Source organism: Sciurus carolinensis, chromosome 4, assembly GCF_902686445.1.
Source record: "Sciurus carolinensis chromosome 4, mSciCar1.2, whole genome shotgun sequence".
Classification (NCBI taxonomy): Eukaryota; Metazoa; Chordata; class Mammalia; order Rodentia; family Sciuridae; genus Sciurus; species Sciurus carolinensis.
The window spans coordinates 158,151,126-158,295,304 of NC_062216.1; the positions used below are offsets into that span (position 1 = coordinate 158,151,126).

The 144,179-nt window shown below is 39.4% G+C and overlaps 1 protein-coding gene across 2 annotated transcripts; it reads right to left on the reverse strand.

The window, feature by feature from the left end:
• Positions 1-25,029: 25,029 nt before the first annotated feature.
• Positions 25,030-96,871, reverse strand: Igf1 (insulin like growth factor 1). Of its 2 annotated transcripts, none has more exons than XM_047550090.1 (4): positions 96,548-96,871; positions 91,197-91,353; positions 45,495-45,676; positions 25,030-28,914 (listed from the first exon to the last, which is right to left on the reverse strand). In XM_047550090.1, exons 1-4 carry the CDS (start codon positions 96,608-96,610, stop codon positions 28,855-28,857), a joined length of 462 nt encoding a protein of 153 aa, XP_047406046.1. In that variant the 5' UTR covers positions 96,611-96,871; the 3' UTR covers positions 25,030-28,854. The 2 variants fall into 2 exon arrangements, with proteins under 2 accessions (XP_047406046.1, XP_047406047.1); XM_047550091.1 differs by lacking the exon at positions 96,548-96,871 and adding an exon at positions 94,707-95,155.
• Between the last annotated feature and the right edge of the window lie 47,308 nt (positions 96,872-144,179).

The window sequence follows — 144,179 nt, forward strand, 5'->3', positions numbered from 1 at the left end:
GCCATGACTGTGGGAGAGCCTACGAACCCACCACACAAATAACAGCTGTGATTTTAATTGAGACTTTGAGTGGCTAAGCAAGGTGCACACTGAACGCATAGCAACAGATAGGTTTTCATTTGGGCAGCCTCAATATTATTTCCTCAGACTTTGAAAAGGGAAAGTTTTAACAGGCCTCTTGGAAGTGACCCTTGTTTTTCCCCCCACCTGTTCGCAGTTACTGTCACAGAATGCGTCATCTCTCTCCCACGCGCACAGTGGGAAAACAACTTTGCCATCCAGAGCAAAGGGAGTATTTTGCTGCGTCAGGGATACAAGGGTCTGCGTGTGGTTCATTGTCCATTTCCTAATTAGACTCCATCCCTTGGCACTGGAGTTTCCTGCCCAGAGAGCCTTATCATTTCAGCAAAAATAAATCAGCATGAGAAGCCCCTGCAAACCAGAATTTTGCCAGAATGCTTGTGGTCTCTGTCTTGCCCTTTTTTCAAGATTTTGCAACTCTGGTCCTGTCTTAGCAGGATGAGAAATTGTCCCATCAATGTAATCAGCCAGATTGGTCAACCAAAGGAAATTTGCGAGTTCACTCAACATTTGCTGCCTGTCTCTTGGATGAGGATATCCCCCTGGCTCTGCCCTTTGACTGGTGATTAACTATTAGGTATTACCTCTCCAGCCTTGTGCATAGATGTGTTTCAGACATTTTGTCTTTGTATTTAGGTGTATTTGCCCATTAAAATTTCCTTTATGATGTATTTAGCAGTTCTGTGGTCATACAAATGTACACACACAGAAACCAATCTCAATTCTACATTGTTATAGAATATGAGGAGTTTCAGAGACCAGCAAATTTAGATTTTGATCTGAATTTATCATTACACCTTAGCTGAATTATCTGTAAAATGGGGATTGAAATACCTCCCTGTTCTCAAGATTCTTGTAAGGTCAAGAAAGGGAATCCAGATACACCTACCTAGAGAGGGTCTGCCTACAAGGTTTGCCTGATAAATAGAAAGTAGGATGATTGCTCCATAGAATGTACAGCTGGGAGAGATTTCACAGGGCTAGCCCAAGTTTTGTAGCATGATAATGGCCGTCCTAGACCAAAAACTAAGGACCATAACTCTTCTACTCTGGAGCAAAAGGGGTCATGTCCAAGAATTGCTTCTGCAAATTTGGGGAGGAGATAACAAAGCAAAGAAAAACAGAAGAAACATAACAAGGTGAACCATTACACTTTAGTGATGTCTTAAACTAAGTGGTTGAGTTGACTGACACAGAAGGGGGGTTTTGCTTTTGTTCTTGAAATATTAATATTTTTGTTACTCAAAAAATCCCAACCAAACAAAAAAGAAATATTAATCTCTGCTATGTTTGCAGCATTTCTTCCATGTTGCTTCAAAGAGAGTTACAAGTGTTAAGTTAGGAAAGCAGTAAGAAACTAGGAAATCAGGTTCTTGCAGCTCACAATAGAAGCATTGATTTTAATATCAAGGCTTTAATTTACAGGAGCCAGGTTCTGCTGAGAGGGAAGATGTCCTTGAGAATCCAAAGGGAAAGTCTTTTAGGAATCATGTTGTAGAGTCTGTGACATAAAATTAGGTTACAAAGAAAAGAGGGGAAGAACCCGAACGTGTCACCCCCGTCCAGGCTGGTGGGTGGTGGTCTCTGAATTGGAAGAAGGAGAGAAGAGGTGGACTGCAGGTTGCGAGGAGGAGACCAGACATGAGGGGACACAGAGGAAGGGACCGAGTGAGCCTAGAGGGTTGGTGTGCTCTGCAGAGTTGGCGCTGCCATTTATGGGAAGACCTCATAGTCATTTCTTCGTAATTTTTCTGTTCAGAACCTTCTGAAAACACCTGCCTGCTTGTCAAGCCATACATTTGCAGCAGAAGCAATAATCCCAAATATTCCTAGATTTTTCTAAATTCCAGATGAGTTACCTAATCACATCTCTCTTTTCAGGTGGCCAGTGACACTCATAGGTGCCTTGAGACACAGACACTGTTCCTGAAAGTTCTTTGTAGATGTGGAGGGTAAGCTCCCAGATTTTGTACGAGGTGCCCCATCCATCTGCATTCCTTCAGTTGTATTTTAGAAGTTAATACAGCCCGGTGATTAAGAGCACAGTCTCTGGAGCTCGGCTGACTGTCCTGTATTTTGGATTTCTCCCTTTATTAGCTGGGAAACTTTGAGGACGTTTATGAAACTCTCAGAGCCTTGGCTTTCTTGTCTGCCAGATGGCACGATCATAATTTCTGCCACATGGGTTTGCAGCGATTAAATGAATTAATACACATGAAGGACTTTGTTAGAACAATGGCTGGTGCACAGCAGAGTTCAGTAATTGCTGGTTGTAGTCGTTCTTATTGCCTGTGCTCAGCCACATGAGGGCAAGTTTGTGTGTGTGCGCACGTGTGTGTGTGTGTGTGTGTGTGTGTGTGTGTGTGTTCTGTCTGTGGTACAGAGCTGACAAACTAATAGTTGTCTTTTAAGTTTAACTTAATTTTTTATTTTTATTTTTTACAATAACCAAAAGGGAAAGTTACATCTTCACTATCTCAATTTCTCAACATTCTGGAGTTATTGATTTGATTTTCTATTCATTAATTTGTAAATGCTTTTAAGAAATATTTATTGAGCCCTTTCTACATGTCTACTGGCATTGGGTTGGGACTGGGGCTAAAATGGGAATAAAATAGGCATGTCCCTGTCCTTATGAAGTTCATTATCCCAACTAGTTGATTCTAATAACTCCTTTCCCTTTACCTGATGTGGGGGCCTGAGCCAATCTCCTGAGTATATTTCCCAGTGCTGGCAATCTGGGGTCTTGCAGCAGGCCATAAAATGCATGGTATATGGGTTTAATAATGTCAGGGGAAATTTTCAGTTAATCCCTTGGACTGTGGGTACACCCAGGATTCAAAGGCCAGACCAAAATGGCACGAAGAGAAACAGAGAACTGGTAATTATCTGGTGAATTTGGGTCATGTGTAAAGCCAAACCAAATTACTTTAGCCAAGGAAAAAATGAATTTTTTTTCTCTTCAAATGAATTAGTTTTGGTAGGATTTTGCTGGGGTCTTCCCTTTCTCTCTTTGCTTTCTTCTACCAGGTATTTCCTAGAAACTAGCCCATCGCTGGTGAGATAAAGACAAGGACTTTGGGGAAGGAAACTGCCCTCCATTGGGGTATTGATGGATGCCTGATCTTATTTCTAGTATATAACAGGTATGGAAAATTGAAGCCACGTTCTCAAAGTACATTGGTAGTGTTATGATAAATCCAATTGCTTCTTAGGTACTTTAATTTTGAACTAAATTTGACAGTTTCTCTTCATTGTGCAATAAACGCTTTTAGTTAGGTGTTTTCTTGTGTCTTTTGAGTTCTAAATTATATCATATTACAAATTTGTATTTTTAAGGCAAAAAGCAAATGAAGGGAACAGACTTTAATTTTAACATTTTGAGTCATTTATTATGCTTCTAATAGAGGATTTCAATGTATTCCCCATCCAGGAAATGGTAATGGAAATTGCCTACTTCAACCTGTAATCTATAAAATCCTGTTAAATGGTGTAATGAGAATTTGTCACTTTGTCACCTAGCTAACCTTTTATAGTCCCAAGACTCAAGGCAAAGTGACATCTCCCCAATTTGTATGAGATGCCTGCATATTTGACTGTGTTCTCACCAAGAAACCTCTTCAGCCAAAATTTCAGCTAGTCCAAGTCAATTTTTAAGCAAAGTGCATAACCAGAAATTGGCACAAACATTTGTGTATCATCCTTTCCATATTCAAAAGCTGAGACTCATTTGATTAAGCATAAAAATAACTCTGTGAATGTCATTAGAAAGGCTGATGAACATTCCATGTCTGGTCCCTTGAATTTGTATTCTGGGGATGCATCATTAAGTCACTGTTAAGTTGTTTCCCTTGTAAGGACCTGATCATGCTCTCTAGAGTCTGAAAAAATTATTTTCATATTGAGTTTAGAAGGTTTAATTTTTCTATTTTCATCCAACAGAAAGGAAACAGCTGGTAAGTTAGGGAAGGCCAGTATAGTTTATTTGGCTACTGTAATCTCCACTGGCTTCTTTGGTTAATAGAGCATCTTGATTCCAACCAGGACCCCCTCTCTGCCAAATGTCCTCATTAAACTGAGTTGTGATTAGAAAAGAATAAATGACATTTTATTTCATACATTACTCCTTCCAAGCTTCCATACTCCTCTTTAAGTTTCCTCTTACTCAACTTTTCCTGTCTTGGGTGTTTCTTCTCCCTGTCAGCTCTTCAACACAGGCTTTGTGAAGACTTGTCAAGCCTTGTAACTAACCAGTCAAGCATCTCCTCACTTGTTCCTGTGGGCTTAGCTGTCATTCATTCATTTATTCATTCCACAACCATTAGATCTTACATACAAAGTAGACATGTGCGCTTTAGACTCAAGTGGTCAACTCTGAGAATAATGGATTGTTTTGGAAGTGGAAATCCTCTTTTGGTTTCTTACATTTATTTTTCTGTTAGGTGGAGGTGCTTTTTTCTAAAGTCAAAGAAGATCAAAAGTACATGTTACATGTGGTAGAGAGGGTTCCAAAGGTGGACAGATATTGACTACAAAAGTATACTGTAGGGATCATGTTAAAAGTGGAGATTTCAGGGACCCAGTTTCCCAAATCTCTGAAGTAGATTGGGTAGGGCTCAGAGGATCCTTATATGCAGCTAGATGTTGTGATATTGATGTCCTAGGGTGACAGCAGAGGATATGGAGTAAGAAGACACATTGAAGAAGAACCTGAGAGGCAGGATGGACAGAGAACAAGGAATGGAAGATAACCCAGGTATATTATATTTTTTTCTTAGTGTATTTTTAGAAACATTAGTAATACTGCCCAGGATGGTTTTAATGAAGCAACATAGAAAAACAAAACAAAACAAAACAAAAACCTCCCAAATAATTCTTTGACCTCAAAAAAAAAAAAAAAAATCCTTGGTAGATTGTACACTTTTTGATTGACTATAATGAGTTGATTGAAGATTGGAAAAAGGTAAAACAAGTTGCATTTAGCCAAGACCTTGACTTTTCTCCTTGGTGCTTTCAACTCGTGGCCATAGAGACAAATGGTCCTATTGGTTCATTATATGTTTGTAATCCTCAACTTCAAATGAACAGTCTCTGTTATCAACAGATGTACTACATAAGGTTGTCCTACCATCTGCAATAAACATATTATATCTTTTACTACCTCAAACTTCCAGCCCCCTCCCTTATTGTCCTTACTTTTAATGACGGCCTTGAATCCCATTTCAGACAGGTACGCTTTGACTTTTCTGTTACTAACTCTAAGCTACTTGCAGCTGCACATTTTTCATCTTTGCTCCTAGAAAGGATTGTCTAGGAAATAATTATCCAGGAAGTAGCCTTTCTCCAATCAAAAACTTTTTTTCCTCCAAGGGCCTAGATCTTATCTTATACATTCTCATCTTTTCAAGGACTTAATTCTTTAAGTTTCATTTTCCCCTCTTTTTTTTTACCTTTAGCTACTTTTTTTTTAAACTTGTGCTTGTTAATATACATATACTTTCTAGCATCTTCCATTCCAAATAACCAAAGAAATCTCTCAGGACTCGTGGTTTAGCTCAGTGGTAGAGCAGTTGCCTAGCATGTGCAAGGCCCTGGGCTTAATCTATAGAACTACAAGAAATTAAGAAAGAAAAGAGGGTAGAAAGAAAGAAGGAAAGAAGGAATGAAAAGGAAGGAAGGAGGGAAGGAGAGAGAAAGAGAGGAAGGAAGGAAACAAAGGAAGGAAGAAGTAAAATCAAGAGTCAATAAATGGGATGGTTTCAAACTAAAAAGCTTCTTCTCAGCAAGGGAAATAATCAAGAATGTGAAGAGAAAGCCTACCTAATGGGAGAAAATATTTACAACATGCACCTCAGATAGATCGTTAATCTCTAGAATATATAAAGAACTTGAAAAACTTGACACCAAAAAAAAAAAAAAAAAAAACAAAACCCAATCAATAAATGGGCTAAGAAACTGAACAAGACACTTCACAGAAGAAGTTATATAATTGATCAACAAATATAAGAAAAATGTTCAACATCTTTAGCAATTAGAGAAATGCAAATCAAAACTAAGATTTCATCTCACCCCAGTCAGAATGGCAATTATCAAGCATACAAACAACAACAAATGTTGGTCAGGATGTGGGGAAAAAGGTACACTCATACATTGCTGGTGGGAATGAAAATTGGTGCAACCATTATGGAAAGCAATATGGAGATTCCTCAGGAAACTTGGAATGGAACCACCATTTGACCCAGTTATTTCACTCCTTGGTTTATACCCAAAGGACTTAAAATCATCATACTACAGTGATGCAGCCAAATCAATGTTTATAGCAGCTCAACTCATAATAACTAAACTATGGAAGCAGCCTAGTACCCTTCAACAGATGAATGGATAAAAAAATGACACACACACACACACACACACACACACACACACACACACACAATGGTATATTACTCAGCCTTAAAGAAGAATGAAATTATGGCATTTGCTAGTAAATGGATGGAACTGGAGAATATCATGCTAAGCAAAATAAGCCAGTCTCCCCAAACTGAAAGCTGAATGTTTTCTCTGATATGTGGATGCTAATTCACAATGTGGGGGGCTAGGGAAGAATAGAGTTACTTTAGACTGGGTAGAGGGGAGTGAAGGGAGGGGAGGAGGTGTGGAGGTAGGAAGGATAGTAGAATGAATCAGACATTATTACCCTATGTACATATATAACTGTATGACTGGTGGAATCCTACATCATGTAGGATTATACTCCATTATATGTGATGTATCAAAGTGCATCCTACTGTCATGTATAACTAATTAAAACAAATAAAAGTTTTGTTTTAAAAGGTACCTTGTTGAACTCTTATTGCCACTCAGTGCAATAGAACACTGACTGTCTCCTTGAAGCACTTTGTCTTCCAGACTCAATAGCACCTCAGTCTTCTGATTCTCCTCCTACCTCTGTAACATGACTGCTCAGAAATCCTTTACCCAATCTCTGAGAAATGTGGTTCCTCTGAGTTGAGTCCTGGGTGCTTCACTCCTCTCCCCACATTGTTCTTAGGTCTTATTCATTCCCTAGCTCTGATTTTCTATCCATTCTCCCTTTTCTGCCCTCTCTTTCCTATGTATCCTTCCTATCTATTTATGTATGTATGTATCTATCATTCCCCTAGGAAATGAATTGTTTTGTTTACTATTTTGTACATGATGTGTTACATAGATATCATCCTGCACCTTGCTTTTATTTTTAACATAACTATGGTTCATGGAGACCTACCACATTCTTTTTTAAATTAATTTTTTATTTGTTCTAATTAGTTGTACATGATAGTAAAATGCAGTTATACATTTTGATATACATAAGTGGAGTGTAATCTCTCATTTTTCTGATTGTATATACTGTAGGATCACATCAGTCATGCATCATACATGTATATGAAGTAATGTCTGTTTCACTCTACTATCATTCCTACTCCCATATCCCTTCCCCTCCCTTCACTCCTCTCTACCTAAAGTAACTCTGTTCTTCCCTAGCCCCCCACATTGTGAATTAGCATCTACATATCAGAGAAAACATTCAGCTTTTGGTTTTTTGGAATTGGCTTATTTCTCTTAGCATGATATTCTCTAACTCCATCCATTTACCAGCAAATGTCACAATTTCATTCTTTAAAGGTGAGTAATATTCCATCAGATATAAATATATTACATTTTCTTTATCCATTCATCTATTTAAGGGCACCTAGGTTGATTCCATAGTTTAGCTATTGTGAGTTGAGCTGCTATAAAGATTGATGTGGCTGTGACACAGTAGTATGCTGATTTTAAACTACCCCATTCTTTTTAATAGCTTCATACTGTTCATTACTATGAAAACTGCAAAGGCCTGAATGTGCCCAACATTCATTTGTGAAAACTTAGTCCCCATTGTGTTGGTATTGAGGTAGTGCCTTTTGGGAACTGATACATTCATGAGAGTCTTGCCCTCATGAATGGTTTACTGCCTTATAAAAGGGGAGGAGGGAAGTAGCTTATTCCCTTCCTGTTTGCCCTTCCATCCCTTCAACTGTGTGAGAATACAACTTTATTCCCTCTGGAGGTGCAGAAGCAAGATGCCATTTTGGAAGCAGACAGCAGTCATCAGATTCCAAACCTACATCTAGATCTTGGATTTTTCAGAAATAAATTCCTATTGTTTATGAACTGGTCTGTGGTATTCTGTTACAGCAGCACACATGGACTAAGACAAATGCATTCACAAGTTTCCACTGTTCCCCTGTTGTGGACATTGATATAGTTCAGAGGATTTTGATGCACAGAACACAACATCCTTGGGGATCCCTTCTTATATTCGCTTGCAAGGACTCCTTTAGGGTAGAAGTAGAATTGATGGATCATATCACATGGGCATTTTAGATCTTAATATTTACTGCTCATTTGACTTCCAATGAACTAAAGTATATACCAGGACAAGATATGAGAATACCTGTTTCCTCATAGTCTTGTCAATACTTGCTAGTAATAAATTTTAAAATTTGACATCACTATGGGTAAAAATAGTATTTAACTGTGGGTTAATATTTTGTTTTACTAATTATAAGTAAATGGGAGTAGCACTTTTTATTTTTTCATGTTACTGTGAGTCTTTTGTGTGTTCACTTCCACAAGTTCTCTGTATCTTTTCCAATTTTTTCTACTGGGTTATTTGTATCTTTTATATTGATTTATAGGAATTATGTACAGATTCTGGGTATCTCTTTCCTTTGTATATATTGAAGCAATTTAACCTTCTAAGCTCAGTTTACTCAATAGGTAATTGTTGTTATAGTCTAGAGTCATTTTAAGGATAAAATATTTAAGCCTGGCACATAGAACTCCTTCAAGGAGTGGTTGCTATTATAAAAGTTTGTTGTTTTTATTTTTGTTATCCTGATGATAATAATCTGGGGACCTTCACAAAATCCTACCTAATTTTTATCATGCTCTAACTCAGGAGTTCATTCAGTAGTCCACACATTCCATGAATCTTTGTTGAAGGCCTGTAATGTATTGGAGAGTGTTGTAGGGGCTGTGGATACATCATGAATAAGGTCCTTGCTTTCAGGTAGTTGACATGCTAGAGAGCCCTCTCTGAATTGAAAGTTCAGGATGTGATGTACTACTTTAGGGTAGATGACCACAGAACTTTAGGGTAGATGACCATGGATGGCCTCATTTCTTTTTTTTTTAGCAGAAAACTATACAACATAAGAAAAATACTTGGGAATATCTTGGAGAAGAGCCTTCCATACAGAAATCACATGAGGTGGGAGAACACTTTTGTATTTGAGAAACATCCAGAAGTCAGGGAAATTAGAGCAAAGGTCTGAGAGTAGCCAAAGACCAGACCACATTGTGTCCAGAAGGCCATAGGCAGAACTTTAGATATTATTTCAAATATGATGAGAAATCACAGGAGGGAGGATTGGGAATAGGAAGTACCTTGATCTGACTGTTAAGTGGAAAGCTCTAATAGTTTTGTTAAGAATAGAATAAGAAAAATAAATGTTTTTATTTTACTGTCACTTATTCTTGTATACTGGTCTTCCTTTCCTGGTGTAGCTCTGAGTTTCTGCTAACATTTCTTGGAAGATGGGTCAATAAGGAACAATTCCCTCAATTTCTATTTGTCTAAGACAATAGTTAGTCTTCAGTGTTGAAGGATAATTTTGAAGAGTATAGAATTCTAGTTGGTGGAGATTTTCTTTTCCTTTCAACCACTTTTATTTCACTTCACTTTCTTCTTGCCTCATGATTCCTGATGGGAAGTTGGATATAATTCTCATTTTAAACACCTCTATAGGTATTTTTAAGTTCTATCTTATTTCTGGAATTTATCTTTGATTTTCTGTAGTTTGAAAATGATATATCTAGGTATGGGTTGTTGTTGTTTTGTTTTGCTTTGTTTTTGAAAATATCCTGCTTGGTGTTTATGTTAACTTTTCATTGCTGTAACCAAAATACCTGACAAGAACAATTTAGAGAAGGAAAAGTTAATTTTGACTTATGGCTTCAAAGGTTTAGTCCATGGTCATCTGACCTCATTTTCTGGACCTGAGATGAGGCAGATCACCAGGGCAGAAAGATATGGTGGAGGAAAGCTGCTCAGCGTATGGCAACCAAGGAACAGGATGAGATCGTGAGGATCCAGGGACAAGATATAGTCCCCAAGACCATGCCCCTTGAGACTTCCTTCCACCAGTCATGCCCACTGCCTACAATTACCATTCAAGTCATTAATCCGTCAATTGGATTAACCTGCAAATGAGGTTGCAGCTCTCATAATCTAATCTTTTCTCCTCTGAACATTGCTACATTGCCTAACACATGAGTTCTTCAGGGGACATTTTTAGATCCATACTGTAACAGTGATCTCTGAGATTCCTGGATCTGGTATTTGGTATCTGGTATTAATGGGAGGAAGGTTCTCAGATATTGTTTTTTCAAATATTTCTTCTGTTTCTCTCTCTCTCTTTCTCATATTCCCATCAGGCATATATTCTACTTTCTCTGATTACACCCACAGTCCTTCGATAGTCTGTTTTGTTTCCTGCCCCCCCACCTCCAATTTTCTCTTTGCTTTTCAGATTTTTAAAGTTTCTGCTGATATATACTCAGGCTCAGAGATACTTTCCTCAGCTGTCTCCAGTTTGCTAATAATTCCACCAAAGTTATTCTTCATTTTTGTTACATTGTTTTCAATATGTCATTTCCTTGTGGTTCTTTCTTGGGATTTTCATCTCTCTGCTCACACTGTCCATCATAATGACAGTTATTTTAAATTCTTGGTCTGATAATTCCAATATCCCTGCCAAGGCTGGTTCTGATGCTTGCTCTGTCTTTTCAAATTATGTTGTTGTTGTTTTTTTTTTTTTTTGGGGGGGGGGTTTGTATGTGTGTTTGTGTTTCCTTTTGGTATACTTTGTAATTTTTGACAGCAGAAATGATGCACTGGATAAAAAAAAACTGGTATAAACAGGTGTTTGTTAATGTGATAGTAAGTGTTGGAGAGGGAAACAATCTATATTTCTTTGATAAGTCTCAGTCTTTTCCTGAGCCTGTGCCCATGGTCTGTACACTTTGCAAGTGTTCTTCAGTTTTTTCTCTCCCCTGCAGTGTGGCAGAATGATGAAAATCGTCTGGATGGGCTATTTCCTTTTTTCCGTATGGAAGGCTAGAGCTGACTGGAATTGAGGTATCTTCCTCTGGTAGGTTAAGCTCTGATAATACCTCAGCAGATTAGGCTCTGGTTAACTAGTTTTTCCTGAAAGAAATGAAGAACAGAACATTCTGGTATACTTCAAAATGCATTCCCCCTCCCATGCTGGAAGCATGAGGGAATTTTTCTCTGATATTTTCTCTGTGGGAACCTGGTTGAACTCCAAAGGTAAATATCCTGATATTGTGGGGGCCCCCTATGACTGGGTGTTCCAGAAGTTTTTAACTCTTAGGCTTATCAACACTGAGTTTCCAGTAACTTGTCAACTACAGTTCAGGTTTTCCCATCCCATCCTTGGTTCTCATAATAGTTTCTGCTTGTGAGTTCCCACTCTGGTAAACTGTGGCTCCCTGTGTCTCCAATCCTGGGACAGTGGTTTATCTTGGGTCCTCCCCTCTTTTATGAATCCAAGAAGAGTTGCTGATTTTCAGTTTGTTTGAATTTTTACTTGTTAGGATGGTGTTTCAACTTCCAAGCTCCTTTAATGCAGAATCTGAAACGTAAAGCATTTCTGTTAAGAACAGACTGTGGAAGACCAAAAGATAGCGTGTTAGTTTTCTAGAACTGCCATAATAAATTTCTACAAGCCAAGAGGCTTAAAATACCAGAAATTTATTCTTTTACAATTCCAGAGGCCAGAAATATGAAATCAAGGTGTTGGCAGGGCCATGTTCTCTCTGAAGACTTGAGGAAGAGTCCGCCTTTGCCTTTTCCATCTCTGGTGGCTTCTGGCATTTCGGGCTTGTGGCAGTATCACCCTAGCCTCTGCCTTGCTCTTCCCTGTTTTTATGTCTCTGTGTATAAATCTTCCTCTCCCTGTTCTCAGAAGGTCACAAACCATTGAATTTGGGACCTGCCCTTGGCCCAGGATGACTATATCCAGAGAGCCTTAATAATTATTAAGGCTCTGTAGACTCTATTTCTGCATCTGTAGACTCTATTTCTTAATAAGTCCATATTCATAGGTAAGGGGATGGTAGCACTTGAATTTATCTTTTTGGAATACAATTCAACCCACTACATCAATAAAGAACCAAATTAAAAATTTGAGCCATGGCGGGTCTCTGTGAGGGTATGTATATGTATGAAGATTGTGGGAAGTTCCATTTGGGATATATTTTTAGGAGAGAGATTATGGGATTTGCTGAAGGATTCAGTTTGGAGTGTGAGAGAAAGAAAGTCATAAAAAAAGACTCAGAGTTTTAACCCAAGCCACTGGGCGAATATTGGAACCTGATACATATCTAGACAGAAGCAAACTTCTCAGAGAGAAGCTTAGGAGAAATTCCTGTCATTGTAATAACATAATGTAGAATGTAAGAGCAAGGCCTCTGAGGTCAGATAGACCAGAATTATAAATAGCATTGTGCCTTGAATTATGATACTTAATCTCCCAGAGTTTGGGATCTCCATCTGTAAAATGTGTTTGGTAATAATATCCTCTCTCTCATAATGTTGTTAGGACAATTAAATGTGATTAAGCAAGTGACATACTGAATAGATGGCAAACAGTACTTCTTCTATAAATCTGACCTGTCCATCTCATTTTGATAGGAACCTATGAAGATTCCCAAGATTCCTTCAATTGTCCCATTCTGTGATTCTGGTATCAGGACAGTGGATCAGTGATTTGGCAGTGGCATCTAGAGAACATGGAGGGAAGGAGGCAAGGAGTCAACTGAATTGTCCTTTGAGAGAGGTCAAGAGCAGTGGCATAAGTTTAGGGGGAGGGAGAAGACAGAGGGAGATGTTACCTACCTGCACAGGACTTGGCAAATCATGCCACCATGAGGAAAGATACAGATTTGTGACTTCCCAAATCTGGGAAAATTGGAGTGGAATCTTTGATGGAAGTCAGAAAGCCAAAAGGTAGAGTAGCCTTGGGAGGAGAAGTGTCATTCAGTGTCACTGTGTTGAAGTACTGGCAGTATGAGCTGTTAGGTGCCAAGTAGAATCCTGCCCTGTTAGAAGTGCTGCACATCTGAATGGTTGGTAGGTATTCCAAGTTAGCTCTATCCAGGGGAAATACGAGAGCCACAAATGTTAGCCATGTGCAATTTAAGCTTTCCTAGTAGCCACCATAAGAAAGTGAAAAGGAACAGAAGAAACTAATACTAATAATATCTTTTAACTCATTACAGCTAAAATATTACCATTCTGACACATAATTAATGTAAAAATATCATTTTTATGTCAGATCTTTGAAATCCAGTATGTATTTTATAATTATAATATATCCCAACTTGTACCAGCCATATTTTGAGAGTTCAATAACTGGTTTGTTAGACAGTACAGTTAGAGGTGGAGGTAATTTTAAGTTAGTGATTATAATGATTGAATTTCAAGAGAGGAAATAAATCAAGCCTGGAGGAAAATAATACATAAGAGGATGGTATTTGTTAGGGAGGGAATGCTAGCGAAAAAGGGAAACTGAGATAAAATTGGGGTACACTTTATTTTGTAAAAGTTTGATTCCCCCATTAGACTGCCTGGCCCCAGATAAGAGGTGAATTTGTAGTAACAATTCATGTTTTATTACATTACTCTATTGTTTTATTTATTCTTCTATTTGTAGGTACCTTATTTATGTGTATTTTTATTGACCATCTCTCTGTTACTATAAAGTAAATCCGATTTCCTTATGATTATATTTCCAGAATAGTGCCGCTTACACATTAAGACTCAATAAATGCCCAAGTGATAAAAATCAAATCCCTGCCTTCCAAGAATGTTCAGTATAGATGTTAGAGAAGAATTACACAGAAGAGAACCTAATGGTAGATGAGAAGAGAACTGGACTCATAATGAATGATATTGCAGACACAGGATCTTAGAAAGAAAGATTCACGGAGTTTGAAGTAGCCTAGAAAGAGAATTGGAGCATAGTGATGTCTTAAATGATGGATAGCCTTCGGATATTTTGAGAGGAAGGAAGGATTAATGACAAGCAAAGGCAAGATGCAGGTAGGTAGTCCAGTTGAAATAATTAATGAGAAAAAGTAAGATACCAGGTTGGGATAGTAGCCACTGAGTTGCCACTGGAGTTTTTTGAAGTGTGCTAAACAGAATTTTAAGAACATTATATGAAGTGAATTTGAGAACTATTGCAACTTTCCAGAAGGTGGCAAAAGTTGGATTAAGATAATGCCTTTGGGGATAGGCAAGATGAAGAGATATGAGAAATTGTTTGAACAGTGGCCTCAATGGACATTGTTTTGATCTAAATGTATATTGGAGGCTTGAGTGAGTTGCTATGAACAACTCTAACTTGGTCTACTGAGTGATGGTACTGTAGATTCAAAGTTCTAAATAGCAGATTTCTTTTAGACGTAGGGACTGTGAGAGGAAAATGGATTAAAGTCAAAGTGTTGAAAGATGTCCAAGTGGAAATTTCCAGTAAGCCTTCAGATGACTAAGGGATTTAGAGAATGTAGGTTCTTTCCAAATCTTCCGTTCTTTTTTGCCTATATAGAAAGTGTTTACTTTATGTGTTTCCCTGTGGCTCAGTTGATTACATTCTTATGTGTGGTTTGAAGCTCCTCTGGCTTCAAACCTGTATTTGTTTTGGGCACGGTTGGAGTAGAATGCTAACGAGCCCAAGGTCATGGGTTTGATCCCCAGAAGGGCCAGTTAGTTTCATGGAGAGGAAAATTACATTCCATGGTTCACAGACTTTACCCCTAATCCTGTCTACTTGTCTCTAAACTATGTAGCATCATCCCAAGGGGGCCCAGTGAGAAAGTGCACGTGGTTGTGTGTAATCCATTAAACTACTGGAAGAACCGCTCCAAATGGCTTTATCTGGGTTGCTTCTTCCGGAAGCCTTGTTTTCTTCCTCCCTCAGCTCTTGGGACAGAAATCACATTTTCTGAGACAGCATCATGACCCAGTGCACATGGAACTGTCACGTGCATGTCCACTCAGATCTGCCTTCCCATGTTCATTCGCTTCTCTGGTAAAGGCTATGCAAAGATCCAGGAGTCTGTGGTTCTTTGCCACTCAAGTGTCTACTTGCAAATATTGGGGTACTATCAGTTTGACTTTGAGAGTTGGCTTACTAATGTACAAACAAACCCCGGAGAGCCAGGAACAAGCCAAAAGACACTAAGAAAGCCTTTCACTGACTGATCTTCCTTATCTTATCTGGCTGCTTTAGCTTGTTGTGGATTCTGACTGGGAAATACCAGTCCACACTCAAAATTCTTGTGAAGTGGTCATACAAGGATACAGCATAGAATGTGTTGTGCGTGTGTGTGTGTTTTTCTTTTTAAAGGAATGATGATTGCCATAGAATGGCCCTTTAACAACACCCCAGAAGGCATCTTCTGCAGAAGTGCAATTACAGTACCTGCTGGGACAGTATCTGAAGTCTGTTTCTGTGCATACTGCATTTTCAAAAATCAATCTTAGAGATTCTCAAATTGCTTTTCCAGTTGACTGGCACACCCCTGGATTGTACAGGAGTGACCCCAATGAAGAGTTGGAAAAATGTTACACACATCTTGAAAGAGTAAAAATAAGGGCTCACAGCTTAAGAAGGACTTGAAAATATGTTCGCTTCTCTTTCAGGGAATTGGAGTTTGCCATGCCATTTATATTTCTATTATTCGATGTATGAAAAATTTAAGAGATAGAGAGTGAGATACGTTTTAATAGATTGCTAAGAATAAGAGAGATGTCTTGGAAGACTATGCTGTGGAATTAATATGGCTAAAAGTAAAAGAATAACTACATGTGAACAATAGATGATATATTCCCTGATATTTGTACAATAAAAAATACTACTATCTGAAAGAATGGTTTTGAGAATTCTATATGGTAACAGACATGCTTTTTGGACCTAGACAATAGGAGGTGCTTAGTAAATACTAGTTGACTGAATAGTAAATAGTTTTATAAATGAATGGTGATTATTATTTCAATTAATTTTAGGCTAATAAAATTAATGGGTATAAAAAAGAATACAGTTATAGCTGAAGAATCTGGCAAAAGTAGTTGAAAAATTATTGGTGTTTGGTGCATAATGACAAGAAACTGACTTATCAAATAAGTCATTAAAAATCACTGTGGGGGAAGTTTGTAGCTCTGCTGGCTGTGTTGGGCTGGGGTGAAGACAAATAATTACACGGACCCAGCAAGAAAATTCTAGACTTAAAATTTTACATTTGTTTCATGGTACAAGGATTTGCATCACTGTTTCCCAAGTGAGATTCTCTCAGGTTGGGAGAAAAGGTGGTCACTTGGTCAGTGTTAGAAAGCGGAGGCCAAGAGTCAGAGTGTGCATTGCAAAGGGCATGACAAAGTCAGTGGAGAGAAGTCTACCTTCGGAATGTTACATTCGGTTTTTTTAAATTAATTTTTTTTTTTTTTACAGACTGCATTTTGATTCATTGTACACAAATGGGATACATCTTTTTGTTTCTATGGTTGTGCATGATGTAGTTTCATACCATTCCTGTAATCATACATGTACATAGGGTAATGATGTCTGTCTCATTCCACCATTTTTCATACCCCCCTCATTTCCCTCTTTCATCCCCCCCCCCCATTATATATCATCAACCACTTGTCAGGGAAAACATTCAACCTTTGGTTTTTTGGGATTGGCTTATTTCACTTAGCATGATATTCTCCAATTCCATCCATTTATCTGCAAATGCCATAATATTATTCTTCTTTATGGCTGAATAATATACCATTGTGTATATATACCACAGTTTCTTTATCCATTCATCTGTTGAAGGGCATCTAGGTTGGTTCCACAATCTGGCTATTGTGAATTGAGCTGCTATAAACATTGATGTGGCTGTGTTACTGTAGTATGCTAATTTAAGTCCTTTGGGTATAAACTGAGGAGTGGGATAACTGGGTCAAAAGGTGGGTCCATTCCAAGTTTTCTGAGGATTCTCCACACTGCTTTCTAGAATGACTGCACCAATTTTCAACTCTACCAGCAATGTTAAAGTGTGCCTTTTTCCCCACATTCTTGCCAATATCTATTATTGTTTGTGCTCTTGATAAAAGCCATTCTAATTGGAGTAAGATGAAATCTTAGAGTTGTTTTAATTTGCATTTCTCTAATTACTAGAGATGTTGAACACTTTTTCATATATTTATTAATCAACAAGAGAGACTACGGGGGGGGGAATGTTAGATTCTTAAAGTGCTCATTCGTATAATAGTAGTTAGCAGTAGTGATGATAATAAAAACAATGATAAACCACATGAGCAAGAGCTAATGAGCAGAACTGCTGTACTCTGTTGGTGTTTTCACCTCACCACAGAGAATCAAAAAGATAAAAAGAATGAAGCCAGTGGAATGAGTTTCCCATACAGCTTTATTTATTATTTCTTTAAAGAAATGCCCTCTCATAACCATGCTGTTTTTTTGAAATTCCCTTTCAATGACATATGTTGGTGATAGATGATTATTTTTTATGTCCTTATTTTAGGTAAATACAGATTTTTGTCACCCATTTCACCCAATTTCTCTTTTTAGTTTAGGAAATTTCACTGAACTAAAAATTCTATTTTTGGCTTAGGAAATTAGTGAAATAGTGAAATTTAGGGGTTTAGGAACTGTGGTATGATAATGTTTCATCCTCATACTAAGATGAGACAGATATTACTGTTACTGTTATTATCATTTTGTAAAAGAGGAAACCGATCTTTGTAGAAGTCATTTTAATTTGTCCAAAGCACCCAACTAGAAGCCAGCGCCATGACGCAAGCCCACCTGTGCCAGATTTCTGCACTCCTATTTCTAACCACTATGTCATTCCTATGTGTATTGGTTAGGGTGTGTTTAAGCAGAGAGGACTTAATACAGGTGATAAAGAGATGAGTAGCTGAATAAGGGAGAGGAGCCCACCCAGAGAATATCAGCCTCACGAAGTCGCTATGCTTAGGGCTACAGAGACACAGAAAGGAGGTGGAATTCCCAGTGGGAAAAACCAATGGATAAGTCTCTGTCCACCAGGAGGCACAGGATGTTTCTTGGCTGGAGAACAGGGTCTATGGAGGGAAGAGCTGCACATATTGCTGAAGACGCTACTTGAAGCGGAGGAAAAAGGGGAAAAACACCCTGGCTTCTTCCTTCCTCTCATCCTCTACCTTTTCTTGTGTCTCCTTTGGGCAAACTCACTCAGACCAGAGAGCATAGGTGCTGGGAAATGTAGTTCCTCGGGAAGCAACAGTTCAAGGGAATGTTGGGAAACAGATATAAAAGCAGACCGGTAAACAACCTGCATGTTCTTGCATAAATCTGTAGTGAATTTTACTGTAGCTTTTACTGTAGCTGCAGGATCTAGTGATACCAAAAAAGACTTTTCAATATTAACAATCTAGAAGAATCCACATGGTCTATTGGAGAGGGATGGGGATGTCTGTATTTCCAAATGACTCTTAAAGCAGAGAGAACCAGAATAAACATGGAGAGAACTTTGGTACTTTGGTGTATTTTTTATAATTAGGGTGACTGAAGTAGAAGTTCTGGGCCAAATAAGATGGGAAGCAGATCCTGGCTAATATTTCTACGTCTCTTTCTTTTGTCTCTTTCACTCTCTCAAGGAACAACTCCTCCCCTTTTACCTTTCAGAGATTTGGGTTTGGGAAGAAGAGTATGGATGGGGTGGGATGTTAGGTTCGGTCACAGCAATTACATAGAGAAGTTGACATAACTAAATTTTTTGACCCCCTCCCCCATTTCCATTTGAATAAGCTGGGGGCTAGGCAGGAGCCACCGACTGAAATAAGTCAAGTTAGGAAATTATAGGATAATTACTCAATCTTTAACTTTCCTTCTCTTTAACTAAAAAGAGGAACCTTCTTGCCAGGCCACATTTCCTACCTTACTTGAAATCCAAGGTCAAATTTTACTTCTGATGTACTGCTGCAATTGTCTCAAATGCAGTTTACATCTGTTTCTGTTTTTAGTGATTGCTTTATTCTTTTCAAAGTCATCTCATCCCATCACTGGGTAAAGGAAAGAACATTTAGAAACCAGATGTTGTACTAACCATAACCATTATCCTTTATTGGATCCCAAAGAGGCTTAATCTCTTTTCATAAACAGGTGTGGAAGATACCAGTTTTTAGCTCAGGTCTACACTTAGGATTCCTTATTGCTAAGGAAGCAGAAGCTCTGCCATCTATCTGCCCTTGTGACTCAGGGAGTGTCAAATTGATGATCTCTTAGTGATTCAGCCCTGTCAGACCCAAAGTTTTACCTTTTATAATGAACATTTTGTGATAGACATTTTAATGTCCCAAAGTGAAATTCATAGATAACATTGAAATACACAATTTCAACAACAACCACAAATCACCGCCATGTTTGAACTGTAATATAAAGGAGAAATGAAAGGAAAACGTTTGTAATAAAAAAGCATGTATCACAAGATAGAGATGTGCAGACACAGCTCTACTAGAAAACATAATGAAGTTGTCAGATGTTTACACTGCATGTGCGGCCGGCCAGCTACGGACTGAAGAGTTTCAAATAGCACGATCGGTACTGTGGGTGCGATTTTTCTAAAATGGTGACAACATCTGGTAAACTTCCAAACAAAAGACACTGTAACCTTCCCTCAGTTTACATGGCAATTACATTCCTGCAAAATCCAGTCTATGTTAAAATCCTAGAAAAATACTTTGAGTTTATAAATAAGTTGGAGCAATGTTCTTTCTAGACTGAGGTGATTATAAACAGGCTTATCACCTACATGAAAAGTCTGAAGCCCTGGCCTCTGCCTAATAAATGCCAGTAACACTTTCCCCAATCATTGTGACAACCCCAAGTGTCCCTGCATGTTCTCAAAATGCCATCTACGACCAGCAGTGTTCCTACTGGGAACCTGTAATGTAGTCTGACAGGTTGTTTTGAAGGGCAAGGACGTTGGAGCGTGGTCTCGTGAAGCTCCAAGCTTCAAGGACACTTTTTTTTTTTTTTCCCTCCAGAATCTCTGATTCCACCATTCCCCTTGAGACTACACTGACTTTGATAAGTTGTCAAGGGAAAAAAAAAAAAAAAATAGGTGGATTATTGCCAGAGCCCTTGGTAAGATTTTTTATGATCAGCTTCAGTTTTACTCATGTGAAAACTGTTTATTTCTGGATTGTGTAAGTCCAAGACATTACCTGCCTCTCTGAGGGGTCCTGACATTGGTTTACCTTTGGATGTTAGAAACTGTGTGAAGCACTGTCAAGGACTGATATTACAGTGTGGTCGAGCAGAGGAGTGGCAGCGGGTGATGTTGAAAGCCCAGGTAGATAACGCTGGTCGTTGTACTTGAAACACTTATTTATCTTGATGATGCCATACTTAACTATAATTCATCACTCAAAGATATAACTAGCTATATTTCTGCCTGTAACCTGTAAAACAAACTTTGAATGAGAATGTATCCATCTGTATACTGAGCTGTTTTTGTGTTTGGATTGGGACATGAATGGTGAAGTAGTGAAAACACAGGTTTTGATTTCTTCAGACCCAGATTCAAGGGGTTCTGCTGGTGTGTCACCTTCAGAAAGTTAGATAATGTCTTTGGGCATCCATTACTCATTTTTAAAATAGGGTTCATAGTAGTGTCTGATGAATATAATTTTTTTTATAAGGATGAATGAGACAATGTAGGTAGGTCGCTTGGCACAGGGACTGACCCACAGTAAATGCTCAGTGAATATTAACCATTGTTATTTTAGAGTAATAGTAATTATTACTGATGCAGATCTGACAGGAAGAAAATAATATTTTTAACAGTGGCAGTCATTTGACCTAGATGACCGGAGGAAGATAGCATTCCTTCTAGGAATGGAATGGCTTGTTTGTTTTGGAAAAACAACCCTTTTTGGACATTCAGTAATAAAAGGTGAGTCAGCTCTGCTTCCACCCTACCATGAGCAATGCTGTCATAGAGGAAGTTTGCTCTGCAGAGGAAAACACTAGAATTTTCTTGCAAGTTCTATAAGGGAGGTGAGGAAAGGTTGGATAGGACGTACCTGTAGTTCCTGAGAGAGTTTGCAAAAGAGAGGAGGGGTCTTACTAAGGCAACAGGAGGCCTGTGAGCAGCCAGAAATTCCTTGATGGATTTTTAGTAATGAATGTTTGACATTGAATTAGATGTCATTTTCTGCTGTGTGGTCAGCTGGCTCTCACTTCCTTATCTACAAAGCCTTTAGCAGGAGTGCAACAAGATTAGCCTAGTGTGAATAAAGGAAGAAAGATATTATCCTGGGCAGAGGATGGAGAAGAGCTGGTAGGAGACCATGGCTATGGGAGATAAAATGCCAAACCATGAATAGGACATTTAGAGGAAAGTGCCCAAAGAAATATCCACATAGTCCAGGGGAGAGCCACAGAAATTTCGAGGGATTGAGGGTGGGAGTGGTGGTAAGCTGAGTTATCAGAGTCATATGGGAAATAGTAAAGAAAACTTCAGTACTATTTCTTTAAAACCAAGTATGAAGTTCATGAACTAGTTTCATATTTGAGTAATTTTACAAATTGTTTATGGTGAGCTTATTAAAAGAAAAATGGATCAATCCTGCTTTTAAATAAGAGGGGAAATTTTAAATCTTTTCACTTCATACCACTACAAATACTGTTGTGAGTTTGATATTCACAGTGTCTATTCAGTAGAGTTAAAAAGATCTATTTAAAAACTCAATGCTGAGAGACTGCAATCTTGTAGAGTCTCTTGTTGTGGGCGTGTATTAAGTGCCATCTGTATATTAGGACCCTCTGAGGTATGTTTAAGTCTTTTGGCAAGAACATTGTTTGCCAAACATTTTCTATCATGGGTTGTTATTCAAGGCTGGATCTCAGTGAATGTCAGTCTCCCCAACCTACTTTTATTGTTGATGCACATATTGTACAAGTCATCTTACCTTGCTCTTACATAATGTATACAAGTCTTTTGAAATATATTTATTTTTGAATATAATCTTAGTTCTATAAGATATCTCCATTTTGTTGTATGATTAATTTTATTTTTCTGGGTAAGTTTTCATGTTTACTTGTTGAATGATTTTAATAAGAATGCAATATAATCGTAGACATCTTAAGGAATGACACATGACACCAACATTATCCAAAAGAACAAATTAATCAAACATGATTAATTTTAATGTAATTACTAAAGAAAGATATACCATTTTATTATGACACTCTAGCCATACATTTTCAAAATATGCTTATTAAACAGTAAATGTGAGATAATGATTCAGTTAGTTACATTTTTAGAAGTCATTAGGACTGATATTCCTCTGCCATAAATGAATTGAATAATTTCAAATGCAATCAGAATAAATTTAATAAAAATATGCTTTTCACTAAAACAGATACAATGAATGACCAATCATTATTTTCTGGTTTCAAAGAAGCAGGGGAAAATTAATTCATTGTCGGTAAGTTTATTTATCACTTTTGACCTATAAGTGTGATAAAAATACATGAAGCAAAATACATTATGTAATCTCAATTCTTATAGTTCATTAACTCTCTTAGCAAAAAGAGATCTGACATTATATTTGGGGTTTCTGTGTAAACTGAATATAAGCTGCATGATGTTTGAAAGTTTTCGATATTTTGAATAGACATTTTAATGATACATAGACACAGATAAGAGATGTGAGTAGACAGCTTGAGGTTTCAGAGACCCTCCTGCTGTGTGTTTAGCAGCAGGTACAAGATAAATATCTAAACAAAATCAGAGTAAGGGATCAACAGAAGTGACTTCACTATGAATCTGTGAGTAGGGTTGGTGGGTGGCTTGGAAGGGATTTTTAGAATTCTATTTTCATTTTTCCTACTTTACATCAGTGCATTGTGGGCAAAAGAAAATGAGTAATGTTTGCTTTTAGGCCTGGGTAATTTAAACAAAGTGATATTCTGAGGATTGTAAAAGGTCATTTTGAAGGTGATTCAGCCTTGGGTTTTTAAGTAGGAGAAACTCTATTTCCATCTTAGCTCATATTTCAATTGGGCAGTAACATTTGGACTCTTGTGTTCTCTCTCTTAGAAAATTGTTTTAAAAAGTTTCCCTTGAAAGACTATATCAATGACATTTGCAAAACAGGGAGAGAAGGACTGTGCTTAAGATCAATGCAATCATACATTAAGCAGGACCATGTGAAGTGTATGTTTTTTATTTTTTTAAAAGAGGTTCCTTTAATTCTAGGACTTCAGCTTGATCAGCTCTCTAAAATATTCTGAGGCAGATACTAAAAAGAAAAAAAAAAAGAATGGAAAGAATAAAGACAGTTTCAAAAAATCTTCTGGGTTTCTGTTTTATCTGTAAGAGTTTTCCTAAAAAAAAAATTAAAAAAAAAATTGTTCCAGATAGGACTTATTTATTTAAATTGATAACTTTATCCTGTACCATATGCACTTAAAGCTTTAGACAGTCTTTGTGTCTCCTTTTTTTTAAATAGAAATCACACAAAAAAGATATCTATGTATCAATTTCTAATACCTAACAGGAAAGTCTTATAGAATATTAAGATAGCAATAAGCAAATATGTACTATAAGATTAAACACTAGCCTTGAAAACAAAACAGAAACAAAAATAGAGAATCCACAAAATTTCCCTTTTGTTTTTGCTCCCTCAGATCCTGGACTTTATGAACATTGCAGAGGAGGGGCATGAAGACTCACAATTATTCTACTGTATTTTAAAGTAAAAGATGCCCTATCAGATCAGATTTACCTTTTGAAAACATTGATGGGAAATCCATGTGGTTTGAATGGGAATGCTCTTTTTTATGAGGAAAGCCAAAAAGATTCTACTCTAATAAATTAGGACAATCTTTCAAGATTAAAAATTGCAAAACATTTTAAAGAATCAGATTCAGTAAGTCAAACATACATTTCTATCTAGCCTACAGTTTAAAGAGTGTATGCGGGTTTAACTTATCCCCTCATTCCAATATGAAAAATAAAGAAAAGGACCAAATCATTTGAATATTTGGATATTCATAAAGACTGTGTTAAAAAAAAAAAAAAAAACCAGAAACTGAGAACAAAAACAGAACCAAAAAATCTTCACAGGTTGTTACATCTCTTTCAACAATTTCTCATAAAGGCTTCTCTTTCTTTATCAGTAGATAACCCCCATCTCATAAGGAAATCCTTTCCCACATTTCCCAATGAGATCAGTGATTGTGTTTTATGAGAGCTAGGGCCTCTGAGATCTTTGGAGAGGGGAGAGGATCTTCTATACACCAGCCAATGCCAAGAAACACCCAAGGACGATGTGGCAGAAACTGTTTTTAGTAGTTGGTGAATGTATTTTTTTCTCTTTGTTTTTATTTTCTCCACTTGTTGAATATCTGTTTTAGAGCAGAGCACCAAAAAAAAAAAAAAAAAAAAAAAAAAAAAAAAAATTCAATAAGCAACTGAATCTTCGTTCTAGTTCTGCCATTTGCCTAGAAGATTTTTTCTTTTTCTTTCCCTTTATACTTCGTGCTCTTGATCAAAGTGTTCAGATTAGATAAAATATTGCTAATTTTGCTGAGTTTGAGAGCCAACAAAATAATGGAGCCTTCTAACTTTTAAAAATTTCCATCTTCTGCCCCAATATCCCCAAACTCACAATTTGGTGAACAATACTTTACTTGTGAATGATAAAAAGTTGAAAGGTGGGGTGACTAGATCTAATGCTATTTTATTAAGCCATCTATCTATAGAATTGTTGGTTTCATACTTTAAAAAAATATGTCTATGCTTTCTTTTTTTTTTCTTTTTTTTCTTTTTTTTTTTTTTAGTCAAGTACTTTCTTAAAGAAACAATAGCACCACATTGGCATAGCTGGCCAAACAATAAATGGGAAAGCAAAATATACTACATCTTCCATTCTAAGCATTCTTGCAAGCCATAAAGTAGTAACAGAAACCCTGGAGCCACAGAGCATGAGATGTTTCATCTATACAAAACATCCATGTTCTAAGGGAGGGGAAGGATTCTCGAGGGAGGTCATGCTTTCTTTGTTTTCATTATTTTAAAGGAAGATTTTCAAGAAAGTGATTTTTTCCTCAATATTCCATTGGGCTCTTAGGGTGAGCATGTGTGCATGTATGTGTGCAGGCTGGGTGTTGAGTTTTTCTTTTAAAATAGAAGAGTAAATTCTGATGGAGAAATGCATTAGCCTGTTTAGTAGAATTGCCTCCTCTTGAAATATTCAAGTAATTCTTTATACAATTTGGGGAAGAGAAACCAAAAATTGACATAGGTGTTGAATACTGTCAATTTCATTGGAAATAAACCTATCCATTGAAAGTTCAGTCTACCAATATTTGTCATTTTTTAAAACATAAGCAACTTAAAATTGCCCCATTTCTAAGTGCTAAAGTAGTATAACTCCATAGCAAAGCTGATAAAGTTTTGAGCTGTGAAGTTTTAGGTGCTTCCTTCCTGTCAATCCTAGGTCATTCTGTGGTAGTAATCAGTTGAATTTTAGCATTGACATCTATTTGTCTTTGAGAGTTAATTCATTCAAAAGTAAAATGGTGGGCTAGTATAATTAATTTTTATTTTTTGATTTAGGATCCAGTTGGTGTGGATGATGTACTGGACAACATTAGAAAAATGGCATGGTATCACATATTGAGGCTTTCCTCATTGGGAATCTTTGCATGTAGAATTAAAGGAATAAAATAAGGTGTAGTCACTCTTAGAATGATCATATCCAACTATGTCAAGAAACACATACATCTGCGGAAGATTGCCTGTAAAGTTTTTCTGGGAGTCAGCAATTTTAAAATGTACACACTTGGATCAAGAAATAAAAGTTAGAAGTGCCATCTTGGGGAGATGCTTGGGCGCAGCATCTATTCCATAGTACCCCACGTCTGGAAAACAGGCAGAGGGCAAAACCGATCTAGGGTTTTTTTCCTCTTCTGTTTTTACATCTCCCAGCATTGCTCACAGCATACCCAAGGTGCTTGATTCAAATGACTCTGTGGACTGAGACTTAAGATGCTTGTTGACTGAACACTGAAGAAAACCTTCTTTGCATATTTTCAGAGATCCGGGAAGTTTTTTTTTTTTTTTTTTTTTTTTTTTTTTTTTAAACATGAGGAGACCCAGTAAGAAAAGGACAAAACACAAAAACCAAAAATCAAAAACAAAAACCTAAAGATGTCATTTTTGTTTTTCATATATACTTAAGAACATAAAGGATAAAACTTTGCATGAGATAATCAAACCTGTATACTTTTCACCAAAAAATCTAAGGCAGATGAAAAGATCTGAATGCTGCATACGTAGTTCATTGTTCTGACAGGAATATCCTGATCCACAGACACGGAGCATTGTCTAGGCTACTACCATGGAGGGCCTGTCCTCAGATTTTTGGATTTTCTTTTCTTTCTTTTTTATTTATTTATTTTTTTGGGTACTGGGATTGAACTCAGGAATACTTGACCACTGAGCCACATCCCCAACCCTATTTTGTATTTTTTTATTTAGAGACAGGGTCTCACTGAGTTGATTAGTGCCTTGCTTTTGCCGAGGCTGGCTTTGAACTTTCAATCCTCCTGCCTCGGCCACCCAGAGTCGCTGGGATTACAGGTGTGAGCCACCGTGATGGCTGGATTTTCTTAATACCAATGTTCAGTTGAATGTATAAGACATCCACAGAAAATTAGGAGTCACTCTTCTAAGCAGACCGGAGGGGAAATTTCAGGGTTGAGGAAGAAATTTTTTTGCCTCTTAACTAGCAACTCTAATCAGCATATTTTAACAAAAATTAAAAAAAAGTATGTATTTACAACCAGGGACATCAGTAAAGTCCATTAAAGACATTTTAGTGGATATTATTTCAATATTTAAAATCTTGGGCCATTTTTCTTATATTTTCTAAGAAGAAAGAAAAGTGTGTTTTTCAAAATGAGTAAATATTATTTGTCATATTTAAAGAGGTGCTACTAGACAGATGGCAACTGCTTGGAAAAATCAGTAAGAACTTAATGAACATAGTGATTAATTATCCTTTCATTGGTAGCAATCTTTTTGTTTCTCCACTGTTCTCTTTTCCTTTCTCTTTTCACTTATCTCCATATTCATACAAACATTTGGTTAGTAACCCTCTAGCCGTGTTATGAAAGGGTTGTTTGTACAGTTCCCTACATCCCAGCAATTCAAGGGCTCTGATGTTGCACCCTCATGGCAACCTAGGATAAAAATCTGAAGCTTCATCTTTTTAATCCTCATACCACCCCTTTGAGGTAGGTAGATGACATATTGCCCCCATTTTGCAGATGAGGAAACTGAGGCACAGAGAGGTGAAGCGACTTGCCCAAGGTCACACGGTGGTGAGTCTGTGGCACAGCTGGCAGTTTGTTTCTTTAGCAAGAAACAGAAACCAGGTCTGTTAAAATCCTAGCCTTTGCTTTTTCCATTCCAAGGCTTCCTCTCTGGATGCACCAGTCAAATTTGCATCGGTGGTTTGCACGTTAAATTCCTTGGAGGCATAATTGGGGGGCTTTGCCCTCTTTCCTGAATGGATGGAATTTCCAGTTCCCCTCCCCTTCGTCATCTTTGGCTCCAGGCTATCCCTTCTGCTTTGCTTTCGCCTTTTACCGTTTTGACCAGACTCTTTCATATAACAAACTACAAAATAGCACCATTGTACTAAAAAACAGAGTTTTACATACTGTTTGATATATCCTGTATTATTGATATGCTAAATTTACATAGTGCTCTACATGGAAAAAATAAAAAGAGAAAAATTACTAATCAGGTTGCACGCTAACTCATCATTCGAAGGAACCATTGAGAGTTTAAGAGACTTTCTGTTTCAAACATACACCTAAGAATGATTGGCCTCAAAATTGCAACTATTTGCATCATTATTATTTTTTTCGTGGCATGACGTGGAAAAATAAAGCTATTTGTTTAAAATAAATGCATCCAATTTATATTTGGTACAAATGCCACAGATCGAATCTTGTGGGTTGAAAATTGGTGGACTATTTGACTTCTTGCTACTGCTTTTGAGGAGGCCAAATTAGACAAATGTAAATGATTCGAAGGGGGTGAGTGATGGGATAGACAAGATTATTAGACACTGTAAAACAAACATTTTGTGTTGTGTAGAAAGAAGTGCAAATAAGAAAACAATTCATAAACCACTTAGACAAGGTTGCTGAATGGATGCTCCAGCAGCCAAGATTCAGAAAGGAATTTAGTGCAGCTGGATCTGTACAACACCCATGCATCTGTGGCTCTTAAGAGGCAGGGACTAAGATATATATATATATATTTTCTCTATAGAACATTATTGATATAGGATCAACAGCAATCTATCAACTCCAGGACCATTTTTGCAAGGTGCAAATCTTTTAACAATCACTCCTAAAGACAATGTTGGAATGTTTACTTGTATATTTCATTGGGGGAAATGCCCGTCTTTGAACTGCGATTGAACTTATTTTTTGGTAGGTGTTTCAATGTGTAACGGGTAACTCGCGCAGAGCAAGGGATCCTGCGGTGGCAAGTCCTTCTTCTCTCCTCAGGAGGCTCTTCCTACATTCTGTAGTTCTTGTTTCCTGCACTCCCTCTGCTTGCATTCTTCAAATGAACTTCCTATGAATAAAGGAGAAACAGAGATGTGAGCTTGGGGAGGTTTTACATACCCATCTAATTTACTTTTTTAGAAGTGCAACTGTTTTAAAATCGTATATATTTATGGGGGACCTTGTGATAGATAATTCATGGGTATCATCTGTGATAATCAAAACAGGGTAATTAGTATTTCTAGCCCCTTAAAATTCTATCATTCTTCATGTTGGAAAACTAATACTCTCTTCTAGTTCTTAACAAAATATATAATCAATTATTCTAAATTATAATTTAGAATATATATATATGCTGTGCTGTAGAAGACTAGTACTTATTTTTCCTATCTAACTGTACCCATCTGTTTTTAACACGGGGTCTCAATCTTTTGTATCTTATATGCCATGAATCAAGCTAAAACAGAGCTGTGGGCATTGGTTTTTCTGAGAAAGACATATAGATGGACAGGTCTTTAGTTAATACTTTGGTTAAACCTCGCTCAAGTTACTTTCATGCCTGGTGGTGTGGAAATTAACACATACACACACACACACACGATTATATATAATCATTTAACATTTCTACCCATCTGACTCCCTTACAGACTCATTAATAGTCTGCAAATTCCAGTTTCTGGCCTATAGCATCTTTTCTTAGAACAAAACAGAACTCATCTATCAGATGGTGAGATCATACTCTGCTATTTTTATTGCAGTTCTGTTTTCATTTTCATAAAAAAAGAAGATATTTCTCTTTCTTTTTGTACTTTTTCCCTCCCTCTGGAAAGAGGCAGAGTTTGGATGTAGAAATTGACAAGTTTTGTCACTGATACCATAGAAATGAAATGATTTACCCCATTGGTGTATACTGAATCAAAATGCAGTCTGTAAAAAATTAAAAGTTAAATTAAAAAAAAATAATAATAAAAAAGAAAAGGAAATAAACAATTTTTTTTTGCTAGAAATTGTTTCTAGCAAAAAAATTGTTTATTTTGCTAGAAATAAACAAATGGGGCAAGGTTAAGAAGAGTATCTATGGAATAGAGTTTGCCCATGAATAAGAACTACCTGTGAACCCTAAAATACAATAGCTGTAATTCTTCAATTTAGTAACAACACACATATTTCTGTTAGAATTTCAGGGCCACTTAGTGGCTGAAATAAAGTGCAAAAAGGAAATAAATGTCTAAAATTAGAAAAAAAAAATCACACATATCCTGAGCTGAGCTCAGCTCTTCTGTTTTCTAGCCATGTGAACTTGGGCAAGTGATGTCTCTTGTATCTCTTTCTTCATGACACAGAATAATAATGTTATCTACCTTACAGGCTTAAAGATTAAAGAATTCCCGTATATAAAAGCACTTAACACTAACTGGGCACATGATAAGCACTACTTAAGTATTAGCTGTTATTATTTTCAGTTACTCATTTTTGCTCTTACCATTACATCATCTGTATTGGAAAGTAACCATTCCAAGACCAAATATCCAGAGTTCTTTGCTTTGTTGACAACATTCACTCACCGAAAAACAAGGCTGTCAGCTAAGGAATTTGGGGTTTCGATTGCAATATAAGCTCTATGAGGGTGAGGACAATGACAGTTGCAGAGTCCAAAACAGGGCCCAGGATATTGTGGGTGCTCAATAAATATCCATAGGATGAATTACATGAGTACAAGGGATTCCCTCACAATGTGCAAAACCAAGTTATTCAATTTTTCCTATGGTTGTTATTTTAGTCTTGAAAAAATTTAGATAGCAGTCTATTTAGACATATTAGGAGATGTGAACTAAAACGTTATTTACATGTGCACACTTAAGGCACCACTTTGCTTGGTTCTACTTCTAGCCAGAGGACCCTCTATGGGGGGACATAATGGACAATTATTGGTACAGAATGGAGTTCAAGAATCCTCATCCTCATCCCTAAAACATGTTTTCACTAAGACCACAAACCAATTGTTCTTATGATGATGGCCAGAATCTCCAAACTTTTCCTCTGGCTTAAGTTCTGATCACCCACCCAAACACAATGCTGTTAGGAACTAAGAGTCCTTATTGCTGCTTGGAACTGAGACCGAGAGCATTAAGAGGTTTTAATGCTGAAGCTGGAAACAACCCATTCCTTAGAAATAATACCTGTTGGCCAAGACCCACACGGATTTGGCAATTTTTCTTACACGTGTTCAGGTCTGCCTGGAACATTAGAGTTTTACCACCAAATCCTTTGTGGAAGGTAGCTAGCATTTTGAGTTGAAGATTGATATCCTATACTGACTGAATAAAAAGCAGATGGCATGATTGTATGAAAACATTTATTAAGAAAGTTAAATCCTCAAAATAGAACTCAAGAAGGAGGAGACTAATGATTCATTAAAATAAATTGATGGTGTGGGTAATAATGCTTATCCCATTTGTCTGAAAGAGAATTGGTAATAGGTTAATAACATATCTGAGCAGATGAACTAAAATGTAGTAGATAAGTTTACTTTGGTCACAGTTGCCTATGGATGAGTTTCAAAATGAACATAAAGTCTTAACTTAGATTTTCATTGTTTTAGAATCATCACTGCCTTAATGTTCAAACATCTATTTAAGTTGTCATAAAGAAATGCATGTTTGTTTATGACTTTTTGTAAATACAGATGCAGTGATCTATGGCTTTACTTCTGTTTGTGACAATGTATGTTCATCCAGCCAATAGTTACTTACAGAAAAGTAGAGCATATAATTGTTCTTCATGTACAAGAACTATTCCCCCCACAAAACCTTAGTTACCTGACTTATCCTAAGATCACTTGTAAAATCTGAAAATTGGTGATTAAAAGGAAGTTAAAATTCTCAAAAAAAAAAAAAAAAAAAAAAAGTCTAGCTCAATGGCCACTGCAAAAGAAGCTGATGGAAAGAAATGGGGCACTTGAATAGAATACCTCAAAATACCTTCTATTTAAAATTCTGACAATTTTCTCTCAGAAAATACACACCTTTTATCAAATCTTTTTAACATGCATTTGTTGCTATACATAGCAGCTATGGGGACTGCTTTTTAAAAAATAGTAGTTAAGAAAATGAAAGAAAGACATAGGTGCCACAGAGTGAGATCACTAATGTTCCCAAACTCCTTGAAAAATTTCTGTGTTGACCCTGCTGATGGATGTATCTCATCCAAGTCCCTAAATAACTAAGGCTACCACCTTTCTGCCAAACTGCAAACCAAATTAACTAACAAGAAGAGAAATATGCTCATTTGAGTTTTACCTTCTTTTCCTATTTAAGATGTATACCAGCTTAAAAAAATATTCTTAGGAATCTGACATACTCAAACTAAGAAAATGCTGAAGAATGATATGGTAACAATGCTCTACAAGATGTTTAATTCCCAATATTCCCTGCAAGCTGAGTTAATTACAGATTTTTAGAAAACAGGTATGTTCTGGACTCTGTTCTTCAAATTCATGAACTTTGTAGCAAAAAAATGGAGGTTAGCTAGATGCATCACATAGCTCTTATCTTCTGTTTCCAACAGATATTCTTTTCTCCTAAAGCAGGAGGTTGAAAGTAGGAAGTCTGAGCAGAGGTATCTTCTGGACTTTTTCTTCTGGACCTTTCTCGGCATCACAGCAAATCTATGGGTTGAAACTCACCCAGCCCTGCTCCAACCAGCATGGTTCCCATGCACACACACGTAGGGTGGTGGCCATTCAAAACCAGCTGGGATGTCGTCTGGTTTGCATCTGGCTTTCTTCCCAGGCTCTCACATGTGATTTCTTTGTTGCAGACAAGGACAGTGACAAAACAAAAGCACTCAGGGACTTGGTCTCAGATGCATCTGTTGCTTTGCTCATTGTCTTAATCTAATTATACCAGTCACCCTTGACAATGGGCGGCAAGTGGAGGCACGTTAGGAGCAGCTGTCCTCGTCCTGAGCTGGCACCACCTTCAATGCACTCCTCAAAGGGTTATGAAACTGTCCCACATTCAGCCAAGCAAAAACTTTTCACTTCAACAGCTCGTCCAAGACAAACAAACCAGCTGAAGCTGTTTCTAGTATGCAACTAGACAGATTTTTGAAAGGAAAACAGTAGTGAGTAAATACCGTTTCCTATTGACATCAGGAAAGGTAAGATTGTTTTTAAAAATATCGGTCTTCCAGTTTACTGGGGTTGGTTAACCCTTTTGAAGGAATAACCAACTTTTCAGGGAATAAGCTAGGGAAGGAATTAATTTGCAATATACATTATTCCTTGCAAGCTGAGTTAATTACAGATGTGTAGAAAACAGATGTGTAGAAAAATTTCATCTTTCATTATTGCACATGGGTATATTCACCCTGAGTTGGCCACTTCCATTATATCCTGGTTATTATCCTAGCTCCAAGCTTTCCTCTGGAAAGCTATCCATTAACTTTCCAATGAAGATCATTGAAGGTCAATGACAATGAAAATGGTAATCATCTTAACATTTGCAGAAGCTTTACAGTTTTCAGATAATTTCACTCAATCTTCCCAAACCACTTGGTTAAGTCATGTTAGTCATGTCAGTTCCATTAATAAGCTGAGACTTGCTTAGATTTAGTGATGTGCTTGAAATCACATAAGAACAAATTGATAAGCCTGGGACTGATAATAATAGTAACCATCATGTGAGCACTTATTATGTGCTGGGGATTGTAAATATTCATTGCAAATATTTTCTGATTTAATTCTTATAGTCCTCTTATGGGTAGGTACTAGTATCTTGATCATTTGACCTTTAAGGAATCTGAATCTTTTGATAAACAACCTACAGTAATTTCATTCAGAGAAGATGAGACAGAGATTGAGATTTATGCTGGTTTGTTCTGATTCTGGAGCTCACCAGTTAGTCACTCTGCTGTACTATCTCCTCAAGATGGAAACTGTACTTGGTGTCTCAAAGTCCAAAACTCTTCCCAGTAGCAATGGCTGATAATGCCATGAGCTGCTCATGATCACAGCTGTTGGCAGGAACTACTTTAGAGAGGAAGGCACTGCCTTGTGGGTAGAAGACTGGGTGCCCTCCCTTTATACTGGTGCAAACTGGGTTCCATTTATGTGGTCATTTATAGAGATTCAGTAGCATAGTGTTCAGTTAGTGAAAGTTAACCCTGGGTAGCACAATCATTTCTTTTCTCCCTATCTGTAAGAGATTTGGCCTGAAAGACAGAATCTAAAAGAAGAATAATAATAGATTCTTTAATTTTTCAAGTGATCTTTTCAATAGACTGTTTCCATCTCCACCCTCTCCACACAAGTTAACCATTGTATGAGAGAAAGTCTGGAAAAACCTAGCATCCTAAAAAAAATATACTGGGAAAATATTGTCCAGCATGGAACATTAACTGTCTATTGTATATTATAATGTCCTAACTCAGCATTGACCTTCTCCCCACAAAGGGTAAAACAGGAAAATGAGAGCAATGAATGATGGAGAGATGACCCAGATCTCAGCTCTTCACTTGTTGGAAGGATGTGCTCTTTTCCTGGGGTGGCCTGGGAACATGTGAAATTGTGAAGATGATTTAGATGTGTCAGTGTCAACCGTGATATCTTTTTACTTCACAAGTTCAAATTCCAGGAGAGTTAGGTCAGCCTTTCATCTCTGGGAGTCAAGCTGAGTATCATGAGATTTACTCAGGGCATTTGGATGTGACTTTAAACCAAAGGACAAGGTGCACAAGTTAAGTGATCTGTATGTCTAGGGTATGTGGCTGTCTCTTTAGCAAAAAGTGAGAGGTGTGTATTTACTGGACACGGTGTTAATTCTGCCCTCCTTCATGTTGTTTTCTGGAAACTACCTCATTGCCTTTTATGTAGTTAAGTTAGGAATGGCCACTTTTTTCTCCAGTCTGACCTCCTTTGATCATAGTGGATTGACCCAGGGAGGCTCCTCCTTAAGCCAATGACTAGGTGTGGTGGGGATACCAAGGTACTCATTCCTGGGAAGCACATTCTTTTGCTGGTCAACTTTGATTTAAAGACTCTCAAATGGATTTGCAGCTGTTTCTTTAGACCACATAGCCGCATAGGGTATTTCTTACCAAGTTCCTCTCCCTTTCTCCTTCACGTGGGTTCAGACTTGCATTGCTATGGATGGTTTGCCTGGTCACCCAAAGCCCCTTCTATTTTCTTTTACACAAGCATTCCTCCTAATAAAATCCTTGCTCATTTGACCCCCATCTCATCTTCTGCTTCTTAGAGAACCTAGGCTTGTATGCCTGATTTGGATTCCAGCTGTTTGGCTGCACAGGGGTGGTGTAACCTTTGGTAATCAGTGCCTTATTCTTGCCTCAGTTTCCTCTTCCATATATTGAAGGGGTTGAGCAAGAGCACCAACCTCATAGAGGTATTCTGATCAAATGTAGTAATCCTTGAATGTTTAACTGGCCCAGAGAGATAGGCATAGTTGTGTATAAGAGAACATATACTTTAAGAGCACTTGGTTTAGATGGATTTTGTGAAGAGCTGTCAGAATCTGCTCTGAAACTACCTTTGTTAGGACATTGATGTGCTCTGGAGTAAGTTCTCCGTGTCTTGTCTCCCCATCAGAAGGTAAGCTCCTTGAGGGTAGGTAGCATGGTTCCATCCTCCCCAGACCCGAGCATGGTATTTTGAAAAAGCATAAGACAAGAAATACTGGTTATGGGTTATATTAATTGAAATTTCCTGTAGGACTGATGGAATACAGTTTAGGTCAACAGTAAGCACTGCATGGCCACCTACTTTCTGTTGGGTTCTGAATAAGGACAAATAGCACAGAGTCCTCTGCTGTCTTAGCACTTACTAGTGGCAAGAGGGAGTGCAGAGCAGTGACTGGTGGACTGGTGTCTGACTTGTTTTTGCATTTGCACTTGGCCACTTATTAAGAGCAGCTAAGGGGACTGGGGATATAGCTCAGTTGGTAGAGTGCTTGCCTCACAAGCACTAGGCCCTGGGTTCAATCCCCAGCACCACCAAAAAAAAAAAAAAAAAAAAAAAAAAAAAGTAGCTAAGGCCTTGGCAAGACATTTACCCTTTAGATTTTCTCAGCCTGAGTCTATTCCCTCTCCTTCCTTCCCTGATAAAATGTTGAACTGTAGTTCACATTTTCTATGAAATGAAATATACATTTTATTCACTTTCAAGAGGAGTTTTGTACTGTATAATGTATTTATTAATTTTTAATGTTACAGAAAACTAAAAAACTCATCCACATACTACCATTCCCCAAATTTTTGAAATTGTTAGAGAAAATTCCTCTCTATTATAGATCTTTTATTTGTTTTTACAGAATTATAATCATACCACAATTCTTTTGGTTCTTCCCTTTGAGTTTTCTTTTCTGTAAAATAGGGATAATTATAGTATTTAACCTGCAGGCTTATAGTATTAAATGAGGTGCTTCACTGTGGTCCTCACCACAGGATATGTGCCTAATAAATATCAGCTGTTACTATTACTTTTTTTTCCTTTTAATAGTCAAAGCACTTTCCATGCTGGGGTATACCCTTTTTCTGTCTGATACAGGGAAAGAGCAGCACCACCTGCATTTTCAGAGCTCCTTGGAGGGCAAGGATAGCAGACTTCATTTCCCCTCTAGTGACTGGCGTGCACCCCCCAGGAATTCCAGGAATCAGGGAGCTTATATTCATCCCATTATTCTTCCAAGATTTATCAATTTTCTTAGTCTTCAGAGGACACCACCTGACTCTATTTCAAATAGTGATGTAAGAAAGCGCTACCAAAATGGCTTAAAAATCCCGAAGAGAAAAGAAGAAGGAGAAGAAAAAAATGCTGAAGGGTACTTTCCCTCCTTGGCAAGAGGTATTTATGTTGTTTTTAAAAGTCTTGAAGGATGTTGTAAAATACTTCAGGATTCAGGGCTGCTTGTTGAATTAGCTGTTTGTGTTTTTGATACATTTTTAAATTAAAAAAAAAAAGTTTAAGCACACTATCTTTCCCAGAGGGAGTTGATTTTGGAATTGCTAAAGGTTCAAATGTTATGGCATTTAAAAAAGTGAAACACCAGATTCTAGCAATTTTACTGATATGTGTTAAAGTTTCGGCACATTCTTACCTAAGAGCTGGATTTGATTATTCCTTTTCTCTTACACTTCCAAATGCCATTGTTTCATCTGACAACTGATTTAAACTAGGGTTACTTCAACTAGCGTGTATGATAATTAACATTACGACGTCCTTGAGAGATGAGAAGTCCAGGATTTTTACCTGTGGGTGTCACTTTAATGCCGTCCTGATGAGTTTGCAGGGTTAGTAGGAAAGGGTGTTGCCTTCTTCCACTCATTCTTTGTGTGTGTGACAAATCTGGGCAGAACATTCAAACTCTGTGTTCTGAATTTTCCTCCTCACTGAATTGAGAGAAATTTTGGAAGTTTGGAAGGCTCTCCTGAACTTTTAGGATGTACAAAATAACACTATGACAAGTTGAAGTGATTTGCATCTGTTTGAGGTTGATGGGAGCCTTCAGCATATAAAAGTAAACATAACTGATGCCAGCCAGTGCTTTTCCAAGACAGAACATGGCGCAAGAATGGTTCATGCGTGCACAGTCTTAAAAAATCAGACTCGTTGCATTGTGCCAAAAGGACCTCTATCCTTTTCAAGAAAGGAGACAAGTATTTGCAGAGACAAACCAGAGTGTTTGAGAATGACCTGATCAACTAATATTGATGAAAGTACAATAATGATGTTGTGCATTTATTGGTTCTTTTAGACTTTTCCTTTTTTCTCATCTCATGATGCCTCTGAATGAGTCAAGCACGCCACACCAGACACAAATTTTGCACATTCCCAAGTTTACAATTGTCATATGATTAGGGATCCTTCTCAGCCCTAGACTTGCCATGGTCTTGCTCCTAATTATTTGGAATTTTTGTCTTGCCATAATTGTTATCTACAGCTGTGAAAATAGCCCATCATATTTTCACAGATGGCAGGGCTGGTTGGTCTTTGATTACTTAACCTCTTGGTGTTGGCCAGACAGAAAGCCCCATGTAAATGTTTATAGATTTTACACGGAATTTTATAAGACTTTTGGCACATGAATCTTAGCTTGAAAGCCTGGGTCATTTGGCCAGTGCAGGATTGATGTAAAATTTCTTGGTCTGTCACTGGGAACTGTGGAGCAATTTTTACCAAAGACAAGAGTTGCTAGCATGCTCAGCCTGTCGTAGGTCCTGTTTTTAACATCCCATCTTATGTTGATTCTGACCCTGCCAGTCAGAGTAGCCAAGGTGGACATGGTCTCCTTTTTAATTTTTTCCAAAGTGAAAATAATACTTGCCTGAACAAGTATAAACATATGTTCCTTTATCTGACCTATTGAAAATGAAAGCGTATGCCAGAGTGAAGAGAGGAAGTTAGAGATTTATGGTGAAGCAAGGGGGAAATGGTGCTAGAGGCATGTGATGGTTTTTGCCAATAATCCTAGTCTCCAACAGAAGGGAGGAAGGACTGGGTGCACTAACCTTGCTTCTCATGGTCAAGAGGTAGACTTGGAAGATTGCCAACTCGCAAACTGATTCTGTGGAAAAAGTGCTGGGATCAACAGGGAAGAGGGATCTGAAGTCCTTCTCTTAGATCAGATGGGAAGTGTTCAAAGTCCCTGGATCCTTAAAGGATGCAACAGAAACAAAACCAACTTCTTTCTTCCCTTCCAAAAATGTTTACTTCCTGAATAACATGTAATCTAGGACTAGAACCCAGGGTCTTTGAGAAGACAAAGGAATCCTGTGGGTTTTCCTGAATGATGGTTAATTTTTATAGAGGAATTTGCCTTCATTGAATGACAGGAAACTATTTACTTTTGATTCTGGAAAGTCCTTCACCCCCAAAACACTACTGGGTGCAACGATGTGAGAACACAGATATTGCAAACACACTCACACATGCACACACAAATAACAAAAAATTTTCCCTTTTCCCAAACCTGTTTGCCATATTTAATTACAGATTCTGAATTACTACTGAGGACATTTAGAATTAAAATCAATTGAGTATAACTTTAGTATTATCTAACTATCGAACCTGTACTTTTAAAGTAAGTTTCCTAATCAACAGTTCTTAAAACTGTAAGCATAATAGTTATGGCTAATAACTATTAATAATAGTAATATTTATATTAACTTTTAAGAATATAAAGACATGAATTTTCCAAAACATTTCCTAGTGATTGTTACTCATCTGCCATTAGACCATGGAAGCTCTAACTGAGCTCCTAAATGGTGAGAACTTTCCTTAGGGCTCCCTAGAAATATCAGGCATGGACTCATGGATCTCTTTCCCTTGTCTCTCATCATTTCCCTGCTGTTCTCTGTATCCAGTTCTGTCTTCTGAAGTTTAAATTTGTTTATATTTCTAAATGTTCTCCTTTGGTTGCTATGGTAAGAGTAAAGGCATTCAGAAGTCACATTAAAGCCCCTCTGCCAAATACATAGGCTTCAGGGAAAATTACTGATTTCCATTAGGCCACTGACATGGGACAAACTGATTTTGGCTTTGCAGGTCTTGATGTTTAGTGGTCCTTGAAGAACTTTTGCTAACTAACATCAGCTTCTCCTTCTTTAAAAAAAGTGGACTTGTCTTGCCTACATCAAAGAAATCAATAATGGGCTTTCATCTTTAAGATGAGTATATAAGTTGCAGAATTCTATAGTAAACACTCCAAACCTTATTTAAAAAGGGGATTCTGCTTCATCTCTAACTGTTTATCTTTTCATTGCTACCCAACGTGTCCACTTTAAATTTAGGCTGTCAACTTTGCTCTCAGATTAAAAAAATCACCTTCAGGTTGTCTCTTAAATATTGCAAAAAGCGCTATTCCCTTTAAATGGGTAAGTAAAGAGAATAGACCTCATCTTCCCCCATGGATGCAAATGGACAGGGAAAACTACAAAATGCATATCCTAAGAAAGCCTTGCTTCCCCTGTGGCTGAGAGGGAGGTGCTGGAGAGAGATGGGAAGTTATTTATTTGCCTCCTTTTCCACCCTTACATCCTAACAGCACACACATTTGGAGCTGTATGAGGTTTTGTTTGTTTTCAAGAGATGTTTGAAAGAAGATCAAGTGCTTGTGAAAGGTGCTGGATTGGCGATCCTCAAAACTGAAGTGTCCCGGAAGCTGTGTGAGCCCGGAAATATCCCACATTTCTATTTAGTTTGGCACTTTCACTGAAAACTAGCGAGAGTTGGAGTTCATGCTACAAATACATTTTCCCCAGGCACCACGAAATGAAAGCACCTATTACACTTGATTTTAACTGGTTGAAAAAAATGGTGGCTTCTGAAAAGTTCATTGTATGGTTTTGAAATAAATGTTAATGGTTCTTCACGCAGGAGAGCCAAGCTACCATTTCAATTGAAATTCTTCATAGTTTCAGGGGTTCTCCTAGTTGGAAGGGGCCCTAGGTCATCGAGTTCTCTTCATCTGTCACATGCTTGAGATTTTAGTACCACATCACCAAAAACTGTTGGTAAGCAGGGCTTAAAGTTTTTGGTGATATGAAACTTGTTTCCACTTTAGGATACTATCTTTTTAACATATGGCTCTAATTTTCAGAAGTATAATATTAGAAATATAATAGTATAATATTAACATTTTAATAGTGCTTATCACATGCCATGTGCCATTTTGAGCACCGTGTGTGTGTGTGTGTGTATATATATATACATATATATATATGTATATATACACACACATGAAATCTAGTAAGTCCTCACAACTCTGAGGTAGACGCAATTACCCCATTTGACAGATTAGGAAACTAAGGCATAGGTTAATTATGAGATTTGCTAAGATTTAGCTAGTAAGTAAGAGAGCCAGGATTTGAATTCAGGCAGTTTGATTCTACAGTCTGTGCTCTTAATGACTATATTGTATCACCTTTCCAATATCCATAACTCTCCTTCATGCCTAGTGTGGAGGTTTTCACATTGTAGATGCTCAAAAAATATTTTCCAACAATTTCAATTTAGGGTCATGTATCCATACATATTTCAATTCATTTTGCACATGATCATCAATTTGCCCTAAGAAAAACATTTGAAGTTGAAAATTGGAAATTTTAAATGATTCTTAATACTGTGCCTACTTTTAAAAAACATTGAGAAGGCTAATAAGCACATAACATTCACTGTATATAGCCATTTATCACCTATGGCAGTAGGTCCTTGAACAATTCAGTTTAGGTTAGAGAAGCACATTCCAAATATATGACTTGTGTTCTTTCCTGTTTCACTCTGTACTTGCCTCACTATCCTACATAGAAATAATTTCATCTCAGCAGTAAACTTATTTTTATGGTCCGTCTTTCCACCATGATGCAGTCACCTATATCACTCATTTGTCTATCTATCCATCCATGTATCCCTCTGTCTATCCATCTGTCCATCCTTTCATCTGGTATTATATGTCAGCTTTCACTAGACTCTTTGGTATTGATAGTACCTATTATATGGTGAACACATTCAGGCATTCCAAAGGACTGCTTAGGGTTGATAAAACCTATTCCCAAAACAAGTTTATTGTAATGAATAATCTGGGACTATGGGAACTTTAGTTGTCTTGCCTTTGTAAAGTTCTTCTTTAATAAAGTATATGGTTGTGTGTAATAGTTTACTCAAACCTTTCCACAGGACATGCATTCTGAATTCTTCTGCTGAACGGTTGGTTCCTTGGAGAGCCATCTGTGCATGCAGGCTCTGCTAAGGTGATGGTTTCAGTGGCCGTGGCACTGACTGGTCTCAAAGCTTGCTGTCTTAGCCGGGAAACTTAGTGTCTTCAGAAGAAGGTGACTGACCAGATGGCTCTAACACACAGACTGCCTTTTGTTTGGTCTGGTAAGCCAGGATCCACTTTGCAGTCACAGCAGCCATGGCTTAGCCTTCATCTGGGGCTTTGAGAAGCTTCTGATTGGAAGTTTTCCTTAAAACTGAGCCTTGGAAATCTCCATACTGAATGGTTACTGTGTTTTCAGGAAGGGTGATCTGGAGTAGAGAGCATGCAGAAGCACCAAAGACCAGGTAGAAAGAATAAATATACATTTAGACTGTCAACTTTGCCCTCAGATTAAAAATCAACTTTAGGTTGTCTCTTAAATATTGTAAAATATATGAATATACATATATATATATTATATATAAATATATATGAGATATATATTATATATACATGCATAAATAAATATATATATGGTATATATTTCATATATACCATGACTTCTTTAAGCTAGGCTACTTGAATGGACTGTGTCACTTGTGGGTTTTAGTCATCTTCTTACCCACAACTTTATCATTTGCTTGGCTGAGTACTTCTCTCCTGTACCCTCTCTTGGTGCCTATCATTCACAATTTGGATGATCTTGAGACTCTGTTTTATTCTCTATGAAGACTTCATTCCTACTAATTAAAATCAAGAAAATTGAAGGAGAAGATATCTAAGATTTAAATTCTGTGAATCTACTTAGTTTTTCTTCACTCTCCTGGAAATCCAGCATCTTTTCTCTTATTTACTCCTTCTTTCTGGATGAAAAATATTAAATTAGTGGAAGATTTTGTGTTCATTTCTGTTCTCCTTTTCCTTTTGGAATTCTTCCTTAGTTTGTTGTCTGCTGACCAGAAGAAAGGAAGCTTAGAACCCAAGCATGTCTTTACCTATTTCTCAGTGACCTCGTATTTAAAATGAAGGAATTGTACGAAATGATTTCTGAAGCCTCTTCCACCTCTAACATAACATGGTCCTGGGTTTTTTTCAAGGAGCATAAACTCATGGAATTTTAGAATTAAAAATCCAGATCAAATTTAGATATGTGTGTGTAAGGGAGTTTGGAATAACATAGAGTGTGTGGGGGGGGCAGAGGTTTCTAGGAAAGATAATTAGAAGGTAGTAATTGGACATAAGACGTTTTCATTATGAGTTGAATTATGTTCCTTTCCCTGAAATTTATGTGTTGAAGTCCCACTTCCCAGTACCTCAAAAATATTACCTTATTTGGAGATAGGATCTTTACATAGGTCATTAAGTTACAATAAGGTCATTAAGGTGGATCCTAATCCAATCTGACTGGCATCCTTAAATGATAAAGCACTTGGACACAGACATATATACCAAGGGAAGATGAGCCAGACACAGAAAGAAGGCTATCTACAAGTCAAGGCAGGGGCCTGAGGCAGAACCTTCCTGAGAGCTCCTGGAAGAGCTGATACCTGAAGTTTGGACTTCTAGTCTCTAAAACCGTGAGAACAAAAATTTCTGTGGTTTAAGCCAGTCAGTCTGTGGTACCTTGTTATGGCAGCCTTAGCCAACTAATACATTTTAAAAATCTGATTCCAAAGTGAAATAATTAAAAAAAAAAAAAAGTTCAGCAACCTCTCAAAGGTTACCTCACAAGCCTTTAGGTAAATACTGGGTGCCCTTTGGCCTTACCCCTGGACTTGACCAAGAAACACGGCCTCCAATAATATTGCAGGAAAAGAAATCTGGGAAGTTCTATGACACAACTTAGTCTTGCTGAGAATTTGGGGCTAATATTTAACTCTGAACATATATTGACACGGGCAATTCTCTTATAACAGATTAGTAGAAAAATTTAAATGGAAATACATATAAGAGCCTTCTTATCTGAATTTTTTTTTTTTACTCATTTAAATTTTAGAGAGGGGAAAGGAAAAGGATGTGTCTGGTTTGCCTCTTATAATTTTTGTCCTTTTTTGTCATTCTTGCCACTTTCCTTGTACTTTCTTGGGCTTTCCATTTCTCTTTTCCATTTTTCTCCATGTGTTTTAGTCATACTCTATAATAGATTATTCTCTTTCCATTGCGGGAATTATCTAGTGCTGTCAGGGCCACTGGTCTTCATTTCCTCTACAGCATTTCCTCTTTTCTGCATTGCTGTCTGCTCCTCTCTCATCCTGGCCTCTGTCTGCTTAGTCCTTCTCTCCTCCATTTTCCTTTTTTGCCTCTGCGATCAGTTTCTAGCTCGTCTCCCTCCTCTGCTCTTTCTTCTTTGCTCTGATTGGCTGACTTGCTTCTGCCCCTTCCTTCTGTTCCCCTCCTGGGTGTGTCTTTGGCCCACCTTTCCTTCGCCTCTGAGACTTCTTTTTCTTGTTGGTAGATGGGGGCTGATACTGTAAACATCACAAAAATAGTTGCATTGAGAACAGGTTGTTCCCATGGTGTCCCTGAAGACAAAGTCTTTGGGTCAACCCAGAATGCCCGGGCTCTATAGGAAGCAGGAGACAGCATTGGTGCTGGAGGGGAATCTACAACTTGGTCCCAAGACCCAACACTCCGGAACTTTGGGACTCATCTCTGATACCCACCTTGTCCCTAACAAGAAATCAAGAGGCACTGAGTCATCTGGGAAGAGAAAGAATGAACAGGGCTTCGCCCCTTCCAGCACACCTTCCTGCTTTGTTTACCTAGAAGTTTCTACTGTGGCCCTTGCTCTCTGACTCACTGTTGGCTACTGTGTTCTGTGTGCACCACGTCTTCAACAGTCCCTTTATAACACAGGGTGACTCCCTAGGGGACTTCTCTACTAAGGCACCGAGGTCCTCTTTCAGCCTCAGCTGTGGCTTAGGACCAGGAAGCAGCAAAGCTGTCAGGGTGAATGTCTTGGTCTCCTAGTTGTGCTTTCTAAACAGTGTAGTTTTGGCTTCAAGAATTAAAACTACACATGGGCATTATTTTTTTTTCCCAACAGAGTCCCCAAAGAGCCCTAAATGGAACTTTTTCCTTTTTTCCTCATCTTCCTCACTTTATCCTTTTCTTCTTTCATCTTCTCTTTACTTCTCATTATTTCTACTTTCAGACTAAACTTTCACTTAGTCCCTGATATTCATTTGTTCACTCACTCATTCAACAAAATTCTATTGAGTGACTAATGTGCCAGAAGATATTTTATGTACTTCTGATGGCAAAACCGGTATCTCTAATGTTGATAATGTTGATAGTTTAATTCTTAGAAGTCCTTATAAATCAAACAGTAATTTTTATTTGTAATGATTTTTCTCTGATTTGTATTTGCCACTGAATGTGAATTTCAAATAGTTCCCAGTAAAGAGTTGTGTTTTGGTGTTTACGCCATTGCAGAATTCCAGGATTTACAAGTTTAGTTATCAGTTACAATTATGACAGATGTTAACACTGATCTGACAGTTACTTTGTGCAGGCATGTGAAAAGCACCTTAAAAGACCTGAATTAACTTCCTTGATTTTGATAACATCCTGTTGTGGTTGATGTTATCATTGTCCCACTTTTACTGTTGAAACTGAACCTTGGATAGGTTATATTATTTGGCCAAGGGGCATCTTTCAGGGTGATGCCAAAGGTGACTTTAGTTTTCTCTGATACGGCAGCCCATGTTTTGCCAGTGTTTTACACTGTATTCCAGTTCTCAGATCATCCAGAGCAGCCAAAGGAAGAATTTGCAGTGCTGGGTGACTGAGGGATGAATATACAATCCATCCTGTTGGTGGGAACTTTTTTCCCCGCTCTTAGCCAGGAGGCTGTGGGACAGAATTGTTTGGCCCACCCACATGTTGAAGATGGAGATCACTTGAGGGTGGCTGGATCCAAATCAGGTGGGCTTACCTTTTGAGTCTTGGGCATGTCAGTGTGGCGCTGGGCACGGACGGAGCGGGCCGACTTGGCAGGCTTGAGGGGAGCGCAGTACATCTCTAGTCTCCTCAGATCACAGCTCCGGAAGCAACACTCATCCACGATGCCTGTCTGAGGTGCCCTCCGACTGCTGGAGCCGTACCCCGTGGGCTTGTCTGTACAAATCAAATGCAGAGCGGCCTGGGGTTAGTGTGGAATCTGCTACTTTTAGTCCTCATCCAGCTCCTGACGCCTCTCCTCTCTCCACTTCTAGCCAATACCCGTCCTCTAATACCTCACCTTCTCCTGGAAGCTTCCCCAGCAATGCCTGACCCCACAGATCCTTCGGGTTTGCAATGAAACTCCTGGAGTCTGTACACTTGTTAACATGAACTCATTCACCACAAAACTTGGAGAGGAGTTTTGGAGAACTTCTCTTCAAGTTTTCAGCAACTCATAGTCAAGGATCTTGTCTTTGCATATATTTTCAATATATTGGCTTATTTGGGAGGCCACTGGGAATACTAATTAAAAGAAAAACATGCAGTAAGTTTCCTTAACCTCTTTTTTGTCTATTTTTTCTTTTGAGAGATAATATTAGTGCATGTTAATGGGGTCCAACATGATATTTCAGCACATGTATATACTTTGTAATGATCAACTCAGGATATTTAGTTATCCATTATCTCACACATTTGAACAAGGACACCCTTCAATGGATGGTCCTGGGAAAACTGGGTGTCCTTAATCTTTTTAATAAGTCTATATTTTTTATATGCGGGACAGCTCTAAGGTTTGCTTTTCTCTTTTATTGCTTCCTCTGTAAAATCAGATGGAAGACGAAAGAGGTTTTAAGTGTGGAAAGGGTTCCTAATTTTACTGATGTGAAAAGTGAGACTCAGTTGGGAACAACTGGCTCAAGGGGACTCATGCAGTTAAGTGGTGAAGTAAGGATTTGAACTCCTATGTACTTTCTGCAAAGTCCAAATGCCCCATTGAGCCCAGGACATTGGCACATGACTCCAGACAAGTCACTTAAGCTCTCTAGGCCTCAGTTTTCCCATTTGTGTAATTGGGTTAATAATATCTTCTTTGTCAAAACTGAGGATAAATTAAAATATCAGATGAAAGAATGTAAAAGTAGTGCCTAATACAGCACCTGACACATAATAGGTGCTAAATAAATATTGGTTTGCTTCCTTTGAGCACCCTTCCCAGGGTCTTATGTGGTCTATGAAGAAGCAGTGTTACTATAGACTGCACCCAGAATCTTGGGAATTTAGAACCCATAATAGGGCTCCTGGCTTCACCTGAGGGAACCGTATAATCATTTATTTCCTTATAGAAAAACTAGTAGACGGAGACAGATTGAACTAAATGTCCATCTTTCAGGTGAGTCTGATTGCCCGGAGGGAGTACTCAAATCAATTAGACCTCTTTACTTAGCAAGTAGGTTTTAGCTTGGTTTGATTTTGTTTTGGGCATACTTCTTCTGGCTCTGGAATTAAAAGAGAGGGCCAAACAAACTCACATAGAATTTAGTATGCACCTGAATTGTTTGTAAATTTTTGTCCTAGCAGATCTTTTGTTAAACCAAATCTTCCTTATGCACCAGAATGTCAAACAGACACAAGCGAAGCTCCAGTGACTCAGGTGAGGGTAGGGAGACCAGACTTCAGCCTTTCTCATCTCCCTGGACTCCTATGAAAAGTGAAGCCTAGGTTTCTCCACAGAGGTCCGGGCTTCGTGGAATACAATTTGCAAACCACCAATCTACAAGAATACAATTAAAATTCTGAAATAGACTCAAGCTTAATTCCTAATCTGGGAAAGCCTGACATTTTCAATAAAAAGTCTTTGTGTGTTGGCATAATAATGACACCATATTTAAGGATGGGGTTTTGAAAGTCCAGATCCTCACGTATATTTTGAACTTCTTCATTTGGGAATGTCAGGTCCATGGTAATGGCCAGCTACCAAACTACTTTGGCTGCCTCTCTGCCTGAAGGGCCAACTGTTCATGGCATCCTCTAAGAACCCAAATGTTTTCCTGATGCTTGGCACGGGAGCCTGGTGGCTGCTTCCTCCCGTAAGGCAGGTTTATTGTCATTCTTAGGGCAACTGGAGGTAGTCACTTAGTGAGGGTTCATTTGCGGTCTCTCTGGGCGGGATCTGCTGCTCTCTCCTGGTGCAAATACTGTGGGCTCCTCAAGGTTGTGGGCTTTGGGAGGGACCAGACAGCTGGCCCCAACTGGAGCCTTGGCTTTGCTTTGACTTGCCATTGGAGGAAAGGCTGGTGCAGAAGTGAACTGTGCTTTGGCTTGCTAGCCAGGCCCTGGTAAGCCAAGACCAGCTGATCCCCTGAGCAACGTAAACGATGTTTTCTGTATTTTTTTTTTTTTATAATCTTTTCCTGGGACTATAAATTAGAAGAAAGACACAAATGGGCTGACATGGTTCTTTGTAATCCACAAAGGACTTCCACATACTTTATGCTAAGTGGTTAGCCAGTCAAGAGTAGCAGAAACCCTTGGGTTTTTCTCTTGGAGTAGGGAAAAAGAAGAAGGTGACTTGGCCAATTTTGTGGTAATTGTCACTGTGGTCCCCTACAGGTAATGATTGCTCTGTGTTGAGACAATCTGTTTCCTAATGGGACATAATTGGGATTCATTTGTTGATGATGGAATAGAAATTTGATATTTGGGGATGGGTTTGTGGGAATGGTTCCAAAAACTTTCAAATTTGGCCAGCTCAGGAAAAACTGACTTGAAAACTCAGGCTTATGTGTTGAAAATGGAGAGGAATAGGTTTTGGGAAGCCAGGGCCTACACAGCACTCCTCTTTCAAGCACCCCTATCTTAACCCTTGCTCTGAAAATCTAGCCTGCTACAGAAGGAAGATGCCATCCCTCACCTGGGGTAGCAGAGCCACCCTGTGCATTGTATAGTCCCTTCTTGGCAACTGTCAATGGTCACAGATCTCTTTCTTCTTGGGAAACGAATAGTAATCACCACAGCAAAAAATGGCAGACATACCTGGTACCTGGATTGTTGTCTCTCTTAGGTGAGTTCAGAGTCTGACATGGCTCAGTTTATGAAGTAGCTGTGTTTTTTTTAGTCTATAGACTGATGAATTTTGGAACAGAGAATATTAGAACTTTTCCATAGATTAAAGTTGATTTTCTGTCTGTATCTGTTTTCTTTTAAAATGTTATTGAAATAGTGCTATACAGACTTGGATTTTCCCATAAAATATAACTACCAGTTATCTCCGCTACTACAATCTCAGATGTTTTCTTTGTCTATTCATAATGCCTACAATGGAATCATTGTACTCTATTCAGAATATATGAATGTGACAAGTGTTTACTTATTGCCCTTTAAAGTTTAATTTATCCTTTGAAGTGTCCTATAGACTTGATTTCTGGTTCTACATTAAGATATTTAACAAACAATCATCATTTCTCACCGATTGGGAGACCACAACTGTGGATCAAAGTTTTGTCCTTTATCTTCAAATGCCTCATATGCCTTTTTTTCTGAATCACAATAAAGATATGTGCTGCTCTGGACTAAAACAGGAAGCCTGACACAATGTGATTTATTATTTATTAAAATGATTTCTCCAGTATTAATTTTGAGAAAAATAGGTACTTTAAATGACCTCTAAATTACAGTTAACTGTAGTCACTTCGACGAATTCTTAAATGAGATAAAACAAATTGTTACATCTTTGCCTTAAAAACTCCACACTATTTAGTTCTTCTCTGGTGGGCAGAATCAGAATTGGTAGGTGAATAGAAAACAAGTATCAGTTTAGTAGAAGAAAAACTTTTTTAACAATTTAAATTTGAAAGAGTTAAAAATGGGACAGACGTCTCTGAAAGCAGCAAAATCTACATTGTAAGAAGCAGTTAAATAAAAGCTGTTTGAATACCTGTCAGCAGTCCTAAGAGCACACTCCTAGGGGATGAGCATAGGGGGTGACTACTCTGGTCTTTTCTATTCTAAAGATTCCAAGAAAAGATGGAGGAAAACAAAACATTTATCTAGGCTGAATATTGATTGTAGTTGGAAACCACTCACATCGTCTTCAAGAAAGAGGTTCAGATATTTTTGAAAATAGAAGTTGAAAATTTGTTTTCCATTTGGGTTCTCCAAGATGCTCAGAACATTTTTCATTGTCCTTACCCAGTGCACAATAGAGATGTGACTGAGCTCGTTCCTTCTACATTGAGGTACAGTCCCAGAGTTTTCTCCTACCAGTATTATAAAACATCTAAATACTCACTCAACTGTAAACAGGCATATATTACATCCCATAGATTTTTCTCACAGACCAAGTCTTAACATTGAAAATTTATATATTCATGTATTTATTTTGTCAGTAGTTTTGCTTCAGCAGTTTCATAGCATGTAGACCAAAGATTGCTTATCAGAGAAGCTGATTACCACCTAACCTAGACTTCGACTTGTCTAGGAGTAGACATAATGTTTAGTCATAACACACTACTGTGCCTTGAAAGTTGGCCAACAGACAGAATTCCAATGGTTAAACAGCTGGCTTCTATAATAACAGCACTTCCCTTTAAATAATGCATGGTCAGGGGAGTAATTTAATAATCTTCAGGGCAAACTTGCTAGTTACAAGGGTTTTGAGCAGAATTGTGGCATCATCAAAACCACATCAGTCAGCTGAGTCTCGAATTTTGTCATGGATGCAAGCAACTCACTCTCCTCCATTGCTGAAGAGCAATGTGTGATGCTCAGATTTCACTGGGGTCATCACTTCTAGAGCAAAGAGTTCTGGTCATTCACTACTGATAAAACTACCTCTACCGGTGCTGTGTGAGTTCTACTTCATACCGGTTTCTGGACATGCATTTGGGACTGTGTACTTGACTTTGATTTCCTTTAAACTTCCCCTCTTGCTTATTGAGAAAGCACTACTCTATTTTAAGTCATTGGAAAGAGGAAACATTGATTTGAAGAATCAGTATTTAGATAATGAAAAATGCAAACACTTGCCGAATAGAGATATATCTAGTTTTAAAGACATGTATTTGTTACTCTTTGGGGTCCAAGGAATAAAATTATTCTCTAGAAGTTTGCTAACAGGCTGAGGTACTAAATTGGGCCATTTTTTGAAAGCAGGATAAAAGAGGTAAGACAATTCAAGTTGGATTTTTTGAGCTATTTTTAGAAAATTCTCAATTATGTGTCTAATAAAAAATGGGATTATTAGCTAATAAACTCATCTGCATTTAACTTTGATTAATAGAGGATTGACTACACAACCAAAAATCACAGTTAAGTTCTGTAGAAACCAGAAATTATGTTTATTATCCCAATTATGTATTTCAGACCTCCAGACACATTGGCAATTTGAAATAATTTACAATGATTGGTTTCTTAGGGCAATGTTGCTTTGTAGGGCATGTTGTCTGATAAAAAATTCATTCTATGGACAAAATTTTATGTAGGATACTAGTAAAATAGTTGTGCAAGATATAGCTAATCTTGAAGTTGTCTACATTTTAGCATTGTGCGTTTGTGTGTGTGTGTGTGTGTGTGTGTGTGTGTGTTTCTGATGATTGAACCCAGGACCTTATACATGGGAAGTACATGCTCTACCACTGAGCTATATCCCCAGCCCTGCATTTTAGTGTTTTAATTTTCATTTGCACAAACGGAAATCACTTTCCAATATTTTGTACATTTGATGACTTTATATGGAAAACCAGACTTCTTTCCTGAATTCCTAGTATAAATAAAATTATGATATGACTATTATCGAGACCCAAAATGTCATACATTGAATGATTGATATTTCCTGAACTCATAGGATTTACATTTAATTTAAAACCTTTTGAGTTGATATTTTACCTTTTAAAATATTTCTGTGAAAATCATACTTTATTTAAAGCAAATATTGAGATATAGGCAGTCATGTGCTTAGTAAAAATGTGGAAAGAAAGTTTTACTACTGGCCACAATGTAGCATTTAGAATAACATGAGTATGTACATGTATATACTGAAACATATATTGGGTGAATTACTGGAAATATCAAAGCTTTAGAAACTAGGATTGATTTTGAAGAATTTTATAAATATATGTCCTGCCTTATACTTTGCTGGTTGGTGAACCATATACACCTTTTTTTTTTTTTTTTTTTGTGGAAGGGTCTTTCCAAGTAAGACTGACCTTTGGTATCTGTAAAAGTGAACACTGAGAAAATGTTCTCTTTTCTGTGAACTCTGTGTCATAAACTTTTCTTGAAAACCTATCAAATTTAGGTATCGATTTCACTTTTGGCCTGTGTTAATTTTTAATTGGCAGTGTTTGCTGGTCCCACTACCTCTCAATTGGAAGAGGTCATCTTTTCTAGGAATCATGGCCTTATATGACCTGCCACCACCCCCACCACCCAGAAATTCTTTCTCAGCTACTAAATCTCCATAACCCAAAAGACCAAAGTCTTCCTAATACCAATAAAGTCAATGTTTATGTATTTCTGGGTCTAAAAGGAATGAAGCAGAGCACTGTGGGGTTGCCCCTTATTGGAGAGCCTCTCTTCTTATGGGAGTCTGACTCAAGGACAGGTGTGAAAGGGTGCCACTCAGTTCAGCTGGGTTTCCAAGGCCAGGGAGCTAAAGTACAAGGCCTAGGGGCAGAACAATTGGAGAGTCAAAGCAGAAACATTACTGTTTTAGGACTCTTTGGAGAAATGGGCCGACAGAGTGGGAAACAATGTGATGTATTACTTTAACCTGATACAATGCCCTGGAGGATGAGCGTCTTGCCAGGACAGCACAATTTACTAGCTTAGGTCTGATTCCAGGGCTCAGAGGAGATAGATGTAGCCAACAAAATTATACTTTGGCAAGAGAAATGCTTTGCTGCACAGAAACATTGTCCTATGGGAAAGGTTTGGTTTATCAACATCTAAGGTGAAAGATAATCAAATGCCAAAAGGTCATTTTTAGGTTTGAATTACTTTGGTGGGTCCTGCTATATAGGTTAGCTACCATTTTCTAGTTATGTTGTTTCTATTATTTAGGACATATTAAAGAATTCGAGTAAGATCTGTCATACTGATGATGGAGTCAAAATATGAAGTGGTTAAAAGCACAGGTTTTAGAGTCAGGTCTAGAGTCTACCACCTATTCACTCTTCACTTTGGTTTAGCAAAGCTCAAATCCTTGTATATCAAACTGACATAACAAGAGTACCTCCTAGAACTGTTATGAAGATGAAGAATGTGTTTTGTACAAAGTCTGGCATGCAATCAACTACATAAATATGGGGTATTTGTATGATGGAGTTGAGTTGCTTAACCTAGTTATCTGGGCAGGTATCCTCTTCCTCTCTTATTCTTAAAAATGTAACCCCCCCTCCCAGTTTGGTTGAAACAGATGGCTATCTAGAAATAGAGGAGGACTGTTCTCCATTAAAATAAATGGATAACTGTTCCCTTGAAAGGTTATCCAGACTTTATGCTGGGTGGACCGTCCTGAATAGTTATAATCTAGCATAGACACTTAACAAGAATGGATCCTCCAGGAAGGTCCAACAAGGCAAAGTTGTATGAGCTGATCTTGACCCCTGATTACCTTTGATTTCTCCTTAACAATTCATTAGTTAAAATCATCGGATTTTCAATGGTAGTATTCACCTATCTTATTTCAAAACAATACTGCAAGGCATGGGATGGGTGTGGGTGAAATATGTGGTCAGAAACTGTTTCCCCATTCCTTAACCAGCATTTGTATTTCTCTTGTCTCTCTCTAGTTCATGGTTTGCCTCTTTCTTTTCTTCTCTTTTTCTCTTTCCCCTCTCTTCCTGATATTGATAGCCACTGACATTCTTTTTACTTATTGATGAGTGTCAGGGCAAAAGATTGTGCCATGCAGAGCTCATGGTGGGCTAGGAATTAGAGGTTCATTCCCTTCCTGGAATGACTATAAAAGAGAGCTTCATTTCCCACCAACCCTGCTTTGGGAATAAGCAGTCACCAAGTGTATGGTATCACCAGGCCCACTTAATCACTACTCCATCTTGGATTCATGCCTGAATGAGATGAAAACAGACAACAGGAGAAAGAATGAGAAGAGGTGTTGAGGAATCTTATATATAAACTCCTCTCTCTCTCTCGTGAGAAAGACTGTGATGAAAATTACAAACAGTCTGGCTCCAACCTGGAGATTGTAGACATGCCAACAACATTATCTCTTATACTTCTGCTGTTATTGTTACTCTCTCAAGTGTGAGAAGAGAGGTCTTGTGGGCAGAACATAGGGCATTCATGAATAGAGGGGAACACCCCTCTCTGGTGCCACAGAAAGATGAATCAGGCAAAGGGGTATTAAAGTACATTCTCTTTATTTTTAGTTTTACTCTAGAGTCTATCATTTCTCTTCTCTTTGCAACTTGGCACCTGTCCTGTGTTCTCAGGGGCCCTGCTCCCTGTCAGTCTCCTCACTCAGACCTCTGTTTTTCGCTTGGGGCACATCTGGACATTTTCCCAGGGGTGGGTGTGACAGAGTCAGGATGGCAGGTGAAGGGGTGATGGCTGCCAGGGAAGTCTGGCATGTCTGAAGGGAGAGTGTTGGGAGGTGGAGGCCCCATAAAGAGTCACTGGGACTGCGTCAGGAAGTAAACTGTTGGAAGACAGCCTCCACAGCAGCAGGGACAGCCCTTGGCAACATGGCAGAGAAGGGAGCAGCCAGAGTCAGTGACAGACCGAACACAGGGAGGGGGGCGAGGGAGGGCAGAAGATAGCTCAGGTGTTTCATGGTATAAATAACTGCCTGGTGTGCACTTGAGTGCCAGCTGGGTCATGTGTGATGCCCCTTTCTTGCTGGTGGGTCAACAAATGTTCTTGGATTGAAAGGTCCTGGGAGTGTTTCTATAGCACCTAGCACTGTGCCGTATACACAGAGGGGATACATAGAAAGAAGGGAGGATGGAATATAGAAAACAACACTGGATTCCAGCTCTGGATCCTTTGTGTGTCTCGCAAGCCACTCAAACTGGCTAAGATTCAGTTTTCTCATGCAGACAACCAAAGTACTGAATAATATCAAGCTCCTTTCTGGGGGTTATGCTATATACTTTTAAAATCAATAATATATATATATATATATGTTATTTCCCTGTTCTTACTATTACTATGCTATATTTCCCTGGTATCTCTATCTTTCTGTCTACCTATGTATTTATCACAGCAATTCTCCTTAATAACAGGGAAATACAGTAGTGAAGAGAGATTAGATGTAAGAGTCTTTCTAGGAATCCCTTTTACCAAGGCCCTTTATTATTACTCTTCACAAACCTACATCTTCAAGAGGTGAATAAGTGACTCTCCCTACCCCAAGGAGGGTTGTTAATATTGTTGACCAAAATGCTTACTTTCCTATTGCTTAATGTAGGTCAATGTTTTATCTCACTAATTTCTGTGGTGACTGTCAATGGTACATGAATCCTCTGTGTGATATTTACTTCCTCTCAAGTGAACAGATGCAATTCTCCTGAAAATTCCCAACTACATGTTGTCTCATCTCTGATAATGTGAGTGGGCCCCCAGACATTGGTACCCAACATGTGCCAAGGGAATAAAATCAGATGAGAAAGATTGTAAACATGTTTTTTCAAATGCCATCCCTTTTTTGGTAAAATAAACTATGCTGAGGTTACTAAAATTCTAAAATCCGTGCAAAAAATTCTCAAGCAAGTTGTAATATTATTCATCAAAATACCAGGCAAATATGCAGACTGAGGTTGAATGGTTCATTTACAGTGTGATTATATTATTTCAGAGCCTTTAGGATAAAATCTGGACTCATCAGACCATTACTTCTTTACTTTCTGTGGATTTTTGAAGCTATAATTTTTCTTTTTTCCCCATTAATACTTGATTACTTAAGTATGACCAAGATACCTTAAGTGATTTCCTCAAATTATTGGGTTTTAGAGTTTCCTACATCTTTCAACATTATAGCAGACTCATTATTGAGTCTGTTAACTTTTACCCTCTGTATTCCTCTTAACCTTCTCTCCACTCTCCAAATATTATTTTTCTGAAGAAGAGAACTATCTATGAATAAGGAGAAAGAGAAAGAGGTGTTACAGCTTGACTCCAAGATAAGTCATGTTCTCATCTTTATTTCATTGGGGACCAACATCATGCCTATATCCCAAACCTCATTAAATGCTTTTTAGCAAATACAATTATCCACCAAGAAAAATCTCTAATTCTCTTAATTATTTTACTAAATTCAGCATAGAAAAATATTTTTGGCTTGTGATACTTGCTGGAAAAAAAAATCACACTCCTTTTTATTTGTAGTTTTTCTTACATACTTCAATACACTGTGAATGGCCACATCACTACCCTGGGACCCACACTGAGGCAATGGCCTGTTGGCCTTCTGGCCACTCACCCACTTCTGTGAATTTCCTTTCTGAGAACCAGAGACTATTGCCCCAGAAGTTGTTTTCTAATTTATCACAAAACCTTTCCACAGTTGCAGAATGAGTTGGCTTCATCGAGAATAAGCAATGTGAGGCCTAACATGACACTCAGCTGGGAGGCTCTTTTGGTGCAGGGACACTGAGCCTGAATAATTGTGTGAAGTCCATTTTATTTCCCCTGACACTTGCCTTCTGTCTGCTCTCTTTGGCTCAGTCTGGGTTTGGGAAAGTTTCATGGAGACATTGCTTATGCTAATAGGTGTAATGGGCTCTTCCCTAAGTCTAACAGAAAATGAGGGCCAAGTTCAGGGACTAAATGCTCTCTTCTGATACACAGTCTCATAGTAGAAAAGTGTCCATTCTCTTTTCCCAGACTTGAAGCCAGTACTTTCTGTGCAAACCTATGCAAAACTTTCATTCTTGGGAGAAAAGAGAATATTGAGTCCATTGACCTCTTGGTGGGCATGGTCCTCATAATCTCCGCGATGTCAACTACATACATATTTGTTTAAGATGCATAATCCTCAGGTCAATGAGAAGAAATGACTCTCAAGGTCTTATAGTAGTTCCATACAATGGGATTGGAAGCAGGGAAGTGAGACTGTTGACTGAGTGTGGGAGTACTGATAAGAGATTGGAGAGCACTGTCCACATCCCCTTTCTTGTACTGAAGTTCAAGTCCTTGAAGATGACTTTTAAAGAAAAGAATGACAGGAAAAGGGGATCAGTTGGCTCAGGAACATTTTAATCTACTTCTGAACACTTGCTAATTTACTTTTCTTCCCAAGCAACTTCTTCTTCTCATCTTTTTTGCTTGTGGTTCAAGAACACACCCTGGTAAAGATCACATGTGAAGTCCTAGTCTCCTATCTTCTTCTAGAACCAGCGTTCCCACTGTCTACTGAGATTTGCCTTTGGCAGGCATTTACTGCAGTTGGACTATGAACTGTCATAAATTCCTTGCATTCTTCAGAACATCTGTGCCTTCTTTTGCCACATCTTTTTTTCCTGGTACCCTACAGGCCACAAATCACCCTGGACTTCTCTTTCCAGGCTATTGATGTCTTAACACTCCTTTCAAACCAAATTCCTCTCTTGTCCTTGGCCATTGCTCCTGGCTCCCCAGCCTTCTCACACACCCCCATCTGGGTTAGTTGTCGGTGTCTCTCCAAGCTTTCTACCTGACCTAGAGATTTGCATTTCTCCAAATGTCAGAGTACTATGCAGGCTGTGCTACATGGTTTGAAGCTTAGTTAAGCTCCCTATCATGGTTTAAACAGAGTAGTATAGACAATGCCTACATGTAAGCAAGAACACTTGAGAAGACTCAAATCTCAAGGAAACTGATAGCTAATGAGAAAGAAGGCATTATAAGACCCAAAGATATCACCAGCAGGAAGTTGGAAACATTTTCATTAAGCACAAGTTTCTTTTTGACAATCAGAAAATTCAGAGCCTTTGCCATAACACACTACCACTAGCTATCCTTGACTGGGTGCTTTTTGTTAAGCTACCATAGTCAATATTGCTTGTCATGTTTTATTTACATCTTTACAACATCTACATGCAGTAGGTATTACTACAATATCCATTTTATGTATTAGAAGGCTGAGGCTTAGCAAGGTTAAATAGTAACTTGACCAAAATTTTACTTTGGAGCAGGAGCATCTTGACAGGGGGCACCTTGAAATTGGGGGAGTTCTGTGGTGATGAACTATTCTGAAGTTGATAGTGTTACTGAGATTCTGGAGGGTGCATAATGCAGTACACAGTGACCCTTTCATGTTCAGATGGGGCAGTCAGCTCTGTCATGTAGCCAGATCATTTTTATTCTAATCTCCTTGAATTAATTGTACAATGTTATAAAATTTAAAGACAAGGAAACAGGGAAATTTTGCCCACAATTTTGATATCCCAACAAATCACATTATCTTCATTTTTCTATTTTTTTTCTCATGCTCATCCAGATGCACACTTTATTTTGATATATAGTCACAGCCTAAATTCAATGCAGTGTTGTTTTCCACTTAACTTACCTCACTTTGTAGGCATTTCCCATATTGCTACAGAGTCTTTGTAATTATGATTTTAAAAGTGCAGAATATTTTGAGTAGATTTACTATCATTTGTATCCTCAATCATTTTTCTATTTCTATAGACATTTAGGTTATATCCAGGGTTATCGGTATTTTAACTAACGCAGAAATAAGTGTCTGTAGAAGTAACATTCTCCTCAATCATTTATAAGAAAAAATTCTCAGGAATGAAATCACTGAGTCAAAGGATATTACAGAAAATCATATTTTGATGAAAGTTCACAACTTTGCACAAGGACCAGACAGATTTATTTATTTATTTTTCTTTTTTGGTGCTAAGAATTGAACCTAGACAAGTGTTCTGTCACTGACCTACAGTCCCCAGCCCAGGACCAGAAAGAATTTAATCAACAAACAAGAGAATCATATCCAGATTTTCTCCCAGGATTAGAAAAGAGACAGTCAAGGTAGAACATAAATAGGAATCTTACCTGCATCCCATGAATTAGAATAAACAAGCCCATTTCTGCTTTTACTTACTAGTGCAGTTTCCTCTGAAGGAAACATGGGGTGTAACCCAAATCTACCTTTTTCTATGCCTTCATCTTTGCACCCTCCTAGGGTAATGCAAAGAACACAAAAGGGATGGGATTGGTTTTGAGGACAGCTTCAAGACCACATTGTCCAAACATCCTTTCGTAGATCATAGAACCAAGGTGGCTGCACAAACCAGAGGACATTCATTCCATTTTGCAAAAAAGAAAAAAAAAAAATAGCTTGTATTTGTCAGCCAGGCTATACACCAACATTTTTCAAGGAAGGGTCAATCTCACTGCAGAAACAGGGTTAATTAACCCAAAAGATCCATACATAAGTGGCAGGAAGAGGACAAATGATGCTCTATTTAGTTTCTGAGCCCTTCTCAAGAGATTGTGTTTGAGATTCTCAGCTTTAAACCAAACAGTGCCCCACAGGCAGGAAATCCATATTGGGTGTATGAGGAGGGGAGCCAGAGGCCATAGCAGGCTGGATAATTATTACTTTCCTTCAAATCCTTGTTTCCATTTCCCCTTTAAGAAGAACTTGGTTTTTTAATGATTCTCTTTCTAGCTACTTCCTTCCTATTGCCTCCTTGGGTCCTTTCAAAGCATGTCTTCCTCTAAGATCTATTTTTGGAAAAGATAAGAGGGAAAATGACCTCATTTGTTCATTGGGAAGTCAAAATTGAGTGTCCCCAGGGTGGGAAGTACCTCTATGTTGAGGAGTCTTCCCAACTTCCTTAGCTGTTTCTCACACAGCAACCATCAGGACCCTCTGGGGAGAACCAGCCACCACATAGAAATAAATATGTATGCAAATACCGTGGATGCTAAGCATTCCAGGAAGGAAGCTCGAGAGGGGGTAAGACACTTGCTCTGATCCCAAAGAGCCCACAGGCGAGTCAAAAACACGGACCATGTCTGTTAACATGGTTAACATGATCCAAGAGCCTACACTTATTCAAACTGCAGTACTGGATAGGTCCCTAGAGGTCTTTCCACCCAAGGATGCAATTTGGGAGGAGGCTCGTGAACCTCCTTTTTTGATGTATAATTAAGTATGTTTGTGGATTTTCCTGGAAAGAGGAAATTCAGAGAGACGCTCAATAGATTTTCAAAAGACTCCATGATCTGAGGAAGCTAGAGAAATGTAGGCCCAGTCTCACAGGGAAACTGAAGCAGGGTCAGGACTCCCTGCCTTCCACTGAAGTCTTCTTTCTTTCACACCCTTCAGAGATATCCAGGAGTGGCCTGCAGTTGTGATTTGGAGTCACCTTCCCACTGACATTTCCAGTATCAAAGGACCTTCAGGGATCCAAGATATTTCCTCAGCTCAGCATTCACCAAAGAGTGTTCTTCAAGAGATTCCATGCATAAAGCTTAGGAACACCTGTAAACAGAATCTCATTCTGGAGAGTCCTAAAGTTCGCCAACTTGTTCAAGTCTGCAAGGAGTCCCACAGTGAAGAGATCTATTTGCTAGCACCAAAGTCTACCTTCCCTTCTCTTAATCCACTGCTGGACTCCAGTTTTCCAGGAATATCTATTAATTTCCTCAGGGACTAAGGCACTGCATCCTGAAATTCCTTCTGCTTATCACTTTTTTTGATTAAGAGAGAATCTTTTGAGAATGTAAATAATTAAATGAGGAACAATACATTGTCAATCATTAAAATCCCCTCAGAAGTTAATTCTGGGTCTGGGCAAAGAGAACGCAGGAAAGGTTAATTTGCTAAAGGGGCTGGTTTAGAATAACAACTCTGTTAAGCTGTCAGATCTTCAGGGACTCCTCCCCTGTCTACCCTATCAAAGGCAGCAACCACCATCAAGTCTATCACCCAATTATTTCCTTCTAGACATTATCAAGATTTGACATAGTGCTATTTACTTATTGGTTGATCTGTACTTTGTCTTCTTCTTCCCCAAACCTGTCGGAATGTGAGGTTTATGGAACCAAGAGCTTTTTATTCCCATTCACGGCCGTGGCTACAAGGCCCACAAGAGCTCTGCATAGAGTAAGTTCTTAATGAATACGTTTTGTATACATGTATGGATACAGTAGTGAAGGAACAGAGAAACTGATTTGTTCATCCCTGGGTTCTCACCTATCCTTGGTGCTCAAAAGATGTTTGCTGAATGAATGGATGGAGGGGGTGGTCTACATTGGTTTTCATGCCACTGTTCTTGTGGGTCTTGGAAGAAATGACTGATAATCAGGCCCTTTTGGGATGAATGTAAACTGAAATTCCTTCCTCAGTGATAAATAATAGAAAAGAACGTTTTTTCAGATTCCATTGAGTCAGGAAGAGCTTCAAAATGTTAGGAGGTAGGATTAGAATTTAAAGAGATGTTTAATAATTTAGAAAGGGGGAGTCATTAAAAACAGGAAGATGTTTAAAATGGACAGAAATGGGCTCCATCTGGCAGAGACAAGTACTGTAGCAAAATAACTGTGGGCCCCAGTGAGTGAGAAAGTACTACAACACATTGTAATACGAGGCGGGCGTACGTGGAGAATCAGGAGCAAAAGCCTAGAGAGTCGCCTTTCCACAAAACTTGGCATTGCTGAGGTTTTAATTAGAGTGGGAGCTCAGATTTCATCCTCCTATTTTAGGATTCATTTGGAGAGGGCTGGAAAGATTCCAGAGAGGACTAAAAAATGATTAACTGTGTGGAAAATGAAGTTAAGATGTAGCCCAAGAAAAGAAGGCTAAAGGTGGTTTAATAACCACCACCAGGTATAAGAAGGGTTAGGATTACTCCGAGGATTCTTTCTCATCTCCACTGAGGACTAGACAAGGGTAAACAGGCTTGAGATACTTTCAAAGTATTTCCACTTAAACATTGGGAAGAATTTCTTAATTGTAAGGGGGAAACAGGCCAACCCAGGGTGCTGTGGGAAGCTGAGAAATTGCTACCCTGGAGATCTTTAAACGTAGGATGACAACCATCTGCCTTGGAAGGCTTAGACAGAGACAGGGGACTGGACCTCAGGACCTCTTGGCTTTCCTTCCATCTTTGATTCTGTGTTGAGAATCATGGCCACTAAGCACCCCTGTTCTCCAGTAATCCTCCATTCCCGTCACAAGACAGACCCCACACTGTCCAAATCCGAATGGCTTCCCCAGGGAGGAGCTCGATTGTTCTCTTCTGAATGGGAAGGAAACTGATAGTGTTGCTTCAGCTGCGTCCGATCTCCAGCCCCCACAGAGAGAGGCCAGTTTTTGTCCTTATGGGTCTCCCAAAATGCTGGGATGGGCCAACTTCTCCATGTTGTGTGGGACTGGAAGATGGGAATCCAGTTGGAGAAGCTGATTCCTCCAAGAACATGGAATGTCAGAACTGCAAGACATTTCGGTCTAGACCTAACCCCTTCCTATTAGCTCTTACTATTAGAATGAGGAAACTCTCTTCAGGTCAAGCAGCTGGTTCTTTTTGCATGGGACTGAAATATAGCCCTTTAGGCTCCTTGTTCTACACCCTCTCTTTGCCACCTCTGCTTGAACTTCAGTTAGAGGGAACATTTTTAATGCAGGTGGAATGTCTAAAATCATATCATCAGTAGCTGGACTGCAGCAGGAACAATGAGCAAAGGGCAACAGACATTCTGATAGAATTTCTGGCAGCCTTTTATTCAGCATGAGAGAGAAAGCGTAGGTCACCCACATCTCTAGCGGGTCGGTTTCCCCATATGTAAGCGAGGCATTTGGTTCAGGAACATTTTAAGGCTTATACCAACTGCAATATGTTATGATTTTGTGATTTGAAATCTTGGTTACAAAAATAATGGGTAGAAACTCAGCTGCTGGTCTAAAGGAATGAGTTTTTTGGGGGAAATCAACTGTAATGTAATTGGGTGGTCTCAGTCCTTTTTAAATTCTAAAAGGGCAATTTTCTTTGTACTTTAAAAAATGATATGTAAATTTAATATTTGCTGGGTGGAGGTATGGGAAGCATGCTTCAGCTATCAAGTGTATAAGAAAACTTTCAACAATTTTCATATTCTGTGTTGTCATCTTTCTGATTAGTACCCTAATGACCCATAAGAATTGTCTTCTGAATAATCCATTATGATTCAGTAGCTCTAAAACCAAGTCAATATCTTTACCATTGATCAAAGTCAAGTCAATCAAAGTCAAATCCTTTTTGGGGCTTGCCCACGTTTGTATGATTGTCTTTTTGCTTACTCAGATTCAAAAGCCTACAGTCATCTTTGGCTACTATCTAGTCCTTTTTCCCCTTTATTCAAGCAAGTAATAGATTGCTTCCCAGCTTCCATTATCACAGATCTCAGGGCCCCCTCCTACTACCCACTCCTACTGCTCTTGCAAAATTCCAACCAATCATGACTCCCCTCCTTCTAGTTTTTTTTTTTTTTTCTACCCTGTAGGTGAGCTACAGCAAAAAGGGGGCTGATGACAGAGGATGGCAGTTCCAGGAGTCTAGAGTGCTAAGTGGGAGTGGGAATCCTGGGGAAGCAGACTGTGAACTTGGGAGAAGCATGATGCTACAGAGCTCTTAGGCAGAACATGGACTTCCCATGGAAATGTGGAAAGAAAGCACAAGACATTTTCTGTAGATGTTGGAGGGAGTGTGACCTAAGCAGACTGGAAAACATGAGGACTTCTGGCTTGTACATGTACTCTCTCACTTCACTCTTACAACTCTTCAGTCCTATGAGACGGAAATCATTATTATTCCCACTTACTGTTAAAATACTGGACTTTAGAAAAGTTTAGTAATTTGTCTCCAGATCACCCAGACCTAATAAGTAGACAAGTCAGGATTCAGACTCAGGTCTTTCTGAGTACAAAATTATTCTACTACTTGGATTTTCACCTTGAGTAGAAAATTCTTGCCTAGGCAGAAGCCAATGAGAAGAGCTTAATTCATCTTAGCACATTTTCTAGGAGTAACTGAGCCTGAAACGAAGTGAAATAAATCCCAGTACACCTCTTAACCCACTTGCTTGATATGGCATAGTAGGCAGTGATGGAAGAGACACATTTTTCTTTACCTTTCTCCACAGTGACTTCCCACATTAGTTTGCTTGGCCTGATAAACAGGGTAAAGTGAGAAGAAATGCTCTTTGACTCCTAAGAAAACCACCACCCCAAATGCTTATCATTTTCTCTTTCTTTTTGAGTTCTTCTGACCCTAATCATTCTCTCTTATGGTGCTGAGAAGTTTATTAAATTGCTTCTGTCTGTTCAATACCATCCAACAAAGGGAAGGGCAGATGAGGATAGACATTCTCTTGAACATCACTCATTATGCATATGGTTAATGGATAGGGTGTGAAATTGCTCAAGGAAGCACGACTGTCAGGAACTTGGTTAATGTGTTTCTGCCCAAGTTGATCTAAAGCCTGGAGCAGAGCCAATCTTATGCACAGACAGAATGATAATAGTAATAAATGTGGACTGAGCATCTACTCTATGCCTGTCACTGTGCTAAGCACCACCAGTCATCTCATAATGGTACAGAGATCTAAGAGGGAAGTGTTATACTCCTTTGTGATAGCACAGGACATGGTCCAGAGATCACGCAGTTTATTAAATGATGCTGGCAGGATTGGCACCTGGTTCTGGATGACACTAAGTCAACCTTTGATCTTGCAGTGCCTTGATTTTGGAAACCTAAGTGATACAGCTTAAAGAGTTCAGGGATGTTTATTCTGGCAGAGACTCCTAGTCATTGCCCAATATCCATTCTCTCTCTGTCTATAATAATAGAAACTCTAATTTTCACCTGACTATATATTTCCCAACCTCCCTTGCAGCTATGCGTGGTCACGTGCTCAAGGTCTAGACAAGGGAATATAAGGGGTATGACAACTTCTGGGATCCTTCCTTGAAAGACAAACAGAATGCATCCTTTTCTTTTCTTAAATCTGCTGGTTTGCTGGAGCCTGGGTGTAATACTGAATTTCAGGCAGACAGTTTGGGCCATGTAGATGAAGGTTGCAATATAAGGATGGGGAAACAAAAAAGCTAGAAGGAGCTGGATCCTTGAGGATTTTGCAAAACAAATGCTCTGCAGAGCAGCCCTAAACTATGTCTCTTGAGAGAAATAAAATTCCATCTTGTTTAAGCCAATGTAATCCTGGACATCTTTTACTCATGGAGTATTTTAATGCTCTCCTCCTCCTCCTCCTCCTCCTCCTCCTCTTTCTCCTCCTCTTGGCTAACCCCTTCTTGAAGGAACAAAGTAACAGATCACTTCTTGTTACTGGTGTCTCAACTTTCCCCATTTGGGCTTTGTCTTGTTGAACTAGGATGTATTTATACAGAGATTCTGGGAGAAAGGTAACAGATCACCCAGGGTATGTGAATGAACTGACAGAAGGCAAAAAATAGGCAATCTGGGCAGGTCTCAGTGGTGCTGTGCAGGTGGGGGTTAGGGACCAAGACGGAAGAGGCACAAATCACCGCTTCCTTGATCTTGACAGTATGGAAGGAAGAAGCCCAATGTTTATTTTTTCCCATTTAACAGTTCTGTCCAGAGCTGTTCTCTTCTAGGAAATTCACCACCGATCTGTGATTACACAGAGCAAAAGTTCAGGTTACATCAGTATTGGATTAACAATGATGATGATACTTTGTGTCAGCAATACTAGACAGAAACAGGAGAGTTAGGGTCAAATAAAGCCTTCAGCCAACACCGTTCACTCCATAGGCAAAAAGGAAAGCACCTGTGATTCACTAATTTATTCACTCATAAATACATAAATTCATTTCTTTATTCACTCACAAATTCATTCAACAAACTCATTTACTTTCTGCTATGTGTCAGGCATGCTTTTTAGCAGGTGAAATTTAAATTTAACAGATTAAGGAAACAGTAAGGAAATTTCAATCCATGTTGATTGACAAAATCATTTATCATCTAGATGTCTTCTTGCAGAGTTAAACCTCAAGTCAGTTTAAAGGGAACTCACTTTAAAAAGCAAGCAAAGCTACTGGTTACCTGCCATATTTAAGGCATGACCCTAATTGTGCAAATGAATGGGTAAGCCCAAGCTATGGTCTTCATGAAGTGTCTGATCTAGCAGGGAGATGGAGTAACCCATAAATAACAATAGTCCAAAGAAGAACAAGGGTCAGTGTCTCAGCAGGTATAAACAAGGAAGGCTCAGAGGAGCAACTCTGCTGACACCCTATTGATAGTGCAGAACAGGGAAGGTGGGAGAGTTGTTTGTTGTCTGTCCCCTGGAGGAATTTAAGCACAGGCCTCTCTCAGGTGGTGGAAGAAGGGAAAGCTTTCTCTGTCGAGCATTTCTGAGTTGGAAGGTTTTTTCCAACCCTTTAATTCTTGGGTTCTTGTACCTCTCTTCTTGATACAAACTCTTGTCCTTTCAGTTATCTGAGCTGTCTACACCTAGTTATGTCATATCCACTTGGCCGAAGTGAAACACAAATGTGGGTAGGTAGAAGGGCCTCCAGGGACTCTCCTTTTCCTCATCTAGTAGTGTACAGAGAGGGTGAGATCCCAAGAAGGGAGCGCTCAACTGCATCAAATGTGAGTTCATGAGATAAAGACTTAAAAAGTGTTTTATTCAAGGAAAGGATTCTTCCAAATAGAGAAAATCCATCCAGAGTATATGTGGCTTATAGGTGTGAATTTTCACATGGTACACACTCTTTTCTAAGGTTTTTCTGTTACTCTCCTGTCACTCTATTTTTCCTTAGTAAACTGTATGGTTTTCTTGCCCAATTTACTCATCTGCTGCTCACACCTAAAAATCTCCTTACTTTTACATGACTGTCCCAGAAAATGCTCCACAACAAAGAGCAAGAAAAGAGCACAGATAAGCGAAGTGTGTTTGGATGTGACAGACCGTATTGCCTTTTTGGACTCTTCTCTGGTTTTCTTTGTGAAGCCCCTCTTGCTTTGATGGCCCCAGCAGCTTTGTGCTATGAATGGCCACCACATGGAATCCCAATGACCCTGGAACTAAATCAGACTTGGAAAAATGCAGCTTTTCTGAACTTCTCCTTCTCCTCTTCATCCTCCATTTGAAGATTAGGGCTGTGCACCATCTAATATGGAGTGGTTTTTATTATATCTTGTGTTGGCAAATACAGATAAAGGATACATTTCCTTTCCTTCTTTGCAAGTCGTTTGGTACATTAATGTCCTCTTGGTATTTTAGATCTCATTTTATCAATATCTACATGCTATTTGCCAATACAATATCCTTCCATCTATGCATCCAGTTTTGAGGTATTCTTTCCAATTCTAATAGGAATCCAACAATACCTTGGGTGGATTTTCAGAAGAAGGGTCTTGGATCAAACCTCTGTTAATTAAGTCAGGACTTGAGATCTAGGGTAACAAAGTCATGAAGATTCTGCCTTGAAAGAGGTTTCAGAGAGTATTGTTATACCAAGTTAGTCTGATGGGACCAGAGGAGAGGAAGACTGTTGGTGAGAAGATAAATAATTACCAAAACATTCTAATGCTCTATCAAGTGTGTCAAAGTTTCATATATGGAATTTAATCCTAATCTATTTTATCTAATCCCAGACTTATTTTAGGCAGACCAAATGTCTCCTGGGTGGGAACTGACTCCATCAATGAAATTGTATTAAACCATGTACTTGATTTTCTCCATGTACCTGATTTTCAAGATCTGAGATCACTGCTTTCCCTTTTACAGAGTACCTTGGTATTTCTTCAACAAACAATATGAGAACTACCATTATCATCTATCATTCTCTATTTTGTTTATACAGCATGGGTAATGAGCTTCCAGGACATCAGAAATTCCATAAGTTTGAGATCAAGGGGCCATGGTACAACAGGCCATGAACATTTTATGGTTTCCTTTTCTTGACACTTCAGGAATCATGGACCTTCTTAGGACAAGCGAATACAGCATACCTAGAATTTCCCAGTGTGTATGGGAAAATGAAGAGGACCAATGAGCCTAATTCCAGATGGAGACCAACAAGGCATACAATTTTAGTTCAGGTCCCTTGGTTAATTAAGAAGAGGAAAGATCAAGAAACCAAACTGAACTTCACAGTGAGACAATCTAACCACAAGGAACCTATGACCAGTTTCTAAAATGGTGAATAACAGTGGAGAAGCATATGTTACAGAGGAAGATAAAAAGAAAAAGTGAAAAGAAGATGGGAGATTGATAAGACAGATATTTTAACAGTTGGGAAGGAAAGAAAGCTAGGGAATGTACCATATAGTGCTCCTATCAGGTGATTCAGGGCTCAGGGGTCTCTCTCTCTCTTCCTGGCTCTCCCTTAGTACTAGCCATCTGTACCTTTCTGGCTCAATTGTAAGTACCTAAGACAGAACCCTATCAGTTCAGTTTAGCATCATGTTCCCAGTACTGGTCATAGAGCCTGTAATGAAATAGATGTTCAGTAAATATCTGTGCACTTATCAATCACATGTTAGCACTCAACTTTGTACATATATGACACTCAAACCATGTTAGGTTGGTCTTGCCAATTAGATCTTTGTAGGCCATTCCACATGCTTATTCCACAGCCTTCCTGAAGGTACAGTGCTATTCTTACTGCTGTTATTGACATTCTGAGTTGGGAGATAACTACATTAACCTATTATGTCACATCATCTTATACAGAATCGAAAACTTGAGACTTAATGGGTTAAAAACAAAAACATTATCTTCCTGCTGGCTATTCTCACCTATGGGAGAAAGAACTATTCTGGGCCAGAAAAGTGTTGGGTGAAAGAGGGAGAGTTTGGATTAAAATCTGCAGAGAAATTTGGTCCTTAGAGACATTTATGCAGCAAAGTAATTTAAGGACATAGCCCTAAAAAGAAAACAGCACCTGCCTTGCTGAGCAGTCTAGTCTGGAAAATGCTGGGTTAGCAACACGTTGTATCCTGTGAAAACTTGTGACTTCAATGTGGAAAAAAAAAAAAAAAGGTTTTAATTAAATCGGGTGTTTTTGAATCTCCCTAGGCGGGGTTTGGGTTTGGAGGTTGAGAATCCCAAGAACTTTATTAGGATGAAGGAAGCCTTCTCAGAAATCCTGGAACCCCATGGCCCTTGGTGAGATGTGGCATGTACATGTGGCCACATATTTACCTTTAGAAGCAATGTTGCCATTAGCGTTCTTTTGCAGCCAAGCATGGCTAAACCTGGAATAGTGTGCGTGGTCTGTAGCCTGAGATTATCCACACTGTGCTTCTCCAAACAGTTTTTTTATGGGTTGTAGGTTTTTAGGAGTGGGAGCGTTCCCTGTAGGGCTCAGCATTTCTTATGTTGGTCTTTTTTTGTTTTTGTTTTGAATTTGGAAAGACAATCTTAAAGACATACGGTGAGGGTAGAAGTAGGGGACATTTCTTCGGGTCTCAACCAGAGGCCTCTGGTATTCAATTCAATCCAAGTGATGCTAATTGAACACTTTCTACATGCAAAGCACCATCCCAGGATTTGAGGATATAAAGAGAAAGGTGATATCAATTCTGACTTGAAGAAATTCATAAATGAGTAAGTAAGGCCTGGGAAATTATTGTATGACAAATGAATGGTCACCTGGAGTCCAGAAAGATAAATTCTTTCTTATGGAGTAGGAGGTTACACTAAAGAAAGAATAAAGAAGCCTGGCCTTAGAGGTTACCCAGCATTTTCACAGTGAAGAAAGAGGAAATGGAAGAAAGATTGAAGAATAAAATCATGCTATGGGGAGTATGCTGTAAAGGTTACCAGGTGCCATGGGTGTTTTGGTTGATTGCCTGAGTTAAATTAAATCCCTAGTTGTCACACTTAGAAGCACACTTGAGTACTTCTCTGTCCTGCAGTGGTGTCACTTATAAAGTGAGGATAATGATAATACCTATTTCAGAGTTGAGGACTAAATGACTTAATAATACTTATAAATGCTTAGAATAGTGTCATGCATATACCATAAGAGCTCAGACTGTGCTAGTTATTATTCTTCACTCTAAATGTTGTGCCAACCTTTTTATTTTGTTTTGGATTATCTTGGATTATACTTTACTAGGATAATACCCAAACAGCTGGATGATGTCTCATGTACCTACAGATTCCATACTTTGCTTTCTGGGTGCTTATTCATTGACTTATTTTTTATGCCCAGAATCTCTCCACCTATCAAAATCCTACCTATTCAAGGTCAACCTTAAATACTAGCTGTGACTTTCAGGCAAATGCAAACACCCTCACTGCACTTCACAGGCTTCGTGACAAGCATTTGCAGAATCCCCTTCTGAAACTTGTCATTTACCAAAGCTACTTCTGACCCTCCAGAGTGATCCAGTGGAATGACAGGGTGTTTTCTTCCTCCTCCCTGGAGGGGAGGGCATGTAGCAGGGGGAAGGGCAGGCAGATTCATCTTTCTGGTATTCCTAGATTTCCCTGAAAGATGTCTGCAACACAGAGGGAAAGAAGATAAACACTAACCCAAGCTCGTTACCTGCATGTGCCAATGTTTGACTTAACCAAGTCTGAAGGCCACTGCCACCTTTGTGAACAAGCCAGGGCTTGTTACTCTTCATGGAGCTCACAAGAACATTCTAGGACAGCCTGAGTAAGAATAGAAAAGGGCCTCATATCCTCAGTTTTGAAAAATGTTCATCGATGGAGCCAGAGGAGTGATCCAACACAGATGGAAGATTCCTAATCAAGAGGCCAACTGAGTCAGAGGCCAACATCAGATGTAGAGTCAGGCTGTTGGATGAAGTTCAAAAATATCTCGACGGGAATGCTGAGATGAGGGTGAAAGAGAAGGGTTTCCTCTTTGCTGTTTACCTATCAGTCTGGGAGCAAGTTTGTGTTCTCAGGCTCATGTCTCCGTATCCCACTGTGTCGGAGTCCATTAATGCCATGCTTGGCAGAGGGGTTCAGAGCTGACCACACAAGGATTGGAGCTGCTTTGTCACTTTAGCTCCCTCATGCCTGGAGAATCTTGACAGGGCATGTGGGGGAAGGGAAGGAAAAGAAAGGAGGACAGGGCCCCAGTCACCTGCTGTGGCAGTCCTGGGATTTGATTAAAGAGGAAAATATTGGCTCTGACATTCTGGATTTGCAAGATCTAAATGTCTTTTGACTTTTTAGAAGAAGAAGGAGAGGCTCAGGTTTCAGGGGAATGATCCTTTTTCGAACTTTTGACTCAAAACTTAAAGCCAGTTAGCTTCTCAGTTGTGGAATGCACAGCAAGTGCAGTTAACAAAGTGACATTACTCTTCCTGATTGCACAACGGCGTGACGTCAGCCTTCTGATGGGATCTGGGCTATTGAGCAACGCCACTTGGAAGACAGAGACCATACACAGAAACCTGTCCAATGGTTCTAAGTACTTTGTAGCTTTAAAAATATTCAATATGTTTCTTTATATGTTGGGACCCTGTCTTTCCAAACCCCTGATTAGTGTTTTTCTAGAAATCTCCCCTCTCAGGTCAGGCAAAGAATAAACAGTTGACAAGTTAGAATTATGTAAAAGTATCCCTCAGTGAAATCAGTAGGGCTTTTCCAGTGGGCAAGGAGTTTCCCAGAGAGGTTCCTGCCCATATGTCTACCCTCTTCCCAGCCATCTTTAACTATAGCACCTTCCTTATATACTGAGTATGGTGTAGCTGAAATCAAAAGCCTCCTTGGGACAAGGTGGATGGACTTGGGCAAGAAGACCCATACCCTCATCCAAGCAGGGATGAGACACATATTCCAGTGTATTCCATGCATCCTGCCTGGTACAGAACCCAGGCATTCTGTTGTTCCATCCTCAACCCCTCATCCCGGGATGAACCTAGCAGACAGCTTGGATGAGAAGCTATAATTTCTCTCCCTGGGCCTGAGAAGAGATGAGTCATGAACATGAGCAGAGGGCCAGGAGTTGGCTCACCAGATCTAAGGAGGTGGGATCCCTCTGGATATCACTCTCCTCAAAATGAAAGGAAAATGTTTCCATATCTAACAAGTTCTCAGAGTGATTCCCCTGGATCACTCTGGAATGTGGACTTTCTTCTGTATTTCCCCATGTCTCTTGGGTGACTATGCTCATTGCTAACATGTGTTTATTGAGGGTCTACACGTCCATGGTCATTTGGTAGAGAATCTCCATCATGAAAAGAACTTCTCTAATAGAACAAGGTGGCCAGTTTGGGAGCATCTGAGGCAATAGATTTGCCCCCTTTTGAATTCCTAACACTAGCATTTGGTGTATTCAACTTTCCTCTTTAAAGAAAGCGGTGTATGTGCATGGTGTTGTCCAATCTAAAAAGTAAGGAAAGATCCTGGGGACCCAATGAAGTCTGAACAAATATACTTTAAAGACTACACTGAATTTTAAACTCAAATGAGAAGAAAGTCCTCATTTAGGGAAAAATCAGAGAAAATACCTCAGGAAGGAAAAGGTATCAAATCTAACGGTTAGCATGTAATAATATTTTGTCAGGATTTCTTTCCTCATTTCTGTTCAACTCCAGAGTTTCAGCTAGCATTAATCTTCTAATCAAAAGGGAACAAATCTATTTATAATTGACATAAATGATAGTCCTATTTATAGTTCTCTTTGGCGGTCCATGTTTCTCTGTGGGAGATTTTCCCTGAAATAAAAGCCTACTTTTTGAAGCAACTGTGTTCCGGGGGCAGCCTTGATCATTTCTGTTGCCCGAGAGATGTATTTAATTAACCTCTTATCCCTGCTCATGGGATGGTGGAATGTGAGCCGTACTGACCAAGAATACAGCGACCCCTACTTTTACCCTTGTCATTCGAGTCTGCAGAAATCATACATGACCCAAAAAAGGAATGGCAGTCCCTAAGCTCTTGAGAAAGGTGCAAGAGTGCCATCTTGGCTAACCCACTTTCAGCTTCAGAATACTCCAGCCCAGCCCTCCTTCAGTTCTAACAACTCTCCACTCAAATTATCTCTAGAAACTGGTAGCGGACCTTGGTTCTCTAGGAATGTTGTGATGATACCACTGGTATTACCTCACCTCAAACTCACAAAAAAATCTCTTTTGTTAGGCAGGTAGGGATGGCCACCCTCACTTTCTATGGGGCAGAAATGCACCCAGGGTATAGCCAGCTAGTTCCAGGCTCATTAGGGTGTCCAGGTCTTCTCAGTTTAGATGCAGAGTTCTTTGTGATACTCAATGTTGTCTTTCTGGTCGCAAAATAGTTATTTTTCAGACATGCATAGTTGGATTTCTGCTTAATTCGGAAAAATCTGCTTGGAGGAATACTTGTGCTGAGAGAACGGAGGCCGACAAGGCTCATGTTGTCTGATCCTGTCTGCGTTGTGGGATATGGAGGTCAGGTGGGTGGTGAACCTCATGACTCCAGCTAGAATCTGGATGCATCACTGAAAGACTGTCTGGCAACCTCACAGAAGGAGGGATTCTTTCATGAGCTTTCCATCAACTCAAAGTCAAAGTAGCTTGACACAGTGTTTCTGGCCTCTCTCAGGCTACAGAAAGCATCCTCATCTGTGCCTTGCCAAGGACCCAGGCAGACAGTGCATGAAGGTGACACATTCCACCTTAAATATCAATGGGAGACCTTATAAGGCTGTATATATGGAGACCTTATAAGACTATATATAAGAAGAGGAGATTGAAAATTCTTGGTATTCATTTAGAAATTCAGTAAACATGTTTTGAAATCTTCTATGTTCAGGAGAAATAGAAAAAAATACCATTTTATATATTATTATTTCTTTTAATATTATAGGTTTACGATGATTATTCCTACATATTAGTAAGGGTTACTTTCTTAAGCAGATGGGAGGATCTTAAGACAGACTTACTTTGGCATTGTGATAGCTACTCATTAATATTAGTGTCTCCTCTGGCTTTTTTGGCTTCTCTTGGCTTTTAGCACTATGCTAGGTACACATAAGTTCATGAAACATTGCTGAATTTAATTACATTTAAAAGAGTGACTTTCTTCTTTTTTGATCATTATTTTACAACAGATCATTCCAATCAAAATTCATTAAGTTGTATCCACTTCTGGAGCTGAAATTTGATTCTATAACCTTGTGACTTGCTGACAACCCTTCTGCCAGGGCTGACAAGAAGAGTCTCTTTCTAGGTACTCATAAAGTTTAGAAATGGACACTTTTGAATGTAGCAAGAAGAGCTCTTTGCATTTCATTTTTTCTAGTGTTTTTGTGCTCTATTGGCATTGGCTCAATTCACTGTTCAGCTGGGGCCCCAGGAATGGATGAACTCCTGTAATTCAAACAAGTTGAGCATACTAAAGGATTTGCTGATGGTTCCTTGTGAGGCATGCAGTAGTGTTTTAATCTGGAGATCACAGCCAGCTTCCAACAAAAAGGATCATGTTCTGTTTACCTAAATTCCCTCAGTAGTTTCCTTTAGATACAGCATTTCTCACTCTCTACTTGAAAATGCCTAAAAGTCCACGGGGGCCTTCCGACTCAGCCATGTCTGCATTTCAGATGAGTTATTGCCTTCTTATAGGCACACACAACGAATCTAGCCTGTAAGTCCAAAGAAAAATGGATGCCTTAATTAATTCCATGCAGGCATTGACTTTACTGTGCACAAAGGAGTGAGGGGGATCTTACAGAGAGTAAAAAATACAGTCTTCACCTTCGAGGATCTTATAGTTAACCAGACAGCGTAAGGCATGAACAACTCACCCAGAACCATGAAATAGAACAGATTATAAGTACTTTAAGAGTAATATTATTGCTTTCCTCTTCCAGAGGAAAGAGAGTTGACATCTGGTAGAAGATTTTTACAAAGGAGGTGACATTTGAGAGAAGAGAAGAGAAGGGAAGTCCAGGAAAATAAAACATGTGGTAGTCAGTCATCAGGGTTACATGTTGGAATATGTAGGGGCCAGTTGTGAACTCAATGAGGAATTGACTCAATGACTCTGTGACCAACACAAGTCGTATAAGGAAGTGAAGTGGGCCGGAATATGGTAACAGAGAGTGGTGGGGGCTTTGGTAAAGCAGAAAGCATGTGCCAATATGAAGGGAAGAGTCATTTAGTAAATATTGGCAGATAATTCACATTTTTATAAAAACACTGTATTTGCCAAACAAAATACTTGTGAAGACTGGATATGACTTACAGACTGCCAGTTTGTGAGCTCTGCTGTAGGGAAACATTAGGAAACACAATTGGAAAGTCAGATAGAGGTCTTCCATAAAATGCCTCGCTGTCAAATTAGGGAGTTTGGACTCAATTTATTTAGCCATGCATGGTCACTGGAAGTTGTTTAGAAAAGGAATAAAGTGATTAGGACTGTTTTTTAGAAAGATTAATCTCATGGGTGGGATGGCTGGTGTCAAGCAAGATTGGACACAGCAATCACTGAGGAGGCTGTTGCAATAGTTTTGGTGAGTGATGAAGAGGGCCTAAATAGTGGTGGGACTGGAAGGAGGGACACATGTGTAATCTTCTAGCGAATTGGTAACAGCTGTTCTGGATCTTGGTGCAAAACAAACTATAATGCTACAGCTTGCTTTGTCTAAAGAGTTGGGTTTGATGGTCTCCACTGTCCTAAACACTCTGGGTGATTGCGTAAATCATCCATTGCATTGGCTGGGAACCTGGCCTTTCCTGCTTTAAAAGGTCACTGGTCAAAAAAAAAAAAAAAAAAAAAAAATTCCACTTGCTCTTGAAGAAATATCTCTTTGTGATCTCTAATGTTCAGCTTTTCAGATCTGGGTTCTTCCTTCACCAGGAGTATTTGATCATCTTTTAAATTCTAGCTGAGCTGTACCCTTGGTTTGTCTGAGGAGGAGAGCTATGGAATTCTATTAAGATGAGGGTTGTGTCTCCTTTGTATGAACAACAGAGGTGAGCCTAGTGCCTAGGTGATAGTACAGAGTCAATAATGTTGAATTGGATAATGAGAAAGGTGGATAGTTAATATTCGTGCATATCTGAAGCAGAAGGGCCATGGGTCAAAGTGTATGCTGATGCCAGAAGGGTAGGCCTCCCACCCCCGCCGCATGGAAGCCTCTAGATTTTTTGGCTGGCACTGGGAAAGTAAGCCCAGCCATAGTAGGTTGTCCCATTTTTTTTTTTTTAAGAGAAACTGTTAATCTTTGCTTCTATTTAAAATCTCTTGATTTTTGTAATTCCAAAATTAAAAAACACAAACACAGGTACAGAACGGACCAAAAAATGTCATGGCTGGATTTGGGCAGGGTGGGGGTGGGGCTGGCACCACCGTGTGCCATCGGCTGTAGAATAGCAGCTCCCCCAGCCCAGGGCTTGTGCAGTGTTCATGCCTGTCCCTCCTGGTGTTTGGATTACTGCGTCTTCCTCATTTCTTTCATCATTTGTGTAGAGGGCTATATCCCTGTAGATGGATATAATGGAGGGGAGAAATATCTCCATCTCATTAAGCTTGGGCCTATACCATTGATATTTAAGGGGCCTTGTGCACGAAGTGAAGCCTCTTTGAAGCCAGGGTTTTGTCTTCCCTTGGGTGTTCTTTAGCCTAGGCATGTGCTCAGCTGATGATTCTACAGTTGAATGGGTTATTGCTATAATTTTGCCATACCTTTTGCTAAAGCACTGAGAAGAACTATGAGAGAAGTATGCTAACAAAATCCAAGCAATCAGCTCCACCAGAATTGCCTTTTTGAGGGTATTTTAGAGATTCCCATTTAACAACATTCAACGTTCATTACAGAAAAGGTCTTAGAGATTATTTGGTGTCAACATTCATTCAGTAGGGACAGTGCCAAGGAGTCAGGGATATTATTGTGTCAATAATAATAATGTGAACTAAGTTTAAACCAATCTAATATATAATTTTGGCCAAAACCCAATATCACCTTATCTCAGATTTGAATATAATCAAGAGGTGGCAAATACTTAAAGTTCAAGGAAAATGTATGTAAAAAATGCAAAAATTGATGACTTTTTTTTTTTTTCCTGGAAAATTGGGGAAAGAGATCACATTTCAGAGGTAGGATTCTTATTTCATCTTAGTATCATCATTTCAGTGGCAACAAGTTTTGAGATCCAGAGGAGTAATCAATAAATTTGCCAACTTATTTAGTGATAGAATTCTGAGTAAAGTCACCATTTTCTAACCGTCCAATTCAAGGCCTTCTTTTTTTTTTTTTTTTTTTGTCATTTTGAAGAATATAAGTTACAAGCTGACTCATTCTCACTTTTACCTGCTCTGGTATAGGATAATGTTCTTGTGAAGAAGCACACCTTTCAGGTATCTGATCCTCCATTAATGGACTCAGTTAGAGGAACCTGTCATATTCAGGTCTAGCAAATGCTGGAAGTCAGCTATCTCTCTTTGAAAAGCATTTTTCAAGTTTATCCTTCACCTCCCAATAGGTGACAGAAATACAGTTTTCTCATTTTAAAACCCTTTCTCCTAAATTCTAATAAGAGCCTTATGGCAACTAATCAACCCTGACTCGTAAAAAATAATATTAGAACCCAGGAAGCATGACCCAGGAAGCGATGTGATATGAGTAAAACACATTAGTCAACTCAAAGCATTTAGAAAATATATTTTATTCACACACACACACACACACACACACACACACACATCACTCTTGTTTGACTATTCTTGAAAAAAAATGTAACTATTGAAAAAGAAACTGGCAAGATCTTAAGTACTGGAGCTCAGTTCCTGGCCCCAGTGAGGTCTGGAAATTGTGGCTACAGCAATTAGGAGTTCCAATTTCCAGTTCACAGAAAGTCAGGCCATGGGGTTATCCTTGGAGCAATTCTATGCCTCCTCCAAAGAATGGCTCAACTGACTTAAAGAAATGGGGACTCAATACAGATAAATCACCTTATATGTTGTTAATGACCACAAGTGGGCATGACCCCATCATTGTTTTTATCTTTAGTGGAAGTTGGACTCTGATTATTTTCTTTTTTCTCTCTTACCAGATGAGTGTCACCAATTGCTCTAGACTGGGGCCCCTCAGATCCTAAAGCATGTGCAGTCCCTGGGTATCTGGCTAAAATGGCAGGTTTGAATTGTCCTGGGATCTTGGGAGTCCCTGATTCTGCTTTTCTAATAAACTTTCAGGTTGCTTTGAGATCTATCTTGATACACTAAGCAACATTGACATGTGCCCTTAGAACAGGTGTCAATCAAACCAAATTCGCTCATTATAAACAAGGACTTGTTACCTACCACAAAACATTTTCTACAGCCACCAATCAAATCTGGTTTCTTCTAAGAGGTGACATACCTGTTCTTTATGGTTGTTGTTGTTTATGTGGTGATACTGGTGGTGGAGGGGATCAAACCATTTATATTGAAACTAATCATCCACTGAGTGACTTTAAGACTCTGAGTGGTCAGTGACTGTCTCAGAATTAATAAAAAACAAATCCTTTAGCTTATATATCATGGCCCTTTTGTATAGCTCTGCACCTTTATCTGGCTTATCTGGGAAGGGAGATTTCCCTAAATACATGCAAAGCATCAGTACTAATAATCTCCAGAGGTGCCAGCTGGATCTGTGGCTAACCCCTTTCACAAGTCTTACAATTCATCGACTTAGGGCCCACAGACTCTCTATCTTAAGGGAAGTCTGAAATGATACCTATGGTATGATAATGTCCTTGAACTTCTCAGAATTGATCCCCAAATATCTGTTCCATACTGGGAGGCAAGAACAGGCATAAAATAAGGAATCTTTGGGGAGCCAAAAACATCTCTACACCACAATTGAGAGAGTGAAATTATAAGGTGAATATAATTAACTGGCAGTTGCATTTACGCTGAAAACATCGTCATCTCTTTAATAGGGAACATTTGCGGTGCTTGACAAACTCACAGTGAAGTGGTTGGATCCATAGGAAGGAACATGCTGAAAATGGTTTCAATTTGATCCTGTTTTTTCACTCAATAGCCATTGATTGAGGGTGTCCAGCCAAAAACAATAAGACAATGGGTCAACAATAGTCTTACCCTTTGACCATATTAGATATAGCTGCAGCTGAAATTTGTTATGTGTTTCAGGAATAACAAAGCATCCATATGGAACAAATATTTGGCAGTGTGGCAGCTGATGAAACCAGAAAAAATTAGACAAATTATCAATTGCTTGCTCCCAAATTACCCTAAAAAGAAATTAGATCCATTTTCAGTAGCTTTGCCTTCAAATTTCTTCATTCCATGAGTCACCACTACCTTCTGCCAAACTAAATATGTCTATGAACGGCTGGAAACTTTAATGGAAAGAAACATAAAACTCAAAATACGTAGGAAAATTTAAGCTTCTTCATGGAAGACCTTCATGGAAGACTAGCAAGTCAGGAATGTGTGGAGAAAGAGAAAACTCATTGACAATACCTTTTGTTTTGGGTATCTTCTGAGTTAGCCAGCAATATAAAATGCATTAACTAGTCAACTGGCTGACAGAACTTCAAATTAAAATTGACTATGTCATGTACAACTAATTAGAACAAGTAAAAAAAAATGTTTTCAAAAGGGATTAATTATTTTTATTTTTTTAGCTTCCAATATATCAAAATACTAGGGTTTAGGAAGATTCATAATCTTATAGTCCAGTTGATCAGATTTGGGATGAAGAGACTTAATAATATTATCCAATGGGTGATAGAAATTGGAAAATTTTTTAATGAACAGTTAAGGGCTTGAATTTTCAAAGATTATTCTGAAGCATTATACCTGTAGAATGCACCATAGCAGTTTGTTCTGAGCGTTTGGGCTATAGTTACCAGGACTGCCTTTCTAGGAGTTTATCAAGGTTCAGTTTAATATACCTACCTGTGCAAAGAGCTCTCTGAGTTGACTGAATTTGTCCTGGTTTCCCTACCAGTATGCTTTGTGACCTCATGCACATCATATGTTTTCTCTAGATCTCGGTTCCATGGGTCAGATTGCTGTATGTGGTTCTTTCTAGCTCTCCAATTCTTCAGTCTGCTTTGGCAATAGAAATTACTTGTGGTGTTCTCCAAGGGTTGGTGCTCCAGCTGTGCCACCCACCTTGGAACTTATTTGCCAGGGATGTCCCCTTTATTGCATGCCTTGCCTTCCACTAATCCTTTTAAATAATTCAGATGGAATAAGAAAGAGAAATCGAGTGGAGGTTCTCATCTAAACTACTTCCATAGGTGGAACCTATTGGTGAGGGTCTGGTAGCCTTTGAAAATTCTCTGTTGACTAGAATACGTTCACTCTTTTTTTTTTTTTTTAAATTTATTTGTTCTAATGCATGACAGTAGAATGCATTTATGTATTTTGATCATAAATAAGTGTAGTGTAATTTCTCATTTTTCTGATTTTCCATATTGTAGGATTACATCAGTCAGTCATATATGTACATGAGGTAATAATGTCTGTGCCCTTCCTACCCTTATATCCCTTCCCCTCCCTTCACTCGCCTCTACTTAAAGTAACTCTATTCTTCCCTAGTGCCCCCAACCCTTATTGTGAATTAGCATCTGCATATGAGAGAAAACATTTGACTTTTGGTTTTTTGGGTTTGACTTATTTCACTTAGCATGATATTCTCCCACTGCATCCATTTACCAGGGCTAAGGAACTGAACAGACACACAGAAGAACATATACAATCGATCAACAAATATATGAAAAAAATGTTCAACCTCTTTAGCAATAAGAAATGCATATCAAAACTACTCTAAGATTTCATCTCCAATCAGAATGGCAATTATCAAGAATACAAACAACAATAAACGTTGGCGAGGATGTGGGGAGAAAGGTACACTTACACATTGCTGGTGGGAATGCAAATTGGTGCAACCATTATGAAAAGCAGTATGGAGATTCCTCAGAAAACTTGAAATGGAACCACCATTTGACCCAGCTCTCCCACTCCTCAGTGTATACTCAAAGGATTTAAAATCAGCCTATTACAGTGATGCAGCCACATCAATGTTCATAGCAGCTCAACTCACAATAGCTAAGCTATGGAACCAAGCTAGGTGCCCTTCAACCAATGAATGGATAAAGAAAATGTGGTATATATACACAATGGAATATTACTCAGCTCTAAAGAAGAATAAGTTCACTCTTGAGCTGGGAGTTTTCAGTAGGACAACATTGAAGGGATCCCAGAAGGTGATACTCAAGTAGATTTGTAGACTTTCCTATTTCTTCACCTACAGTGCCATCCATCATGATGGCAGTAACAGATGGAAACTCATAGCGTTTATTCTCAGGACTGAAAAGGGAGAATTGGTTTGGAATGACTTTTTAAATGTCAAATCAAGTATTAAGTGCCCCACACTGGATGCTATGAAGGACAAAACAAACAAACACACACAAAAAAAACTGCTGAAATTTAGTCTCTGCTTTTCCTGAAGAGTTCAAAATAAAACAGAATGAGAACTCACTGCATCAGTAACCAATATTTGACTGTGTGATTCAAACTTGTCTTTACTACATCAAATCTTATCTCTGGGAGCTATTGGATGTGAAGTTCCTGAGAGAGAATAACTACTTGGTCACTGGTCCATAGGGTAATGAAACTCATAATTTTGATTTGATCAAGGCATGCTCAAACAAACAAACAAAGTTTGATTCTCCTAAGTTGAAAAGTGATAAGCAAGCAATTTACTTGTGCAACTTGAGAGTTCAAAGATACTTTTTTGATTAGGAGTGTATTCCTTCTGCTGAACACTGTTTTTTGAGGCTCAGCAGAAATCACCAATAGCTGACTTGGGAGAATGGAAATCGTTTGCCTAAGTGTGGTACCTCGGAGACTACCTAACCACCTCACAGGGGACAAACTCTCTAAGCAAGCTCAGTGTGGGAATGTGATAGGCCCCATCTCTTTTTCTGTCTCTTTCAATGAGAGGAAATAAAGAGCAATACTGAGTGAGCATTCTCAAGGCTATTAATGAACTTGGGCAGCCTAAATGTAAAGTGGTATATGACTGCAAGGTACCTACATGCTTTTCTTTTTCATTAAGAAGTTTGAAAAAATACACTGCCATATTAACTTCTCTGGACTATAATTATTGCAGAAGGTTCTAGAGAAGCTGAACCATTGAACTAATTTGTGGACCATAAGGAGGGAGACAAGGCAAAGTGATTGATTAGTAGTGACATATTTGGATAGTAATAGTGACATATTTGGATGGCCCTTTTGGTTTCCAAAATCCTTCTGGAGTTGAGTCTCATTACACTGCTGAGGTATAATACTTTTATCGCCATTTTATAATGAGGAATGTGAGGCTGAAGGATGTTAAGTGACTCTTCCAAGATCCCAGAGCTGCTCGGTAGGGAAACTGGGTCAGGGCCGAACCTGGACCTGTTGACTGCTTCTAGGCAATAATTGAGCGCGGTGCTGCTCAGAAAGGAAAGAAGGAAGGAAGGAGGAGAAAAATGGTGGCTACTATCTTCAAACTAGGCTTTTTACTGGTGAGGAATTGAGAGTTTATTTATTACGCGACAAAGAAGGGAATAGCCACAAATATTGAGGTCAAAGATAAACAGCTTCTTTTTCATTTTCTCCAGGTGGTCATAATCAAACTTCTAAGTACACGGCTTTGCTCTGAACCATTTCTGCCTGCCCTGACTAAAATAAATGAGTTCCATAGCTAGAATGCAGAAAGGAAAGTCTGCAAATACCTTTTAAATAGCCTATAGAAAGAGCTTTTTATTTTCAGAGAAAAGTTTTCAAAACCCCAATGTCTCTTCTCATTGCTTACTCCAGGCAACTGGACGCAGACTCATGATTCATCAGTGAGCAGTGGCTGGGCACCTAACTGCCCCACACGGGAAGCCTTGCTAGGTGGGGTGTTATTTTCATGCATGGTTTTCCCCACTACTGTGGCCACTTCTCTTCTGAAGACTTGTCTAGTTCAGTACTTCTTGACTAGGGGTGATTTTGCCTCGGGAGGAGACCCTGGGCAATGTCCAAAGATATTTTGGCCATCATACCTTGGCACCTAGGGACCAAGTGTGTTGCTGAGCATCCTATAATGCTTAGGACAGTCCCTTCCTCCAATAATCAATTATCTGGCCCCAAACATGAATATCACTGAGGTTGAAAACCCTGTTGCCAGAGGTGTTGTTGGAAAGGTGAGGGAGGATTATGAGATTGGAGCAGGATTTGAAAACGTGCCACATGGTCTCATAAAAGGATTGGGGATAGGGGCAGAGAGGAGAGAGAAGAGAAACCTACAGAGGCTTCACATCAGTTAAATCCAGAATTCTAACTTTTGTGCTCCTTTCCCCAGTTTCACAGATGATCAGGAGTTGGCTGCCTGTGTGTTGGCTCAGCACAGACTTTCTAAATCACTGACTTCTGATGAAAGACCCATTTCATCAGGGTAAATGGTACAGAGGCAGTTCCATCTTCCCAGAAATGCTCACAGAATTGCCTGACAATTCTGTCATAGACTGACAGATTGTCAGTTTCAAAAGGCCCCTCAAACAGACCTTTAAATGCCTTAGAAAGGCCACAAATGAAAGAAGAAAATCAGAATTTATAGAGTATTTGCTTGGGATTTTGCAAAAAAAGAAAAAAAAAAATCAGGTGTAAATTTCTTTTGGCCTGAGATGATCAGAGAAATCTCCAGAAAAAAGGCTGATCCAACAACTCATCAGACTGTTTCAGATTTTCCAGGAACACAGCTTTGCTAAGTCATTCCAAAGCAGTTCTACCGAAGTTGACATTGGAGAGAGTGACCAGAGAGTCAGAATAATATAATATACAATAAGAGCCTAAATTATGACCTTAAGTGGACCTGAAATGTCCAAAGTACATTTGAAAGTCTGTCATTTAGAAGGTAAGCAGGGAATCACTTTGTGCAAATTTTTGCAGCAAAGGAACAAAAGTGTTAATTAAGTTAATCGGAATGAAAGATCCACTAAAATCTGTGTTCATTTCCATGAACTTGATTGGAGGCTCTCCTGGTCATGTTAATTTACCAGATCACTTTGACATAGACGTGGTTAATTACCGCTGAAGGAGGACTACTGCACTGGGATCAGAGAACAATATCTCCTACTTCTGGCACTAATTAGCTGTGTGACCTTGGACAGGTCATTTCTCTCTGGGTTTCAACAAAATTATTTTTCGAGTGCCCCAGCTTGTGGCAATCTTCAATTTTGTTTCCTTTCAACAATCAGGTAGTTTTAAGAAAGACATAGGAAGATGTATGCTTAATTGATAATGAGGTTCTTAGGTGTCTTTTTAGGAGTGTCAGTGTGACTTTTTTTTTTATGGGAATGGAGACTCTCATCCCTGCAGAATGCCTGAGCATTTAAAGCAAAAGCTTTTAATTTAAAAGACTGTGTGGTCTCTGCTGGTTGCACAATTTCTCTTTGTATCTGTGTTTCTGCTGATCAAATATTGCAAAGCCATTAATTACCTTAGGACAAATTCAGAGGTTCCACGTGCAAAGGTTCTGGCAAATTACATAAAGCAACATGCCAAATGTAAAGTAAGTGAAGGGTTTTTCTTGGTATTTAAGGTTCAGTGAAAAAGTAAGAGGGGCAGCTATGCCAAGAATGAAAACCTAGAGCTTGCCAAGTGCTTCTTTAAGTGGCTTTAGCCAATGTGAGACTAAACAATGCATTAAATAGGCACACAGCTTACTGCAGTCAGGGAATTGCACGTCAAATAACAGCTCTTTGCTATGTTTTAAACATGATCTCACATATAGATAAAGACAAACAAAATGCTGTGTTGTCATCTCCTTAGTCTAACAGCTAATAAGGGGTTTGAACTTTCCAGGCAACCAAAAGTAATTCTTTGGGATGGAAGAGCTTGTTGATGTTTCATGGAGAGGTGTAGGTGGACCTTTGCCAGGGTAGCAGTTTACTGCAAGAATGATTTTTTTGCCACCACCATTGTCAAAAACGTCTGGCCGCATAAAAGAGCAAAACCTTTGCAGCCTGTTATTGAGAACAATGAGAAATCTCCTTGGGAGAGACCTTGTGACTGTTTTCAGTGTGTCTGATTCTTTGTGGTGGGCTGTGAAATCAAGGAAGATGCTGGAGGTCGTCTTTTGTGGAGTCCCTGAGGGATTCTGGCATGTCTAGACAAGGCATTTAGAAGCCCCCTGAATTTGCACAATGCCAAAACCCTCTTTTGGATCCCAAATGCCTACCCTATAAGTTCCTGAAGATATGAGACATTCCAATACCAATGGTTTCAAAAACAACTGGTCGAGTGATACCATACAGGTGGAGGTATTGCCTCCAAACCTCCTGGTTCCTTTCATGGTCAGACTGGGAAGTCTCTTCCTGCCTAGCCCCCTGGATCATGGTGGCTCAGAGCCACTACCACTTTCATAGTACCCCAAGAGAGATACTTGGTCCAACTAAAAGCCCTTGTCAAAGTTCTTTAAGAAAAACCAACAAAACTAATAGCTGCTAGAAATGAAACACTTGAGGTTTGCTGGCAGAGGAAAAAGAAAACTTGAGCTGGCTGGAGGAGAGACTCCCCAGGTCACAGTGCATCTCCTGGTGCTGACAGAAGAGCGGCAGTGTCCTGCCTGAGCGGGGGACCTGTGAAGTCTCTTGTGCAGCAGGAGACTCTGATCAGAGAAGACTTTTCTTTTGCAACCTGAGAAATTCTTATTAGTATTCCCTCTATTTATTTATCTATTTATTTATTTATTTATTTATTTATTTATTTATTTATTTATTTTTGCAGAAGGTAAAATATAGGGTCATTATATGGATATTGCCTTCAAGGAAGTGTTCAAAACCAATTGAGTCACCCCAGGATTTTTGCTTCTTATCTCTTAGAAGAGGACTGGGATTTTGGAAGCATCTCCTTCTGCTACAAGACTCTGGGCTTCTAAACAACAAAATGAATACATATCTTGGAGACAAGAAAACCTGGTTATAGTTCTGGACCTATCCAGTGGGGTAAGTCACAAAATCTGTGTGTCTCACATTTCTTCTTTGCCCAGTACAGCAATCATCTTTGTGTCCATCATGACTGGGATAAAGAACAAGTGATTGGATTTTTCAAACATTAAATGTACTAGACAAACATGACATTCTTCTTGTTACTAGTACTGATCCTACTTATGTAATTGTTACCAATAGTTTTAATCAGCTTCCCCCAAGGAGAGAAAATGAATGCATAATTAATTGGGCTCTTTAAATATCTCAACCTTTGCAATAGGTTCTGCAGTGGATCCCAGAAGAGAATAAGTAAGTGTAAGAGCTAACATGTGTGTTACTATATGTTAGTTGGCATTCTAAATTCACATATTCTCATCCATTAATTCATTTAATCCTAATACCAGCTCTGTAAAGGTAGTCCCATTTTAGAAATAAAGACATTGAGAAACGAGGAGATTAAGTTAACTTGCTTAAGGTCACCTGCCAAGTAAGTTGCAGAACTGGGGTTCAAACCCCAGACAACTGGCATAGAGGCCATGCTCTTGGTCTTGAACCCTTCCCTCTCCTGTTTATAATTTTCCATCAGGCAGAAGATGGACTTAAAGAGCATTAACATGTCATCAAGATGAAAAATTATTTTCTAATTTTGCACAGAAACCATCCTTTTCCTAGTTATAAGGACTCATTTTCCTGAGTATATTTAAAGAGTAGTAGCAAGCATTTGGGGTCAATATAAAAACCCAGTGCTTTTCTTTAATAATATCTGTGGTCTATTAACATTATGGTACTAATGAGTCCAGGATCATAAGGTCAAACTCCACATGAACCAAATAATTTCAAAGAGAAGAGCCTTTCCATGGCTAGTGATTGTACCCCTAACTTTGACCAGTAGTCACACAAATGCATGCCTGGTGGGCTCAGGGTTGTCAAGCAAAGGAATGCAGAAAGCACAGCTCAGGCCTGGTCTGGTTTAAAACAGTGCTTAAGGCAGGTGAGTGTACCTTTGAATGCTCCAAACTGTACACTCTCTTCTTTCATTGGAAAGACAGTATCAGTAGGCTGGGGAAAGGCTTTTGGTGGAAGTTCAGAAGTCTATAGATCCTTGTCTCCTCTAATTTAAAAGCGCACAACTAAAAATGAACCTATTAATTTGTCCACACAGTCAAGAAAATGAGAAAATGCAAAGAGGAGACCCTTCAGGTCATGCTTCCTAGCGAAGAAAAATGACAGTGTGTTTTCATGAGGTACATACCCTTTGGGGTAAATGACCTGATAGTACTTGGCCGTACTGAATTTCTGTTCCATCTCTGTGGGGTTGAGGCCCAACTTAAAACAAAGAAGCTGTCTCCTTTTTTCTAAGTGGATAGAATCTCCTATCTTTGAGGACAAATAGAAACTATGTAAAGAAGATAATGCTCTTTGGTCACTACTTAAATCCAAGGTTGTCCTTCTCTGAATGGTACCAAATCCTTGCTAATTACAACCTAGAATACGAATCTGTTAAAGTTAGAAGAAGTCATTTACTTCAACAAAATCCCCTTGTTTTATAGACAAGGACATTTCAGCCCAGGAAGTTTAAATGCCTGCCAAAGTTATACAGCTAATGAATGGCAGGTCTAGGAGAAGTTTTCTGAGCACTATATATCAAAGGAAAGAAGCTTGAGTTAATAATAATAACCTAAATCTAGGAAGGTTTATGCAATCAATAACAATGAAACTTAATTGCAAAGTTTCACTCAAACTCTTTAAAAACAGTGCATTTTAACACATGAAGAATGTCATTCGTTTATTCAGACCTGTTCTTAATAACTATGCATTGGAAGTATGTTTTACAAAAGCCATAAATCTGGAATAGCTGAAAGGGTATCCAACTTTCTTTTCTAATTGATTTACTTCTCCTTTTTCCCAGACTGCCTGAGGTAAAGCATATACAGTTTATTTAAGGGACTGTTTATAGACTCTTAAAACTAAAAAGGACCCAGAAACTCTCTTTCTTTTGCTTGCTCTTAATTGAAACCATCCAAGATGGTTGGTTGTCCTTCCTTTTAAAAAAAATCTTCAAGAAGAAAAATTCTACAAGCTCCTAAACAGCATGCTAAAATGGCTCATCACTATGGCTGTCAAAAATGATCTCTGTGGCAAGCTTAACTTCTCCCACTTGGTTTCAGTTTTGCTGTGTTCCATGTAAAATGAGGGTATAATAAGCCATCCTTGGTGAGGGTTTCATGAGTCTGCAAAGGTAATAGCCAGCTTTTTTATTTTTAAAATATTTTTTAGATGTCAATAGACCTTTATTTTTATTCTTTTATTTATATGTGGTGCTGAGATTCAACCCCGGTGCCTCACAAATGCTAGTCAAGTGCCCTGCCACTAAGCCACAACCCCAGTCCCAATAGCCAGCTTTGACTCAGTGTGCTTCACTCCCATTATGCTGCCATTTTTCTCACAGGACCCTGAGAGCAAAAGACTGATTGATAGGTCCTCTTACTAGGATATAATCCGGAAGAATCAGTAATTAGCTCTTCATTGGCTCTTCCATTACATAAAATGTCTGGGGAAGCTACATTAATTATAGGTGGACTGTTCCACTTAGGCTTGGGGTAAATGTTCACAAAACAGGTTAATCTAGAAGGTTGCTTGAGATGTGCTTTTGGGGAACTTGGACTTGGAGGGGAAAATGAGTTCATTCAAAATATTGGGTCATTTTATACAAAATGAGCATTAAAACGTTTTTATTCAGAACAGGTTCTTATAGTATTTTAAAAACTCTCCTGGTTAAAGAGTCTGTATTAATGAATAAGATAGAGGTGGAGGCAATTTTCTTTTAAATTTCACACTAAGATCCTAAACTCTCTTTTGCCATTAAGAAAAATCCATACTTCTAAAACAGAGTTGAGGAAGCCTAAAAGAAAAGGTATAGTCACAATGAAACTTTGAAAGTCAGGGTAAAGAACAATAAATAATAAGTGTTAACTCACAGGGGATAGAAGTAGGGAAGAATGCTTCCCTCTAAAAAGTATTTCAAAGACTGTAAATGCTTAGAGCTGACTTCTCCACACACAGTAAATCTCAGGGAATGAAAAGGAAACTCAATAAAATTTGTTGACAACAGTTAATGCCTGTAAGAATAATTGGCTCAGACACAAAACAGACCATAGATGTAGCCTGGGGTTGACCAAAACGTGACCTGTAAGTCCTTGTTAGGGTATAGATATTATACTCAATTGGAAAAAAAGAAAAGCAGTTTATCAAATAACTGGTTAAACAATTGAGGTGAGCAGTATGATCCAAAGTACTTGACAACCCTAAGTTCTGATCGCTCTTAGGACCAAGATTCCACAGAAATAATTTCATTAGACTCAACTGGATTCAGTCCTGTCCTTTTAAGAATCAGAGGTAAGCAACTATCACATCACTGAGGCATTGAACTAGACACTGGGATTCAAGGGTAAATAAAAATGGCCTTTTGCATCAAGGAGCCCACAGAGAGGGTAGGACCTGGTAAATTGATGGCAAAAATGAGACAAAATACTCAGGAAAAGCATCACAGACAAAGTCTCTTCTTCCAAGGTTCTTTTTCTCTTATGACTCCTGATGACATGTATGTGTACATTTTTAAAATTTCTCCACTAAACTGTGAGTCCCTTAAATACAAGGTCAATTTCTCATTCATTTCCAGGCATTTGATTCATTCCTAGTGCAGAATATGACACACATCTCTTAGGCAAAGAGGATTGTCTATTTCACCCAGAAGCTAACAAGAATACTTTTGTGCATGAGGAACTGTGTCACACAGATGATGAACCTAAGTCAGGAATTCTGTAATGCAGGGGATATGAAATATATGCTCTCAATGACATTACTGACAATAACACAGTTTACAAACCACTTTCTAGGCAAAGTCATACTTTAAACACATAGAGTAGAAATATATAACTCTCTCCCTTTTTAAGTTATTAAAGCACAATTAAAAAACATTCATTAAAATTTGGTCACTCTCAGAATGAAAGAATGCTTTCAATCTTGAAGTTGGTTTTTATCATAGTTGCCCAATACTCTAAGGTGTCTGTGTGAACATATGTAAGAGTCACACAGTTACTTAGGACTAAACTCTTCTTTGCATTTTCATCGTCTAATGCAAACATTCATAGGCACAGAGGGGTCCACTTTCCATGCACCACACACGGACATTCCAGAGCATGTCACAGTGAGTATCAGAACCTGGCATATAACTCGCAGACTTAGCAATTACCTAGTGAACTGGATGAAAGGAAATTGCAAGAATGGATTATCAAGGGAAAAAAAAATCCCTTGGGCATAAATAAGAATCATTATTTTCTTAACAAATGCAGATCGGTAGCAGCAAATTATAGAATAATTTCAACCCATTGTTGGGTCACAGTGTTGTCCCATGTTTACCTTCCACAGGATGTTCTAAAGTTATAACAAGTCTCCTGTTAGAAAAACACCTCCCAATGAACTTATTCACTTGGCCCTGCAGCATAAAATTGCTTTATTGCCAGAAAAATGAATAAATTCACTTAATTAAAATACTGGCCGAGAGCACAGAGTGGGAATTTGCCCAGACAGTAGAAAGCACTCCTGATTCTCTGTCATTTTTTGCCAAAGTACAGATCACAAGTCTCCCTACCAGCCTCCTTCTTCCTTTCTCCTCTACACAGTTCCAGATTGGAATGCAAACACCCCTACCCCCCAGTTTTACACACACACATACACACACACACACACACACACACACACACAGAAACACCTGTCTAGAGAAAGGCCGACATTTGGGAAGGAGATGAGAAAGCCTTCAACATGTGAGTCATCACAGGAGCTATTCAGAGCTTAGTGGGTAACTGAGGTAATCTGTCTACACTTGAGTGATATCAACCTTTGAGCATGACTCATGCTCTGTTTCCTGGAACTCTAAAATTCCAAATAATTATGCAGAGTGAGCATCTGGCTTTAAGTCTTTCCCTGTCTTGTAAGATACAGTGAGATAGATGCATGTGAGGTAGATCCTTTAAGTTATCAGTTCCCTTAGGTACCATTGACTTTTGTGTTTATTATTCACAGGCTTTGACTCACCTGTCTACTTTTTAATGACTGTCAACTTTCTAATTGTCTGAGACCTACAGATAAGTGATTCTGCATTCATCAAAGACCCTTTTCCAGATGGAGATACCATTGGGAAGTCCCAGAGAAGAGCTGTGCCAAGGAATAGCGATGACAACATCAAGGTCAATTGGCACAGAGGGCAAACTGGTATGACATTTCAGTTTGCATTTAGAGGAAGCTTCCTGTGTATTTGCAAACCTGTCTTTGAGCAAAGGTCACCTTCTGCCTGTTCACAGTGATTTCATATTGCATGAGACATCTAGGATGTGCCTCCACAGTTCTTTTCTTAAACCTACAAGAATGGAGAGTCCTTACTATTTCACTTCAAGTCACCTAGCACTTAAAACAGTCCGACAGGTCTTCATATGTTTACATGTGCGCCCAGAGGTCTTGAAAACAAGATCTTAACTACCCCAGGGCCATTTTATCCTATTTTTTGGAAGGAATAGAAGAGTGACAGAAGACCATTAATAGATGAAGGAAGGCTCCACAGGAAGTTGTTAAAGACAAACTGTTAAGGCAGAAAGTTCCACCCTAACTCTGCAAAAACTGCCAAAGCCCTGCTGAAACACTCTGCTTACTTTAAGGTGAGGGATCTCAGAGACCCAGGATGGCTGCCAACCACGGGCAGTCATTCAGTTATTCACACGCTCCCTGCGGTTGTAAATTCACAGAACCATATACTTCAGACTTTTAGCGGCACGAGGAGAGGGAGGACTACTTACTGAAATAAAAGCCCCGGTCTCCACACACGAACTGAAGCGCGTCCACCAGCTCGGCTCCACAGAGCGTCTCTGGTCCAGCCGTGGCGGAACTGGTGAAGGTGAGCAAGCAGAGGGCCAGGTAGAAGAGGTGTGAAGAGGACATGATGTGCATCTTTACCTGCCGAAGAAACAGAAGGCGGGTCAGGTTTCCTCCCTGGTCCCTGCGAGGGGAGTAGGAGCAGGGTAGGGTGCATTGACCCCCATCATTCCATTGACCCCCATCATTCCATTGCCCTCCTTAATCAGACCCACCTTGCCTGGAAGAGCAACAAAAAACATGAAGGACCCTTGCAGGTCCTGGCAACAGATGACCTGCACTCAGTCCCCTTGCTATCAGAGCCTCCTAAAGTCCTTCTCCATGGGTTTCTATTGCAATTAAGTAAGATAAGAGATCTGCAAACATTTACTCTGTAGATGAAGGATGCTCTTATTATAGTGGGATTCCACTCCACGCTGAGATCTGGGAAAACTTTTGCATTATCAAAGGTTAAATTGTGCTCAGTACAGATTTGTGACCAAATATATTTTATTAATTGAAACTCTCTAAAAATCGGCCATCCATGAATTATTAACCAGAATATGAAATGAACCAGAACATCATTCCTCGGCTACTGATTAGGAAGAATTTACTGTGGCCAAAAAGGAACTTGTGAAAATTCTACATATTGTTATAGTTTCTTTGAAAGAGAGGGAGAGAGACAGAAGCAGAGGAGAATACAGATATTTCTTACCTGGGAAATATCAGCAGTTATCGTAATCACAAGTGGAAGAAAAACAATAAACAGAAACAGGAAAAATATAAGGATTTAGGAGTGAGATTGACTCACGCTCAAGTCAGGGCAGAAAGGTGTGATAACTTTCCTCATTCATCATAAGGGTCATAGGTGACAATCCTATAACCCAAGGTTACAAGAGAACAGCATGGCAAATTTATTCTGTGGAAATTTTTTGTGACACACAGGTTTCATAATGAAGATCCAAAGATTCAGGGAAAACTGTCTTTTATACTTTGGTTCAATGAAGCACAGACAGCTGGGTAGAAAGATGATTGGACAAAAGGTAGGACTTAATCCTCACAGCTTGAGGTGGGCTCCCACCCACAAGGCTTTGCCCAGCTGTATAGCATTCCTATGCCCTGAATATAGGACAGGACCTCTCTGGAACAAGGGTCCTGTGATGTATTGCCAGACAAACTAAGTCACAGAGTTTCTTTATGGACAGCTCTTTCACAGAAAGGCAGGGGAGGGAGAACCATATTGCCAGGTTTTAGGGCTGGTTTGGGGGAAGAGGGTTTCCAGTGTCCATGGTCTGCCTTGGGGGAGAATAGGGAACAGGTAAAAGAAGGGAGGAAGAAAGTCAGAGAGACTGCTTTTGAGATCTTTCAATTCCCCTTAGTTTACAATACTCAGTGTGCCAAGGACTGTATTTTGGGGTGCTGTTTTCTGAGTCTTAGCATTGAGTAAATGCTAAGTCTGCATTCTAAAGCCCCTCCCTCAAATCTAATATTAAGTCAACATGTGTAGTGAGTCCATTCCACATTTACAGGACACTGGGTTTAAAATCAGAAAAAGTCTTTTTATTTAGTCACAGGAACTCTGACTTCATCCCTTGGAGGGATTTTTGTGTCACTTTATCCATTCTATAGTAAAATCTAAGGAGGGACCGACCCCTGGTTTCATGACTTTGTCAATGAATGGCACCCCTGGCCAAAGCAGGATTCTTGTGACTCAAGACTCTGTTCATTCTACAAAGTAGAAATGGCCTAAGGTGACCATTAAGCTACACTTTCCAGATTGTTATTTCTCTCACAAATACTTGTGGTTTCTTCCAGGAAGGGTCCCAAAGGGAAGAGCTTCACCTGTCTCAGATGTCTCTACTGTCAGCGGCACTGGAAGAGCCACCCATAGGATGTTAGGTAAGGGATCCTATTGAAGGGTCATGGAGTTATGCTGGAAGTGATATATTTTTTTTTTTTTTTTAAAGAAGCATTTTTGGACCTCACATTAAGGGCAGGGCCAATCAGTTTGGGAGAAACAGACTCAGGTCATTTATTTTCTGGCCAGCTCCTTGTCCTCCATGAACTCTTGTCCAGGTGGTGCTGCACCAGTGGCAAAGTTTGCTCCATCATTCTAATTAAGATTTCCAGTTTTGTGGCCAGACCTTCAGCCCAGCAAGTGGAGGGGGAGGGCAAACCCCTGACTCTTGTTAACATAAGGTAAATATTTAGTAAATGCTTATAAAATAGCTACAGATGAAAAGCACCCCCTATTTTCAAATCATCATAATTAATGGACATAAAATAGGGGAGGAGGTAAAAACTCTGCATTTATTCCATTTTCTCAATAGGACCTCTGCCTGGAAACCCCCACAGAGTCAGAGCCATTGGGAAGGCCAGGAGGAGATCACCATTCAGTTCTAACTTTTCTTAGTTACAAAAGAAGTACTAGAGGGTTTCCCCTTCAGTATTTCCAATGGAAGCCTCAACAAATCCAACCTAACTGAACTGCATGGCCTTTTGCAAAAGAACAAACCATAACTAATCTTAAGAAATGTAATCCCCTGCTCTGGCAATGGGCTGGTTCTAGAAAGAATTATCCCACTAAATCTTTCTCCACCCTCCCTTCTTTGTTGAGTTTCTGACAATACTTGAAGGTCAAGCACCTGCAACTGTAAATGCCTTCAAGTTCTTCAGTTTTGGTAAAATCCAGGGAGAAATGACTCACCTTATAGCCTTAGTGGATTTGGAACTTCATTAGATGTCAAGACTGTACTTTTAATAGTTATTTCTGGTATAACACATCTAAATCCAGCAATACATGTAAATCTCTAGCAATTAAAAACTCAAGATTTTTCTAGGGCTGGGGTGTAGCTCAGTGGTAGAGCTCATGCCCAGCACCCACATGACACTGGTTTCACTCCCCAGCACTGCACTAAAAAAAAATAAAACTTAATATTTTCACATTGGTTTTTTTTTTTTTTTTCATTTTTTCCCCTCCGAGTTGTATTCTCAGATCAAGATCAGTACTTATAGTTCTAGGATGAGGTAGAACCTTTAGTGCATTTTCTTTTAGTTCACAAAGCAGTCCAGCACACCCACAGAGAATCAGAATTTATTACATTATGTTCCCAAAACAGAAAACAATAATGAACTTGCTTAGGAGTTGAAAGTTTTAAACAAGTGGCCCCATATGTTCATCATTCCCTTGGCCTTTTATTTTGCCAACCGTAAAAGAAACGAATAGAAGGAGAGCCCATGACAGAGAGCAGAAAGGGAATAACCGGAAGCAGAAGAGAAAAAAAAGAAAAAATTTTCAAAAAATTCTTCCTCAAAAGTCATTCACAACTCCACATTTTTAAAAAAAACCTTTCTTGCTATCTTAAATAAATGGAAGATCAATTGATTCCAGATGTCTGGGCTACCATGAAAATGCCCAGTAAAATGTGAGACAATAGTCATAAGAAAATACTCACTGTAGGTGTGATGGTTTTTGTGTGTTCCAGGTCTTTTACAGCAGGTCAGGGTGGGTATTATGAAGCTGATGTGAATAGAAAACTGAAGACTTAAAAACATGTGCTGCTGGGTGGGTGGGGTTTGTGAAAGCATCTAGTTACATTTGGACACCCAGGCAGGTATGCTACTAGCCTGGGTAAACTGCCATTTGTCCATTCAAACAATGAACAAATCGCACAGCTGGGATCCCAGTCAATCTTCCCCCCATCAAGCCACCAATTTCCATTGCATGCCTCTTGTAGCTGCCCCAATAGTGACCTGAGTCCCAGTCTGCTCCTTCCTCCCTTCCCTTGGCTCTGTCACTGGGAAAGACCTTGAGACTCTTGAGTGCAAGCAGCTCCCGAGTTCTGCCTCTGGGCAGGATGTCTTTATTCCCTGAATTACATTTGAAAGACCATGAAGCTCTCTCCAGCCACTTCCTGCTACAAGCACAGGAAAGGGTTAACAATGGCTAGCTCCCCTTCTGCAATGTTCAACATGCACAGCAGGAAAAGTTCATTTGGAGACAATTTTCCAAACTTGTAAGTAACGCAGGGATCACATTCCACAGCCTCTTTGATCATCCTTTACGTAGGGACATCAAAAACCCCGGCTGCCAAACCACAGTGTATATGTACACTGACTTCATTTCTTGTAAAGAAAGGTGGCCCCGGGTGCGCTGGAATCTCGGGGAGAGCAGAAAGAATCAGGTGCCTGACCAGGGTAGCTCCTTAACTCCGGAGCCACTTACTAGACTAGGGAAAGTCCTCCTGGTGGAGCGTTTCAAAGCAGTACATGAACGCTGCACTGAGGAGCTGGACCTTTTATGAATTGAGCCCTCCGGCAATTGCCTCAGAGGAGCCAGTGACAGCGGCTTGAAAGTGCTTGCAAATTGAAAAACGCAAGTCTTGGAGGATATAATTTTGCTGAGAATGGAAACTTGAAGCAGGGCCAGTGATCAGATACGAGAAGCCGGTGCACTGACTACGGCAGCCAAATTCACCTAAAGGGACTTTACAACCCCGAGCATAAAACCCGAGCTTTACAACACGAAACCCCGGGGTCCAGACTTCACCCGGGGAAGTCCTCTTCAAAAGAAAAAAGTCAGACTAGCAGCTGCTAGAAAGTTTCTGCTTTCCATATCCAGTGTGCGTTTGTTTAAAATTATGTGACTGTGTAAGGTAAGCAAGCATTGTCACGGAGTTCTTTTTCCAAAGAGCAAATTAAACTTCACTCTAACTTTGACTCTCTGGGCATAAGTGCAGAGAGTTCCGGGTCCTTAGCTTTAAAGATCACATTTAAAAGCTTTAATATCATCTAAAATATAGCTCTCCGTCTGTGGCATGCCTTGTAAAGTCCTGACAAACCTCTCTCTCTCTCTCTCTCTCTCTCTCTCTCTCTCTCTCTCACACACACACACACACACACACACGCATGAACACGGTCTTAAAAATAAAACATCTGCACCTGCAAAAGAAAAAAAAAATCCCCAAAGTTCCTATAGATGCTCTATAGCCCTTAGCCATAGGCAGGATTTAAAGGAATCTTCCAAAAGGACACCACCAAAGCCCTGCAGAAGTGCAGGATTTAGCATAAGTACCTTGCAATAGTTTCTACTCATACAGATATCCGTGCAAATGCATCCATCTCCCGGAGCTATTTTTTTCAGATCCCACAGAATTGCATATTCAGCAATTTATAAATAACTCCCAGTTCCAAAATAATGAAAATTCTAAAGTGAATAACAGTTCTAGGCAGAAGAAAACGGCACACAATTTAAATAAAAATTCCCCAATGACTTCAAAGAGTAAGAAATATTTACCTTCAAGAAATCACAAAAGCAGCACTTAAATAATTGAGTTGGAAGACTGCTGATTTTTCCCATTGCTTCTGAAGTACAAAGTCTGGAAATGAATTGGTGAGCAGGAATAATAAGGCAAAAAGAAATCCAGAGAGATGGGAGATGTTGAGAGCAATGTCACATTTCAATTTTGAGGACTTTATTCCATTGCGCAGGCTCTATCTGCTCTGAATTTAGCAGTGACAGTGAGATTTAGCAAACAGAAGAGGGATTTAGAGAAAATCCTCACATTTATCTACAAAACACAGACACTGTAGACAGGAAACAGCTGGGGGAACATTTGCCTTCTCTCTCTCTCCCTCTTCTGGCAAAGTTATCGAGTAAGGACTTTTTTGGGCATGGTGACAAATAACATCATACCTTTGCATTTTAAAACTAGAGCACAGAAGCATTTTTTTTTTCCCTTAAAAGAATGTGTGTTAGTGACAGGGTTAGCAGACATGAAAATACTTATGCTGCCATAGAAAATAAGAATCTGTTCTCTGATTAACTTTCTACACACACGTCTGCTAATACACCTTACCAGAATTAAAGGAATTAAGGAAATAAAGGAAATAAACGGGATAGGGGAGCAATTTTATATTTTAGAGCAAATGCATTTTTTTTTTTTTAATGAAAAAGAAGAAAGGAAGAAAAGACCATCTCTAGCGAATCCTACAATTTTAACCCTGCAATGACTGGGGTAAACTAGGTGGGAAGACGGAGGTGGAGTGACCCCTTGTCCTAGTTGCCAAGTGAGGGGAATGATCTCATTTCCTAAAACCTACAGAAGGGGCAGGCTAGGTTGGATTGGTTCCTTTTAGAACATTGTCTTGTGCTTTTTGCCAACAAAAGAGGCAAAGACTGTGCTGAGCTGTAAAATCAACTGAAAAATAAAATCTTTTTCTTCACTCTTAGGCTAGGCTGGCTGCCTGTCACCTTCCTCACCCTCCAGGAAAGAGCACCTGAGGGGGCAAGCTATTTTCTTGTTGTTTATATTTTTCTGCATAACTTGAACCTCTGTGTGTGTGTGTGGTGGGGGAAGAGGGTGCATTTTCTTTCTCTAATTGTTGTGTACTCTACATAGCACCAGCTGGCTAGCAATACCCTCTCAAGGGTTATGATGTCATTCAAATCCCTCTACTGGGTGAGTGGCCGGCAGCAGGGTCCAAGCCAGCTGTTTTGCTATTTATAATGTATACTTGCCTTTGCCATGGAGAATCAACTTCTGATCTTTTGTAGATACAATTTGTACCTATTTCTCTTTGACTTCACGAGGCAGTGATAAGAAAATGGATTATGAAATAAGGTTGCAAAAGCCCAGATCAGACATGGCACTTTTCCTGGATATCCCTCTTGGCACAGTTTCCCAGGGATGACAGAGATTAGACGGACCTTGCCTCTCTGTCTCTGCCTTTCTGCTGTCTCTCTCCTGATTCTCAGGGGACTTGACAATACTGACCCATCGACTGAAAAGAGAGGTCTGCTGGAAACTCTAGTCTGATTTTTTTACATTGTCCTGTGACTAGAAATTTGGCTGAAGAGATGGATGCCCTCAAAGGAAAACCTGATTGGTTTTGAAAGGGAATTGGGTTTGGTGAAATCTGGTGGTTAATACCTCATAGCAGTGTTTACCTTTCAGAAATAAAAGTCAGCCACCTGAAGTTCTACGGTTGCAATGGTGCCTGATACTCCGCATCCTTTTGTGAGCACCTATTATATTCCCAACTGCACACATTCCTAGAGAAACAAAGAGGAATAAGGCAGAGAGGCAGACACGGAGAGGAAAACTTCGCAGTCATGTGGTGGGTTCTGTGCTCTTTTAAAACTAGGAACATGGCATGGTGAAAGGGAGCAGCGAATTTCCTGGGAAGACATTGAACTGAAACCATGTTGCAAATCCAGATTGGGGACGTGGGGTGCTGTGCTATGAGAGGCTTTGGGGTACCAGGTTAGGAAGTTTCTGCAGAGAAGATATGACCTGAAGAACACACAAAGATGCATCATCAAGAGGTGGCCTTGGAGATTTCTGCAGCTGTGTGGTGATCCCTGCTCTTAAAGAATAATCCAAGGCTTCCTTTAAGAAACTCTCCTTGTGCACTTGATTTATGACTTAATTTACCAAAACTTTTCTTCTTTTCTCTGCAGCTTTGGAGGATCATGCCCTTGGTGAAAAAGCAAAGTTCATCCTCCTGTTATGGGCTGGGATGATGCAGATTGTATAGAAGCAAAAACCCCAATTTCACGCCTCTCAGGTGAGAAAGAAGCTCTCCACTTCCAAGGGTGGAGAGTCAGAAGTGGGCTGGAGTCTGGGCGCTGTGTCCCTTGCTCACATGGGGCACCTTCCTAGGTGAACCAGCACTCGCTGGCACCCTTTCCCCTTGCTGTTTTAGCGTGCTTTAATTGTTCCAAGATGTTCTAGAAGCTCACTACATTTCTCCAAGTTTGTGACCCCGTCTGATGTGCTTTCTTGGCACACGCTCTGCACAGATTACCTTATCCTCAACCATTTTGTCTGAAAGGCCGCTTTGGGGACAGAACACAAACCATCCCACCAGACGCTGCCCTCCTGCGATATCGACGCGGGGACTCTCTTGGTTTTATAACCCCAATTACCCTTAAAGGATAATTGAGTTTTAATTTATGTCCCAGTTTTTATGTCACAATCAAAGAAAACTGAAATTTCAGAGAGTCGTAATTGTCATCAGCTGTGCTTTGGAAACATTCCGATGCGAGCTATCAGTTTCCAATGGGGGAAGCAATTTCCTGAAGTGATTAACGTATATTTCGATTTGGAGAATAGTCTATATTGCTGGGGAAGTTGAGCCAGCAACAGAGCAGGGCAATAATTCCTAGAGAAATGTCCATTTTCTTTGCTAATTCCAGGACTCAATATGAAACGAAGGGGCAATAAATGTGCCACATTATTACTTTTTAATGACTGAGTGCTGTACCCGTTTAGGCAAAAAAGAAATGAATGCACCTATTACCCGAGTCCAAGGTGGTAGTAAATCTCATGTCCAAGCAAAGTTCAGGTCAGGAAATCTCATTGGAGAGAAATATCCAGGGTCATTCTAAAATTACGGAATGATTATGCAGTCTCCTGTCTGGAAAAAATCTGACAGAGATGGGAACTGTGTGCCAACCAAAATAGCTAACTGCAAGGATGTGCTCATCATGAGAATATCCACTCCTGGAAATTCAGAGATTCACAGTTTCACCTTTTGCATGTGTAATGCCTGAGGGATATAAATAACTCTCCCCTACAGCCTTCTACTTGAGTAGTATATTTGCATAAAGCTGCTGCTTCAGAAGACTTCTGACACCTTTCTATATATATAAAAAAAAATGAAGTTGTTCATTTTCAGAAAGGGTAGGCTGTCTGAGTGGTCACAGAAAGGGGCGGTAAGACTGGTCCTCTCTTCTTCCTTCTTAAACCATGTTCCCAATCTTCCCTTTGATCTCTGGAGGGGAGCTCTTCCCTAAGGTCATTTCACACCCAGGTAGAATTGGGCATATTTACAATTTATTTCTTTATTGTTTTTGCTGGATCCTAAGAAAAGCTCAGAAGAGAGATTTGAAGGTAAAGTTCCTTTAGAATCAAATAAAGGGTGGGGTCTCAGGTTCTAAGGCAGCCCACCAGGCAAAGAACTTCGGGGAAACTCTTGGGGCTTCTCTTGGATCTTGGTTTGTGGGGAGGGTTGTTCTGGGGTGTATTCTCCAAAGTTTGAGGTGAAGAGTTTGTTGATGCAGAAAGCAAAACCCAAAGGAATAGGCTGGAAAATTCCCCCAATTCAACATGGTCCAGGGCAAGGGGAGTCTTGTTAGCTTCAAAAGGTCTGCTTAGAAGGGTCCTCTTCCTTCCCAGAAAGACCTTCTTCAGCTCAAAGGAGCTGCTCTAACTGCTTAAAGGAGCATTTTCCCCACAACTAGGGAAAACGGGAATAGGGAGGAGAAATCCTCTCACTAAAGAAATCAATGCTTTCTTTTCAACATCAAACTTGGATCTTATTTCTTCTAAATGTCAAAAGGACAAATGCTGGAAACAGAAACAAAATGGTTGTGGTTTTGTGAGCAAAGGAATCCTTCGTGATGGTAGAGGAGGAGTCACTGCACGGGGGTAAGGATGGGTTGGTGGAGTGAGGGAACTGGAAGGCTCACCACACTTGCCGCACGTTGTATAGAAAGTAGGCAAAGCAGATACCAATGCAAACCTCAGGGGTAGAACCCACGCAGTGGCTTTCCTTGGGAATAGAGAAATGTGCGCGCCCTCTAGTGGGCATCTGGGAAACTGCCAGGCATTCTTCACTGGATGTGGGGGGCGCGGTTAAAAGTTCTGGATTCAAACATGCGTTAAGATGTACTTATCTTTAGTTTTATTAAGTCTTTTGGAATAAAGAAGATAGGTTCAAAACTCACTGTCGTTTAACAGGGGACGAGTACTAAGGGGGGAAAGAAAGCTCATAAACTTCACAAGGGCATGGCTGTCTTCATATCCATATTCCCCAAACCTAACTCCAGGTGAGGGCTCCAAACATTTTGCTGAATGAATGGAAACCTGAAAAGTAAATGATACTAAAGGCAAAATGGAAAAAAAAAGTCGTAAAGGCTCTGAGAGGAAAATGACCAATCTCCCCATTATATAAATAAGAAAAATGAGACTGGGGAGCTGGGTGGCTAGGTAGAAAAATGACTTATAAACCAAATTCAGGTGCTTGAAAACAGAGCTCGAACCCAAGACTCTGTTCCGTACACTTTTTATCATGTCATTTTTCAAAATGTGGTTTATAGCTGGGCGTGGTGGCATACGCCTGTAATCCCAGCGGCTAGAGAGGCTGAGGCAGGAGGATCGTGAGTTCAAAGCCAGCCTCAGCAAAAGTGAGGTGCTAAGCAACTCAGTGAGACCCTGTCTCTAAATAAAACACAAAATAGGGCTGGGGATGTGGCTCAGTTGTCGAGACTCCCTGAGTTCAATCCCTGATACCCCTCCCCCCAAAAAATGTGGATTAGAACACCTGTAAACGAAGACCACAGCATTAAAGAATTGCTCACCTTCACAAATGGTTCCATGTTTAAAAAATATATTTTTATTTATAGATGGACATAATGCCTTTAACTTATTTCTATGTGGTGCTGAGGGTTGAATCCAGTGCTTCTCATGTGCTTGGCAAGCACTCTACTACTGAGCCACAACCCCACGCAAGTGGTTACATTTTTAATTCTTTTTTTTATCCTGTATTGATGAGGGAGAGAGTTTTGATTTGGGATTTGTTTGTTTTCAGTGATTCTCTAATACTTGCTCAGGTCCATTTTTAATTTTTTAAAAAAGTAGATTTCTGGGCCGGGGTTGTGTCTCAGAGGTAGAGTGCTCGCCTAGCATGCATGGGTCCCTGGGTTCAATCCTTAGTACCACATAAAAATAAAATAAGGTATTGTGTCCACCTACAACTAAAACAAAATATGTTTTTTTTTTTTTAAAAAAGGGATTTCAAACCCTAAGTCTTTTCAGGTGGCAATTTATCCAAAATTAAATAATACTGTTTTGTTTTTATGGTATTTGTTTTTAAGAATATACCTTCAATTTAGGGCAAGTGATGCTATCTGTATTTAAAATACATATTTTAAAGTTGAGTTTTAAAACTTATATATCTAAATCCTAAAAACATCAATTTAAGAAAGAATATATTGAAAGTGAGTAAATAACTTTATAGGTGACCAACCGTTATGAGAAGCAATGTGTAAATGTTGTTTAAAAGTCTCTGGTTCGGGACTGGTATCCCATAACGTGTTGTTGATTTGGGAAAACAAATACAGAACCACAGTGCAAAAACTGGGGTCAAAGATGCTGTGTGTTAAAAAAAACATGCCAGCATATAAATGTGTCAATTACATTTCTAGATAATTTAGGTTCCTTCTAGGCTCACTCATTTTTCACGCCCATCTTTCAAAAAGTCTGGAGATATTGGAAAAGACGTGGCAGAAGGATTGGGGATGTGGGTCAGTGCTAAAGCACTTGCCTAGCATGTGTGAGGCACTGGGTTCCATCCCCAGCACTGCCAAAAACAAAGCAAAAGAAACCAAATAAAAGAAAAGGAAAAGACTTGGAGATGAGCATTTGAGTTAGGCCTTGAAGCATGAGTTCTCCAAGATGTAAAAGAGAGTAAAGGCTGTTCCAGGCAGAGGGAAGGGCAGGAGCGAAGTTGCATAGGAATGAGGAGGTTCTCAGGGTTGGTGTGATGTAGTCACGTGCTCAGTGTCCTGTACTGTGGCTCCCCTTCATCCTCTGACTCCACCAGTCACTTCCTTCACATAGTTGAAAGAATGGAAATCTTAATTCCCTCATGTTTCCCTGGTATGCAAAGATCTGTACATATCTGAACCTGTGATTACCCCTTGGGAACATTAGAACCCAGGTCCATTTGGGCAGTCCTCGGGAAGAACTGAGGTACAGATCGATCACCCAGTGCTGGTTCTAGAGATCAGGATGGTTTAATTGCAGTGTTGATACTCTGGGAAGTAGATTTTAATAGAAAAGTGAACTGATTATGAAAGATTGCTGTAAGGGTTGCTGCGAATTTCTGGGAAGTCCTGTATTCGCCAGGAAAACTGATTCATCAGTTCGTACCAGTCTTCGTGTGGGTCAATTGAAAATGTTTTATTGTGCTCTTTGAGAGCGGGGTGCAGATTCTCCAGCCTCAGTCTTTTACTTGAAGGGAGCCTTTTGGTTTGCTTCTTGTTGGAGTTCTCAACAGAAACGAAGTGCGAGTGTTGACTTGAAGAGCCACTGCCTTGAGGGGTGCCCTTGGCATCTCAGACCCAGCACAGACCCTTGAGTGTGAAATGCACACCTTGAGACACTCAGATATTACTGGAATACGCTTCCCTCTGCTTCATAGCATCTTGGTGAAGTCCTTTTTTTTTTTTTTCTTTTTTTTTCTGAACTCAAAATAAATTTTCAGACCCAGTTGTATTGGTCAGGATTCTCTAGAGAAGCAGAATCTGCAGGAGGTATACAAAACATACAGGAAGATTTATTCAAAGGAGTTGGCTCATGCAATGGTGGTAACTTTGCAAGTCCAAAATCTGCAAGATAGACCTATGGCGGGTAATTTACTCAAAGTCTGCGGATTTAAATGTTAATTGTTCCTTTAAAAAAAAATCACAGGAACATCTAGAATGTTTGACCAAATATCTGGGGACTGTGGCCTAGGTAAACTGACACATACAATTAACTATCAGACCAGTGGTTCTCAAATGGTATATTCATTGACTGAAACTGAACAACCTTTTACCAGTTGCAAAAATAAAAAACTCGACTTAATGGAGTATGTTTTCCAATCCTAAGTTTTCTTCCCATGCATTTTCTTAAACTCTGGGCTTCTGCATTTAGAGTTTCTTTTTTATTTTTTTAAAAATTTTGATTCATTGTACATAAATGGGGTACAATTTTCATTTCTCTGGTTGTACATGAAGTAGATTCACACCATTTGCGTGGTTATACATGTACATAGGGTAATAATTTTTATCTCATTCTATTATCTTTCCTTCCCCCACCCCCTCCCCACCTCTCATTTCCCTCTATACAATCTATCCTTTCTTCATTCTTGTCTCCTCCCCACCCCATCCCCCCATTATGTATCATCATCAATTTATCAGAGAAATCATTGTGGAACCAACTTAGGTGCCCTTCAATAGATGAATGGATAAAGAAACTATGGTGCATATACACAATGGAATATTATTCAGCCATAAAGAAGAATAAAATTATGGCATTTGCAGGTAAATGGATGGAGTTGGAGAATACCATGCTAAGTGAAATAAGCCAATCTCAAAAAACCAAAGGCTGAATGATTTCTCTGGTAAGTGGATGATGATACATTTAGCATTTCTTGATCATTGCTATGAGAAAGTCTTAGGGCTTGCCTTGGTTGTGACATTAGTATTCACGAAGATGCTGCACACTGGAGTATGTGTTTGTTTTGTGTTTTCCTTCCACTAAGGGAAACAGATATGCAGAGAAAACACACACACACACACACACATACACACACACACTGCTCAAACATGTACACACACAAATACATACATAAACACCTGTGTTTACTTTCTCTAGGTAGTGTGTTCATTCCCTTATAAGAAAACTTGCTATTTAGACCAGTGGAGAGAAATATCAGGCCTACACTTGTGTTTGGAGTTAGGTGAATGCCTGTGTTTTGGCAAGATGGAGAGAGAGGTTTCCTATATGCTTTTAAAAAAATTTTCTTATTTGTTCTTTTTAGTTATACATGACAGTAGAATGTATTTTGACATATCATACATACATGGAGTACAACTTCCCATTTTTGTTTACATGATGTGGGGTTCCACTGGTTGTGTTTTCATATATGCAAATAGGAAAGTGATGTCTGATTCATTCTACTGTCTTTCCCATTCCCATCCTCCTTTCTTTTCCCCTACTCAGTCCTGTCTAATCTGGTGAACCTCCCCTCCTCCCTCTCCCCCTGCCTATTGTGAGTCAGCATTCACATCTCAGAGAGAACATTCTACCTTTGATTTTTGGTGATTGGCTTATTTCACTTAGCATGATCATTTCCAGTTCCATCCATTTACCAGCAAATGCCATAATTTCATTCTTCTTTATGGCTGAGTAATATTCCATTGTGTATATGTATCACAATTTCTTTATCCATTCATCTGTTGAAGGTCACCTATGTTGGTTCCATAGCATAGCTATTATGAATTAAACTGCTAGAAACATTGATGTGACTGTGTAACTATAGTTTGCTGATTTTAAGTCTTTTGGGTATATACTGAAGAGTGGGATAACTGGGTCAAATGGTGGTTCCATTCCAAGTTTTCTAAGGAATCTCCATACTGCTTTCCAGAGTGGTTACATCAATTTTCAGTCCCACCAGCAATGTATGAGTGTACCTTTTCCCCACATCCTCACCAACATTTATTGTTACTTGTATTCCTTAGAATTTCCATTTGGAGTGAGATGCAATTTCAGTGTAATTTTAATTTGAATTTCTCTAATTGCTAGTGATGTTGAACATTTTTTCATATCTTTGCCGACCAATCTTATTTCTTCTTCTGTGAGGTGTCTGTTCAGTTCCTTTGCTCATTTATTGCTTGGGTTATTTTATTCTTCTGGTGTTAAGATTTTTGAGTTTTTTTTTTTTTTATATTCTGGAGATTGATGCTTTATCTGAGGTGCAGGTGGCAAAGATTTTCTCCCACTTTCTTGGCTCTCTTTTCACATTCTTGATTGTTTCCTTTGCTGTGAAGAAGTTTTTTAGTTTGATACCATCCCATTTATTGATTCTTGAATTTACTTCTTGCACATAAGGAATCTTCCTAAGGAATTTGGTTCCTAAGCTGACATGATGGAGATTGGGCCTACTTCTTCTAGTAGAAGCAGGATATCTAGTCTAATGGCTGGGTCCTTGTCCCAGTTTGAGTTGAGTTTTGTGCAGGGTGAGAGATAGGGACATAATTTCATTTTGTTATGTATGGATTTCCAGTTTTCCCATCACCCTTTATTGAAGGGGCTATCTTTTCTCCACTGTATGTTTATGGCACCTTTGTCTAGTATGAGATAACTGTACTTATGTGGGTTTATCTCTGTGTCTTCTATTCTGTACCATTGAGCTTCATGTCTGTTTTGGTGCCAATACTATGCTGTTTTTATTATTATAGCTCTGTAGTATAATTTAAAGTCTGGTATTGTGATGCCTCCTGTTTCACTTTTCTTGCTGAGGATTGCTTTGGCTCTTCTGGGCTTCTTATTTTTCCAAATGAATTTCATGACTGCTTTTTCAATTTCTATGAAGAACATCATCAGAACCTTAACAGGAATTGCATTAAATTTTTATAGCACTTTTATTAATATGGCCACTTTGACAATATTAATATTAATATTAATTCTACCTATCCAAGAACATGGGAGATCTTTCCATTTTCTAGGGTCTTCTTCAATTTTTTTCTTTAGAGTTCTGTAGTTTTCATTGTAGAGGTCTTTCACCTCTTTTGTTAGGTTGACCCCCAAGTATTTTCTTTTCTTTGAGGAGAGTGTGAATGGGGTAGTTTTCCTAATTTCTCTTTCAGTTGATTCATCACTGATGTATAGGAACATGTTTGATTTATGGGTGTTAATTTTATTTCCTACTACTTTGCTGAATTCATTTATGAGTTCTAGAAGTTTTCTGGTGGAATTTTTTGGCTCCTCTAAATGGAGAATCATGTCATCAGCAAATAGTGATAGTGCGAGTTTTTCTTTTCCTATTCATCTCCCTTTAATTCCTTTCTTCTGTCTAATTGCTCTGGCTAGAGTTTCCAGGACTATGTTGAATAGAAGTGGTAAAAGAGGGTATCCCTATGTTGTTCCAGTTTTTAGAGGAAATTCTTTCAATTTTTCTCCATTTAGAATGATGTTGGCCTTGGGTTTAGCATACATAGCTTTTACAATGTTGAGGTATGTTCCTATTATCCCTAGTTTTTCTAGTGTTTTTGCTTTTTCTGCATCTAATGAAATAATCACGTGATTCTTGTCTATTGATGTGATGAATTACGTTTATTGATTCCTGTATGTTGAACCAAACTTCCATCCCTGGGATGAACCCCATATGCTTTTGCCTACAGAGAGTGACTGTTTGCCTGACCCTTTGACTAAAAGGTTGACAAGTGCTTTTTAACATTCTTACTACTTTTGTGAACTTACCAATTAGTTTTTATTGAGCAGATATTACTTTTATAGCCCCCCAAAAGTCACACTAAAGAATTATTAAAAATATCATTGGCAGGTGCTCTCTATACTACCTGACCTTAATGTTGATGGAAAATGTAGCATATACTTGTACATTTTTTTTGTGTGTGTATTTCATTACTCACCGAAACCCTTTATTCTTCAAAGCTTTGGAACCTCTTCAAGTTTTAGCTTGGTCTTGGCTTGCTTATTTGACATGCATTGCCATTCACTCACCCTCCTTCTTCCACTTTCTTTTGTCATGTCTGTAAGGTCATCCTCTTCTTTTCCATTTGCTTGGCATTGTTCCCCATTGGATAGGAAGGTCCTGATTATTGCATGAACTTCTAAGAAGTTTCCCCCCATAGCAACCTAGCCAATGTCTGACTGCTGGATCATCTTCCTCACCTGCCATGTTCATGCATCATGCTTCCTTAGGAACATGCAGTGTGTCCTTGGAGTCCTTTCATATCCGAGTCTTCCTCCTGCCATTCAAAATAGCCCGCTCCTATGTAGCCTCATGTCTTGCTAATGCCCAGCATGACTTTTCCAAAACTGTCCTGTTATTATTCCTAGCATATCCCTATCTCACAGCATGGTGCCTGGTTTTTAATAAGGACTCAATAAATGCCAGTTAGTTAATAATTATAGTAATAAACTATCATTCTTGAGTGCCCATTATATTCAATTTTTTATATCATTTTGACGATCTAATTTAATTCTCACGTTCTTCAATGGAATAGATATTGTGTTTCCATTTTCATTTCAAAGGGCTTCGTTTGTTTCTTGGAAGAAACTAGATTCTCAAAAATGTATCTTGGATAAATGAAAACTGAGCTAGAAGTTAAATGTTTTGGTTGATGTCCCCTAGCTAGTGAATCATAGATCCCAGATTCAAATTCAGGTTGGTACAATGCCTAACACTACCTGGTTTATACGAGTCCCTGCAGACTTTCCACCATACTGAGCTGCCTCTGATAACACAAAGCGAGCTGCCAGAGCAGCAGAGAGAAAACAACCCTCCAGAAGCAAGAGGAGTGAGACAAAAGATCAGGCAAGCCTGACTCCAACAGGAAGCCATTTGTACCACGTGCTTCCAGGAAGAACAGAGGACAGGCACTCGGGAGCGAAGTCTTCCCAGCTTTAGATGTGGGGAGCTAGTACAGCTCCCGATGCCCAATGCCACTCTACCGATTCCTCTGACTTGGATAAGCTTGGTTCAGAGGAGACATAGGCCTTCACATTTCCCACTTAGTGACTGTGAGTGCTGTACTTAGAATCCTAGGGCCTTGGGGAAGAAACAGTCTTCGGTGTCTAGATTTCCTAAGGATAAAGAAGCATCTATGGTCATCCTTGGACCTAGGATGGGGAGCAGAACCCTGTCAACCTGCCCTGGACTCTGCAGTTTGGGGGTTCTTAGAAAGCATTATTTTTCCTCTCTGGCAATTCCCAAATGGGCTCAGGATAGATTTGAGACAGTTCCTGACGACCCCTTGACCTTCCTGCAAGTCAAGGTAGGATGGGTTGAGCAGATGGTATGCTTACTGAGTTGTCCTCGACTCTCTGCTCCCTCTGACTCTTTGTAGATTTCCCCCTTCCTGTCTTTACCCTCTTTCCCTGGCTAATGGGTACTTGCTGAACTGGTTCCCTTTAATCAATTGCTCTCTGTCTTCACGTCCCTGATTTTTCACAAGGAAAATGGTGACTCGGATTTGGATCTCGCTGGAGTTGGGGCACTGCCCGTCCACTGGCAGGCTCCCTGGTGGCTTGGGTTCCCCTCAAGGTAATAATCCCGCATCCTGGCCTGGGGAGCTCCTCCACGTGGTGCCAAGGTTGTTAAACTCATTCCACTGCTCTGGAACACAGAAGACATCCAGAGACAACTGTAGCGTTGCAAAGTTTGGAGGAGCCTGGCGCCTCTAAGGGAGGGCCTTTGTCTTTCCCAAGGGGGCATCAAGGCCAAGCCTCCCAACACCAGGCCTTTTCCAAACTCCTTATTTTTGTGGATTTTGCAGAGAAAGCAAAAGTTTTATAACCACAGACAGTTCATGAGGTGCCGCCTCCATTGACAGGCTTGGTGGGGCAAGGAATCTTGGGGTCCAAATCTGATCAACTCTTAGGACTCAGACACAAAATCAATGACCTAAAACCCAACGCTCCTGGGAGTTGAAGGGAATCTTTACAGTGAGAGGGAGGAGCTGAGGACAGGTGCCTGATCAGTGTAGTTAGGAATAAGTAGGCAATAGCATCGCCAGGTTTCAGAACCAGTGGTAAGATAATGCTTTCTTCCAGTTTGTAAATAACAGTTCTACATGGTCTTCCCTGAGCCCTTTTGAAAAATTTCAGAGACATCCGAGTTGCAAGTATGCTAAACCCAGCCCTGTGTTCAGCCCACATGGAGGGATTTTCTTTGTGAAAGGATTACTTAACTGAATGACTGGAAGATGGGACTCATCAGTAAGGGTGGTCCAGCCCCCAACAAGGAAACTAGGGTCACCCCAAGAAATCATTGTTCTTTTGGAACTACTCATCTACACTGCCTAGGGAGTAAGTTGACACATCTCAGTGCCAAGCAAGTCAGCTGGGTCCAGAAAATGGGCAGGAAATGCCAAGCTGGGCTCACATGCCCCAAACTACAATATCACTTTGAATGGGTCTATTATTTGCTTTCTTAAATAAATGTCATGTGGCGAAATCATGCCTTATGCAAATAAGTTGAAGGGTGTGATGCAACTATATTAACACGTTTTTATAGTCTTGGAAGAGCTCAGTGGGATTGGGTCTATCAATAATTATGTGAAGAAGCTGAGTATATATTCCAGATGTTCATTATGTCCCAAACACTCGCTGAGTGCAAAAGGGAGGCTTTCTCCTTGCCCAAGAAGTTTGATTTCCGTAATTGAGACAGAGATGCACTTGAAATTTGATATGTTTGGAATCATAATGCTAAATCCTGTACTTCCAGTTAAGTAAGTGTCTGTGTGCAAAACAAAACAAACATTTTAAAAGCAGTGGGAAAGAGAGAAGAAAGAAAGAGAAAGGAAGGAAGGAAGGAAGGAAGGAAAGAAAGAAAATAAATAAAGAAAGGAAGGAAGGAAAGAAAGAAAGAAAGAAAGAAAGAAAGAAAGAAAGAAAGAAAGAATACTATAGGATGTTTCCATCTGGGATTTCCCTTCCCCCGTTTGGCCTTACAACACCATGTTCCTTTCTACTGTCAAATTGAGTTTCTGCTGGAAAGTTTAGGGGCCTGGAAAGTAAATGCAGATGTGGATCAGATTGAGTATAGCACACTAACTGACCTATGTAAAATCAGACCATTCCATGGCCTGTCCTATCAGAATAAGATGCTTTAATTCATTGCGTTGCTTCAGTTCAAAATCTTCTCCAAAATGAATCCGTTCTAAACAACTTGCAATGAGTTCTAGACCATAGGAATCTGCTTCAAGGTGTTCTTTATCCTGGAGCATGATGTGGTAGATGACACCAATATTTTTAGTAGAGGTGATTATGGAATCAGTACAACATCCCAAGCCCTTTATCATGTATGAGAATGGAGCTTTGCAAACAGACTCCTTCATATGGCTTACCTAACTTCACCTGTCCTTCTTGGACTACTTATAGTACTTGAAACACCCTTTGTCCTATTTCCATCTTTAGCTCCTGCTAAAGGATTTTCATCCTCACCTTGACCCCAACACTTCCAGCTGAAAAGTCCAGCACATTTGTCACCTGGCCTTCATCAATCCTCCTGCTACCTCTTCTGTGTCCCCGACCGCTGCCCCAGCTAGCAGCGATGGCTCACCCCTATGAACTCTGTGTCACTCCGTTCATGCCTTGTCTTTTTGTACGTGTGTCTGTAAATGTGTTCGCATTCATAAATTAGGGAGCATCACAGATACCGAGAACTAGAAAACATAACGAGTAAAACCACACACACCATTTCCCCTCATGAAACTTAAGGTCCATTGCAGTAGATGGTCATTAATTAAATACTAATGAATGCATACTTAGAAGCTGTTATGTACCCTGTAGGAAATTACTGCTCTTTTTTTTTAATCATTCATTTATGGCTTTAAGGAGTATCACAAAGGTACCTTATCAAAGTATGGACTGAGAGGGGAGAGACAGGGGAGTCTTCCTTAGGGACTAGTGATGTAGAGGCAAAAGGTTTGATAATCTCTCTTATTTCTTATTCAAAATCCACCTTTGACTCCCCGTGGTCACTGCCTCCATGGAACTTGCTGTCTGTGTGTGTGTGTGTGTGCGTGCGCGCGTGTGTGCATGCAGGGGGTGGGTGGAAAACAAACACACAAAGAAAGGAATAATAGGATAATTTAGAAAAGCGCTAAGCACAATAGAGAGAATAAAACAGGATAATAGCATTTGAAATAGCCAAATAGACGAGCTTAGCACGGATTAACTCAGAGATAGAGTGGAAATGACCCAAAGATGACCCTGTGTGAGGAGAGAAACCCATTTCTGTCTCATTTCCCTGTTGTCTTTCAGCAGCCAACAACATATTTGTTGATCTCTTGTAGGAGAGGAAAAAAAAATCCTTTCCTCCCTTATTCTAGGTTTATGGCTGAGGCCCTTATAACAGAAGATAGATTGACAAGACAAAAGCACACACTTTTTTTTTTTTTTAAGTATTAGTTTGGCCTGGCACAGGGCCCTGTGTAAGGAAACAAAGTCCAGAGGACAGTGCGTATGAGAGCCTTTTTGCTAGGTTTGATGAAGAGTGGGCAGTCGTGGAGGACAAAATGTGCCATCCAATGGTGACGGACGGGGGGAAACTGGGCGGGGCCTGTCTGTGCGGAGTTGTCTATCTCTCGGAGTAGGGAGGGCACATTTTACCTAAGGGTCTTCTCACTTGATTCTCAGGACAAGGGTGGAAGCTTCTGCTGTTTCCTCAAATGCCAAGGTGCCATATCTTGGGACAATGTCCTGAATCCCTTTATGTTCACCTGAATTTTTCCGGTGATATCTCTGTCTGCCACCTGTATAATTCTACCCAGTACATGAGTTAATTGAATATGGCATTGATTTTCTTTGAAAAGAGGGCTCCTAGGAGCACAAATGGAAAGTGGTTGCTGTGGATTTTAACTAAACAACCTAAACTTAAGTCATTTTTTTTTAAATGCAGGTAGGAAGCAGGCTCAATTTGACAGATAGTTGATAATTTCGGTTGAAATACGATTAAAAATACAAGAATCTAAAAGTCATTATTTACAATTAAAAAAACCAAATTGAACATGTAAAAATTAGTTTTTATAGTCAGGTGCAATGGTGCATGGCTGTAATCCCAGTGACTCCAGAGGTCAAGACAGGGGGATCCCAAGTTTGAGACTGGCCTTGGCAACCTAGCAAGGCCCTCAGGAACTTGGTGAGACCCTGTCTCAAAATTAAAATTAAAGTGCTGGGATGTAGCTCAGTAGTAAAGTGCCCCTGGACTAAATCCTTAGTGGTTTCTTAGAAAATTGCTTTTTATAATAATCATATTTTCAAGAAGCAATGCCAAAAACTAAAGTCTCAAGTTGCCCCAAACCTCTTATCTGGCACAATAAACTTAGGACTACAGCTGAATCAAGTGTTCTCCTCAACAGAAACTGTAGTTTCCATAAATTGAAAACACAAAGGTGGGAAATTAAATACCTAAACATTCTTGAGAAATGAGTGAACAAATTAATTAACTCATCTATATGCTTCAGGTAAAAATTCTGGTGTCTTTGCAAAGAACCAGGTACGGTCCCATTGTGCCTGCCAGGGGACATGGAAAGTCTTCTCAAGTGGCCCGTCATTCTCTGGTATGGATATTTGTATTTCCATGGTGGCCTTCCTAATCACGACCTCAGGATCTATGACCTGGAAAAGTTTTTATCTTATGTAGGGGACACTTTTAAATACAAAGAAATTAAAGATGATACACCTTTAAAGTGTTAAATTGAATAAGATGCGATCAATTTCTAAGTTACGTGATGATTGCTTATATGCCCATAGCTGTGGTGGACAAAGAAGGGAAAGGGGGTCCTTCCAGCGGCCTGAAAGCCATCTCTATTTCACTCACCAAGCCTTGAAGAAGGTTGTTTCCCATCTCCTCTCCTAATTCTCCAATCCCTGCTCCACCATCCTCACTAGTAGCTGAAAACTTGGCTTCTGTTTTATGATAGAGACAGAAGCTGCCAGAGGAAGTCCTCTGTGAGTTCCCCCAAAACATTCACCTGTGCCCATCCTGGACTCCAGGTACACTGTTTTGTCTCCTGTTCGCAGGAACAATGTCCACTGTTGGCCTCGCTGAGACCAGTCTCACCCTGAACCCTCCTTGTCTCTTCAAGGCTCTCTCCAGGAGTTCTTCCCCTCTTGTGAATTCTTGATCAGCACCCTCTCCTGTGTCACCCCACCATCACATGATGTAAAGGGACTTCTCCCCTTCTGAGTCCATGGCCCCTTCTAACTGCCACCTCTTCTCTCCTTCCCCTTTGCCACCAGGATGGTTTTGATGAACTTCTTCAAATGACCGCTATGAGAACAAGGGAATTAATTCATCAAGGCTTAGAATGCCTACAGGTCTGATTCCAATAGGAAAGAAATAAAGCATTTTCCTTGGGGTGAGGAGGGGAGAAATGTGCCTGTTAAAAGCAGGTATAACAGAAAGAAAACTGTAATAAAACTCCACACCTGTATGTTCTAGTGTGATTTCACCATCCGTGACCTAGCAAGTGGATTAACTGGGTTTCTGATGTTTGTCATGTAGCTCTGATTTCTTTGAGTCTAGGATCATTTAGAAAATGAATCCTTGGTGGATTAGCTATTGCTATGGATTAACTAATTGCTATTTCTTTAAAATCTTGGTAGTTTTAGTCATTTAGCAGGAAAAGAATTTATTTTACAGAACTAAATTGAAATTGTGTTAGACATAGGTAGATAGTTATTTGAGAATAATCATGGAAAATCTGAAACTTTAATAGATGAAGCTCAACTGATAAATAGCCAAAATAGTGTCTGAAACAATCTGCAGACATCTAGAAGTGCAGGAGGCACTTAATAAATACATATCTTCAGCCTCAAAGGTCAGTCGATGTCACCTTTTTTCTCTTACTACTGGGTACTCAGAATCTTGAATTGCAAATACAGAAAACCATGACCATCTTCCATTGTTGCAGTCAGATCCAGTTACCTAAAATCATAGAAGAAACAGTGGTTATCTAATGGAAATCTAATATTTAAAATAATTGCTACCCATATTTTTGCTGGGAAGGATTAGGATGAAGCAAAAGAAAGCACAGGTCTGCTACCAGGGGTAAATGGACCATGTTTCAAGACAAGGATCAAGGGTATAGTATTGATAGACTTGTGGAATTTTAGAATTGGAAAGGACCTTAGTTAGACAAAATCTCAGGTCCAAGTGCCTGTTCACTTGATACCTCATGGAAATGGAGAAAGGGAGATCTGGTGCTGGATAATGTGCCGAATAATGGTGTACAGTCATCTCAAATGGCCAAGAAAGCAAAGAGGAAGAAATAGGTATTTTTGCTACATATGGTCACTAACATGACACTTTATGGAAAAAGCAAAGGAAAACTTGGATGGTTTCTGGGGCGCATTGGTGGGCACCTGATTGGGAAAATCACTTCTAGGTTTTTCACCTCAGAAAGGAGAGGCAACATTAAAAGAAAGAAAATTAAAAACAGATTGGGGTAGTGATGGGGACGAGCTTCAAGATGATCCAGGTACAGGGTGAAAAACATTGTGTTGGAAAGAGTAAATGACTTTCCTCCAAAGTAAGTGTCATGGAGGTTGAGAGCAGACCTGGGTTTACTTCCTAGAAGCATCACAGAATAGTTCCATGATAGATAGCTTTCCTATCTATCACCCTAGGTTGAGATAGACTGGGGTTGAAATTCCAGTTGCAATACTGACTATGTGACTTTGAGCAAGCTATTCCCTCTGGGAATCTCCTTCCCCATAAAATTAGAATATCAATACTCAGCTTGCAGATGGAGTATAAGAAAAGTTCTAATGGGGTAGATGTATTAATATGAAGGTGTTTGTAAGTACTGAATACAAGCCACTAACCTACAAATTTCTCCGATTTGGAACCTATCATACTGGTGTCACCCATGCATGGAGTTTCCTGATGGCCTGTTCTTGGTGGAAGAGTTGGGTCCAGGTCTGGGTGACCTGTTTCAAAATGGATTTTAGTGTTCTGAAGTTTATTTAAACATTGAGAAGTGAGATGACTAACAAAGTCCTTAGGAAGTACCATCTGCTATAAACTTCACTATCTTTTTCATTAATTCAAAGTCGACTCCAAATTTCAATATTAAGTCTTAGTAGTTATCCAAAAGAATTTAACTTTCTGAAATTTAATTCAAATCATAAATAGTCACATTGACCCCTCTGTCATATTTACTAGCTATACTTTAGAGGGATGTGGTATCAAACACCATTCTTGGGTGGTTATTTGATGGTGGGACAGTTGCCCCTGTAATCCTTGTCCTGTCCTATTAACTTTCTAGGTGATTAGCAGAGTGAAATGGGGAACATAATGAACATGGGTCAGAGGAGGCAAGATGCGGAGTCTCAAAATCCCACCCTTTGTCCTACTTCAGGAAAATGGCCTTCCTACAATTTGTATAATCAGAAAAATGAGAGATTATACTTCATTTATGTATGATCTATCAAAATGTATAAATGCATTCTACTGTCATGTACAACTAATTAGAACAAAATAATTTAAAAAAAATTTTTTTAAAAATAAATAGTCCCTGAAAGTGTCAAAATTCACTGGGAGCTCAATATGAATTGCTTTGGGTTCCACAGAAGACCAACCGAGCATCCCATACATTTTAGCAAGACTATGTTGCCTTCCAACAGGTCCCACCTCATTACTGACAACTGCTTCTGGGGCTCATGTCACAAAGAAGGTTACAGTCTGTAGAGACATGTTTAAGCAGCTCTAAGATGGCGGCTGGTGTTGGGCCAAGAGGTGGTGCATAATTAGTGTTAACATGGCGTGATCTCTTATGACCTTTTGCCTGATTGGTTGATGTCTCTTCTGCGCTAGTGGTCAATAGATGTTCCTCATTCTTTCTTGATTGGTACCATGGTGTGTGCTCCAATCGTGCTACTTAATCCTAAACTGATTGGCTGCTTTAGTGTATATAAGACATTCTCTTCACCTCGGAGAAGAACATACCTCTAGATCGCAGAATGAAGGATGCAGTACGTGGGACGCACTACTAAGAAGCACCTCTGATAGCACGCACCTCTAGTATGTACCTCTAGGACACGCCTCTAGCACACACCTCTAGGACGGAGGACGCAGGACGCACCTCTAAGAAGAAACAGCAGAATTCTAAGAACTAGCTCCTGTGAAAGCATAGCCTCTCTGATAAGCGTAGCCTCTCTGAAAGCGTAGTACCTCTAAAAGCAAGCAAGCCTCTCTTCCTCTATAAATTAGCAAACAAGCAAGCAAGCAAGAAAGCAGACCAGAAAAAGATAATAGAAGTAGTTCATTCCCAGTTGGCCTCTGATAAATTCCTGCGGGATTGTTGCTGCAGACAGCAACAACAGTCAGAAATGGTTTCTCACTTCTTCTAAAAGACCATACAGACTAATCCTACATGCTTTGGATTTCTCTTTCCATCCCATCATGGAGACTCTCTCTACTGTCCTGCCCATCTCTGAATCCAGCTTCACCTCAGTACCCCTCTTCCAGCCCCTCTATGGTGCCCTCTGGAACTCATAGCATATCATCAGAATTCCCCGTTTTTTCATTTTATTTTACTTCCAAAACTATATACCTATTGACATTTCCCAACCTTCTCTGTGAGGGTTGTTTACTTTTTTTCTTCTGGTATTTAATGCCAGTGGGGTCTGGAGATGATGGACAGGTGTCCTCCTTATTTCCAGTAAAATAATTACCTTCTTATTGCCTATTTCAGATGATTTTTTAAATTCCTTTTCCCTAAATCACTCTGGTTCCAGCTCCTCTGGAGCACAAGCTATCAGAATGTACCACCTTCTATCCCACTGATGCCATGATCCATTGTCCTTCTTGACATTTCCCTCCAGTCATTAAAAATTTCTTGTCCAGATCACAGTCTTTCTTTCTAGCACTGTTTTTGTTATCATTCTTGAGTATATTAGCATCGGTATGGACAGTCCATCTGACAACCTAGCTTCTATTTGCAGCCAACCCTCTGTTACCCCTCCCTGCCTTAGGTATCCACTTCCATTCTCTTATCGTAGACTTTGTTAACTGCATCACTTCCATTTCAAGCCTCCTACTCCCTTCATACCTTCTTCTGTTTTTCCATCTTATTTCTAGTAATTCAATTCCAACTGTTCCTTGTCCCATTGCAGTAACCGATTCTTTGATTCTATCAAGCTTCACTATCCCTTTGCCTTCATGCCCCATTTACTCATCTTAGAGTCAATGACCCATTGCTTATTCCATCCTCTGTGGATACACCTTGTCCATGTCTTACAACTGAGCAGCTAAGCTGGAGAAAACACATAATCAAGCTGAATGGCTTCACTTTAGACTTTTGACCAGAGACATCAAGTCATCATTCAGTACTACCTGGAAATCCAAGAACTTTCCAGAAATAATGTGAATATTGGGGGAGAGGACAAGATTGGAAACAAGAAGGTTGGATAGGATTCAGATAAGATATGATGGGGCATGGACTGAAGACGTAGCCACAGGAATGTCCAGAAGGTGATGAATTCCAGAAATATCTAAGAAGTAGAATTGGCAGGATTTAGTGAGTGAAACTTGTGGGGGAAACCAGACAATCAACTTTGCTTATCTCATAAACTATCAGTGGTAACTGGAAGACATGGACAAATTAATTCATTTCTAGGTTTAAGATTTTACCCAGAGTATTTCTATGGAGGAATCTTGTTAGGAAAGTAATTTCTTCTCCAATAATCTCATTTCTTTCCATCCCGACCATCCTTCACCAACAACATTCCTATCTCAGGCTTCTCAAAAATAATCCCTGTGGTTTAAATCCATTCTTATTTTTGTAAATTCCATTCAACTATCTTTTATTATTAGTTATCCCCGAGGTGTGGGAATGGAGAGAAAATATGGACCCCTACTAGATATAAAGATTTTTTTTGAGAAAAAGCAAACTGAGTAGGAAATAAAAAGTAAGAAATATACTAATTTCACTTTGAAATAAGTTAGTTAGAAGGAATAACAGGGAAAAAATTTTTATTTAAAGATGGAAGCAATTTGAGCATTTTGATTTCCATATTAAGTGACAGGGCCCAATGGATGATAGGATATGATAGTTAAAGGTGTAGACCTGTTAGTCAGTTTTTCATCGCTGTGATCAAAATATGAGACAAGAACAACTGAGAGGCAGAAGAATTTATTTTGACTCATAGTTCCAGAGGTTCAGTCCATAGGCACCTGATTCCATAGTTCTAGGCCCCAAGGTGAGGCACAACATCATGGTGGAAGGGTGAGGCAGAGAAAGCTGCTCAGTTCATGACAGTCAGAAAGCAGAGAGAGCTTGAGTTCAAGGATCCAGGGACAATATAATCAATCCCCAAGGGCATACCCCAAGCAACCTACTTCCTCCATTTGTACCCTACCTACCTTCAATTACCACCCATTAATCCATTGAAGTTATTACTCCACCAAATGGATTAATCCTACTAAGTTACAGTTCTCATTATATCATCTTTTCACCTCTGAACATTCTTGCATTGTCTCATATATGAGCTTTTGGGTAACACCTCATATCCAAACCATATTAACCTGGGAATTATAGTGAATATTGATTTTTGCCTACCTAGAATCCATTAATCCTTCTGTTAGCACCATCCTGATATTCTTGGGGAATCAACCCCTGTTCTCGCTTCAGCAGATTTATTTCTATCACCTTATTCACTTATGCTTATATTTATGAGCTTATTTGTTTATCTGTTTGTTTTGTTTATTATGTATAATCCCCTCTGGAATGTCAGTTCCAGGGGGCTAGAGACTTTTATTTTGTTATTCACTGCTATACTTCAGAATTAAAACCAAAACTTGGAACCTTCAGGTACTGACTTTGAATAAATTAATGTCCTTTTGGGCAAGACTGACCTCATGTCTACCTCCAGGGTTGGCAACATGACTCAGTTTTTAAAAAGTCAACATATGCTACTGTGCTTGCAACGACAGTTAGTTAGAATGGGAACATAAATGAGGAAAACCTGGAGGTATGAGCATGTACTCTTTCGTTTTTAATTATTTTTTTTATTTTCACAGACTGCATTTTGATTCATTGTACACAAATGGGGCACATCATTTCGTTTCTATGTTTATGCATGATGTAGATTCATACCATTTGTGTAATCATACATGTATCTGGGGTAACAATGTCTGTCTCATTCCACCATTTTTCATAACCCCCTGTCTCTCATTTCCCTCTATGTAATCTAAAGTTCCTCCATTCTTCTCTCACCCCCCAAACCTCCCCATCCCCATTATAAATCATCATCCACTTATCAGGGAAAACATTTGGCCTTTGGTTTTTTGGGATTGGCTTATTTCACTTAGCATGGTATTCTCCAATTCCATTCATTTCTCTGCAAATGCCATAATATTATTTTTCTTTATGGCTGAATAATATTCTGTTATCAAGAACACAAACAATAATAGATGTTGGTGTGGATATGGGGAAAAAAGCATATTTTCACATCACTGGTGGAGTTGCAAATTGGTGCAGCCACTCTGGAAAGCAGTGTGGAGAATCCTCAGAAAACTTGGAATGAACCCACCTTTTGACCCAGCTATCCCACTCCTCGGTTTATACCCAAAGGACTTAAAATCAGCATGCTTCAGTGACGCAGCCACATCAAAGTTCATAGCAGCTCAATTCACAATAGCTAGATTGTGGAACCAACCCAGATGCCCTTCAATAGATGAATGGAGCACATACTCTTGGGGCTTCAAGGGGCCACATACCCTTGGGTACCTGGGATTGAACTCAGGGGCACTTGAACACAGAGTCACATCCCCAACCCTAGTTTATATTTTATTTAGAGACAGGGTCTCACTGAGTAGCTTGGTGCCTCGCCATTGCTGAGGCTGGCTTTGAACTCTGCATCCTCTTGTCTCAGCCTCCAAAGCTGCTGGGATGACAGGCATGAGCCACCGCTGGCTACTACAGGACATGAATAGAGAAGTCCCATGAACAGAAGAGGTAGTGTAAGAACAGACCATGAGGAATGACCGTATTTAATGGGTGAATGGATGAAGAACACAAAAAAGATATAGCTTGAAAGGCAAAAGGCAAGGCTAAAAAATAGATTAGAGAACAAGTGAAGAAAGAGTTTCAAAAAGTGAGTGGGGAGGTTAGCAATATGGAACTCAAACTCAAAGTCCTGCATCAAAGTCACCTGGAGGACCTACTAAAATAGCCTCCTGGGCCCCACTCCCAGCAGGTATTGGTTGGGGCCAATAAGGGTCTAATAAGTTCACAGGTGATATTAATTTTTTACATTTGACAACCACCGATGTTTGGGATTTTGAGTAAGGCTGAGATTAGAGAAGGGTTTATTTGACCTGCAAACTTGGAAAAGTAGAGAAGGGTCTACCTTGTATTGAGTAGAAGAAAATGCAGGGAGTTAGGAATGATTGAGGAAATAAGGTGGAGCAGAGAGAAGAGATGATTCCTTCAAATGAGAAATTATCAAGGAAACGAGGAGAAGAGGAAGGTAGCAAGAGAGAGTCATAGGGAAACCTTGCCATTGAGAGAAGGAAGAAATTTGAGCAGGTTTATTTGATGCTGTCAAAACACTGTGGTGAAATTCTATGAAGCAGAAGATCCAGGAGGGAAGAGAGGTAAATGCTAGCGTAATGAGTTGGGAAAGAACCAGGAATAATAAGTGAGGTCCATCTTTGGAGGGGCCAGGAATCAAGAGCAGGGGATAAATGCAGATGTGGAGAGGCTTATGATTGGAGGAGCCCCAGGTTTGGATGGTTCCATTTGTTTCCCCTTAAAATAGAAAATAGGCTCATGAACTTGGGGCAAGGGAGAAAGAAGCAGAGCAGGCAGTTTAAAGAGAGAGGAGAAAATTTGAAAGAGCTGCTGAGAAGAAAAGGAGAGTGTCGACCATGAACAAGTACAAATTTTAATCAGAGCACCCGGGGCTCAGCTGTGGCTGGAATCCAAACTTCAGAGCGGAGAGACTTCTCCAGCAGTGACCGGCAGCCCTGGATTAGAGGCTGACTGTGGGATTTGTCCAGGCTAGGGGTGACTTTCTTTCTTTCGTTCTTTTTATTTTTTTAAGACAATAATACCTCCATTAACGAGTGCTCTGGGAATAAGCTCTTTACTATGAAAACAGAGAGTCTGAAAAACAAAAACATGTCTATAAATCATGAAAGCAGAGCCTTTGTAGCCTAGTGACAAAATTGCTTGGTACGCAGTTTCTCTTTGTCTTGGATTAGACGCTGGTGTAGATCAACATGCAAAATTTCTGAAGATTATGTTTTTACCCAGGTCGCCTCGACTCACTTCAAAGGTCTGACATCTCTTGTTCTCTTCAGTCCCATCCCTTGGAAAACCTGGGAAGGTCTGGATAATCAGTGTTGATACTGCTGATTACAGATTGTTGGAACCCCTTGTTCGTGTGCTGCTTTAGTTAAGATTATATATTTTAAGTGTTTTGCTCTGAGTGGAATGGTATTGGACTTTGCTTCCTTGAAAGTAGTTTAGGTGTTGCAATGGTTTGTCCCCCGAAGGCTTATACTGGAAGCCTGGTCTCCAGTGTCATGGTGTTGAGAGTTGGTGGAATCTTAAGAGGTGGGACCTAGTGGGAAGTGACTAGATTGTGGGAGCCACTGCACCTGGAAGCAGTTCATGCCTGTCTTGCAGGAGGGCTTTAGGTCTCAAGGGGTTGAATTGGTTACTGGGAGAACAGGTTGTTCTAAAGTGAGTTTGACCTTCTTGGCTCAATCTTCTGCTTCCTTTCTTGCCACATAATCGCTCTCTCACACACACATACACACTTCTGCCGTGTTATGCCATCTGCTGTGTTATGACTCAGCTAGAAGGCACTTGATCTTGGACTTTCAGCCTCCCAAATTAAGAGCTGATGCCTCTTTTCTTTATAAAGTATTCTGCCTCAGTTACTTTGTCATAGACTAAGACGGATGTCAACTTAAAGGTGGAGAGATTATAGGTAATGGAGATAGTATATGTGATCAATAGTGGTTGTTTGTATCCAGGAGCCAGGAAAATGTTCAAAACAGAAGGAATTTATTTAATGAATGAGCATATGAGTGAGTGAATGAATGAATGAATGAATAAACAATCATGGTAAGTTGGAGTGGTGATGGAATTGGGATGGGATGGGGAAATGGACATTTTTGCAGGAATTGAGTTGTAACTTTTGTGAAGGGAACCTCTTCTTCAGAGTTTGACCCTAAGACAAAAGTTTGAGGATAAGTGGTTGTCTTAATCCATTTTGCTCTGCCATAACAGAATACCAGAGACTGACTAATTTATAAAAACCAGAAAGGTATTGCTCAGTTTTAGAGGCTGAGAAATCTAAGATCAAGGCATCAGAGTCTGGGGAGGCCTTTTTACTTTTCACATGGTAGAAGGTGAAAGGTCAGAAAAAAGCAAACCTACTCCTCCGTGCCCTTTTAACACAAATATCTTCCTCTACCTCCATTTCCTCTCCCCTCACCTTTCTAATCCAGGGGAATTAAAGCCCAAAAGGCTAGAGCAGTTTTCTGGAGCTCTTAGATGCTCCATGCTGGGATCATTCTGTTTCATGACAATTATAAAAGTAATTTACTCTAGGCTTCTTTCCCTATTGCATTGTTCAAACATCTCTGCTTTCCTGGTCCTCCTGACCCAAAGACATGGTAGCTGACAGATGTCAAAACAAATTCAAGCAATAAATTTGGGCTCAAGCCAGTTTAGATGTTCTTGATAATTGTTGCTAGTAGAAATGTCCTCATCCCTGAGGAAAATCCCTCAGGTGTTGAAGGCACTTGGGACAGGAGAGCCACTGCTGAGGGTACCCAGAGGGTCTCAGCAGTTTGCTGGACATTGGCTTGTCACCATGTGCTTAATAATCATAGACCTTCATTTTGAGGAACTAGTGCTTTCTCTGGAGTTCTGGGGTAGAGGAACTAATTTGCCCTTGGAAGCCATAGAACTGCTGCTGTTTCTCTTGCGTCCTCAGCCTCTACATGGAGGATGGGATTAATCAGCTAATTGCTCAGCTAAATCAGAACAGACAGCCACATTCAACATAGAATGCCCAGATTGGTAAACAGTAGGGGTAGAGGTAGACTCCCAATTTCTCTCTTTTGGCACCACTGAAGAATGATGACAAGAGTCATAATTTTCATTTGGATTACTGCAGTAGCAACCCTGAATGCTCTTCTGGTCTCTACTTAAGCCACTTTTAAAGTTATCTTCCAAGATGTGGCCATAGTGATTTTTCTAACATGTGGATATAACTCTGATGACCCATTTCTTCAAATCCATCAATGCTACTCTATTTTCCAATAAAGTAAAATGCATTCCATTAACCAGGGTATTCAAAGCCTTTCACAGTCCATCAACTTGTATAATTTAGCAGTTCCTATATTTTTGAATTTTCATCAATGTTTACTGATTCCTACATTCAACTCACATTTTTCTTTATTTCCAAGCCCAGAGATATGCACCCTCTGGATTCCCACAGTCCTGCTAGAATCCTTCCTTCTTATGGTAATTATTTCACTGTATTGTGTTTTTATGTCTCTTTTCCTATGTCCTTTATTGGAGGACAAACTTTTCTAGACAAAGATAGTCTTGTCTTTATATTCCCAATATGCAGTATACATTTAATAGGTTATTTTCACAGATGAAATTCTCTCTACCCTTTTCCCAGTGGGTCCCCACCTTTGTGACCATCTCATTTCACTCTTACTATTTTAATCATAATTTAGAGTGGTGTTGCAGGTGTCTCCTCAAGGAGAAGTCTCCTCAGTGGAGATGAGTGTGCAGACATTTGGAGGAGGTTTCTCAGGATCAGCAATTGTAGAGGAAGTGAAAGAAGCAGATTGGAAAAAGAGAAGTTAGGCACTGGTGCAGTAGCAACAAGGCCTTAGCTGACCCTGCAGAAAGCTCTGAGGTCAGGGCAGTCCCTTAGGGCTGGCCCCAGTTGAGGGAAAGAGGCCGGATTTTATATCTTTGCATCAACCTGACATTGGAGGCAGACTGCCCTGGAAGGGGTCATAACTTTGGCCAGGTGGTCTTTTTCAGCCAAGGGTAGTTACTCTAAAGGCCTATACTGAGAACTGCTCATGGGTGACAGTTGCAGCATTTGAGGGAGTAAGTCTTTCCATCCTATAGGGGGATCTGGTCAGTACTGCATTCTGCATCAACTGTAAACAAGGATTTTGGAGGCAGGGATGCCTATTCCAACGTGAGCTCTGCTGAGTGTTCCCCTATCTATTGCTATGTGCAAAGCCACCCCAGAAATTAATGGATTAAATAGTAACAGTCATTTCTTTAGATAGTAAACTGTGATTTGAACAGGGTACAGTGGGGACAACTAATTTCTGCTTCACATAGTGTCAGCTAGGATGTCATCTAAGGTTGGAAGTTCCACTTCCAGCTCACTGGTGTGGTCTGCAATTTCAATATGGACCTCTCTTCAAGAGGATTTTCTCACAGCATAGGAGCTCGGTTCAAGGGATGAGCATTCTAATACAGCTAGGCAGAAGCTGTATCACCATTCATGACCTAGCCTTGGAAGTCACAGAGCATTTCGATAGAGGGATGTTGCTTTTATTTGTCCTCTCCTGAACTCAAGTTGAAATTTGATTGTTATTTTAACAGTATCAAGAAGTGGGGTCTTTCAGAGATGATTAGGCTTATAGAGTCCTGCCCTTATGGATGGATTAATTCCATTATCATGGAAATGGATTCATTATAACTTTACATTCATTATAAATTATCCAGTCTCAGTTATTCTCTTATAGCAGCACAAACCAGGTTAAGACAGGTGTCAATATTGCATTGTAAGGAGAAAATGTGGAAATGAAGCTATTGTTATGACTATTTTTAGAAAACACAATTTTCCATAATCTGACTTCTGGTCACAATAATTCATACCCATCTTTATGAAAAATATACTCAATATACTAGACTCCCCAAATCTCATTCCATTATATTGTCAGGTACAATCACTTGAGTACAATTCTGAAGACCAGTAACTAAAGAGGTAAGCTACTTATTCCTCTCACATCTAACATACAATGTGGAGCTGTCATAGAAGAACCCCTATACACACTTCCATTCAAAGAGGGAGAAAATAAGAAATATACAACTGCTATGGGACCATAATAATTTGGAATTCCAGCCTGGCATTGTTGTTAGTTCCTTGATTAGGGTTCATTCTCCTCCTTGGGAATGGTTCCCCATGCTTCTGGTTCTGCTCTGACTCTTGGGTCCATACTCTGCATTATCCTTCATCTTCTATTTTTGCAGTTGGGTAATTTTCTTTTTCTACATCCATTTCTAAAGTACTCTTCATTTTGTATAGTTTTTATTCTTTGTACTCCAAATTGGTGTACTTTCACCAGAATAATTCTCTTAAAAGCTCCATGGGTTTTCTATGAATCATATTGATGTATTTGTATTAGACAAAAAGTCATATCCATAAACCTATTTGAGATCAGCTCTTCTTTATCTATGGCTCCTTGTGAGTGTTCTGAAGGATATTATCCTTAAGATGCTAGTAATTCCTCTCATTTAATTGAGAGGATTAGTGAACTATCTTCCTCACTTCCCTAGGAGTTGATGTATTTGAACACATCTCTGAGGCACAACCTTAAATATTTTTGAAATCTTAACAAAGGAATTTATAGTCACACCCTGTATTTAATCATTTTTGCCTTAAAACCATTTGTATATTTGAAAATCTTGGAGAGGATTGGAATTAGAAAGAGTTTTATTTTCCAATTTAGAAAATCCTGGCTCATTTGTGCGTAACAGTTTGTTCTTGGGCTCATCTCTCTCCTCTCACATTTTATCATAGGCAGCGAGAATAAGCAAGATGGCTCTTCCAGTATTCCTCTTGGAAGTCCCCTTAGCTAAATCATCAAATTTTCTAGATACATTTCCTTTTGGACATGCTACCCCAGGGAATGGATTGCCAAATTTTCTATCACTTATAGCACAAGAACCTTTTCTTGTAGCTTTGACTAACATTTGGTTCACTTTCCTTTCTAATAGTCTTCTTGAGTCCCTTTAAACTTTCACTAACCATCTCCTCAAATCCTTTTAGTTTTCTGCCTACTATCTCAAAGTCAATGCCACATATTTCACATTTTTTTTATGGAAACATCCTATTCCCAGTACCAAGATTTCTTCAAATTATCTACTGCTCTATAACAGAACACTCCCAAAATTATGGCTTAAAGCAAAGCCCATCATTATTTGGTTCACAAGTCTTCGATTTGGGGAAGGCACAGCAGGATCTTTCAGTTCTGCTCCACCCAATTGGGACAGCTTGTCTAGTGCTTACAAAATGGCCTATTCACATGACTGGCAATTTGGTGCTGCATACCAGTTATTCTCCTGGTGATTCTCTGCACTAGGTGACCTGAATTTCCTTATAGCATGGTATCTATGTTATAATACCAAAAGTCATCAGAGAACCAGGTAGAAACTGTACTACTTACATCCTAGTTCCAAAGTCACCTAGCACCACTTGTGCATACTCAAGTTTGTCTAGAGTCAATGGGAGGAAACATGGGCCCAAGCTCTCATTGTAAGAAGAACATGTATGATGGGAGATTTATTTTAAAAATATAAGCTAACTCAGGTATATCTTACTTAATATTTTGTGCTTCAGTATATTCTAGAAGTGTAGTATCTGGGAGAAGATACTACTACTCACTGTAGTAGTTCTGACTAGCACAGAATGTAAGGAACCTATCTTCTTTCATCCTTTATATGTATATAAACTACAGTTCAGGGTCAAATCTGGTCCACTGTCTGTGTCAATAAAGTTTTATTGGAACACAGTCACACAGACTCATTTATATATTGTCTATGACTACTTTTACATTATAACAGCAGAGTCAAGTAGTTGTGACAGAGACCAGATGGCCTGGAAAGATTCACTATCTGTTCCTCTTTAGGAAAAGTCTGCCAACTCCTGCTTTACAACCTACTCAATCATAGAGTGCAACAGTCTCAATTGAGACTTACAGATGGACTTTTCCGATTGCACTGTCTTCCATGGATGAAGATGCTGAGCTTCACAGAGGATTGAGTGACTGGTTAGAAGTAATGACCTTTCTTTTCTTTTTTGTTTTTTAACTATTTACTGTGTGCTTTGTTCTGTGCTGCTAAGCGTTTTACAAATACTCTGTTTTCATGCACAACAAACATAAAGGACCCCATTTTGATCATCAATGTATGTTGAGAAAAGTGAGAACTCAGGCCAAGTCATTTGCCCAGTTTCATAGAGGCAGAGTTGGATTTCCAAACCAGGTTCCTGACTCCAGAACTTGTGCTCCCAACCACAGCAGCATCCTTTCTCCAGGTGAGACCTCAGCACCACCCACCTGAGACCCACTGTAGCCCATGTATGCTATGCTCAAGGTTTTCCACCCTGGCTATAAACTGGAATAGCCCAAACAGTCAGGTGCCTATTAAAAATGTATACTTGGAGATTGAGAATGTTTGTAATGGGACCCAGGCATCTCTTTTTAACCAATAATCTTGGTGATTCTATTATCATTCAGGGTTGAGAACACTTAGACCCCTTTCACTGGAATAGGTCCTCCTAACCCATGTTTCCATGATCTCCACTTATTCCATCTTACCATGTCATCTGCTAGAGTACCATGAGAAAGGCTACTGTGATCTGCTGAGCCCAAGCCTGAGGGGACTTTAATAGAATGACCAGGAGGAAGGCACAATTATTCCCCCCTGGCCTGACTTTTCCTCTGGAGCACAGTTTGGGTGTTGGTAACCCTGGGTCTACAGTGGACTGGAAGAGAAGAAGTAAGAAAACTTAGGAGAGGAAATGTCATCCCTTTCTATGGGTAAGGATCAGCTTCTGGTCTACCACTACGATTGTTGAATTTTTACCTTGGTCCTTCTTCTGCCTTCAATATTAACATATTTTCAGAGGATTTAAAAAAGGAACAGAAATCCAAACAGCAGTTCTAACCAGCCAATCCAGAGAAACTATTTTTAAGTCATTACACATATGAACTTATTTAAACCTCAGTGTTTTACATAGAGTGGTTTGGTTTTATTTATGGAAGTTGTATTTCTACATATATTACAGAGGTTTGGTGAGTTGCCCGATCAGCATGGCACAAGAGTAGCAAGAGAGGAGCTTTCTAATAAAGCTTCTCACATTCATAAAGAATTCAAAAGTCTTGATGAGGGTTAGTTAGTGACTTGGAGAAATAGACAGTCTTTGGATGTGGGAAGAGATGTTCTTTATCCTAGGGTGCTTAACCTATTGCAAAACTTGACACTGTTCTGTAAAACTTGACGGTGACTCGGATTTTTGAAACTTTATTTTGTAATCCAGATGTTAGATGAGGCTTCTATCTCTCTTAACTGCACATGTCACCCTAGGATGACTAACCTCTCTAGTTTGCCCAGGACTAAGAAGTTCCTGGAATGCAGGACTATTGCAACTGAAACTGGGAAAATCCTGGGCAAACTGGGATGAGCTGGTTGGCTTACTCAACTTTGGACAGAAAATTCAGGTATTATTTCATGAGCCTCACAAAAACTGACCTACTCACCAACATTTCATAATCAACATTTCTCATCTCTTCCCTCTTTCCCCATCTCTCCCTGTTTCAGGAACAAATAGAATCCTCTCCTGTTGTGCAGAGAACTCTAACCACTCCCAGAAGACTTGGCACCAACCATTTCATGGCCCCAAGGCCTCAACTTCAACTCCAAATGAACTTATCTCTGTATTCCTTGAAACAAGCATTGTGTTCTTCAGGAGAATAATTTTTTGTCTTGACACGTTTTTTATACACACCACCTTATTCCAAATGAACATGTTATCCATCTGTGATAATCTCTTCCCATTCATCATGTAACCCCCAATGTACTTACCATAGACCATGGTGCTACAAAGAGCATCACTAGCCTTGTGACCCAAGACCACTCCCTTGGATTCTCTGAGCTTGGACACCTTATCAAAGGAAAGGGAAGGGAGGAGCAATTGGCATGATTTCCAAGATTTCTTCCTGTCTTGACCTTCCTTTGCATTATGCACTGAGTTGAATGGAGCTGGTCACAGGAAGTTTTTGCGTGCAACCTGGAAACAGGTACCACTATAGAACAGGTACAGAGCCACAGGTTGATCCTTGGCTCCTTTCCTGACCAGGATGATGTAACAATGGCTGTTAGGGTCTCCATCATTCTCAGAAGTCATTGCTCTCTGCTCTGTTCTCCTGTCGTGGGTGCTATTTAAAGAGTTCTTTACACATTAAATTCTTAGAAGCATCAAAGATACCCCCATACCTTTGAAAGCACTATAAGAAATTTATACAGATTGCAGAAAATTGTGGGAATACTGTATAGAGAAACAGAGGATAACAAAAATCAACCATAATTCCTTTGTGCAGATATTGTTACTATTACACGTTTGGTATATCTGGTTAAAAGTATGCACCATGCTGTTTTATAGTTAGCTCTGTTTACTCATCAATTAATAAACTCCTTCAGTTTATCATGAGATTTCTAGTGGCTGTACTGAATTCTATTTTATGGATAGTAATAATTTACTTAATCATGCTTCTCTGATTGAGTATTTAGGGATTCCCTCATCTCCTTTTTTTTTTTTTTTTTTTTGTAAATAGTGAAATACTTTCCTACTAAATATTCTGCTTTCTTCTAATTCTTAAGGGTAAATTTCTAGAGTATAAGTTATATGTATTTGGGAGTTTTAATACAGATGGTCAAATAATCCTACAAAGGTTGTTCTCAATTTAGACTTCCTCTAACAGGATAGGAGACTGACTTCTCCTGGCACCTTTGCCAACCATTAGTGATGATCAATGATCACATCAGCTGAGTGCTGTGGGCAGTGGCAAAGTCCAGTATGGTAGCCAGAATCTGACATTACTCTTTGATTTTGCCGTGTTTATAATACATCTGAAAATAGAAGAGGAAAGCAAACAGCAACATTGATAATTTTGGGTTAGAATCATCCAAAAGTACAAAACATACATCAGAGATCTTAAGGCAGTGTCTACAAACCTTACCTCAGACTCTTATCCCACTTAATACAAGGGTCTGCTCCAACCTGAACAAACCTGTTCAAACCAGAGGCCATGGTGGCCACTAAGAAACTTGAGAATAAGTCAAGGGCTTATGAAAGAAGAAGTGAGGGAAATCTGCCCATTGTGAGCACACTTGCCATATGGATCAACTTATTTCATCCAAGACACATAGCGTGGGTATTTTTTATGCCCATTTTACCAATGAGGAAACAGAACACTGGGAGAGTCTGAAACATCCCCAAGATCATGTAGCTAATTAAGAACAGACCTGGGAACTGAACCATGGTTACTGGGCTGGAGAGTCGCGCTGTTGCTAACACAGAGGCCTGCCTGCCTGGGAAGGGAGAGGAAGGCTGCCATTAAGCATCAAGTACAAAATCAAATTAGGTTAACAGCACAATGCCCAGCACACGGTAGAACTTGAATGCATTTTGAAAATGTATCTTCTTCAAATTCACTCAAGTCCATGAACTTTTACTGGGCACTGATTTTTGTGCCAGGCAATTTTCTTTCATTTAATACTCATAGATCAACCCCATGAGGGAAATCATCTATCTTCATTTTTTTGGGGGGGGTTACTGGGGATTGAACCCAGAGGGGGTTTGCCACTGAGTTACATTCCAAGTTCTTTTTATTTTGAAACAGGGTCTCACTAGATTGTTTAGGACCTTGCCAAATTGCTGAGTCTGGTGTCAAATTTGAGATTCTCTTGCCTCAGCCTCCTGAGTTGCTGGGATTAGACGTGTGTGTCTCTGTGCCCAGCTTCTTCATTTTTATTATGAATGTTTCAAACATGTATAAAAAGAAATAATGATATAATAGATCCCCATATATCCATCATCAGCTTTAGTGATTATAAGTCTGTGACTTATTTTATTTCACTTATTTTTAATTGGTGCATAATAATTATGCAGAATGGAGGGTTTCCTAGGGACATATTCATACATGCATCTGACATAATTTGATCAATTTTGATCCCTAATACCTCTCCTTACTCCCCCTCCCTCCTCTAACCATCTTCTTCTACCTAGGGGTCTCCCTTCTGCCTTCATAATGCCCTCCCCCAGTCCCCCAGCTTCCACATATGAAGGAAAACATTTGATACTTGTCTTTCTGAGTCTGACTGATTTTGCTTAACATGATACTCTCTAGTTCCATCCATTTTCCTGCAAATAACATAATTTCATTCTTCTTTGTGGTTGAACAAAACTCCACTGTGTATATGTACCACATTTTCTTTATAAAATCACCAGTGATGGACACCTAGGGTGATTTCATAACTTGGCAATAGTGAATTGTGCTGCTATATGTGGGTATGCAAGTTATCTCTAGAGTATTTTGACTTTAAATCTTTTGCATAAATACCCAGGAATGGTACAGCTAGATCGTATAGCAGTTCCACATTTAGTTTCGTAAGGATCATCCATACTTACCATCATAGTAGCTATACTAATTTACATTCCCACCAAGAGTGTCTGAGTTCCTTGTCCCTGACATCTTTGCCAGCATTTACTCTTCTTTGTATTCTTGATGATTGTCATTCTAACTGGAGTATGATGAAATTTCAGTGTGGTTTTGATTTGCATTTCCCTGACAACTAAAGATGCTGAGTTTTCTTTCATGTAATTGTTGGCCATTTGTACTACTTTTGAGAAATGCCTATTTATTGAACTTTAAAAAAAATTTTTTTAAGTATATTCTGGATATTAATCCTCTGCCAGAAGAGAAGCTGGCAAAGATTTTATCCCACTCTGTTGTTCCTTCACACTGTTGTTTCCTTTGCTGTGAAGAAGCTTTTTAATTTGATGCCATCCCATTTATTGATTCTAGATATTATTTCCTGAGCTATAGGAGTCTTGTTCAAGTAGATATTGCTTGTGGTTATATGTTGAAGTGTTTCCCTTGTGTTTTCTTCTAGTATTTGCAAAGATTCTGGTCTTGTAACTAGATCTTTGATCCATTTTCAGTTGTCTTTTTTTATGGGATGAAATAAAGAGATCTAGCCTCACTTTTCTCCACAAGACTCTCTAGTTTTCCCAGCACCATTTGTTAATGAAGCTGTCTATTCTCCAGCATATAATTTTGTCACCTTTGTCAAGAATCAGATAACTATAGCTGAGTTTGTCTCTTTGTCTTATATTCAATTTCATTGATCTACATGTCATTTTTTAAAAATGTCAGTACCATGCTGGTTTTTTTCCTGTTTTTTTTTTTTAATTTATTTTTATTGTAAACAAATGGGATACATGTTGTTTCTCTGTTTGTACTTGAAGTAGAGGCATACCATTTGTGTAACCATACATTTACCTAGGGTAAGAGTTTTTGATTCATTCTGTTATTTTTCTTCTTCCCTCCCACTACTATCCTTCTATACAGTCCCTCCTTCCTCCATTCTTGCCCCCATCCCACCCCCCATTATGTGTCATCATCTGCTTATCAGTGAGATCATTCGTCTTTGGATTTTTGAGATTGGCTTATCTCACTTAGCATGATATTCTCCAATTTCATCCATTTGCCTGCAAATGCCATAATTTTATTATTCTTTATAGCTGAGTAATATTCCATTGTACATATATACCAGTTTCTTTATCCATTCATCAATTGAAGGACATCTACGTTGGTTCCACAGTCTGGCTATTGTGAATTGAGCAGCTATGAACATTGATGTGGCTGTATCCCTGTAGTATGCTGATTTTAAGTCTTTTGGGTATAGGTCGAGGAGTGGGATAGCTGGGTCAAATGGTAGGTCCATTCCAAGTTTTCTAAGGAATCTCCACACTGCTTTCCAGAGTGGCTGCACTAATTTGCAGCCCCACCAACCATGCTGTTTTTAATACTGTGGCTCTGGAATATAATTTGGAATTGGGTAATATGATGTCTCCAGCATCACTCTTTTCTCAGGATTTTTTGGATATTTTAGGTTCTTTATTCTTCTATATGAATTTTAGAATTTTTTTCTAGTTCTGTGAAGCTTTCCATCAGTATTTTGATGGGGATTGCATTGGATCTGTAGATTGTTCTTGGTAGTATCGGCATTTTGACAATATTAATTTTGCTATCCTTGAACATGGGAGGTCTTTACATCTAATGTGTTCTGTGATTCCTTTTTTCAGCCTTGTGTAATTTTCCTTGTAGAGGTCTTTCACCTTCTTGGATAGATTTATTCATAGGTATTTTATTTTATTTCGAATCTATCGTGAATGGAATTGTTTCCCTTATTTCTTTGTCAGTGGATTTATTGTGCATACAAAAGCTATTGATTTTTATATGCTGATCTTTTAAGCTTACTACTTTGCATAATTTGTATCAGTTTTAAAAGTCTTCTAGTGGAGCCTTTAGGGTCTTCTAAGTATAGGATCACATCATCTATAAACAGTGATAATTCGACTTTTTTCTTTACTGTTCATATTCCTTTTATTTATTTCCCTTGTCTAAGTGCTCTGGCAGTGAGAGAAGCAGTAAGAGTGGATATTCTTGTTTTCTTCCTGATCTTAGAGAAAATACTTTCAGATTTTCCTTATTCATTAAGATGTTGAATTTGGTTTCATTGTATGTAGCTTTTATTTGAATGCATTTTTGTTGAGGGAGTGAATGACCAGTATTCCTTCTTATCCTTGGTTCCAAGTATCTTCAGCAATAGAAAAGGGTCTAGCAAGAACTTCTCCTTTTTCTCTTCTGATCAAATTTCTCTTCCTCTGAGTGATTTGGTTTCACTCTTCATTATTTTTGTTATTTATGCTTGTTTTATGGGGCACAGTGTTGTCATTTATTATGCAGATATGCAATGTAAGGATCAAATCAGGGTAATTAGCATTTCTATCTCCTTAAATATTCTATGTGTGGGGAACCTTCAAGTTCTCTAATTATTTTGAAATGCATAATGAATTGTTGTAGATGGTAGTTGCCCTGTTGTGCTAAATAACATTAGAACTACTTTTCTCTCTCTGAGGTGTTTGTTTTGGTACCCATTATCCACCTGTCTTTATTCCACCTCCTCTGTCCCTTCCTGGCCTCTATGACATCTATTCTACTCTCTATGTCTATTTGACAACTCTTTTAGCTTGCACAGATGGGTGAGAACATGTGATATCTGTCTGTTTATGACTGGCTTATTTCACTCAACATCATTATGTTATGCAAGCGACAGAATTTCAACTAGCCCTCACCACTGAATCTATCAGCATCTTGATCCTGGACTTCCTAGCCTCCAGAACTGTGAGAAATAAACAATAAACTTCTGTTACTTATTAAGTGTGTGTGTGTGTGTGTGTGTGTGTGTGTGTGTGTGTGTGTTTTGTTTCAGCAACCTGAATGGACTAGGATAATATGTCAAGGGACTTAGCAGTATTGAGGTAAGGATCAGGGTAGGGGGCAGACAGGCTGAAGGGAGGATTCAGGCATTCTGCATTTGAATGTTTTTAAGTTTGCCTCAGTTTGTTGACCCAATAAAAAGTCATTAATCCCTTTTTCTCTTCCATGCATTTGTTGAGTCTAGAACAGTATATAAGATAAATTCTCTGTCTTCATAGAGATTCTATTCTGATGGGAAAGAGACATAAACAAGAGAACCAATACAAAACAAGATGATTCTATATGGTAATAGTATCATAAAGTAAATACCCTGGGTAAAGGGATGGAAAGTAATTGGAAGAAGCCCATTTCAAACAGTTGTCCCAGGGCAGTTGATCAGAGGTCCAAAATGCTGAGGAGGAGCAGTCCAGGCAGAGGAAAATCCAGGTAGCAGGGCATGAGATTGGAAGTGGTGGGTATGTTCTGGAGCCAGAGAAATAAAAGGAGACCACCATGGTAGGAAAGTAATTAAGAGATGAGCCTGGAGAGCTGGGTGAGAGGGAAGATAGGAGTTTGGACCTTATTCTAAGTATAATGGAAGGATGTTGGAAGATTTTCAATGGTGAAATGACATGATCAGAATTGTCTTTTAAAAATTTCACCCCAGCTGATCTCTGGGACATACTGACAGGTTGTGGAGCACCCAGATTATAGATTTCAAAACCCTTTGAGAACTCTGTGCTACTCCTCAATTCCTTGTAAGAGCTCCACAGAAAAAAAAAATTAAAGAATCTCTACTTTTTATAGTATCTAAAATTCATGTTGAGATGGAATAATGTACAGAATGATTAAGTTCTAGAGAACTGTACCTCATAGTTCCTATTCTTAATGATATAGTATTGTGCACATTAAAATATGCTAAGAGGGTACATGTTAAGTGTTCTTAAAACAAAGGAACTCATCAAAGAATACAAGGAAATTGTTGGAGGTGATGGGCATGTTTAGTAGCTTGATTGCAATGATGGTATCATAGATGTACAAAAATGTACAAATTTATCAAAATGTATACATTAAATAAGTGTAATTTTTGTCTACCAGTGATGCCTCAATAAAACATAAAAGGGAAAATAAAGAAAACAAAGAACCAAGCCAAGTACATGAAAAGAAGTACATGAAAGAGCAATGAAACCTTATCTGGGAAGAGCCTCAGGTCTCCCAGGAGTGAGAACTCAATAAATATTGGTTGACAAACAATTGATGTTGACCGAGTCATTAACTTCTCTGGACTTGACTCTTCCTTTGAACGGAGGGGAAGAACTGGGCAGATGGCCATAAACAGAGAAGTTGATGTGCACAACTTCTGCCCATGTTGAAATTGTATCCTGCAGGAGTTGGATGGCTGAATTGTGGTGACATCATTGGAGCAATCTTAACCTTAGTAAAGTAAGACAAACAGACATGGCAACCTCCTGAATGGCAAGATATGATGGATGTCACATTCCCCAGGAGGTCTTCTTGCCAAAAAAATTGGACAATAGTCTGGTCAAACCTTTAGCTCTACCCATTGTCTGTGGGGAATAATGAGGATGGATAAGCATATAGGAGGCCTTACAAGGCCTGAGATTGCAAAAGCCAGATCCAAATGTGGGCAATTCTATAGGACAAGCAACTTGATTTCTTTAATACAAGGAAAGTGCTAGGTTTGGGGTGAGGGAGCACAATTAGATGAAAAAAACACTTGCGAGGCCTTTAAACCAAAAGCAATGGCAGCCCTTGGTTGGATCCTCATTTCAACAAACTTAATGTAAAAGGACACTGACGAGATATCCAAAGAGAAATGAACCCAAACTGGAATGACTTTAAGGGATTATCATTAATTTTGTTCAGAGTGAGAATGGTACTGTTTTAGTCAGCTTTTTCATTGCCGTGACTAAAAGGTCTGACAAAAACAATTTTAGAGTAAAAAAAAGTTTATTTGGCACTGAGTCATCTGAGTAAGGACTTCCTCTGGGACTTAGGTGAGGCAGAACATCATGGCAGAGGAAAAGCAGCTCAGGACATGGCAATCAGGATGCAGAGAGAAAGTTATGCTCACCAAGGACAAAATATAAACTCTAAACCCTGTAGTAACCCACCTCCTCAAGCCACACCTTACCTACCTAGAGTTATGACCCAATTATTTAATTCAAGTGGATGAACATAATGATTAGGTTAAGGCTCTCATAACCCAATTATTTCACCTCTAAACTTTCATGCATTGTCTCACACATGAACGTTTGGGGGACACCTCACATCTAAACCATAACAAGTACTATGGTTTTCCTACAGAAAAAATTCCTTGGCCATTTCATGCTGTGACTGGATACCTTCACCACATTACGCTAAGCAAAAGGGGCAGTCACAAAAGGACAAACACTGTGCGGTTCCTCTTACACAACAGCTCTGGAATAGTCAAATTCATAGAGACAGAAGGTAGAATGGTGGTTCCCAGGGGTTGGGCGGGGCTCAACAGGGAGCTGGCGTTCAGTAGGTACAGAGTTTCAGTTTGGGGAGATTAAACGTGTCCTAGAGATGGACAGTGGTGATGGCTGTACAATAGTGTGAATGTACTTAGGGCCCCTGATCTGTGCACTTAAAAATGACCTCAATGATAAATTTCATGTTATGATTACTTTATCACCATCTTTAAAAAGTCTGCAGATGTTAGACATAAATACCAGAGTCATTACAGGTGAATGATATGATGACTGAGCTTTGCTTTAAAATAATCTAGTGAGACCAAACAAACAAAAAACGAGGATAGAGAGGAAACAAGCCCAGGAAAGTGCATATATTTGTTGAAGCTGGGTGTGAGGTAGTGGGGGCTTATCATGCTCTTCCCTGGCTTATGGTTAAACACCTTACAGTACAAAGTTAAAATATTTCTACCATGTTTTGGTATGTGGAGTTTAATTTTTTGAGATGCTGTGAATTTATGCTCTTTTGAGAGGACTCTGGCAAACAGTGAACAAAACCCTGCAGTGCCCTAGCAACATGAGTTGTCGTGGTGCAAAAGTGAGCAGAAAATAGGACCAAACTCAAGGGGGATGTCATCCAGACTGCCTTCTAGCGAGCACCTCCTCATACGTTATACAGGGATCCCTGGCTTCCCTTATTAGACTGCTGGGAAGGGTAAGTGAAATTCGTATGTCCCAGTGTTTGGGAGCTACTTGTACATGAACCACCTGATACATAGGTAGGTGCTCACAAAATGCTGCTTGAAAATGAATCTGGAGCAAATGACTTAGTATTCTGTGTTTCAGTCATTGGATAAAGTCTTTCATAGAGAAGAATTTGTATGCATCCTTTTCTCCCTCCTACCCAGGGGATCCAACTTCCAGCGGCCATAAACTTATTTCTGGAGTTGTTGCCTGAGCAGTCACATTTATGCCCAGGAGAGATCCTGGTGGCTGTTAGCAGGAGCCTGGAAAGATAAGAACAGTTTCAAAAAAATGTTTTTGGGGCATCACAAAAACCCTATTGTAACAAAATGCTATTTGGAATAACATTAAAGAAAAGAGAATTATGCCCATTTATCAAAGGAAAAATGAAAGCCCCTTGGACACGAGTCCTATTTTGAAGCTGAAGCCTTTAATCAAATTGACAATAAAAGATATGGCCCTTCTATGAACCGAGGAATGATAAGCAGACATTTGCAATCTCAGTACGTGGTTGCTGGTATTTAACTCTATGCTTCATGCACGCCACCCCCCACCAACCTCGTGTGTTGAGGGCAGATAGATTTTCTTAATCATTAGGGAGAAATGGAGTCCTGACACTGATTTAGTTAACTGAATGTGGAGCATATGTAGCTCCACGCATCTTCCACCCCTCACTTCTGTGCCTTGAAAGAATATTCACAGGGCAGTCACTTCAAACAGACCTGCAAACAGCAAGTTCTCTGAATTTTCACTGAAAATAACTCTTCCATGTAGTGACAGAATAAATGATCCTAAACTTTAAGTAAAGGGAGGGAGGCAGGGTGTCTTTGTTTCTCTAAAGTCAATAAGAGTGAGTAATAAAGGGACAGAGTTGCCGTGTTTAGAAAATAAAAATATAGAATTTTGTTAAATTTGAATTTTGGACCAATGTTGGGAAGTATCGCTATACCTATAACAAAATTGTACACTTTTTATTCAAATGTCAGTTAAACTGGAACTCCTAAATTTTATATGCAAACCCTGCAAACAAGAAAAGAGAAGTTCTTCTGCTCAGATATGTGGAATCTAAATATCTTATTCCAAGATGTGTGGGAGGTGCAGATAGTCAATTAATGATCAATGTCATGGGCCAGAAAGGGTTCTATTGACAGCCAGTATCAAGAAGTCAATGTATCAGTCAGCAATTGCTGCATAACAAGTCACCCCAAAATTCTATAGCTTAAATTAACAATCCTTTATTATAGTTAAGGGATGTACAGCTTTGGTGTGGTTTGTTCATCTAGACAGGACTTGAATGAGCACCTCTGTCTTCAACTGTTGGGGTATTTCAGCTGAGGGCTGTAACTGACTCTCCTCTTTTTCCTGAACCAGTGGGGTAATTGATACATGGTTCTTCTCATGGTGGTAACAAAGGCACAGGAGTATACATCAAGAAGTGCAAGGTCAATCGAGGCCACAGCTTGGAATCAGCATACTGTTATTTTTACCCATATGCTACTGGCCAGGGCAGTTACATGGCCAGACCCAAAGTCAAGGGATAGAGATGATTCCACCCCTGAATAGACCATGGCAAGAATGTGAATGCAGAGGGAATGAGAAGTTGGGGCTGATAGTTCACCTGCCTTAGGCAGGTACAGGGAAATTGAGGTCTAGGAGAATGAATTAAGTCCCTGGACCTTCAGAACCCCAAAGGACTGAGACATAAAGAGAGAGGGATGAAGGAGGTCAGTTACTGGGGAGCAGAGCTATGAGGGTCAGAAGGGCTTAGATGCAAGGGTTATTTGATTCCTAATTTGAGTCCTTGACTCCAATATTCCTGTTTGCCTGGAAAATTTTTCATGGACTAGAGGTGAGATGGAGCATGGAGGTGGGGATTTAATGGTCTTAGGTATGAAAGTTAGAAGACACAAGTGTGGCTGCAGTTAGAGTTCACTCTGTAACTCACATGTACTCCTTGCAATCTCATCCACCATTCCTTACTTCTTTGGTTGAAAAAGCAAGATTCAAAGGCCACTATAAAAGAAAATTCATTTGCATTCATTAGTGTAGTCACGACTTTTTCCATTCAAGGAAGAGAAACTCAAAGTAGCTCAAGATAAAAAGAGTAATTATTAAAACATAACCTAACAGGCTAGGGATTCTAGCTTCAGGTAAGGCTGGACCCAGATGCTCAAATGATGTCAGGAATTTGTTTCTCCATGCTCAGACTCTGGGTTCCTCTGTGAGGTCATCATTCTTAGCTGAGCTGATGCTTTATAAAGCCACAAAGGCTGCAGAATGCTACAGATTTATGTTCTCTCAACATGGCGGCCCAGACAGAAAGATTACATCTCTTTCCCTTTGGCTCAGTGAAAATCAGAATTGCATTTTAGGCTTAATGTGGTGGAATGTTCACTCTGAACCAGTCACTATGACTAGGATACTGTTTCACCAGACCTTGGTGTTCCCACGCTGGATGGTGAAATTTGATCAGTCCTACCTCAACCATGTGGGCTGAGGGCAGAGGAGGGATGGGAAAGTTGTGAAGAAGTGAAGAAGATGGTACATAGGTGTGAGGCATATTATATAATTTACATATCTATCCTGTTTATCCACCTTTACTCCCAACCTCTGTTTACTGCTCCATCAAGTGTCAGTGTCACAAGGGCACAAGTTTTTATCATTCACTTAGGAACTCCAGTCCCCACAATAGTGTCAAGGGCATAGTACGTGGTCAATAAATATGTGGTTATGGTCCTGAGAGATGATAACATCGGGTCAATTTGGTAGGAGAGAAGGAATTCCCCAGGGTAGCATTCTTAGGATCGTCCTACTCTCCAAGTCCCCTCTTACATATCCATGACCTAAACATCATTTTTCCCCCTTGAACCTGGAAAAAGTCCTCCAGGCAGGCAGTATCAATCTGCAGAATGGTTTTCCTGAGATTAGAAAGATAGGCTGTAGTCTTACACACGAGATGGGACTTGGGGTGTCTTCCTGGGTGTGGCACTATCAGAGAGTGACAGGTGCCTGGTCTGGTGGCGGTGGTCTTAGCTGGAGGAGTGTGAAGTATGATTGAGGAGGTAGAGGGCATCAAGGTGAAGGTGACAGGCATTGAAAGAGAGAGAGAAAGAGCAGTGTCCAAAGCAAGATGGGATCTTTGTATTTTATACCTAATCTTGGAAGGGGAGGCGTTGGTTACCTGTCCATGGACCCCTCGGTGGGTACTTGGAGCTCATCTTCTAGTTACCTGAGCTTCTTTATGAGATGGAACAGCATTGACTTGACCCAAGAAATAGACAAAACTCACTGCCTGATCTCCGTTTGTTTTTCTGTGAATAAATATTCATAACTCTCTCTTCCTGGGCTGTTCAGATGCTGTTCAGATGCAAAGGTAAGTGGGCTGGGAGGAGCAGTGGATGGGAGTTCGTGCCATTTGCCAACAGAACACACATTTGGAAGAGTGAATGCATTTGGAAGGATCTGTTTGAGAGGTTATTTCTTAGGGTCTTTTTGAGACAACTGCCCTTGAACTTCACCAACAACAGAAAAAGTGAAGCCCCTGGTGGTGAAAACAGAACAAAGGGCCGAAACCCACATGAAGACTGGGGCCTGTCTTTACTTGGAAAGCTCCAGAAAACAGATCCCTGGGAATGTCTCTCCTTGCCAGTGGCCTTGTGTGTTTACTTAACTGTCCAGCTGAAGGTTCACCCTGACATTTGAGCGAGAAGGCAGAGCTTGTGGATTTATGGTGACGACTCAGGAGAAAAGAGCAGCTGCCCTAAAAGGCTGCAAGAAAGACTATTCAGGAAACCTTGGGTTTCAGGGTTTCTCCTCTTTCATTTTGTCTTTCTCACATGATGAGATGCTGGTAGCTGATCTCCTCCTGTGATTTTGCCCAAGTTGTCTATGGAATGGAAATGAGCAACGGGCACTCTGGGAAGGGCAAAGAGTCCTGGAGAGGCGGAAAGGAGACAGGGATCAGGCAGAGGAGGGACTTCTGCCTTGAAGAAGGAGGTGGGAAAAGAAGGCTTGAAGGGAAAAAGTGCTTCTTGGCACATTCAAAGAGAACTTTTGCCAAAAACCTTCAGAAACTTCTATCAATTTTGATCCTTGCAGAACTGGGTGGGACAACTAGAAAGAGAGGAGCAGATGTAGGAGACTTCTGCTTTGGGTTGATCACTGTCCACACTGTTTGGTTAGGTTATCTCTCATATCTACTCTTCTTTAATTGAAATTTTTAGAAAAGACTGACTTAATTAAAACAAAATAAATCACAGGGGCCTCCTTCTCTCTACCTTTATTCTCTGTGATCCAGGAAACAGGGCTTCATTTGCCAGCTGTGTGGACTTTGGCAAATTGTTTAACCTTCCTTGACCTATTACCTCATCTGGAAAACAGGGTTTATAACAGTGCCCACATCAAGGGGGTGTTGTGAGGATTCAATGAGATAAGGTATGGAAAATGCTAAGCTCTGGTTATCGCAAGCTCCCAATAATCCCAGCTGTCACTGATATTGTTCAGATGTTGTCTGAACACAGAACTCAGCAGTGTGCCCTGGTTTGTCCTAGAATCAGTACCTAACAGTCATGGTAAATGACAGCAGCTGCTTGTTCTTTGGGCTGTTGTCTCTGGTCCCATGACTGGGTGATGATGTGCAGTGATACACAATGATACGTGGTGGGGAGATGATTCCAGAATGTCCAGTGTGCATCAGCAGAGAGGAAGGAGCAGCTGTTTGGGAGTGCAACTGGGGGAACTGGCAGAAGGCAAGGTTGATGGGGGTCACAAACACACCTGCCATTACCTTAGTAAAATAAATGATCTGTCTTCCATTCTGTCCTGAATGTGTCTTAGAGAGACCTGAAAAGAATGGAAAATGTGGAGTTGACCAAGTGGGAAAAGTGTTCTTTAGTTAGCTTAAAGTGTAGTCCAGACCTCTGTCTCCTACCTACACCCTCTAGATCGATTTACCTTTCCACTGAAAATGGCCCTCTCTAGAATCATGAGCTCATTGATGACAGGGACTGAGAGGAATCATATAAATCAGTTTTATAGTATCTCAAGTGAGAGCAAATATAATATAAGCTAACTTATAGAACAAGGAAATTTGTTTGTTTTATAAGGTAATTTCTGCCTTCAGGTGTACTTCCAGGTTTGGTTGATCAAGCAGCTCAGTGAGGTTTTCTGTCTTCTTTGTCACCCTTGGTATTTGAGTTGTATTCTTGGACTGTTTTCTAAGATGCTGCTGTGTGGCAGGCGGAGCAACATCCTTTCTTGTTTCCAACCAATGGAGTCATGCTGGGAGAAAGGGGGTAGGGATTGGTGGGGGCAGAAAGCCTTTCCTTCAAGTATGGAATGAGAAGTTCATCTTTGTGGTCCACTTGATCTAATTTAAGACATGTGGTCACCCCTAGATGAATGATAGTGGCCAGGTGGATACCTTATGCTGATTGACTTGCGCCTAGGATTTTAATCTAACTATTAGCAAGTATTGGGGGTATTATTAACTTAGACTTAGATTTTTTTGGTCTTGGCACTTGTACTAGTCAGCTTCTTGTCACTGTGACAAAACACCTGAAAACCAATGTAAAAGAAGAATGCTTTATTTCTGCTCATGGTTTCCGAGTTTTCAGTCCAGAGTTGCTTGGACCCATTGCTGTGGGCTTGTGGGGAAGCAGAACACCATGGTGAAAGGGCAAGGCAGAGGAAAGTTGCTCACCTACCCACAGCCAGGAAGCAAAGAGAGAGGGGGAGGGCCCAGAGGCTAGCTATAGTCCTCAAGGGCATGACCCTAAGGACCTACCCCTTCAAAGTTCCACCTCCTACAGTTTCCACCACCTCCTAATGAATTCATTCAGCTATGAATCCCTTATTGGATTAATCTATTGATTAGGCCAGAGCTGTCTTGATCCAATTGCATCCCCAAATCCCCACTTCTGAACACTGCTACACTGGGGACACATGGACCTTTAGGGTCCATAACAGACCTAATGATGTTTGGGTCTGATAATTCTTTGTCGTGGTGACCATTTTGTGAATTGCAGAATATTTATATAATTTTTCATCTCTACCCACATAGTGCCAAGAGCAAGGGGCTATGTGGAC

Excerpts from the sequence above, each read along its gene's own strand:
- Igf1 (XM_047550090.1), bottom strand. The coding sequence starts at position 96,610 with ATGGGAAAAATCAGCAGTCTTCCAACTCAATTATTTAAGTGCTGCTTT. Across the intron at positions 45,677-91,196 it reads AGACCGGGGCTTTTATTTCA|ACAAGCCCACGGGGTACGGC; the intron begins GTAAGTAGTCCT and ends TGATTTGTACAG. Across the intron at positions 28,915-45,494 it reads ACATGCCCAAGACTCAAAAG|GAAGTTCATTTGAAGAATGC; the intron begins GTAAGCCCACCT and ends CTTTATTCATAG.